The 144179-nt window shown below is 38.7% G+C and overlaps 2 protein-coding genes across 4 annotated transcripts; both read right to left on the bottom strand.

The window, feature by feature from the left end:
• Positions 1-48244: 48244 nt before the first annotated feature.
• LOC114279903 (DNA primase) lies at positions 48245-99639 on the bottom strand. 3 transcript variants are annotated; one of them, XM_028222189.2, is made up of 15 exons: positions 99446-99608; positions 93826-93901; positions 93538-93689; positions 93204-93367; positions 92919-93065; positions 92765-92816; positions 91818-91992; positions 91314-91396; positions 90776-90988; positions 61446-61562; positions 61008-61164; positions 60347-60454; positions 60007-60072; positions 59657-59913; positions 48245-48518 (listed from the first exon to the last, which is right to left on the bottom strand). In XM_028222189.2, the coding sequence occupies exons 3-15, from the start codon at positions 93595-93597 to the stop codon at positions 48423-48425; spliced, it is 1695 nt and encodes a 564-aa protein (XP_028077990.2). In that variant the 5' UTR covers positions 93598-93689; positions 93826-93901; positions 99446-99608; the 3' UTR covers positions 48245-48422. The 3 variants fall into 3 exon arrangements, with proteins under 3 accessions (XP_028077990.2, XP_028077989.2, XP_028077991.2); XM_028222188.2 differs by lacking the exon at positions 93826-93901 and having other exon boundaries at positions 99446-99639; XM_028222190.2 differs by lacking the exon at positions 93826-93901 and having other exon boundaries at positions 99441-99608.
• Positions 99640-120659: 21020 nt separating this feature from the next.
• On the bottom strand, positions 120660-121052 carry LOC145819325 (uncharacterized). The gene has a single exon (XM_082913307.1). It carries the CDS (start codon positions 121050-121052, stop codon positions 120660-120662), a length of 393 nt encoding a protein of 130 aa, XP_082769433.1.
• Positions 121053-144179: the final 23127 nt, after the last annotated feature.

Genomic DNA, 144179 nt, shown 5'->3' with positions numbered 1-144179 from the left:
GTACATTCTTGGGCTTTCTACTGAGCAGAGCCCTTCTAAGGAGGGTATTACCACTTTTTGAGGGAAAATGTAGTCTTCAAAATAGATGGGTTACTTCGAAGCTAATATTTGTTAATTATATGAACAGTTTGAATGACAAAAGTCACGTATATTAACAAATATAAACCATGCGATTTGAACACAGTAACCAAATTTTATTGATATAAACATCTACATTGGGAGAGCCTATTTGGTTACATTCTCAATTTCGTAAAAGTAAGGAATATACAAGGTGACAAGGTTATGAAACTTTATCCAGCAAAATTCAATAAATACATGTTCCTTCTCTAACCTTTCCTCTATCCTATCTAAATTTGGCTTATCTAATTGGTGAGCCCTTATCTGGTAGAAAAGTTGTTGGGCCCTTATTTCAAATTTTGTTTACTTCAAGGCTTTCTCCACTTCATCTATCTCATCTATCCTACACATGTCATCCATATTAACATCTTCCCCATACTCTGAATCAGGCTTATTAAAAACTTCATATTCTTCAAGAAAATCATATTGCGTTTGGATGCGATCAGCGAAGATCTCATCCAGTGATTTGCTGGTGGCCAAGGCATTTTTGTGCCAGTTAAACAGCAAGGGAGCTAGTCTAGAAAGGTGTGAAGTTCTGCTTGGGCCACTAGGTTGAGGTTGTGGCATCGAGAGACAATGTCACAAGCCCAGAGAATATTCTTGTGAGGGATGTCATCTTGAAGAGCTTCGAAAGAAAAATGAGAAAAGACAGCAAGTAGGGTCTAGGCTTTATACTGCTGATAAGCAGTTGGAGGAATTGAAGCCTGATAGGGAGCGAAATGCTGGCTTTCAAAGAAAGTAAGTCCTAATTCCTCAATCTAGATAAGATTAAGAGGAAAGGGACAAGCAATTGGGTCCCCTAAAAAAGAAGGTGGAAACTGAGTCTCATGTACACACTCTAGCCAGTCAGAATAGCAAAGTTTTGCTTTCTTGGCTAAAAGTGAGGGGCTCATTTCCAAAGTTTCAATTGGGTGAGGGGTCTTTCACATTATTTTGGTTGGCAAGGTGGAGGTATACCATGCCGAAAGCAAGTTGTCTTCGAGACAGCAAACACAATCGAATGGAATATAAGGATATACCACAGAGTTGCGCGAAGAAGGAGGAATCGCAGTGGGGTCGTTGAATTCAACAACTTTGTGATGAATTCGTTCCCTTGTTTGGGGTTAGGTTGGTGTTGGCCAAACATTCCAACCAGTAGTTCCAGTAGAAGAGGAGACAACTTTATCCCACACAAAAGGTTTTGGAGCAGATGAAGAGCTTCCAAGACCCATTTGGGCAAGTTTTTGGTCTAAAGGCTCATATTTTGCGAAAGCCTCCATAACTTGTATAAATGAAGGAAGATAATATGGCTGATAAATGCATGGAAGTTCTTTTGAGATTGATCATCATTGTCCAAAACCTTTTCATATGCTTGATCAATGAAAGAAAGGGTTTGATTAGCCATCAGAGATGCATCAATGTTTTCGTTTGCACAGATAGTGGAGGTAGGGTTCAAGCACAAAAGGAAGTTCTATCACGCCCCAATTTTTTAATTACTCGGAAACATTACCAAAAGCCTTTAATTCAGGTCATTTTTTTAATTTTTTTTTATAACAAATATCTATTACCATTGAGTAATAGAAACATAATAACATATGTTCTCTCTCACAATGAATACAACAATAATAATAATACATGCCAACTTTCACTGCGGAGTTACAAATAAATAATTACAAACATCAATGTACAAAATTCATTTCTTTCACATCTACTATGAGATTACACATAACAGATACATAAACATCTTAACTCTCCAACCAATCAATCTGAATTCTCTTCTTGTAAGAAAAATGAAATAACAAGGGATGAGCACAATTTCCTAGTAGGAATCTCATAGTTCCACAACAATAACTAACACATAGATAGAAATGATTATGCATGCAGGTGATACCCTATAGTAGGTGGCGTTTTGTAATCTCAAAATATCATACGTAGAGTACCATTTCCTAAAAATGTATTTGAACATTTAAGGAAAATCTTCAGCCATAAAAATTATCCCTTATCATCAAAAAGCCATAAATCCTTTTTGAAAACAAATATGTTTAAGGAACAACATCATTTTAAATTTATTAACCAATTCTAAAATATTCCTCATTTAATTTCCTTCTTAACATTCCACTTTTTATTTCTATTTTGTTTCCTTTTTACTAATTACATTCATTATAACACCATAACCTCAAGTTCAAGTTCTCTTAATACTCAAAAACCGCTCTCATAGGCTCCATTCCTACCTGTCTATTCATATTTGCTATAACTCCTTAACGTAGAGATCCAAATCTCCTTTATATTCAATAACAATTATCTTACACTCAACTCCTACTTGTTTAGCAACTACATCACCCCCACACTTGCATTATCAAATATAATTCAACATATCACAAGGATGATAAATCCTTTTTAATTCAATTTCTTCATTAATTACAAAACAAAACTCTTAATCTTACCTTATAGTTGCAAACAACTTGGTGAACATTGTCACCATCCAGTTACTATTTCATTATCTATTTTTTTTAAATAATACCTATATGCATTGCCCTTCCATGCCAAATTACACATCAAATTGTAATTTCATAACTCCATCACAAATCAGACATATCATCACCGATTCAATGCATCTCATAACACATTCCACCTTTTGTCGACTTGATACGACGGGATAGTGGGTTTCCAATTCATAACACCCTCCACATTTTGCCGGCTATTAAACGATGGGAAGTGAACTCCCAAAAACCATTTTTGTCAAAAACCATGTTTTTTCACATTTACCGACTATCATACAGTAGGACATGAACCCCCAAAAACATTTTTCAACTTTAAAACCATCCCCCACATTTGCCGACTATTATACGGTAGGAAGTGGGCACCCAAAAACATTTTCAAAACTATTTGTTTTTTCACTTTTGTCGACTATTATACGGTGGGACTGTGTGGAGACTCAAAAATTATTTTTCCACTTTTACCGGCTATTATACGGCAGGACTGTATAGACACCCAAAAATATTTTTCCCACATTCGTCTAGCGATAAACCTAGATAAGGCATTTGGCCACCTTGAATTCAAAACCACCGCCACATTTGTCGGCTATTATACTGCGGGACATGGGCCCCCCAAAACACCATTTTTCAATTTTAAAACATCCCCACATTTGCCGGCTATTATACGGCGGGACGTGGGCCCCCAAAAATATTTTTGACTCCTCGCGCGGGTACCAACCACAACACAAACCCAATACAATTCAACTCAACCCAACATAACTTAGCTCCACACAACACAACTCAACATAATTTAACATAACTCAATACAATTCAACATAACACACAACAAAATTTAACACAACCATTTCACCACCGTTCAATACAATTCGACATAACTCAACACAACTCTTAGACCTCCACATCATCATTTCATCACAAAGCTCATATCATCCATACCATTAGTAATTTCTTTCTGTCAAGTTTGGTTTCATATTATAACATAATTTAAAAAGTCAACATTAAGAGTTCAATCGCAACTTTTACATAAATTTTCAAATTCTTTAAAATTTTAATTAAACTTGTACATGTGTAATTTAACACCTTAACTTCATGATTCTACTTTCAATTTAAGCAAAACCATCAGCCATCTTCATGAGCCAAGCTAGGGTTTTTAAGAGAAATTAAAATTTTTCACAAAAATACTTTTTATTCCAATGCTTCTATTAATTATACACCCAAATTCATGATCCAAAAGTAAACCCCAACTCTTCAAACCCTAAACCCCCAATCTCATGATTTATTCATGACATGCTTAAAAAATATGACTTTTGTATTTATATAAAGAAAATACTACAAATCTATCTATAAATTAGGGTATTAAAGGAGAACTAGAAATCCCTATCTCTTGAAGTAAATAGATGACAACCCAAAAATCATCGGCGGCGAAACCACGAACTATTCAAACCAAAAGGATGCCCTTGACGAGATCTACAATCTTTCTCAAAGGGCCATGGTGAAAAGATCACTCTAGGTGAGTGGATCTAGAGATCTTAGTGAAAAAACTTGAGTTTAGAGAGAGAAAAGAGAACTCACGGTGTAGAGAGAGAGAGAAAAGAGGAGAAAAAGTGAAATGAATATATGTTTGGAGCCTATTTATAGTAGCAAGGTAATAATATAACAATAGCCCTAAAGTCAAATGAAAAGAACAAGTCAAAAACTTCAAAAAAGTAGGTCCCAAACCCGCCCAAAAATCTGAAAATTACACACAGGTGTTAACCCTTTGGGCAGAGATGTCGACCCTTCAAGAAGAAAAGCCAAGACACTAGTGTGTGTAGAAGACAAGGTGTTGACACCTCCCAGACTGGCGTCAACACTAAATTTTAGTAAGCAACCCCAAAATTCTGCAATAGACAAGGGTCGACCCTTCCTAAATTGGTGTCGACCCTTGAGGCCAACAACAAAAGACAAGTGTCAACACCACCAAGATTGGTGTCGACCCCAGAACAAGATTTCTAAGTTCCCAAACAACTTTTGAAAGTAAACAAGTGTGAACGAACAATCCTAGCAAGTTTAAATCGATTGACACTCCTCCAAAACCAAGATACAGCAACACCAAAGATTCCCAAAATAAAATAAATGATTCAAATACACTTCCCAAAAGGTTTAAAGGGTACAAGTGCTACAAGTTCAGGGAAGTTCAGTGTTTTAAACATTGCTTGGAGACAGTTACACTTCCAGGATAAATAACTACCATGCACGTCCTAGGATGTCGGCAAAAAGCATTGATCTACTAATATTACCACGTATTGGCTATATTAGTGCGGGGGGTAATGTTGGCTATATATTTTGTACAAACCTAGCGCAACCTGACACATGGATCATAAAAGGCAATTTGGAGAATCAATAAAGGTCTCCAATCATCAACAAAAGCATAGTAACTTATAGCACTGGCAATGGATCTGCAAGACATGGGAACAGTCAAGATACCCAGGGTGATGTGGCCAAAATGGTTGCTTACAATTTAAATTCGAATTCTGAGAGGAAGCCCAACTGTGGGAGTGGAATTGTAACACCTCAAAATAAATATGACAACCCATCTTATTTGCGGAAACAGAATTGAAACAACATACTTTCATTCATCAGAGCTAATATACAAAAGGTGACACATGCGATATACATTCATAAGTGTCCTATCCTGAATCTACAACATGTGTTACTAGTAATCAAATGATGAAAGTTGAACAGTTATTTAAATGCCCTAATGGCTTACATCTTTCCAAGTCATTCCTTGGTTACAACAAAATAAGTCTAGCTCAATATAGTTAAAGCCCTTGGCTATACAAATTAAAATATAACAAAAATGAGCCCTTGCTCTAAGTCTCTCCAAGCTACTATCTTGGCGGAGGCATGCCACCAGCACCTGAAAATGGTTTTTCCCAATAGGGTGAGCCAAAGCCCAGTACAAACTATCTAACATAATATATGAATCTTAACAAAGATATAAGCATGAAATGTCTGTCTAATGCCCACCATAAATTCAATCATATCTCACAAGATTGTAATGTGCCAAATTCTTTTATTCCAATCTATCTTATCTCAATTTCATTCATGTCAATTCATTTCACCTCAATTCATGAGTCATATTACTTATTATCCAGACCACCCAACTGAGACTACAACTCAGTGGTTCTCAAACATACATAATCGATACACAACACTTCAATTTGCCATTTTATGGAAATTTCGTTCGCGAGAATTAGCACTCATGTATAGGTGCGGTTTTCGGGACTTACACCTAGGACACACAGGCCAACTTAATTCAATGGAGTCCATCCCCATTCTCCTCTCACTTATGGAGTACATCCCCTTTCTCCTCCCAAATATCATACATATACAATGTATTATAATGCCGTCATATTCAATGACTAACAATAAGAGATTAGTTTCAGTTCACCTAATCTTCATGCAATTTTTACAACAATCATGGCTATCCTCCACCAATAGCCCAAAACAGATATTTCTAATCAGATATACAATCTTAAAGGTAGATAAATTAGCCAAGTTTTCATAGGTGAGGGATAACACATATCCAACTACACCGTTTATATAAATAACCTTCCAATTTCACATTTTCAATACCAATTTCATCATTTATGCAAAGTCAATATTGGAAACAATTTACGGCAAAATCCCCTTTTTCCCAAGTTAATCCCAAACACCAACATTAACTATTTTAATCACAATACAAGTTCATATCTACTCTCATTGTCATTTCCATTACATTCATTCGACAACCCCTCTTGAGATTTTAAATCAAAACCCTAGGTTTGTCTAAAATCTCCCAAAACCCTATCTTGTCCATACAACATCAAATAACTAAGTTAAAAACCATATGAAAGCATAGAAAATCCCTACCTCAAGGTTAGAAGACCGAGGGAGAAGTGAAGAAACTTCAAAGACGCCGAAACCAAGATTGATTCAGATCAAAATGAAGCTCTTGAAGTGCTCACCCTTTTTGACAAAGGCATATTGGTGGATAAACCACTAGATCTAGATGAAAAAATAGAGATAAGGTAAGTTTTAGAGAGAAAGAGAGTCTCAACTTTAGGGTTTGGGGAGAAATAAATCTGAAAAAGTGATGAAAAAGCCATTTTCGCGAACCGATATACGCACAGTTTGCTCAAGCGCAGGAGTTGATGCTCGAGCGTCAGACATAATAAGTTGTTCCGCTCGAGCGCAAGAAGTGACTATCGAGTGTAGAATACACACATCCTATAGTTTTGCAGACAGAAGAACATCGCTCGAGCCCAAGAACGGCCGCTCGAGAGCACACCCATTCGAGCATAGAAAACACCGCTTGAGCGTAGATTATACTCTCCCAGTAGTTTTGTAGACCTGCAGAAGTACTAAGAGTTTGCAAAGCTCATTCGAGTGCAAAAAGTGCCGCTCGAGCGGAAGACCAAAAATCCAGGCAACATAAGGTTTGAAAATAAAGCGACCAATCTGTCCCAAACACAACCACAATAACCTAAAAACCAAATTCAAGTAAGAATAAGGAGGAAATGACAACAAACAACATTCAGAAACCATAAAACCTGAGTTTGGAATACCAAATGGGTCGGGTCAAAATTGAGGTCGCTATAACTTCCCCCCCTTAAAGAATTTCGTCCTCGAAATTTCAAATCAAGTTTTACAGTTTTGTTTGAACCAAACACAATAACAATAGATAATCAATTCCAATACCATGATCCATTCTTCGGTCATCCATTTTCGTCATCTTGATACACAAGTTCCAATATTGAAAGTAAAATTCACATTTCTTAAAACATTTACAATGTTTATATTAAATTCATGTTTCCAAAACATATACAACATATACAATGTTCCTAAATATCCAAATTTCATATTTCATTAACATAAAAAAATTCCATTACATGCTCAAACATCAACAAATAAGTCCGAATATTTCTCACGGACTTCCAACTCGTGCTCCCAAGTTGCTTCTTCAACCTCGTGATGTTTTCACAATACCTTAACCAAGAAAATTGTCTTGCCTCGCAAGACTTTGTCCCAAGCATCCAAGACTCTTACCTGTCTCTCCTCATACGAGGCATCCTCATCTACCTCTAAGTCGGTCCAATCCAACACGTGCGATGGATTCGGCTCATACTTTCGAAGCATGCTAATATGAAACACATCACGAACCCCAGAGAGCTATGGCGACGATGCCAACGGTAAGCTACCTCTCCAATCCGCTCAAGGATCTCAAAAGGCCCAATAAATCGAGGGGACAACTTCCCACTCTTTCCAAACCTCATCAAACCTCTGCTAAGTGATATCTTCAAGAATACAAGGTCCCTCACCTCAAAAGACAAATGTCTCCTTTTACAGTCGGCATAACTTTTCTGGCAACTCTAGGCCTAACCAACCTCTTACGGATAAGTGCCACTTTCTCCATCGTTTCCCAAACAAACTCTAGACCCAACATAGGTGCATCACCCACCTCAGCCCAACACATAGGAGATCTATACAGTCGGCCATACAAGGCCTCAAACAGTGACCTACTAATGCTCGATTGGAAGCTATTGTTATAGGCATATTCCACTAAGGACAAGTGCCTCTTCCACGAACCCTTAAAGTTAAGGACACAACCCCAAAGCATATCCTTTAAAATTTGAATGGTGCGCTCTGACTGCCTGTCAGTCTGCGGATGGTATGCCGTGCTAAAGGTCAGTCTTGTGCCTAAGGCACTCTGTAAACTCTACCACAATTGGGCAATAAAACGCTGATCTCTATCTGAAACAATCGTCATTGGAACCCCGTGCAACCTCACTATGTCCCTAATGCTACTGAGTCACTTACGCGTATAGTTATAAAGTGTGCCGACTTAGTCAATCGGTCAACTACCACCCAAATGACATCGTTACCCCGTTGAGTCAAGGAAAGGTCCATAACAAAATCCATCATGACGTGCTCCCATTTCTATTCGGCTATAGGCAAGGGTTGTAACAAACCTGTTGGCCTCTGATGCTCGGCCTTCACTTGTTAACAAGTAAGGCATTTTGACACAAACACAGCCACATCCTTCTTCATACCTCTCTACTAAAATTGGCGACTAAGATTATGATACATCTTTGTGTCTCCCGGATGCACCACAAGGCGTGAATGGTGAAACTCTTAGAGTATGTCCTCTTCACAAGGCTCCGGCACGAACAAATAGTGACGGTATCTCACACTTAAGTCGGGATACAGATTTAAGCCTCTTTCTACCTTTCCACTAGAGATCTTCTCTCAGAGGGATTCCACCTCAAGGTCACCCTTATGTGCTTCTATCACTCGATTCACAAGTGTAGGTTGTACAACTACCGAAAACAAGACTGCAGACTCAACGGACTCACCAAGATGCAAGTCAAACTCCCCAATAGCACCTAACATCTCCTATTCTCGGATGGCGATACAAGCTACACTGCTAATGGATTTTCTACTCAAGGCGTCAGCCACAACATTTGCCTTTCCCAGGTGATAATGTAGCTCGAAATCATAATCCTCTATAAACTCCATCCACCTCATTTGCCTCAGATTCAAGTCTTTTTGTATAAACAGATATTTCTGACTCTTATGATTAGAAAATATCTCAAACTTCTCACCATACAGATAATGCCTCCAAATCTTCAAGGCAAAAATCACCACTGCTAACTCTAGGTCATGAGTAGGGTAGTTCCTCTCATGTGTTTTCAACTGCCGTGAGCCATAGGCTACTACCTTTCCCTCTTGCATCAGAACACAACCCAAACCTTCCTGTGGGGCATCACAATATATCAAATAGCCCAAACCCCTCTCCGGAATAATCAATACTAGAGTAGTGGTAAGTCTAACCTTAAGCTCTTGGATCGACTTCTCACAAGTCTCATTCCACACAAACTTAACTCCCTTCCTCGTCAATCTAGTCAATGGTGATGCTAGCCTAGAGAAATCGTTCACAAATCTACGATGATACCTTGCCAACCCCAAGAAACTACGAATCTCGAAAGCATTCTTAGGTTGCCCCCAATCTTGCACTGCCTCTATCTTAGATGAATCTACAATCACGCCTTCCCCGGATACTACATGTCCTAAGAATTTAACCTCTCTCAGCCAGAATTCACACTTTCCAAACATAGCATACAATTTATGGGCTCTAAGTAACTCAAGTACTACCCACAAGTGTTCCTCATGCTCCTCCTCAGAGGGTGAGTAAATCAAGATGTCATCCACAAAGACGGCCATAAAACGATCTATAAATTCGCAGAAGATCCGGTTCAGTAAGTCCATAAACACAGTTATTGCATACGTGAGCCCAAAGGACATCACTAGAAACTCATAATCGCCATACCCCGTACAGAATGCCGTCTTTGGGATGTCCTCCCCCTCACTCTCAACTGGTGGTAACCCGATCTAAGGTTTATCTTAGAAAAGTAACAAGACCCCTTCAACTAATTAAATAAATCATCTATACGAGGCATTGGGTATTTGTTCTTGACAGTTACTAGGTTTAACTTCTAGTAATCTATGCAAAGTCACAAAGCACCATCTTTCTTCTTGGCAAAAAGAGCCGGTGCTCCCCACGGCGATGTACTAGGGCGGATAAAACCCTTATCTAACAATTCCTGGAGTTGAATCTCACTTAACTCGGTAGGTGCAAATCTATATGGTGCCATAGAAATCGGTGTCGTGCTAAGCACTAAATCAATAGAGAACTCGATCTCTCAATGGGGTGGTAAACTGATAAGATCATCCGAAAAAACATTCGGGTATTCACAAACTACCTTGGCAATTCAACTCAGAATTCATCGCACTCAGTACTCAGGAAGTTAGCAAGAAGGCAACTAAGCTCACTCCGACCACGTGGATTATATATCGATGATAAGACTCTATCCATCCGGTTCCCCAAGAAGTAAAAGCAATCCCCACTCAGAGTACATACAATAACCCTTTGACGGTAGTAATCTATAACAGCTTAATATGAAGACAACCAGTCTATACCCAAAATAACGTCAAAGCTAGACATATTAATCAATACAAATGCAAATAGAAGTCAACGACTGGCAACCTCTACGTCACAACCCTGACACTCCTATTTCAAAATAATCTCACTACCAATAGGTGACTCTACGCAGAGAGGAGATGCTAATTGAGCCAACTCTAATCCCAAAACTGATGAAAATGCAGACGAGATAAATGAATGGGATGCACCCGTAACAATCAACACATTAGCTATTGAATTGCAAAACAAGAAGGTATCTCTCACTACAGAAGGCACTGGTACTAGATCCGGCGCGGTAACAGCCTACACACGCCCTGTAGGCTTCTGCTTAACCTGCTCACCCCTCGGAGCATAAGCCTGATGCACTGATTGAGCTGAAGAGGCTTCTTGATTGGCCCTCGAGGCCTGTGTTAACTATGTCAGCTGGTGGCTCTGTGTTTGTCTTGAACCGGATGTGCCACCCAATTGAGGGCAAAATTTCTTCATATACCCCACCTGCCCACACTAATAGCAAGTGAGTGGTTGCCCTCTCCCCTGACTCTAGCTTTGAGAATGAACCGAAGACGTTGCAAACCGTTGCCCTCCTTCTCTCTGTAGGGAAGCTGGAGACTTGTCGCTCAACTGACCACACTTGAAACAAGTAAAATCTTCCTGCCCACCTCTTCCAGAACCTGTACTTGGCACTGGAAAAGTGGACCTCAACTGAGCTCCCTGGGATGGCTATGGGTTAGAACCCATTTTCCTCTTACTGTCTCTCTGAATGTCATGGCTCCTCCTGGAGCCCTTTATCATCTCCTCCTCCATTTGCATTATCGTCTCCAGATGAGCCGTCGCCTCCATAAGGCATCTATAATCCCTAATCATCGATCCAGCCACTTTAAACATGAGCTCGGTCCTCAACCTCTTCTCAAACTCCAAACAACGGCGCTCTTCAGTCACCACTAACTCTGGTGCAAACCTAGAGAGACTAGTGAATGTGGTCTCAAACTCGACCACCGAAGTGTTCAACTGCATAAACTTGGAAAAATGGTCCCTCAACTTCTCCCTAATCGTGGAGGGTAGAAACGTTTCTTGGAATGCACTGACAAAAGCCTCCCAAGTCACCCTAATGCGCCCATACGCATACTTCCACCACCGACCCTCATCTCCCTTTAGTTGGAAGGATGCCAAGGTCACTCTCAACTGGTCGTCCTCGATGCCAAGCATCTATTACGTCTTCACTATTTACTCTAGCCAGTCATCTGCCTTCAGTGGCTCCTTGGGATCACCTAAAAACTCATTCGGATTTGACCGGAAAAACTCTTGCTTCAGAAACGATGGGCCTGCCTCAGCTACTTAGGCCTGAACTTGATTCTAAACCCTGAGAATGTCTATGGATTCCCTCAATGCTCCGGCCATTTCGCGGGCTAAGGAGTCCATGGCCTGTTGACCTACTGGTTCAGCTACATTGGCCTAACCAGCACCCTCTTCCGGTGCCGGAATATCTTTCGGTATCAGCATCTCTTGCCGTCTAGGCCTACCACGCCTACCACCATGTCCACGTCCTGACATCCTAATGAAAGTAACAAACAGATTAGCACATTTACAAATGTGCCGAAGCTAATCCACCCGCTTCCCAATGTTGTGGACAACAGTAATTTACTCCACATAAACATGTAGTCACGTAAACATATACAAATTTTATTTTTAGATAATGTCCGTCCCACGACGTTGCCAAAGTTCCAATTAGAAACAACAGTGATCAAGTGCTCTTCTAATAGGACTTCCAGAAACCTGTAGACTCAATCAATATCCTAGAAACTAAACCCCATACCCATGTAATCACATAAGCATGTTATCATGTAAGCACACATTGGTCATACTAGAGTCTTTATTAAGCTAGACAAATCCATTGTGGTACTAAACACTTCCTACGTACCTAAAGTGTTCAAACTCGGTACGCTCTAATACCAAGTTGTAACGCCCCAAAATAAATATGACAACCCATCTCATTTGTGGCAATAGAATTGAAACAACATGCTTTGATTCATCAAAGCTAATATATAAAAGGTGACACATGCGATATACATTTATAAATGTCCTATCCTGAATCTATAAAATGTGTTATTAGCAATCAAAGGATGAAAGTTGAACAGTTATTTAAATGCCCTAACGGCTTACATCTTTCCAAGTTATTCCTTGGTTACAACAAAATGAGTCTAGCACAGTACAGTTAAAGCCCTTGGCTATACAAATTAAAATACAACAAAAATGAGCCCATGCTCCAAGTCTCTCCAAGCTACTGTCTTGGCAGATGGATGTCACCAGCACCTGAGAATGGTTTTTCCCAATAGGGTGAGCCAAAGCCCAGTACAAACTATCTAACACTATATATGAATCTTAACAAAGATATAAGCATGAAATGTCTGTCTAATGCCCACCATAAATTCAATCATATCTCACAAGATCGTAATGTGCCAAATTCTTTTATTCCAATCTATCTTATCTCAATTTCATTCATGTCAATTCATTTCACCTCAATTCATGAGTCATATTCCTTATTATCCAGACCACCCAACTGAGACTACAACTCAGTGGTTCTCAAACATACATAATCAATACACAACACTTCAATTTGCCATTTTACAGAAATTTCGTCCGCAGGAATTAGCAGCCATGTATATGCACGGTTTTCAGGACTTACAGCTAGGACACACAGGCAACTTAATTCAATAGAGTCCATCCCATTTCTCCTCCCACTTATGGAGTACATCCCTGTAGACACCCCATTTTTGACCGTCCTCAAGACTTGGACGTCACTGTTTGAACCCTCGGTGATCATCCATGTTCGTGTTCGTCCTGAGTTCTCGAAGGTCTCGGCCACGCGCCTTGTCTCAAGACCTGTCGACTTGCTTGTTTTGTGTTTGGTATTGTACCAAACACTTGTGTTTTGCTTTTTGAGGGGCAGGGAATGGCTTGTTGGCCATCCCTACACCTCACCAGCCATGGATTTAGGCCACCGGTCACGTTTTGTTTCCATCGGCCAAATGTTTGGCCGGTCGGCATTCTTTGTAGCCGGCCGACCATTGTTTTGGTCAATTTGTCATTTTTAGCTAGCCGACCACTGTGCATCTGCTTTTGACAGATATTTTGTGCCAGCTGTGATAGCTGGCACCCACTTTGCACCCCTTCCATACATGTGTATGGAGGGATTTCACTCTTGCTTAGCTTGTTTTGTAAGCTTTGCAAGAGTGAATCTCTATAAAGGGAGGCCTTCTCCTCCCTCCTCAAGGGTTCCAAAAAAATTCCAGAGAGCTCTAAGATTAGGGTTAGGCCTTGTGTATCTATCTATCTCTATCTCTCCCTCTATTTCACTCTTGAGTGTGTATAAGGTGTATTTGTTCTTAGTTTTGCACTAGGACACCTAGTATCACACCTTACCTTGGTTGCTGAGGTGCCAAAGGGTTGTTGCTAAGGTTTTTGAGTGGATTTAAGCTTAGAAAGGCTGCTGGAGCATTGTTCTTGAAAGAGGTCTTCAAGGGTAAGAACTTTACCCCTTTATTTCCCATTTTTGCATAGGCTTTTAGCCATCCTTGCTTCTATTTTTAAGCTTAGTCTATAACTAATAAAAGTTCTAATTTTGAGTGTTTAAAATAGTTGTTTAAGGTCTCTTTGAGGTTTGGGGTTGTTTGACCCCCCCTTAGGCTCTGTTTGGCCTCATTTTTGTGCATTTTTGGTGAGCTCCGGGACCACCTTGTGTTGGCCTCCTCACCACTGAAATCCAGAGGGATTTCAGTAGTGGGGATGGTGTTTTGAGGTCCTAAGAAGGAGAGGGTCATCCCCTCTCCTTGTTGTCTTCAATACTTGCCATTTTAGCCTCATGTGTGAGCACCTTTCTTAAGTTCATGTTGGCCATGTCTTAGTTGGTATTTGTGCTTATTTTGTCATGATATAGCACTGTTTTTAATTGGTTTAGACACACCATGCATGCTTAGCATACTTGTCTTGTAATGCCGTGAAATTGCCTTAACGTGCTTTATGCTTTGTGCTTTGAGCCTTGTTTCTAGCATGATTTTGGCCTAGCTTTGTGAAGATTTTATGCATGTTTTGGTGTGCTTGAGGTCTATTTTTGGTTGCTCGAGCCATCCATGCTTTGCTTTGTATAGCTACCATACAATCTCCCTTGTAGGCCTTGAGTTTTGACCCCTCTAGCATGCTTTACTTGCTTTGTTTCAGTGGTTTGGAACCACTTATCATGTCATTTCAGTCCTTGTGGCATGCTTGTATTTTGCATTTGATGCTCCTTTAATACTTTAAAAGGTTGATGCCTTATGCCTCATGCTTGGGTCATTTTGCATGCCTTTAGGTTTAGGCCATTTAGATGCCATCTAGGTGGGTTTTGAGGCTCATTTTAGCATGTCATATCTCTATTTTGGTCGCTTAATTCATGCCATGTTTGGTTGCATTAAGTGTGGTGTAATGCCTCTCTAGTGGCCTTGCATGCCTCATGCATTTGCCCATTTTGTTTTTAGCTTGTTGGCTTTGGTCATCGCATGTGTTAAGCTTACTTTGCCATGCTTTAGAACTATCTTGGGTCACATTTGCCATATGCCCTCTGTTTTGCATGGTTTTTGGTTCAAGCCCTCTTGCTATTTTTGGGCTTTAAGCTCTATTGCATGCCATGTTTGGCTTGTTTATGTGATTTGGCATCACTCTTAGCACCATTTCAGAGCTTGCAACATTGTCACATTTGCATGCTTTTCATCCTCTTTTAAAGTGTGCTTAAAAGTTGTTCTTCGATGCATAAGTGTTGGACCTTGCGTGCATGAATGTTTATGTGTACATTGGCCTTGCATGTTGTCACACACTTGACCCCTTTGTATGTTGTTGCATGCTTAGGTGGTAGTGCCTTTGGCATGCATTTCTTTTGCTTTTGTTGCTTAACATGTCACATGTCTTGCATGTTTGTTTGTTGGCATTACATTTTGCATGCTTGTTAGCTTGCATACTTGTTACATGTTTGTATACTTGCCTCCATGTTCATGTTGCATACTAGCCTATATGCTTAGGTTGCATTTGGCATGCATGCCTTGCCTCTTGAATTGACTATGATAGAGGTTGGGTCCATTTGTTTGTTTGGTTTGCATTACATTTGACATCGAAATGCATACTTGGCTTCTTGGACCATCACGCATTGAAATGCGCAATTGGTGGTCTGAGGGTCGAGGACCATCCTCCTTTGAGTCATAACATGATAAGGAGGGTGTTGGTGCACACATTTTCTTGAAATGTATTGCCATGCCATGTTTGCCCTCTACTGCTGTCAAAACAGGATTCTGCAGGCATAGATGGCCGACCGACCACATTGAGTGCCAGTCGACCACCAATTTCTGGCCGAGAGCCACACCAATGGTTGATGACCAATTCCCTATAGCCGGTGGTCTTTTCCCTTGGCCAGTGACATCCCACAACCTTCAGGGAGTGATGCTGAAGCATCTTTGGGATTTGTGCAAGTTTCAGAGATGCAAAGCAGTGTAAACAGAGGCAGCTTGTGCATGATGACGGATTTCCGAGCGAACCCGAGCACGCATGCATTGGACCCTATTTCCGAGGCTGTTTTATTGCTTTCTTAGCTTAGTTAATTTGCTTAACTAGTTAAGTGGTCTGTAATATTTAATTAGCTAGAATAGTTGATTATTTATTCGGGTTTGTATTATTTATTTGGTCTCTCCGAAAGAAAGCATAATTGTGTAATAAGTATGGGTGCGTGTGTGTATGTCTTCCAACCCCCACTTCTTTCTCCCTTTTACTTACCTGCTTTTGATGGTTAGTACTAGGACACGTTTCATTTAGCATACCTTATGCTATGCATGCGTGCATCATTCATCTGTATTGCATGCACCGAGCTCGGCGCATCATACTAATTGCATAGTATTTCAAATCTAACTTGAATACATGTTATCTGTTACATTTCACATGCCATTCTTAGGGTAGCCGAGCCTATCTTAGTTGCATTTTGCATGCGTTGCATTAGCCATTGCTAACATGAACTAGGATCATGCATGATTACTAACTAGTTCCTTGTTTTGGCTCGGAATACGCTGTAAGTCTTTACGCTTTAGCATCCTTGCATGTGTGTGAGTGTTTCCATGACAGCATGCTTACCATGAGGCTATTTGCGTATGTGACATAACTGCTTAAATGCCTGTGGGTGGAGGTTGGATTGCTTGAATTGGGACAATTCATTGGAATCCGTATTTTAGCCTACTTGCGAGTAGCAAAACTCAAACCATTGTCCAAACAAATGGATATGTGATGCATTGTTCCAAAATTAGGCGACCTAGTCTATACTTGTTTTGTTGTACGCATCACGTAGTTAAAGACTAGCTAATAACTGGAATAAGGACGCATAATGTTTTCAAAATGAGATATCATGGTTAGTAGAGGCCGATCTTCGGATCAAGCGAGCGGGGGTGCTCATAGATGACCTTCCCCAATCGTACCCAAGTTCCCGAGCCGAGGTAACTTTGGTGATGATGGACACGTGGCCTTAGGCAAACAAGTCAGGGTTTCCTAAATCCCCCAAAAATAAATATTTAGGTGGCGACTCTGTATCTGGAAAAGCAGTCCATGTTTGGCACTTCTTTCTAAAATTCTATTTTTCAAAACGATTTGCCGGATTTGGACTCTTTGATGATTCATCAGTCTTGCATTGCACTTTGCAAGACTAGATTCAGAACCGTGACAAAACGAGTCCAAACTGTGGCATTGGGGGCTCGAGGGCGCGTCCACAATACCCTTTCTCCTCACAAATATCATACATATTCAATGTATTATAATGTCGTCATATTCAATGACTACCAATAAGAGATTAGTTTCAGTTCACCTAATCTTCATGCAATTTCTACAACAATCATGGCTATCCTCCACCGATAGCCCAAAACAGATATTTCTAATTAGATATACAATCTTAAAGGTAGATAAATTAGCCAAATTTTCATAGGTGAGAGATAGCACATATCCAACTACACCATTTATATAAATAACCTTCCAATTTCACATTTTCAGTACCAATTTCATCATTTATGCAAAGTCAATATTGGAGACAATTTACGGCAAAATCCCATTTTTCCAAAGTTCATCCCAAACACCAACATCAACTATTTTAATCACAATACAAGTTCATATCTACTCCCATTGTCATTTCCATTGCATCCATTTGACAACCCCTCTTGAGATTTTAAATCAAAACCCTAGGTTTGTCTAAAATCTCCCAAATCCCAATCTTGTCCATACAACATCAAATAACTAAGTTAAAAACCATATGAAAGTGTAGAAAATCCCTACCTCAAGCTTAGAAGACCGAGGGAGAAGTGAAGAAACTCCAAAGACACCGAAACCAAGATTGATTCAAGCCAAAACGATGCTCTTGAAGTGCTCACCCTTTTTGACAAAGGCACAATGGTGGAGAAACTACTACATCTAGATGAAAAAGTAGAGAGAATGTAAGTTTTAGAGAGAGAGGGTCTCAACTTTAGGGTTTGGGGAGAAATAGATTTGAAAAAGTTATTTTCGCGAACTGATATACGCATAGTCCGCTCGAACGCAAGAGTTAACGCTCGAGTGTCATACACAATAAGTTGTTCTACTCGACAACAAACAGCATTCGAAAACCATAAAACCCAAGTCTGGAATATCAAATGGGTCGGGTCAAAATCGGGGTCGCTATAGGAATAGTGGGAGCAAACTATTCAGGGCCATACTCAGTGATCATGGAGATCATTTTGACAGTTATCACCTACTTCGACGGTTATCAGTCACTTTAACAGTTATTTTCAGAGCTTATAAATAGAGGAGAATGCTGATAATGCAATGACCCAGAATGAGATCAGAAACCGGTTTATTTACTTTACATTTTCCCTTCCAATTCTTTACTTTCCCACACTGCATTTCAATTTCTTAGGAGTAGTTCTAAGCTAGTTTGTTCATTGCTGTAATCCTTTTCAAAGTTGTGGAAGTGAGAATGTACTATTGTAAACACTTGTTTACTTAATGAAATTTAAATTTTGACACTGTTCTCTCCCTCCTTCTTTATTTTTTGATTAATTCTTCTGAGTTTTCTCCTAAAATAAGCACCAGTAAAAGTATTTTTCATTGAGCCTAAAAGAATTTCGAAGCAATCAACTGACTAATTGGTTGGCGTTTATTAATCTTTGTAAGGACTTATTGATCCTTACTGGCATTCTCGAATTACAACTCTAACCTTCGAAAGCCAAAAGAAAGTCAACAGTTATTAAGGTTGAAAGTTCTAATACTTTTTTTTTTCTTCTTCTTCTTCTTCTTCTTATTGTTGTTGTTGTTGTTGTTGTTGTTTAATTTTGATTAATATGCATTGCACTCTAATTGGTCTATAAATTAATTTTATATTCTTAAAATAAAATTACTAATTTGGATTCTTCCTTAAATTATGTTAATATAATTGGAATGAGATCAATATTTTAAGCATAAAAATACTACTTAGAAAGTTCATATACTTTAAGTATTTCATATTAAATTTTTAAAAAATTACTATTATATGCTTTTAACATTTAAATTAAGGATATGGGAAATATTATAATTGCAAAATATTGTCATCTTATTAAGGTTTCATCCTTTTTTTTTCTCATTTTTTTTTTATTTTGTTTAATTTTGGTTAATATGTATCACACTCTGATTAGTCTATAAATTAATTTTGAATTCTTAAAATAAAATTTTTAATTTCGATTCTAACTTAAATTATGTTCCTGCAATTGAAATAAGATCAATATTTTAAGCATAAAAAAACTACATAGAAAGTTCATATATAATTTCAGTATTTCATATTACATTTAAAAAATTTACTACTATATGCTTTTAACATTTAAATTAAGGATACGTGAAAAATTATAATTTAATATAAATTATATCATTACAATTATTATTTATTTAATTTTTGTAAAAAATTTTATATTTAAAATTTATTATTTTCATATGTGCACATGTCCATTTGCTTAAAGATAAGTCAATATATTTTAATCATCATTTTTTTTTACTACGTCACGTAAATAATGTTATAAGTGATTCAAGAATCTATCTATACTATATATTATTTATCTATCTAGAGTTGGGGTTCTTGCTTGTGAGGTCTATTGAGGGTTGTCTCGAGTTTTTTTCGATAATTCGAACTATTCATATTGTAAGGTTCATCGAATACATCATTCATTTGAAAAATCAAGTTAATTGAACATATGTAATCCAAATGCGCATTTTAAAAAATAAATAAATAAACAGTTAACGTGATTTTAATAATTGTTTAAAAATAATTAAGACCTGATCATGGGGTTACATATGTCCAATTAATTTGATTTTTTATATAAATGATATATTCGACAAATTTTACAATATAAACGGTTTGAATCATCAAAATAAACCCTGAAAAAACTCCAAAAATGCCTCACTACAGGTTGCTTCTATGCCACAAGGCACAACAGCAACCCTTAGTCCCTATTTATCTATCTGTACTATATATATAATATTTAAGCAAAGGTAATGTTATCTCAAAAGATTTCAAAAATTCATTCCTAAATTCTCATAATTTTGAAAAGAAAAAAAAAAAAACATGGCACTCCTTTTTACCTATTCAGGCCTTCTCACCCCTTCTCCCAATACTGTTATATAAAAAATAAAAAATAAAAAATCACATAATATCTCTCATTCCTACAATTCACTCATGCCACGTCTCTCACTCACATAATAACTTATATAAATTAATAAAAAAAATACAAACCCACAACTTTATAATTTAAATAAATTAAATATATATAAATTAAAATTTTATATACTCCCTCCGTCCCACTTTTTTTGTCCACCTTTTCATTTTGATCCATCTTAAAATATTTGTCCACTTGCTATTTTAGATATTAAATTTTTTTAAATTTCCAAAATTACCCATTATAAACAAATGTAAACACATTTTAAAATTCAAATCAAAGGGTATTATGACAAAAGTGTTTTAAATTTTGAATTGATGTCTAATGATTGCTTGTCTCCCTAATAAGTTAGATTCTCCAAAATGGACAAATAAATTGAGATGGAGGAAGTATATAAACCTACAAAAACCTCAATAACTTAAATAAATTAATATATATATATATATATATATTCCTTTATTCTTATTTTTCTTTCAATAAAAGGTTTCTTTTTTTCCTACATATTGTTTTCATTTTAAATTTTTAACTTTTAAAATCTCCTTTATTGTCTAAAACTCCTTTATCTCATTTTATTTATTTTTTATTTTTCTTAATCTTCTCCAATATCTTAATAAAAAAAATGAAAAAAAAATAAAAGGATAAAAATCCCATAGAGTTATCCTTATCTCTCTTTTAAAAAAATTTCTCATGTTCTTCTTTCATCTCCATAAATAGTTGTACTATTTTCACTAAAATGAAACTAAAAAGAGTGAAAAAAGAAACTCACAACTCTTGTGCATGCTCTTTGTCACAACAACATGAATACTTCGCTATATATTTCTAAACAAACCTAATGTAATGTCCCGAGTCTCAGACCTGACTTGAACGTGCCTTTTGGACTTACTGTTTCTCTTTTTTCGAAACTGGAGTTTTTGTGTTACGTCGGTGTTTGAGAACTGAACCTGGTTTGAGCTTTTAGATGTTTGTGTGATTTTAAAATTTGAGTTTCGTGCATAAAAACAAAACCAAGGAGTATGGAAACACCACAAGAACAATTTTGGCAACACATGTGTTCCCGCATGTGCAACCAGGAAGGCCCGCACGTATAGTTATTCCAGTAGACTTTGGGGTGTCTCGGCAAAGGCATCGCATGTGTGGCTAGAGGGGGGTTCTACATTGTTGCCTCGAATTTCAAGCTTCTCTTCCTTTTGGCTGATTCCTTACACTTTTTCCCTCATTTCTTTTGATCCTCTCTCTCTTTAACTCTTATTCTCTCATTCTTCTCTCTAAAAGCACCACCAACCCTCCCATTTTGTTCAATCTATCAAAATCTATTGAGTAGATACTAGTTCCTTATAACAAAACAACGAGCATTTTGAGAGCTACATTTTGATTGGTTGAGATCGATTATCAACGAAGTTGATGTTTGAGCTTTTTCTTCTCTTCTCTCCTTGAGATAGGGATTTCTCTAATTTTTTTTATTGTAGTTGTTGTACATGGACATGTGATACTTTATATTGCATAAACAACTTTTTTTTACAAAAAAAATTTGATGAATAATTTTGAAAACCATACAGATAAAATTGAGGGTTTTGGGTTGATGGGTTGAACACTGTGATTTCCTTGCTTAATATAGGAGATTGATGCTAATAGAACATGATTATGATTTTTAGAATAGAAAACCCGAATTCTAATTAATAATTTCATGAGATGGAATGAAGTTATTGTTGTATAAGTGAGAAATTGATTGTTAACACTAATTAATTGGAAATACCATTGATGAATGTAAATAAATAGGTAAATGGGATTAGTTGATTTAAGTCATGATCAATGTTTTAAAAAGCGGCCGCAACCGTTACGTGACGCCGTTAGGTAACGATTTTGGCAGTTACAGCAACCCGTTACGGCCGCTTTTACAGTGTGATTGAGATTCACAGGTGTCTCGGCCATAGTGGCTGCCGTAGCGGTCGTAATGGTGCCATAACAGTCGTAACGGCCTGTTACGCACCGTTACGTAACAGTTCCAAACTGCTTCTTTCGAAAGAACACACACAAAAAAAAAAAAACTGAAAATGGGAGAAGAGGGATAGAGAGAAGAGGGAAGATAAAGAGAGAATGGAGGAGCAAGAGATAGAGAGAAAAGAGGAAAGATGAAGAACATGTTATTGATTTGTTGAAGCTGTAAGACCTATGTTATCTATTCAACTGCTATCATTTAATTATTTTGTTTGTGTGTGTCTATCTATATATTGTTTGAAAATAATAATAATAATAATAATAATAATAATAATAATAATAATAATAATAATAATAATAATAATAATAAGTGTGGTCATTATCTATTTGGCTTGATTAAAATATGTATATATATATATATATATATTTAGGCTCTTATTTATTATCTTACATTTGTCGTTGTTTATCTTATATATAATAGTTAGTGATTGATTTTTTGTATAATATAAAGTCATTAATTATTAAAATAAAATGTAAAAAACTCATTTTATAGTGATTTAAAAATATGAAATATATTGAATCATACTTAAAAATTTACAAAAATTGATCAATATTTATTTTTGACCCAATAAATATGATCATGGAAAAAAAAATATGCGTATCGGTAAGTTTTTTTCAAATTGTGTGAAAAATAAAAAAATTTACGGTTCCAGTTACCGCAACCGTTACACTACGGCCTTTACACCCCGCAATCGCAACCGCGCCACCGCCACCGTTACGGTAACCACAACCGCTTTTCAAAACCTTGGTCATGATTGTTGAAAGTTAGAAACAAGAGGGAATGTTGTCTAATTGTTGAGTTGTATGTTGTCATGATAATTTGGGAAGATGATAGATAATGGAAATAATGGAAGTTGGAATATAGAAATCAAGTGTTGGTTGTACATGCTTAAATACTTGAGAAATGTATATCATTTATTGAATTAAATTCATTGGGAATGTGTATCTATACTCTTGATTGATTATGCTTTAATTTTGTTAAAATAAGTGATTTCATTAGAGCTCCAACCAATGTTCTATATTATTTTTGAAAAGTGGAATTGAGAATATGAGGAATTAAATTTGGAAGTACAATTAGATTGGAAGTAAAGGGAATTGTGAAAAGTCTTGATGTTATAATTAGTGAGCGAATAATCGAGTTATGAGTTTATTCTTGTGTGGTTGGGATTGGAAGTGTGGAATGTGTTGTCAATGGAAGTACATTTTGTATATTGTTTAGAGATATCTATTTTGGCAATCGGTAGAAGATTACATTACTTGTTATAGAATGGGAATGGAAATAATCTTATTGATTAATTTGTAATGGAAGTGTTATTACGTTGAGTATGTGATGAAAATGCTACATTAAGGTTCCAAGTTCCTTCCAAGTTAGCAACCAGTCAAGTGGTCTACATTTCAAATGAGAGGTACCAATTTCCTTCCAGCTAGCGCCTAGTAAAATGGGATGAGCTTCTAAAAAGAGGTACCAAGTTCTTTCCAGCTAGCGCCTAGTAAAGTGGCTACACGATGAATGATGGGTTCCAAGTTCCCTCCAGCTAACGCATGGTAAAGTGGAAGGTTGTGGCTTGACGAAGCTAGGTTTTCTTATGTGATATTAACATTTAGTTTATTTATGTACGTGTGTCGTGATTGAGAGGTGCACCTTTTGCCTTCCGTGCCCAATGGTTGGTAAAACATGGGAATACATGTTAGCATTACTTTGGATTATATTATAATGGGTGCCCCGTTTTCCCTTGCGCTTATGGTCATAAAATATGGTAGATGTCCCAAGTGTATTGTGAATCAAAATGTGTCGTGATGATTCTAGTGAGTTGTTTGACGTATTAGTCTGGTGAGAGTTACTTGAAATTCATGAGAGTTATCGTGTAATTGTAAAGTTATTTCAATTGGTTCGTCGTAAAGAGTTAAGAATGTATTGGAAATAGTTTTCAAATGTCAAAAAGGATGGGTACTCGGTCCATAAATCCAATTTTAGATTTTCTTTACCCAAAGGTCTACACTCTAAAATACTTTGTCCATAAGGACAAGCTCTTGTAAAATTACCAAACTATCATTGTATATATATATATATTATTTCCTAAACAAACCCAAAACATCTATTTATCCTTCTGTCTCTCTCTCCTCTATCTCCTCTCACTTTCACTCTCTCTCTCTAGCTTCTCTGCCGTCTCCGCTGCAACCACGTCCACCGTCTTCGCCGCGGGCCCATCGTTTTCTCTTTCCGATGGTAAAGTCTAGTCATCAAAGACGGCAACCTCGCCACTGTCTAATACCCTCCACACCATCATCCACACCAACCTCCTCTATTTTCTTTCTCTTTCTTCAGATCTGCCACTGATCCACACTAATCTAGAACCACCACCGTGAGATTGTGAGATTCGTTGCTTCATCGTTGCCACAAATCTAGATGCACAACCACCGCTGACCTCTCCGCTTTCCTCTCCGCTTTCGTGATTCACAAATGAATATCAAACTCCAAGACTTTTGATGTCTATTTTCCATGGCGATGAGCTTAACCTCCTTTCATATTTTTGCTCTTTCTTCCTTTCTCTACATGTATATGTATATGCGAATTAATGTGTATGTGTCTGGAAATGAAAATTTACAAAGCAATAGCTTTACTTCGAGTTTTGATTTATTTTTTCTTTAATATCCTAATGAGTGAATCACAAATCTAAAGCTTATGCATATAGATCTATACTTATATTCATCAGTATTGATCTGTTTATATATATATATATATATGATGTGGTTCCTGTAATAATTTGCTCTAGCTAACTGCTCAAGTGGTCATTCAGCCGCTCGAGCGTAGATGCGAAGCTCCCAGTATCTTGCATGTTTGGAAATGACACCGCTCGAGCAATGAAGTGATCGCTCAAGTGTAGAATTTAGGCTCCTAGTATTTTCACTGTAGCTCTAAAAAACTTCTGAAACCTTGCATTTACCACTCAAGTAGTGAAAAGTTCACACGAGCAGTCTATTCGGGACAACACACTTAAAAGTCGATCAAACACTTTTCTTTCTCACTTTTTCCAGCCCTTTTCTCTCTCTATCACCCATTTCCGATCCCTAACCCTAAAGGCATTTGATTTACGTAAGTTTTACTAAAAGATTCACCTTAAATCCTTCAACAAAAGTGAAGAGCAAGTTTGATTCAAGATTCTCACCAATTAGATCGTGTTTTTGTCAAATTTCTTGTTGGGCCTTCAACTCTTAGCTACCATTTTTGAGGTAGGGGTACTTTTAACTTGTTATATTCTTGATTTGAGATGTATATGTGGTAATTTCTTAGTTATAATAATGTATGAGATATTTTGTTAAATAAAGTGGGTTGTTAAACTAATGGGGGCTTGTACTAAATGTTTTTGAGAAAGATTGTAATTGTTCCTTGTAGATTTTGATGTTGATGATGAATATTGACTTCCTATATGCAAATGAGAGGAAAGTCCCCTATTTTATGAAAATTTCAAATTGAATTAATAAAGGGGATTTTGTTCAATTAATCCTGGAATGGTGGAATTGAATGTATTTGAGTTTACTTTGGCAATGAGATATAGGGTTTTGATAACTTGTGGAAATAAATCCTTGAGATAGAGAGATTTTGAGATCGTGAAATTGAAGAACTAATTATGTGATTAATATTATTATGCTGTTGGGAGTTAAACAAACCATAAGGAAAATGTATTTGGAAAACTCATGCATTATCCGTAATAAAATGTCTCTTGTGATTCCACAATTTCATTTAATAATTGGGAAGCTTTGGAAAGGGGGTAAATGGTGTACGAGTTCGAGTATGAGTTGAGTTTGGTTTGGAACTGTGTATTGTAGATGCCCAATTGCCCTGTCTTGTGCATTTCGCCAGACGAATGTGGCAAAAGATATAAGGTGTCCACGAACCTACCGTTTTTAGAGTTGGCGAATGTGGAAAATATGACTTTCGGCGTCCACGAGCCCACCGCTTCTGGAGTCTGTAAATGTGGAAAAGTAAAGTCTTAGGTTCCCATCGCTCCGTTGTTTCTGGAGTAGGGAATGTGGAATAATATTCCTATATATATAGTTAAATAGTCTGCGGTGTATGACTTGGTATCGGGACGTCATAACGTATTTACACCCTATGTTTTGGTTGCGAATTGTTATTATTCTTGTATGTTGTGGCGTCTTGACTTGAAAGGGAATGGACATGGATTTTTCTCAATGCTTGCATATCATCATCATATGTATTTCAATTAATTATATAACTTGTTAAATGTATTTCCTACTAGGCACTAGCTCACCCTAGAACTAACCACCTTACAGGAAACGATGTTGATGCGCCACCTCAATGATTGGCTTGGAAAAAGATTTTGGATGGGGGCTCTGAGACTCTCTTTTGATGTTATATGTTGAAGCCTCAAGCTATTTTGTATGGAAATTTAGACTTCCATTTTGTGTATTCAAGGACACTTCTTGAGAAGATGGTTGCCTTTTTCGCTCTCTTTTGAACTATTTTATTTTGTCGATGGATGTAAACAAATAATGATGTAATCACTAGAATAGTTCAAAGTGGAAGAGGTAGTCTTGGAATTTATTTATGTATTATGGATTCAATTCTCTCTCATATATTTCTATATTGGGTAAAACCCAAGTGAACATGATTTATGAAGGTCAATTTGCAAGCTTTTACAATTTGGTATCAAAGCTAACCAAGTTTGAATACCTGAAGCTCGTGGGATGTGGCTTATGCCACAATGGGTTATCATGTTGGGATGTGACGTTAGTACTTTATATGTTTATGTGCTTATGTGACTATGTGGGTATGGGGTCAAGTTTCTAAGATACGATTTGCATCCATTACACTTATCGAAGTTCCTTTGGAAAGGCACTTGATCAATGCTTTTTCCACCTGGAAGTCCTTGAGTGTCGTGGAATGAGTCGATATCTTAGGATGATGATCTATATGTGATCTACGTGCTTATGTACTTATGTGGGTTGTCTTATGTGTAAAGAATATATGGTTAGGGTTGTGATTATTCGAGTGTGACGTGTAGGTTGGCATATGGGTGCATGAATTGTGAGTTAATTTCATTCCTTTTTACTCTTATATAGGATGTCTGGACATGGCAGAGACTGTGGTAGACCTCGCTGGGGTGGTCGGGGTATTCTGGCCCAACAAGATTTTCCTTCCCAAGAAGAAGGGGTAGGACAAAACAATGTGGCCACTCCTTCGACCCATGATGCAATGGGTCCACTAGCTTGAAAAATGGCCAGGGTTCTTCGAGAGTCCATGGACATACTCGGAGTCAAGCAAGCAGTAAGGACAATAGAGGGAGAAACTCGAACCTCCTTCTTGAAGAAAGAATTCTTTCACTCCAACACTGCCGAGTTTAGTGGCAGGCTTGATCCCATGAAAGTTGATGAATGGTTAGAGAAAATCATTAAGTCTTTTGAGATCTTGAACATCCGTGAGGGAGAGCTCCGAATAGCATTAGCGGCTTACCAACTAAAAGGGGCGGCTAGTTAGTGGTGGAAATCAGTTAAGCTTAGGGTTGAGCACACTTGGGAGGGATTCACCCATGCCTTCCAGGAGAAGTTCTTGCCTCCCACGGCTAGGGAGAGTCTGAGGAAACAATTCGAGGAGCTTAGACAATTAGATACACCAGTGGCAGAATTTGAGGCCACTTTTACTAGTTTGGCACGCTTTGCACCCGAGCTTGTAGCGATTGAGAAACGCCGATGCTTGAAGTTTGAGAAGGGATTGAGGCCTAAGATCTTGGTGAAGGTGATGGGCAATAAGTTCAGAGAATATGACAGGCTGGTTAAGGTCATGACTCATGTGGAGATCATGTTAGAAGCTGAGGAATCTAAGCTGAAACATAAGAGGTCGGGTTATCTAGAATCTCGGGGTGACATGGGATCCTCTAAGAAGTCCAGGGGGTCTTCTTCTTCTTCTTTCCAGTCCTTGCCCCAATAGACCAAGTCTTCGGGGTTTGTTTCTATGAAGAGTTCGGGGAATATGGGTCCTAGCCGTATTACTTGTTTCAGGTGTGGCCAATAGGGCCACAAAGCATCGGAGTGTAAGCAGAATCTCAACCATTAGCAATCGGCTCGGTCTCAGAGCCAATCCCAGGAGAAGGGCCAGTCACCCTCATGTTACCATTGTGGGTAGTCGAGGCCTATGAAGAGGTCTTACCCACAGTTAGCTGCGATAGGGAGTGCTTTAGGGTCTCGACAATTTGGGAATTATTAGGCAAACCAGGGTCAGAGACAAAATTATCAGCCAGTTCAGTCGGGGCAGTATCTAGGACGGTACAAGGGACCATATCTAAATAGTCTGTGCAACCAGCCTACATTCCGACGAGTGATTGGAGTGAGCAAAAGCCACAAGGGCGAGTTTATGCTTTCATTGCTTTTGAGCAATCTTCTAGGCCATCGGTGATGAGAGGTACATATATCTTATCTATAATACTTGGGCCAATGTATTGATAGATACTAGAGCATCTCACACATTCATAGCATCTGCATTTGCATCCATGTTGGACTTAAAGATCAAACAACTAGAGTCTTCACTTATGGTAGAGTCACAAATTGGGGGTCATGTTGTCTTGAATCAGGGATGTCGTGGGTGTGTGATTGAAGTTGTTGATCGCTGACTTCCTTTTAATCTGGTGTTATTAGATATGTCAGGTTTTGATGTCGTCCTTGGCATGGACTGGTTGTCTTCTTATTGTGCCATCATAGATTGCTACCATAGAAGATTTACTGTGCGAATAGTGGGTGGGCACTATTTTTTATTTTCTGGGGAATAAGACCAATGGTGGGTTGTCGCCATTGTATAACCTGAAAAGTTGAGGCATACATAGTTTTCTTCTTGCAACCATTGTGGACGATAGAAATAGTGTGGTTCGAGGGGTGTTTCCTACAGTGGTTTATGAGTATTCAAATGTTTTTCTTGAGGATCTAACTGAATTGCCAACTCACCGCGAGGTTGAGTTTTCTATAGATTTGGTACCTGACATGACACCTATCTCCATGTCACCTTATAGATTTGCATCAGTAGAGTTGCTTGTTTTGAATGAGCAATTGCAAGAGTTGTTAGACAAGGGTTTTATAAGCCCTAGTACCTCACCATGGGGAGCACTGACTCTTTTTGCTAAAAAGAAAGATGGTTCATTGTGGTTATGCATTGATTACCATAAGCTGAATAGAGTCACAGTTAAAAATAATTATCCGTTACCTAAGATAGATGATCTTTTCGACCAACTTAAGGATTCCCGATGTTTCTTGAAGATAGACCTAAGATCAGGTTATCATCAGTTGCGTGTGAAAGAGGAAGCTATTCCGAAGATGGCCTTTCGCACTCGGTATAGCCACTATGAATTTCTTGTGATGCTGTTTGGTTTAACCAATGCCCCTGCCACTTTTATGGAGTTAATGAATCGAGTCTTCTGAGATTATCTCCATAAATGCATGGTGGTTTTTGTGAATGATATTCTTATCTATTCACCTTCCAATAAGGAGCATGAAGACCACCTTTGTATTGTCTTACAGCTGCTTAGTAAACACCGGTTGTATGCGAAGTATGAGAAATATGAATTGAAGCTTTCCGAGGTGAAGTTTTTAGGTCATATTGTCTCTAATGAGGGAGTTACTGTAGACTCTTCAAAAATCGAGACCGTGCAGAATTGGGAACGACCTAAGAATGCTTTTGAGATTCATAACTTTTTAGGTCTTGTTGTGTGTTATAGGCGATTTGTGAAAGACTTTTCTACCTTACCATCAACATTTAACCAAAAAAGGAGTAAAATTTGTTTGGAGTGAGTCTTTTCAAAAATCCTTCTTAGAATTAAAAGCTAGATTGACCTCTACACCAATTTTAATCATTCCAAAGAGAGGGCTAGGTTACACTATATATTGCAATGCTTCTAGGGAAGGTTTATGTTGTGTTCTGATGCAAGAAGGTAAGGTTGTGGCATGTGAACTAAGGTTTGGGATGTGTTCTAATGCAAGAGGGTAAGGTTGTGGCATATGGTTCACGTCAGTTAAAGACTCATGAGAGGAACTATCCAACTCATGACCTTGAGTTAGCCACAGTAATTTTTTCTCTAAAACTTTAGAGGCACTATCTCTGCGGGGAGAAATTTCATGTGTTCTCTACTCATAAAAGCCTCAAGTACCTATTTTCCCAAAAATATTTGAACCTATGTCAGTGAAAGGATGGAGTTCATGGAAGATTATTATTTTGTATTGCATTACCATCTGGGGAAGACCAATGTGGTGGCCGATAGCTTGAGTAGAAAGTTCGTGAGCACCATTGCTGGTCTTGCCTCAAGAGAGTATGAGATGTTGGGTGATCTGGGTGAGTTTGACCTGCATCTTGGCGAGTCTCTTGGGCAAGCCACTTTGTTTTCAATTCTTGCATAACCTACACTTGTCACACGAGTTACAAAAGCACAACAGGGTGATTCAGAAGTAGATGAGAGAAAATCTCGCAAGAGAAGGAGGAAAAAGGGTTAAGAGTTCATTCTGACTCGAGTATCTAGTATATAGACTACCTTTTTTGTACCAGAATCTTGTAGAGACAAAGTACTTTGGGAATTTCATCACTCACGCCTTGTAGTGCGTCCGAGAGGTACAAAAATGTATTGTGATCTTAGCCGTCAATTTTGGTAGAGAAGTATGAAGCGAGACATGGCCCTGTTTATATCTAAGTGTCTAACTTGTCAGCAAGTTAAGGCAGAACACCAAAAGCCAGCTGGGTTATTGCAACCCTTGCCTATAGCTGAGTAGAAGTGGGAGCATATTACTATGGACTTTGCTTGGTGTCTTCCTAGAACACAAAGGTAATGACGCAGTTTAGGTTATTGTGGATCAACTGACTAAGTAGGCCTATTTTCTCGCTATGTGTATGGATGATTCAGTTGATTACCTAGTTGAACTTTATGTTAGAAAGATTGTCCGGCTTCATGGGGTTCCGGTGAGCATTGTCTCAGATAGAGACCCTCGGTTTACCGCATGGTTATGGTAGAGTTTACAAAATATCATAGGCACTTAGTTGACTTTTAGCACCACCTACCACCCTTAAACTGACGGGCAGAGTGCATTAGACTTCAAGGGTTCTTGGGAGAGGCACTTGCCTCTAACGGAGTTCGCCTACAATAATAGCTTTCAAGCTCGCATTGGGATGGCACCTTTTGAAGCCTCGTATGGGCGTCCATGTAGGTCATCGGTTTGTTAGACCGAGATGGGGGATTCACCCATACTTGGATCAGAATTGGTTTGTGAGACCACTGAGAAAGTAACTCTCATTCAAAAGAGGTTAATTATAGCTCAAAGCTGACAGAAGAGTTATGCCAACCAAAGAAGAAGACATCTATCTTTTGAAGTGGGTGATTATGTATTTTTAAAGATATTGCCTAGGAAGGGTTTAATGAGATTTGGGTGAAGTAGGAAGTTGTCACCTAGGTTCATTGGTCCCTTTGATATCATCGAACAGGTGGGAGAAGTAGCCTATCATCTTGCCTTTCCACCACAACTATCTGGGATACATGACGTGTTTCATATTTCTATGCTTCGTAAGTATGAACCCGACCCTTCCCACGTCTTAGATTGGATGAGTCTGGAGGTAGATGAAAATGCTTTATACGAGGAGAGACATGTGAAGATCCTAAACTCTCGAGAACAACTCTGAGAGGTAAGACTATTCCCTTAGTGAAGGTATCGTGGCGCTATCATGGAGTGAAAGAAGCTACTTGGGAACAAGAAGCTATGGTCAGAGAGAAATATCCAGATTTATTTAAAAATGTGTAATCTTATTAAATGGCTGTGTTCATCACTATGTACATCTTGAATTATGGAAAGTGTTAATTTCTTAAAGACTTGAACTTTTGTGCCATAGTGTGAATTTTGATTTGATTTTGGTTTTCAATCGATGATACTATGATGACTGAAGTTATTGTGAATGTAGTATTCAGCTTCCTTGGGAATTGTTGGAGTTGTTTTGGCAGGAATTACGAAATTTTGGGGACGAAATTCTTTAAGGAGCGTCTGTTGTAATAATTTGTTTTGGCTGACCGCTCGAGCGATTATTTAGCTGCTCGAGCGATTAGTCAGCCGCTCAAGCGTAGATGTGAAACTCCTAGTATCTTGCCTATTTGTAGGCAAGACCGCTCAAACAATGAAGTGGTTGCTTGAGCGTAGAATTTAGGCTCCTAGTATTTTCATTGTAGCTCTGAAAAAACTTTTGGAACCATGCGTTTACTGGTTGAGCAGTGAAAAGTTCGATCGAGGGGTCTGTTCAGGACAGCACACTTAAAACTCGATTAAACTTTTTTCTTTCTCACTTTTTCCAACCCTTCTCTCTCTTTATCGCCTATTTCCGAACCCTAACCCTAAAAACACTTGATTTCCTCAACTTGTACTAAAAGATTCACCACAAATCCTTCAACATAAGTGAACAACAAGTTTGATTCAAGATTCTCACCGATTGGATCATGTTTTTGTCAAATTTCTTGTTGGGTTTTCAACTCTTAGCCACCATTTTTGAGGTAGGGGAGCTTTTAATTTGTTATATTCTTGATTAGAGATATATATATATATATATAAATATGTGTGTGTGGTAATTTCTTAGTTAAAATAATGTATGAGATCTTTTGTTAAATAAAGTGGATTGTTAAACTAATGAGGGCATGTACCAAATGTTTTTGAGAAAGATTGTAAATGTTCCTTGAAGATTTTTGATGTTGATGATGAATATTGACTTCCTATAAGCAAATGAGAGGAAAGCCCTAAATTTTATGAAACCCTAGGTTTCAAATTGAATTGATAAAGGGGATTTTGTTCAATTAGCCCTTGAATGGTGGAATTGAATGTATTGAGTTTACTTTGGCATTGGGATATGGAATTTTGATAACTTGTAGAAATAAATCCTTGAGAATGAGAGATGTTGTGATTGTGAAATTAAAGAACTAATTATTTGATAAATATTATTATGTTGTTGGAAGATGAACAAACCATAGGGAAAATGTATTGGGAAAACTCATGCATTATCCGTAATAAAATGTCTCTTGTGATTCTACAATTTCATTAATAATTGGGAAGCTTTGGAAATGGGGTAAATGGTGTACGAGTTTGGGTATGAATCGAGTTTGGTTTAGAACTGTGTGCATATTGGTACCCACGCGGGGAGTCAAGGTGCCCAATTGCCTTCTCTTGTGCATATCGCCGGAAAAATATGGGAAAATATTTAGGGTGTCCATGATCCTGCTGTTTTAAGAGTCAGCGAATGTGGAAAATATGATTTTGGGTGTCCACGAGCCCACCATTTTTGGAGTCTATAAATGTGGAAAAGTAAAATCTTGGGTGCCCATCACCCAGGCGTTTCTGGAATCGGCAAATATGGAATAGTTTTCCTATATTTATATATATATATATATATAGTTAAATGAGTCTGTGGTGTATGACTTGGTATCGGGACGTCATAACATATTTACACCCCTTGTTTTGGTTGTGAATTGTTATTATTCTTGTATGTTGTGGCATCTTCACTTGAAAAGGAATGGACTTGGGATTTTCTCAACGCTTTCATATCATGATCATATGTATTTCGATTAATTATATAACATGTTAAATGTATTTCCTACTGGGCACTAGCTCACTCCAAAACTAAACAACATATAAACGATGTTGATGAAACACCTCAATGACTGGCTTGGGAAATATTTTGGATGGGGGCACTGAGGCTCTCTTTTGATGTTATATGTTGAAACCTCGGGCTATTTTGTATGGAAATTTAAAATCTCGTTTTGTGTATTCAAGGACACACTTTGAGAAACTGGTTTCCTTTTTGGCTCTCTTGTTTTATATTACATCCTGTCTTTTGAGCTATTTTATTTTATCGATGGATGTAAATAAACAATGATGTAATCACTGGAATAGTTCAATATGGAAGAGGTAGTCTTGGAATTTATTTATTTATTATGGATGCACTTCTCTCTCATATATTTCTATATTGGGTAAAACCCCAAGTGAACATGATTTAGGAAGGTTAATTTGCAGGGTGTTACAACTTGGTATCAGAGCTAACCGAGTTTAGATACTTGAAGCTCGTGGGGTGTGGCTTTTTCCACAATGGGTTATCATGTTGGGATGGGACGTTAGTACTTTATATGTTTATGTGCTTATGTGACCATGTGGGTATAGGGTCAAGTTTCTATGATACAATTTGCATCCATCACACTGATCGATGTCCCTCTGGAAAGGCACTTGATCAATGCTTTTTCCACTTGGAAGTCCTTGAGTGTCGTGGAACGAGTCGGTATCTTAGGAGGATGATCTATATGTGATCTACGTGCTTATGTGCTTATGTGGGTTGTCTTATGTGTAAAGAATATATGGTTATGGTTGTGAATATTCAAGTGTGACGCGTGGATCGGTATATAGGTACATGAATTGTGAGTTAATTTGATTTCCTCTTACTCTTATAGAGGATGTCTAGACGTGGCACAGACCGTTGTAGACCTCACTGGGATGGTCGGGGTATTCTGGCCAAACAAGATCTTCTTCCCCAAGAAGAAGGGATAAGACAAAACAATGTGGCTGCTCCTTTGGCCAATGATGCAATGGGGGCACTAGCCCGAGAAATGGCCAGGGCTCTTCAAGAGTCTATGGACATACTTTGAGCCGAGCAAGCGACAAGGACAATAGAGAGAGAAACTCGAACCTCCTTCTTGAAGAAAGAATTATTTCTCTCCAACACTGCCAATTTTAGTGGTGGGCCCAACCCTATGAAAGCTAATGAATGGTTATAGCAAATCATTAAGTCTTTTGAGACCTTGGACATCAGTGAGAGAGAGCTCTGAGTAGTGTTTGCGGCTTACCAACTAAAAGGGGAGGCTGGTCAGTGGTGGAAATCTATTAAGCTTAGGGTCGAGCATACTTGGGAGGCATTCACCTATGTCTTCTAGGAGAAGTTCTTGCCTCCCACGGCTAGAGAGAGGTTGAGGAAACAATTAGATGAGCTTAGATAACTAAATACACCGGTGGCAAAATTTGAGGTCACTTTCACTAGTTTGGCACGCTTTGCACCCTAGCTTGTGGCGACCGAGGAGCGCTGATGCTTGGAGTTTAAGAAGAGATTGAGACCCAAGATCTTGATAAAGCTTATGGGTAATATGTTCAATGAGTATGATAGGCTGGTTGAGGTTGCGGCTCATGTGGAGATTATGTTGCAAGTTGAGAAATCTAAGCTGAAACATAAGAGGTCGGGTTATGCAGAATCTCAGGGTGACACGGGATCCTCTATGAACTCCAGGGGCTCTTCTTCTTCCCTCCTTCCAGTCCTTGCCCCGACAGACCAAGTCTGTAGGGTTTGTTTCTATGAAGAGTTCAGGGAATACAGGTCAAAGCCGTATTACTTGTTTTAGGTATGCCCAACAGGCCCCCAAAGCATCGGAGTGTAAGCAGAATCTCAACCATCAGCAATCGGCTCATTCTCAAAGCCAATTCCAGGGGAGGGGCCCGTCGCCTACATGTTACCATTGTGGGCAGTCGAGGCATATGAAGAGGTCTTGCCCACAGTTAGCCCCAATGGGGAGTGCTTTAGGGTCTCGACAGTTGGGGGATTATTAGGTAGAAGAGGGTTGGAGACAGAATTATCATCCGGTTTAGTCAGGATAGGATCTAGGATGGTGCAAGGGGCCATATCTGCACAATAGTGCAACTGGCCTACATTTCCGAGGGGTGATTGGAGTGAGCAGAGGCCACAAGGGCGAGTTTATGTTGTCACTACTTCTGAGCAATCATCTGGGCCATTGGTGATGAGAGTTACATATCTTATTTATAATACTTGGGCCAATGTATTGATAGATACCGGAGCATCTCACTCATTCATAGCATCTGCATTTGCATCCATGTTGGACTTAAAGATCAAACAACTAGAGTCTTCACTTATGGTAGAGTCACCAATTGGGGGTCATGTTGTCTTGAATCGGGGATGTCATGGGGGCGTGATTGAAGTCGCTAATCACTGGCTTCCTTTTAATATGGTGTTATTAGATATGTCGGGGTTTTGACGTCATCCTTGCTATGGATTGGTTGTCTTCTTATCGTGCCATCATAGATTGCTACTATGGAAGGGTTACTGTGTGCACAGCGGATAGGGACTGCTTTTATTTTCTGGGAGATTACACCGATGGTGGTTTGCCGCTGTTGTATGACCTGCGAAGTCGAGGCAAACATATTTTCTTCTTGCAACCATTATGGATGATGGAAGTAGTATAATTCAGGGGGTATTTCCTAGAGTGGTTTGTGAGTATTCAGATGTTTTTCCTGAGGATCTCACAGAATTGCCACCTCACCGCGGGGTTAAGTTTTCTGAAGATTTGGTACCTGGCACGACATCGATCTCTATGTCACCTTATAGATTTGCATCAGCAAAGTTGCTTATTTTGAAGGAATAATTGCAAGAGTTGTAAGACAATGGTTTTATACGCCCTAGTACCTCGCTATGGGGAATACTGGCTCTCTTTGCCAAAAAGAATGATGGTTCATTGCGGTTATACATTGATTACCACAAGCTGAATAGAGTCACAGTTAAAAATAAGTATCCGTTACCTAGGATAGATAATCCTTTCGACCAACTTAAGGGTTCCTGTTGTTTCTCGAAGATAGACATAAGATTGGGTTATCATCAATTGCGTGTGAAAGAGGAAGATATTCTGAAGATAGCCTTTCGCACTTGGTACGGCCACTATCAATTTCTTGTGATGCCATTTGGTTTAATCAATGACCCTGTCACTTTTATGGATTTAATGAATCAAGTCTTCTGAGATTATCCCAATAAATTATTGGTGGTTTTTGTGAATGATATTCTTATCTATTCACCTTCTGATGAGAAGCATAAAGAGCACCTCCGCATTGTCATGTAGCTACTTAAGGAACACCGGTTGTATGCCAAGTATGAGAAATATGAGTTTTGACTTTCTAAGGTGAAGTTTTTGGGTCACCTTGTCTCTGGGGAGGGGGTTACTGTAGACTCTCTGAAAATCGAGGCCGTGTAGAATTGGGAACGACCTAAGAATGCTTTTGAGATTCGTAGTTTTTTGGGTCTTACTGTATATTAAAGGCGGTTTGTGAAAGACTTTTCTACCCACCATCACCATTGACTAGACTAACCAAAAAAAGAGTGAAATTTGTTTGGAGTGAGTCTTGTGAAAAGTCTTTCTAAGAATTAAAAGCTAGATTGACCTTTGCACCAATTTTAATCAGTCTGGAGAGAGGGTTGGGTTACACCGTATATTGCGATGCTTCTAGGGAAGGTTTGGGATGTGTTCTGATGCAAGAGGGTAAGGTTCTGAAATATGGTTCACGTCAGTTAAAGACTCATGAGAGGAACTACCCAACTGACGACCTTGAGTTAGCCGCAGTTATTTTTGCTCTAAAACTTTGGAGGCACTATCTCTATGGGGAGAAATTTGATGTGTTCTCAACTCATAAAAGCCTCAAGCACCTATTTTCCTAAACATATTTGAACCTACGTTAGAGAATATGGATGAAGTTCAGGGAAGATTCTAATTTTGAATTGCATTACCATCTGGAGAAGGCCAATGTGATGGCTGACACCTTAAGTAGGAAGTCCGTGAGCACCGTTGCTAGTCTTGCCATGCGAGAGTGTGAGATGTTAGGTGATCTGGGTGACTTTGACTTGCATCATCGCGAGTGTCTTGGGCAAGCCACTTTGCTTTCAATTCTTACACAACCCACACTTGTCACACGAGTTACAGAGGCACAACAAGGGGATTCAAAAGTAGAGGCAATTAGAGAGAAAATCTTGCAAGGGAAAAAGGAAAAAAGGTTGATAGTTCATTCTGACTCGAGTATTCGGTATATAGACTGCCTTTTTGTACCAGAACCTTGTAGAGAGGAAGTACTCTGGGAATTTTATCACTCATGCCTTGTGGTGCATTTGGGAGTCACAAAAATATATCGTGATCTTAGCGGTCAATTTGGTGGAGAGGTATGAAGCGAGACATGGCCTTGTTTATGTCCAAGTGTCTAACTTGTCAACAAGTCAAGACAGAACACCAAAACCAAATTAACCCTTGCCTATAGCTGAGTGGAAGTGGGTGCATATCACTATGGACTTTGTTTGGGGTCTTTCTAGAACATAAAGGGGTAATCACGCAGTTTGGGTTGTTATGGATCGACTGACTAAGTCGGCCCATTTTCTCGCTATGTGTATGGGCAATTCAGTCAATTACCTAGCTAAACTTTGTGTTACGGAGATTGTCTGGCATCATGGGGTTCTGGTGAGCATTGTTTCAGATAGAGACCCTCGCTTTACCGTACAGTTGTGGTAGAGTTTACAAAATGTCGTAAGAACTCTATTGGCTTTTATCACCGCCTACCGCCCTCAAACAGATGGGCAGTCCAAGCGCACTATCCAAAATTTGGAAGATATGTTGAGGGCTTACATATTAGACTTCAAGGGTTCTTGGGAGAGGCACTTACCTGTAGCGAAGTTTGCCTAAAATAATAGCTTTCAAGCTAGCATTGGGATGGCACCTTTTGAAGCCTTGACCCATGCTTGGACCAGAATTAGGTCATGAGACCACCGAGAAAGTAACTCTCATTCGGAAGAGGTTAATTACAGCCCAAAGCTAATAAAAGAGTTATGCCAACCGAAGAAGTAGACCTCTATCTTTTGAAGTGGGCGATCATGTGTTTTTAAAGATATCACCAAGGAAGGGTTTGATGAGATTTGGGCGAAGTGGGAAGTTGTCACCTAGGTTCATTGGTCCTTTTGATATCATCGAATGGGTGAGAGAAGTAACCTATCATCTTGACATACCACCATTACTATCCGGGATACACAACGTGTTTCACATTTCTATGCTTTGCAAGTATGAACCTGACCCTTCACACGTCTTAGATTAGACGAGTCTGGAGGTAGATAAAAATGCTTCATATGAGGAGAGACCTGTGAACAAGTTTTGAGAGGTAAGACTATGCCCTTAGTTAAGGTATTGTGGCACCATCATGGAGTGAAAGAAGCTACTTGGTAACGAAGCCGTGGTCTGAGAGAAATATCCAGATTTATTTAATAATGTGTAATCTTGTTCGATGGTTGTGTTCATCACTATGTACATATTGAATTGTGGAAAGTGTTAGTTTTTTAAAGACTTGAACTTTCGTGCCATAATGTGAATTTTGATTTTATTTTGGTTTTTAGTTAATGATGTTATGATGATTGGAGTTGTTGTGAATGTAGAATTAATCTTCCTTAGGAATTGTTGGAGTTGTTTTGGCAAGAATTACAAAATTTTGGGGACAAAATTCTATAAGGAGGGTAGGTTGTAATAATTTGTTCTAGCTGACCACTCGAGCGATCATTCAGTTGCTCGAGTGTAGATGCAAATCTCCCAGTATCTTGCCTGTTTGTAGGCGAGACTGCTCGAGCGATAAAGTGGTCGCTCGAGTGTAGAATTTAAGCTCTCAGTATTTTCACTGTAGCTCTAAAAAACTTCTGGAATCTTGCGTTTACCACTCGAGCAGTTAAAAGTTCTCTTGAGCAGTCTGTTTAGGACAGCACACTTAAAAGTCGATCAAACTCTTTTCTTTCTCACTTTTTCCAACCCTTCTCTCTCTTTATCACCCATTTCCAATCCCTAACCCTAAAAACACTTGATTTCCTTAAGTTTTACTAAAAGATTCACCTTAAATCTTTCAAGAAAAGCGAAGAGTAAGTTTGATTCAAGATTCTCACAGATTGGATCGTGTTTTTGTCAAATATATTGTTGGGTCTTCAACTCTTAGCCACCATTTTTGAGGTAGGGGTACTTTTAACTTGTTATATTCTTGATTTGAGAAATATATATATATATATATATATGTGGTAGTTTCTTAGTTATAATATTAATGTATAAGATATTTTGTTAAATAAAGTGGGTTATTAAACTAATGGGCGCTTGTACCTAATGTTTTTGAGAAAGATTGTAAATGTTCCTGGTAGATTTTTGATGTTGATGATGAATATTGACTTCCTATATGCAAATGAGAGGAAAGCCCAAATTTTATGAAACCCTAGTTTTCAAATTGAATTGATAAAGGGGATTTTTGTTCAATTGACCCTTGAATGGTGGAATTGAATGTATTGAGTTTACTTTATCATTGAGATATGGGCTTTTGATAACTTGTGGAAACAAATCCTTGAGATTGAGAGATATTGAGATTGTGAAATTGAAGAACTAATTATGTGATAAATATTATTATGTTGTTAAGAGTTGAACAAACGATAGAGAAAATGTTTTGGAAAACTCATGCATTATCTGTAATAAAATGTCTCTTGTGATTCTACAATTTCATTAATAATTAGGATGCTTTGGAAAGGGGGTAAATGGTGTACGAGTTCAGGTATGAGTCGAGTTTGGTTTAGAACTATCTATTGTATATTGGTACCCATGCGGGGAGTCAAGGTGCCCAATTGCCCTCCCTCTCTTGTGCATATTGCCGGACGAATGTGGCAAAAGATTTAGGGTGTCCACGAGCCTGCCGTTTTTAGAGTCGACGAATATAGAAAATATGATTTTGAGTGCCCACGAGCCCGCCGTTTCTGGAGTCTGTAAATGTGGAAAAGTAAAGTCTTGGGTTCCCATCGCCCCACCATTTCTGGAGTCGACAAATGTGGAATAGTATTCCTATATATATAGTTAAATGAGTCTGCAGTGTATGACTTGGTATCGGGACATCATAATGTATTTACACCCCGTGTTTTGGTTGCGAATTGTTATTATTCTTGTATGTTGTGGCGTCTTGACTTGAAAGGGGATGGCATTGGAATTTTCTCGACCTTTACATATCATGATCATATGTATTTCGATTAATTATATAACTTGTTAAATGTATTTCCTACTGGGCACTAGCTCACCCCAAAACTAACCACCTTATAGAAAACAATGTTGATGAGCCACCTCAATGATTGGCTTGGGAAAAGATTTAGGATAGAGGCACTAAGGCTCTCTTTTGATGTTATATGTGGAAGCCTGGGGCTATTTTGAATGGAAATTTAGAATTCCGTTTTGTGTATTCAAGAACACTCCTTGAGAAGATGGTTGCTTTTTGGCTCTCTTGTTTTATATTACCTCATGTCTTTTGAACTATTTTATTTTGTCGATGGATGTAAACAAACAATGATGTAATCACTGGAATAGTTCAATGGAAAAGAGGTAGTCTTGGAATTTATTTATTTATTATGGATATATTTCTATATTCGTTAAAACCCAAGTGAACATAATTTATGAAGGTTAATTTGCGGGGCGTTACAGTTCATATGGAGCACTGAGGTACTATGATGATTACAAGTTTTCACTAGTGTTGAAACTCTAGTGTTTTCGGATTACTATTGATTGGATTTTTTTTTTTTTTTTTTTTTGCCTCTCATTTTTAAAAGTTGTTGAACTGTGTCTCTTCTTGGAATCTCAACCACTCAAGGAGGCAAATGAAGATGAAAATTGAATACTTCTGTTAAAAATGGCTCAGATTTGGCTCAGAAGGCTCATATATTGTTCCTCCTCTTGCATTTATTCTCTATTGTTGTTGTTGTTGTTATTTTATTTTTTTAGAGATGATGATGTTGATAATTTGACTCTTGGAATTTCAAGGCCTGGAAACCTCAATGGCTCTAAAAAAGATATAGATATATACATATATATGTTTGTGTTTTGTTTGTGTGATTTGTTGGTGTGTTGTTGTTGCAGTGGATAATTCCAACATATAGAAAACAAGTTTGTGAAATTTTAAACAGATAGATCAGACCTTTGTATTTTTTAAATAGATGGAGAAAGAAATCCACAGATTTTAAACAGATACAAAGAGAAATCCACATATTTTGAACATATAGAAAAAAAAAATTTTGAATAAATAGGGAAAAAAATTCAACAGATAGATATAAATTTGAACACAACCAATTTTTTTTTAAACGAATATATATAAATTTAAACAGGTAAATATAAATTTGAACAGATAGTCAAAAAAAAGTCAACAAATAAATTAAGAGATAAAATTGAAAACAAAATGTCCCCCAAAACCAATAAAATGACTTCTCACCAAACTATTTCACAAAGTGTGGATCTCTTGCCAACAAAAAATATCTATTAGACCTAGTACCTTATACTCTCCTTAGGTTGGACTTTTTAACAATTTTGTCAAAAAGGAATAAAATTCTTAAACTACCTTGAACAAATGACAATCTAAGAAGGTGGCCTGTTTCATGAAGTGATAAAGATTGACTTTTTGAGAAAATAGTATTTACGTACATGTAGGGCTATGTAAAATATCGCCTAATCTGTTAAAATTACACAAATTCACATCAATTTGCACCGTTCTATTCCCTAACTGCGGATTAAATTTTAAAATTTATAATACACCTTCGAAACCGCACCGCTCCACTATAGTTAATACATATATATTTTTAACATATAATCAAATATCAAAGTAAAAATGAGTGTGAAAGAGATTTAATATGTGAAATTTGTTATAAATTAGTAATTATATATATGAAGCATATTATGTAAAATTAGTTTGTGTTATATATATAAAACATATTATGCAAATTAGGGTTATATAGTATGCAAATGTTTGATAATTGATTACAATATGTTTCAATCCGCCAATCAGCCCAAAACCACCCAAACCATGATTTGTCAATCTGCAATTCGATTTGTAATTTTACTCTCAAACCGTTCGAACCACACCGCACACACTCTTACATATATATTTATAATTTGGATATCAAACAATGAACACTATTGGTATATGTATATGTAGAGCATTCATGATCATATATATATATATATATATATATGTATTGCACTATATTAATTAGAATTATGGAGATTCCAACTGGATTATATATTAATCACAAGTTGTTGAATTTTTTTTTTTCAAATGTAAAGATGGAGAATTACTTGGGAGTTAAGAAGCTCATTTGTTTTCAAACACAAGGCTATTTATATGTAGGCGGAATGCCATTATATTTGTTAAGGGTCATGCCCTTCTATTTTCATTTGTACTTATAAGCCTAAGGGTATTTCTATCAAATATAATCTATTGTTGCATAATGTGCATAGAAGAGAGGGAACTTCTATTGTTTAATTGTGATTGTGTTGGTAGTTTTTGCATCTATATACTGGAAATGAATAATGATAATGGATTTGGTAATAGTTTCGGGTAATAAAAATTTCAAGTAATAAAATTTGGAGCGTTACACCCAAACTCAAAACTTGTTTGTCACAAGAAGTTGAGGATTATGTATAGGATAAGAAAATGGTAGAAGAAGAAGAAGAAGATGATGAAAAAGTAAAGAAAACTATGACAATTCGAACTAATGTGCAAAATTAATTATTTATGTATACAAACTTGATATTTTTTTAATATTTTATTTGTGTCTATCTTTAAATTTAAACATATATTTGGTTATTGCTGAAAAAGTTTTGAATTTTGTAGAATTATGGTTGTATTTGTACATTCTTTAATTAAGGTTCTGTTTGTTTCGATATAAAATATTTTGCACAAAAAAAAATATTTTTCTTGTAAATTGATTTTACATAGAAAAAATATTTTTGTTTTTGTTTTTTGGTATTTGGTTGATACTTAAAACAAAATATTTTATTGCTTAAAAGAGAAATTTTGATTCAATAAAATGTCATTTATGACTTTTTAGTGAGTTAAGATATTTATTTGAAAATGATAAATGTGTTGAAAAGGTGATGAGTGAGAGTCAACTTTTTAAAAATTGACTTACGAAATTTTTAAAAGTAAGTCATTTTTAGATAAATGATACAAAAATATTTTTCTTAAAAAATATTTTACTTACTTTTTGTTTAACCAAATAACGAAAAATGAACAAAATATTTTATGTCAAAACAAACGCAATCTAAATAAAAACAAAAATTATAAGGTATGCACAAGACTCTCTTAGAAGAAGAGTTCCAGGAACTCCAAACTTCAAACTAAATTTGTTGATTTTTTTTTAAAATTTTAATCAATGAGTTTCGGAAGCATCAAAAGTTCAAATTAAAATTTTTAATTTTTGATTAATTAAAAAAATATTGTTTAGTTCCTTTGCTTCTTTATCAATATGTCACAAATAATTAAAAATATATATTTATACCATATATATAAATATTAGTTTGAAGTGACATTACACGTTAAAGATTGATATGATACCGTGATTTATATTACTATTAGAAAAAAGCTCTTTTAAGCAATTAAACTGTCTAATTGAATTATTTGTTACAATTTAATCATAAATTTTTGGTCAAAATTTAAATCATTCCTAAATGACTTCTAATAATGTGGCATTGAGATTAGACTCCACACGATTAAATGTTAGAGATGATTTTTAGGAGTAACAAATTAAGTGTTTCAAATATTTTTCTTAAAATTATTGATTTAAAAACACTTATTAACTATTGTACCTTATTACAAACTCTTTTGGAGTTAAAATTCAAACCTTCCATTAAAAGTTGAAACCACTATACAACTTCAATATCTCCATTGAAATATCCAGTTTTTTAGAATCCATATTACACTCATTGATGTGGATTTTGTTGAAAAATCAGTTTGACTTTTGAATTTTGAATTTGTACAAAAAGAATAATCATAAAATTTTGGATTTATGTAAAAGATAATTTAAATAGATTTGTGCATGAAATACAAGTTCATTTTGTTCACTTTTTTTATTTTTTCTCTACAAATTTCAGATGCAAACACAATTTAAGAATTTCTTGAGTGATTGTGTAGAAAAAACAAATATTAGTCGATAATAATTTTTTTTCTTAATAAGTTTTATTAAATTGTTTGTACATTTTGAATTAGATTATTTTATTCTATACATGGCATAATCAACTATTAGTAATAAATAATTACTTGTAAATAAGTTGGACGACTGGTTTCCAACTCATACATAATCTCTCTAATAATTACTCAAAGTTACCGTGGTTCCAAATTTGTTTATTGTTTGTTGAAATCATGAAAAAAATCTTACTAATTTTTAAATAATAAATGAAAAAGCAATCTTAATATGTTGACATAGTTAATGACAAAAAACCCACACGTATTTTTACAATTCTCCTCAACAAAGTTCATATTTTGGAATTGTTACCCAATAAATTGAAATGTTTATAATACAATTCTGAATCGTAATTTAAATAAGGGGCTGGCTTTTTTTCAGTTTGTGATCAGATTGAAGATTACTGTTGGATCCGTGGGAGCCCACCACTTCGATAATCTGAACCATTCAATGTGTAGAACTCATCGAGTACTATATATGTCTGTAAAAACATCACGTAGATCGGATCTCGATAATTACGTGATCAAATCAATTTTGTATAAAAAAAATGAATGGTGAAAAAATAAACGTTTGACAAAAATCTAATCCGATGAGATAGCTATCGATATCCAATCAACTTGATTTTTTACAGACATATAGTACTTGACAAGTTCTATACCTTAAACGGTTCAAATTATCGAAACAAGACCTGTGGTGGGCTCTCACGGGCCCAACAGTACCCTCCAATCCGATCACGAACTGAATGAAAGCCCATCCCTTCAAATAAAGTATCTCATTATTAATAGGATCAAATGTGTTATTGGTTGAACTAATAAAAGCAATAACATGAATTCTTACAAGAAAAGCAACATTTATTCATTCATACTAAAACAAAAAGTCAACAAAAAATAATGGATGTGTTGCTATCACAAAAAATTAGTAGTGTTGAGCGCATATTCAAATGTATTAAAAAAAAAAACACTAATAAATTCAAGGTTTTCAACTTTAATTTGTTTTTACAAAATGTATAACAAATGTAAATTGCTAATAATATATATATATATATATATATATACATATATACTTACACACGTACAATATAAAATTATTTGAGCCATGTAATTGCAATGGTGACTCCATTGTCTTTGTTTTTAACCAGCAGGGTTCTTTCCTTTTTTATTGAATCACTGGAGTCAATATTATAAATAATGAATGCAAAATTTTTATCAATTATTTTTAACAAACGTTAATATTAAAAAATTATTAATTTTCTAAAGGTTGATGAATCAACTGATACCATAATCTTGTATACAGCACCACCTCTGATCAGACGCTCCTCACTTTGTTTTTTCTCTTCCCCCCCAACCTCTCTCTTGCAGGAGCTAGTGTCTTTAGCTCACTGTCAGAAAGTTAGAATTTTATCAATCAAGTAGAAAGTAATATGAGCAAAACAAACAATAAAAGCTTAGGCATGTTGGATTGACACAGGATTTTAATTTTACAAAGGTGAACGTATATATAATAAAAAAAGTTTAGTGTTCGCAAAGTTTAGTTTGTATAATTTTTGTTGCCAAAATATGCATTTTGTTGTCGCCATAGAAACATGTAAAATTAAAAGAATATGAATCAATCTATTGACAAGAGGATAAATTGTCGACTTTCTTGTTTTCACAAACACTTTGACACAACTCAAATATTGTTAGCAATTTTCGAAATTTGGAATGTCTAATTTTATAACTAAAATTTAAAAGTAAATTTATATGCAAACTTGCAAATATCTTAAATTTTGAAATACCTATATCATTCTTAAAATCTAAAACATAACTAAGAACAAACAACTATATCATATCCTTCTTAAATCAGTTTTTTTAATTCTTGTAATTGAGCATCTCATGTAACTGTAAAAATATTAACTCAAAAATAATGCTCAATGTTAATGTGATCGCTTTGATGACGAGCATGACTTCCATCAAATGTAAGATCTCAATGAAGAAGAAGAAAGAGAGAATTGAAACAAAAGAATAAGAAGAGACAGAATTGAACGTATAAGAAGTTTTGAAATAGAGATGGAGATCGAATTGAAATAACAAGAAAGAGAAAGGAAAACATAAAGGCAAAAGAACAAAAAAAAAGATGGAGAACCAAAATAAAGAAGAAGAAGAGGTAGAGAGAGAGGAAAATACCTAGAGTTGAAAAACAAAAATTGAAACTTGAAAATGCAAACTGAGTTAAAAGAAATCTTGGGAGGGCAGGTACTAAAATTTCTCAAAAAAAATCTTGGAGGGGACAACATTGATAACTAATACTACTATATTTAATAGGGTTACTTTGGTATAAATTAAATAATATAAAAAGTCAAAAAATCTCTATCCTATTTAAGTCACGTCATCTTATTTAAATCACATTACCTCTCTAACACATCACATTAAACCCAATCCAAACCCAACTCATATAAGCTAATAAGTAAAAAAATGCACTTTTTTAGAACATCCCAAACCAACAACTTTAGAGAGGCTGCATCATCCCTGCATGCTCACTCTCCCTCACACACTCAGAGTATATATGCATAAATCCTAACATTCAAACCATCATTTTCGTCAAAGTTCAGTCTATTTCAAGATTCTATAGAGATTGACGGGATTTGATTGGAGCAAAGACTAAGGGTGAGTGTATTTTAGAGAAGAGAATGAAGTTAATTGTGGATGTTTCGCTGCCATTGTGAAGGAAATTTTATGAGGATGGAGGAGGGTTTTAAGAGTGGATTCTCAATTCTCATCACAGAAGAACAGTAAGAGAGAAAGGAAAAGCAAAGTAAATACAATGATCCCAAATAATATAATTTCAAAAAAGCTATTCAGATGCTATAGCGTGGCTCGTGTTTAGATTTTAGATTTGTACATAATGTGTTTAGGATAAAACAAAACAAAAGAAAAGATTAACGTAATTTATGAAATAAGAAACTAACTTATATCACATTCTCTTTACCATTACCATTTCTTTTCATTTCATAATTCTCTTCTAAATTCCGAATTATAAAAACACAAGCGTACTCTCTTTGTATTTTAGGTAATGTTAACAGCACCTCGTAGCGGAGCTAGCTTTCTAGATATATGGTTGACCAACTCACCTGAGCTGTAAGCATCAATTGAAACCACAATCATCTCTTAATCTCTCTTGTGCACAAAGCATTTTCAAATATACAGCACTATATTTTCCAATAATACAGACCAACAAAGGTCAGGTTACATATATACAAAGACCATATAAAGAATTATTTACATGAATTCTACAGACTGGCATTTCACATTGCTCATGTATCAATATCAGGATTGTACCAATCCCACATTTAGTTCAGCCTGGGATGCGGTCCTTTCGACTGCCATCCACCAGTCCTCTTCATCTCCATCAGCAGTTTCGCCCTGTTTGTGATAACATATGTAAAAAAGAAGGAACCAATATTAGAATAAAAACAAAGAATGGTGATGACCTATGGGTTCAAGTTTCTGCTAACTTCAAGTTACGTCAAAAGGGCAAAAAGACGAAGGTATATCAAAAATCCACAAACTTAAAGGAGTAAAAAAGAAATGTACTGTTAACAGATTTCCTTCTCTTGTGAGTAGAATGTGTTTGCACAAAGGGACACCTACAGATAAGGTGCAACAATAGTAATTTCCCTTGAATAGATTTTCCCATTGTTAGGTCCTTTGTTTTGGCAATCCTGAGTGACAAACACTTAGCTTGGTGTTTGTTCTTTTCTTATGTATTGTTGTGAGGTTTTGTAGAGAGTTTTAGTGAGAATCCTATCTTGATTGATCCTTCTTAGTTCTCAGCTCTCAGCTCTCAAGGATTGTCCTGATGATACCTTAGTGAAGGATGAGTTTTATATCTAATCGCTTTGAGCGAAAAAAGTGTCGCTCGAGCGAACTTGAATGCCTCACCAGGATCTCAGTCTCTGCCTCAGAAATACTGCAAGGGTGATTTCACCACTCGACGACGAAAGGTGCGCTCGAGCAAAGTTTTAGTCTTCGCAAGATCTCAATCTGTTCCTTAGAGATACTGCAAGGGTGTAATTAGCGCTCTCGAGCCATAAAAAGTGCACTCGAGCAAAGTTTGGATCTTCACAGGATTTTGTCGGAGATCTCATTTTACTACAAGCAGTGATTCACCGCTCAAGCAACCAAAATTGTGCTCGAGCGGTCTCTTTGAACAGATTTTGTTATAACTACCTCAGAACTTCACCTGTTTTTAAGTGAACCGGTGTTGCATTTGTTTCTTCATAGTCTGGTGGCTTCACAGTTGTGGGGTTTTATTTGCTTTCTCTTTGGGATTGCTCGGGTCCAACTGAAGTGGGTGTTGGATATGCTTTGGGTTTGGCGGGGTGTTCCGATTGGGCACCGGTGCGCTAGCTCCAGTGGGTGTGGTTGATGGAGCCGTTTTGTTTGATGTAGCTTGTTTGGTTGGAGCATAATAGATGTACCTTCTTAGAGGTTTCTCATGGGGTTGCTTGGTTAGAAAATCTTCTTAGATGCATAGTTGGCCGTTTGATGGGGTCGGAGATGTTTCTTAGAGGAAGGTTGATCCAGACATGTTTGTTTTTTAGATTTTCTAACTTAAGTGATTAGGTAGTTTGTTTTTGGTTTCCCCTAATTGGGGATGTCGTTTTGTATTTGTTGCATTATCTTAATTCTTTCTTAATAATACTTGTTTATTTAATAAATAAATAATAATAAAAAAAACTTCATATCTGTTTTTTAACTCATCTGGTTTTCTCTCTGGAATTCACAGAAAAATAGAGTATAATATCCATGAGTGATTTCCTTGTTTCCCCTTGTTAATTCATAGAGATTTCCTTACATCTCTAGGATTTGATTGTACACAACAAGGGGTTATGATGATATCTCTTCTCGCCAACTAGAATCCGGATCTAGTTGGTGATAGTGGATTTAACATCAACAAGTTGCAAATTCAAGAGGAGAATGGGTAGTGAAGATTGATAAGAGTCTCAAGGTCAATCAAGTGTGGACTCACTAGAAGGTAGACTTGGTGAGATGACTTCTTGTAATCTTCTTCATTTCTCATAGTGGATTTGCTTTAGCCTCTTGGCTCGTGGTTTTTTGACAATCACAATTGGTGAATCCGAATTGAGATTGTTTTTTTCATTGGGATTGGTTTTTGTTTGTATATCCTTCTTGTATATTCTATCGAACTCCCATTTTGTAGCTGCTGCGCAGCTCCTTATTTATGTAGGAGCTATAAATGTTTTAATCATATTTGCCGTGATGTTCATGAATGATTCAGATTATTACAAAGATTTTCATCTTTGGACCGTTGGAGATGAAATTACTTCGATGGTTTTGATAAATTTAGAGACTACAAAGATTAGGATATGATTAGGATATCATTCCCTATTTATATTAATGAAGATTAATAATTACAAGGAAGCCCTAAGATATAAAATAATTACAAAATAATAACCCAAATAATCACATATTATTCTAACACTCACCCTTAAGCTGGTGCGAAGTTATCTCTCATGCCCAACTTGCCTAAGATGTTATGAAATGGCTTACTCACAACTCCCTTCGTGAGGGTGTCAGCAAGTTGTTCACCAGACTACACAAAAGGAGTATATATTGTGCCACTAGTGAGTTTCTCCTGAATGAAGTGGCGATCAACGTCAACATGTTTTGTCCTGTTATGTTGAACCGAATTGTGAGCGATGTTGATAGCGGCCTTATTATCATAGTATAACCACATGGAGTCCGTCTGATCAATACCTAAATCACTTAACAATAACTTGATCCATGAGAGCTCACACACCCCTTGTTCCATAGCTCTAAACTCAGCTTCTGCACTTGACCTGGCAACCACATTCTGTTTCTTACTCCTCCAAGTAACTAGGTTGCCTCCAACAAAGGTACAATACCCTGAAATCGATCTCCTATCAGTCACTGATCTAGCCCAGTCAGCATCTGTATAAGCTTCCACACGAAGATGATTATACCTTGACCAATAAAGACCCTTACCAGGGGCAGACTTCAAGTATCTCAAAATTCTCATAACAGTCTTGAAGTGAATCTGATGAGGAGCATGCATAAACTGGCTAACCACACTGACAGCAATAGCAATATCAGGAGGAGAGTGGGATAGGTAAATGAGTTCATCCACTAATCGCTAATAGCTCCCCCTGTCAACAGCTACTCCTTCATTATCTCCCAGTTTTTGATTGGGTTCCAGTAGAGTGTTACAGGCCTTGCAGCCAAGCATCCCAATTTCCTTCAACAGATCAAGCACATACTTCCTCTGTGAGACAAATATCCCATTCTTGGAGTGAGCAACTTCAATTCCTAGAAAATACTTCAATCTCCCCAAGTCTTTAATTTCAAACTCATTGGCTAAATATTTTTTCAACAGAGGAATTTCAAATTTCCTCACTATCATTACCCGTAAGAACTATGTCATCTACATAAACAATGAGTGTTGTAGTCTTACCAAGTGAAACAATGTGTTGTAGTCTTACCAAGTGAGGAATGTTTCACAAGCAATGTGTGATCTGCCTGACTCTATTTGAAGCCATATTTAAGCATAGCCTAAGTGAATCTCTCAAACCAAGCTCTCGGAGACTGCTTGAGACCATATAATGACTTCCAAAACCTACATACTTTGCCTTCTGTCTAATAATCCTCAAAACCAAGAGCAATGTCCATATATACCTCTTCTTCAAGGTCACCATGGAAAAAGACATTCTTTACATCAAACTGATGAAGTGGCCAATCTAGATTAGCTGCTAAAGAGAGAAGCACTCTGAATGAATTCATCTTAGCCACAAGTGCAAAGGCTTCCTGATAGTTAATGCCATGCGTCTAAGTAACCCCTTTTGCCACAAGTCTAGTCTTGTAACATTCAATAGAACCGTCCGCTTTATGTTTCACAGTATACACCCATTTGCATCCCACAGGTCGTTTGCCCTTAGGTAACTCAGTCAATTCCCAAGTACCATTCTTCCTAAGTGCTTTCATTTCCTCAATCATGGCAAGTTTCCACTCAGAGGTAGCAAAAGCATCTTGAAAATAGTTAGGAATGCTAATAGAAGAAATATTGGACACAAACGCTCTATATGAGGACAAGAAATGAGAGTAGGACACAAAATTTGAGATAGGATGTTGGGTACAAGACCTCACACCCTTTCTCTTGGCAATAGGAACATCAAGATCAATAGACTCAAGAGATTCAAAGTTACCTGAACTCTCATCAGAAGCAAGAGATGGCAGTGGAGGAGCAGAAGTAGTCTCTTATATCCAGCTAACTTTCTGTCTGTCTTTGTCCCCGATAAAAACTTACCCTTCCCTATCCTTGGTGACATTGGATTCTGCAGTCTCAGTAGGAGGTGGTGGTGCAAGAACAACTGATTCCACCATAGGAATCACAGGAATCACTTCATACCAAGGCTCCCCCTGAAGAGAGGACTGTGACACCGAAGAGGACAAGAAATAGGAGTGGGACTCAAAGAATGTGACATCCATGGACACAAACCACTTACGAGAAGGAGAGTGGTAACACTTATATTCCTTTTAAGTAGGAGAATACTCAAGGAAAACACATTTGAGGGAGCGAGAGTCCAACTTACCACGAGTAGGAGAGTGATTGCGGACAAAACAGACACAGCCCAAAATATTTGGGAGGAATAGAAAACAAGGACTCAAAACCTAGAAGGACTTGAAGGAGAGCTGTTTTTGTAAGAGGTGAGTAGGGAGACGATTAATAAGATGGGCAATGGTGAGAACAGGGTCACCCCAGTAGGACCGAGGCATTCTTATAGAAAAACACATGCACCGAGTCATGTCAAGAAGATGACGATTCTTGCGTTCCGCCACCCTATTTTGTTAAGGGGTATTGGTGCAAGAAGTCTGATGGATAATGCCATAAGCAGAAAAATATTGCCCTAACCCAAAATCTATGTATTTCCCCCCATTATCAAAACGGAAGATTTTGACAGTGGCCCCAAACTGAGTACAAATCATCTTATGAAAATTGCAGAACACAGAGAAAACCTCACTCTTGTCTTTCATGAGACACATCCAAGTAATATGAGAAAAATCATCAATAAATGTAACAAACCATTGATGACCTTTCACAGACAGAACACGAGATGGATCCCAAACATCAGAATATATTAATAAAAAAGAAACTAAACTTTTATTAAAACTGGGAGTAAAAGAAACTCTGTATTGTTTTCTAAGTTGACAAGACTCACAAAGAAACTTAGACACATGATTGTTTGCAAAACCAGATAGAAATAAATGCTTAAGTAAATAAAAAGAAGGATGCTCAAGACGTCGATGCCACAGCCATAAATCATCTTGGGTAGTAGGACTCGTGATGGAAGAATGAGCAAGCTTGTCCGGTTGATCCAGGAAGTAGAGACCATTTTCTGCACTACCACTGCCAATCGTCCTCGTGACAAGGTCCTAAAATAGACAATGATCAGGAAAAAAACGTCACACTATAATTCAAATCCTGTCTAATACGACTCAAGGATACCAGGTTAACATAAATTAGGAACATAGAGAACAGAAGATAGAGGTATGGCAGGAGTGACATGGACTAAACCTTTCCCAAAAATGGAAGAAACAGTACCATCTGCGATCCTAACTTTGTCTTGACCTGAAGAGAGCTTATAAGCAGAGAAAAGGTCAAAGGAGCCAAATATATGATCTGAGGTACGCAAATCAATAATCTAGGGCAAAGACTTATGAGACAAGAAAGCACAAAGAGAAGAGGCTAAGTTACCTGAGCAGGCAAACGACGAGGAAGATGTACTGAGAGCAATAGAAGACCGGCGGTCCAACACGTAACGCAGAACATCCTCAAGCTCAGGAGTAGTCATGCTATAGAGACCATCAGAAGGCTGGCCAACAAAAACGGAAGTAGAATCAAGCATATCAACTGCACTAGACTAATGAGCCCGTGAATGAAAGCCACGTCCTCTAGATTGGCCTGACGGACCTCCTCTAGAACCAAACCAAACACCTCGACCTCCAGATGGAGGCCTATAAATCTTCTAACACGTCTCACGAATATGCCGCGGCTTGCAACAGTATTCACAGAATACAGACTCCTTGGCGGCAAACAGAGAGATGGGAGTCAGGTTGAGGCCATCTCTAGGGGTAGACAGTAATGTGGAGCAGTCAGTAGAGACAAGGGATAGCATAGCAAACCGCCGACTCTCCTCATTCTGTACATAGGCGAATGCCTCCTGAAGTGAAGGAAGAGTGTCCATACCCAGAACCCGACTCCGAACCGGATCATACTCCACATTAAGAGCTAGAAACTTGAAGACCCTTTCCTATGCAATGAACTTCCTGTACCCAACTGAATCAACAATGCAAACAGGCTTATAATCCTGCAAGTGATCAAGGCGTTTCCAGCCGTTGGTGAGGACGGTGAAGTACTGAAAAACAGTCTCCTCCCCCTAAACAGAGCTCTCAATAGAGCGGCACAACTCAAATGCCTGTGAGAAATTCCCTTTGCAGGAATAAGTAGTAGCCACTGCCTCCCAAATATCCTGGGCAGTGTCCATAGATAGATAGCCCTCTCCAATATTCGGGACCATAGAATGTATGAACCAACCCATAATTAGGGTGTTGGTGATCTTCCATTGATCATAACTCTGGTTTGTGGTGCTGGGTGCCTATATCCTGCCATCAACATATCCCATCTTCCCTCTGCTCTTCAAAAAAATAGTCAAACTCTGCGATCGCGCTAGATAGTTCTGACCATTAATTGAAGAGGTGGTGATTTTAATATTAGGGTTGGGGTTATCAATCATAGTAGTAGGTATAATAGAACTCTCACTCTTAGGTATCGACACACTGGTGGAATCTGCCATGGATACTATACTACCTAACCCTCAACAAAACTAGTGCCAATTACAAACCCGAAAGATAGTGGAGGAATAGTAAGCATGATGACCACTAAGAATTTTAAAGAATTAAACACTCATCAACTTTACTCTTTTTTTTTTTTTTAATTTTTAAAAAAGGAAAAATAAACAAACAGAGGTCAAACAGGAGCAAAGGTCAAACAAAGGTCATTACCTCATCACACGCCCAACGATAGAAGCAGGAGTCAAACAAATAGGAATATGACTCAGCCAAGAGAGACGACACTCACAGAAACCACGACAGCAGCTGAAGTCCAAGGAAGCCAGAGAATGCCTCAGTCCTGTCGGCAGGGGCCAAGAGACTACCAGTGGCAGTCAACGATCTTGCCTCACTGGTCGTCTCAGACCAGAAGGTCTGTTGATAGGACCACCAAGTGTATGGGCACCTACGACAGTAATCGAAAGGGGCTGACCTGTTCTCCGACAGGTTCAGGAGCTAGCGTGTGATACCCCTATTCCGTAATATGCTAATTGGTCCCTAATACGTATGTGACTATATGTTTTGATATGATTTTTGTATGCCATTATGTGAGTATATGCGATTTTGACTATATGTTCGCCGTAGGAATATCTGTCTGAATAATCTGCTTTGGAAATTTAATTGAGGATCTTATCGGCCACAGAACCCGAAATTGATTACGCCATTGTGATTGGCATAATGTTTAGAGCCTACGGTAAAATTTAATTGAAACATTGATTTGGGTCAGATTAAATTGATTAAATTGATAAATTAAGTACCCCATTATTTTATATTAAAATATTGGTTAGTGGGGCTTGTTGTCTATTTGCATTGCACTCTCCTTTAGCTCTCTTAAAACTCAAAATCTGAGTTAGACAATTGAGAGTGAGAGAGAGGCCGGCTATAGAGAGAGAAAGGAAGAGACTTGAGCAATTTTTGGCTCTAGCTTGGGAATTTGAAGATCTAGCTCAAGATTTGGCTAGAGCTTGAGTGTTGAAGCTCTTAGGTAAGTGAATTCATGGACTCTTGCTTGTAATTTGTAAGTTCAAAGTTGAAAAAAATGTTAAAGAACATGAATTGAGTTGGTTTTGTTAAATTTGAAGTCTTAGAACTCATGTATGTAAGAAATTACTTTGAATTTGCATGTTTGAGCTTGAAACACATGATTCATGTAGAGTTTTGGTAAAAGCTCATGTTGTAATCACCATTTGTACCATCTAAGTTGAGAATGATGAGCATCTCCCACATGCATGTACAAATCATGGGAGTATAAGTCTTGAATGTTTGAATTTGAGCATGTTGGTGATGGGTTTGAGATATTTTGGGACATGCATGTAGATAAATTATGAAATTGAGCTTCAATATGTTGTAATTCTATGTTTGTACCATGTTAGTACATGATTATGTGAAGATTGGACCGAAATCATGCATTTAGAGCCTTTGAATGTCGAGATGAAGCTCAAGAACTCAATCTGGAAAACCCAGATTTTCGATGTCCGCTCGAGCGGGTGAAGTGCCGCTCGAGCGGAGAAAACGAGCTCCCAGCATTTTTTTGCAGACATGGTTCCCGCTCGAGCGAAGGAATTTGACGCTCGAGCGGGGAGCTATGTAGACAGGCAGTACGCTCGAGCGGCCGAGTTCACGCTCGAGCTGGAATTGAAGGCAACCAGTACTTTTGTAGACCTAAGGGTCCGCTCGAGCGGGTAAGTCCACGCTCGAGCGGGGACCCTATTTTCTGAAATCCTGTTTTTGCATTTTGTGTTCTGTTTTCCGTTCTCTTTCACTTGCAAGCACTCTTAGGCATATGTTAAGCATTGTAAATGAGTTAATGAGATAATAATAAAGCCTAAAGAGGAATATGTGAATTAAAGAACGGATCGAACTGTTAATGACCCTTTTGTGTTCATGAAACGTGTAGGGTCAAGCTCCAGGGCAAATCCACAAGCCGATCACTGTGAGTAATATCGATATTTGAATGCTTGTGAATGTCCAATTGTTTACTCCCTTTTAAGCTTTATGAATTGCTAATTGAGATTGTGGGATTGTGGACGTAAATCTGATATGAACGCATAAATGGACCCAAGGTCGTTTCGATAAGCATAAATGGACCCAAGGTCGTTTTGAAATGAATGAGTGGGCCAAAGGCCGTTTTGAAATGAATGAGTGGGCCAAAGGCCGTTTTGAAATGAATGAGTGGGCCGAAGGCCGTTTTGACACGAATGTATGGGCCGAAGGCCATTTTGATAGAAATGAATGGGCCGAAGGCCGTTTTGATGTAAACGAATGGACCGAAGGTCGTTTCGATATAAATGAATGGACCGAAGGCCGTTTTGATGTAAATGAATGGACCAAAGGTCGTTTTGACATGAATGAGTAGGCCGAAGGCCGTTTTGACATGAATGAGTTGGCCAAAGACCGTTTCGATATAAGTGAATGGGCCGAAGGCCGTTTTGCCATGAATGGAAACCCAAATGGGCCCAAGGCCCGAATGTTTGAAACTACAGTTACTTGATTTGCATTTCGTATAGTCATATATATTTGTTAAATAGAAGTATGAATTGGGCCCAAGGCCGTTTGGAGCATGTTGTTCTACATATTGTTATGCAACTGTCATATTTGATATTATTCACTGGGCTATCGCTCACGCTCATTCATGTGTTTGTAGGTGAGCCAAGAGAAGCACAAACCCAGCCCCAGTGAAGTCTGTATGGAGCAACTAAGGTTTTGAGAGAGTCAGCCCTTGTGTTTCACGTACGAGACCCGTCTTTGCCCTTTTGTTATGTATTTACATTTTGTCATGTTGGCGAGGACTTTGTGTATATCTATACATAGCTGTGATGGGTCGACTTAGTTTTGGATGATCCTGTCTGTACAGAACCTATGTCGCTATGTTTCTGTTGTGAGTTATTAACGCACATATGTATGGTTTTTTTTTTGATGTGCCATGTAAGCACAGCTCTATGGACAAAGTTTTAAATTTTGCTTCCCTTTTTGGCCCCTTTACTCTGATGTGTTAAGTCTGTTTTGGCTTGAGGCCGTAGGTAATCTTAGGATTACTGGCCGGTTACGTCCTTAACCCATGGGGGCGGGTTTGGGTCGTGACATAGCGTCTGGGCCAAGGAGCCCTTCGACAGTAGGCAACGAGGCTAGAAAGGTATGGTGGCTGTGTGGTGTATTGATTTAGGTTTTAGGGTTTGGCTCTGATACCATGATAAATTTAGAGAATACAAATATTAGGGTATGAATAGGATATCATCTCCTATTTATATTAATGAAGATTATTAATTACAGGGAAGCCCTAAGGCATAAAATAATTACAAAATAATCATATATTATTCTAACAGGTTTGTAGAAGTATTTTTGTTTCACTAATTCAATGTTATAAAAACCGGACCGGTGAGTGAACCAGAAAAGAGTTAGGGTGGACGGATCACTAGTTCAACCATCGGGTTGAACCGGAATCGAACCGTGATGTCATAATTATTTTATAAATATTTTTATGATTTAAAAATAAATAAAATACATTCAATAAAAATATTTTTATAATTTAATATATATATTCATCAAACATATATGTTTAAATATATATTTATATTAATATTATTTGTAAAAATATTAATTATACATGTGTTTGAGGGAAATTAGTTTAAATACAATTAATATTATATATTTCCTACATATTAACAAGGAATCATGGTGGCAGAGTGGAACTTCATATTCTTTGGAGCTTGAGGTGTTGGGTTCAAGTCCCTTTAGCATAACTTTTTCAATGTTGGACCAAATATAGCAAACCGGTCTGGTTCGCTTCAACCCGGACCGGGTTGACCGGTTTAACCGCGGTCCCCACCTATTTTGTTAAAATGACCAGTTTTCAAGAGGGACCGGGTTAGAGGGTATATCCGGAGCAGACCATGGACCGGTCGATGGTTCAACCAGTCAAACCGGCCGATCCAGTCCGATTTTCAAAACATTGCACTAATTTCCACTATTCTAGATACATCATGGTACGGAATTATTTGGGCTACAAAATAAAACTAGATTTTAGAGCAAGATTTGATAAATAATAGTCAACAAATTGGTATTCATTTATCAACAGATTTTTTTCTTCCATTTGAGCTCATTTCAATAATTCTTTTAGTTGCTTTAATAGGCGCAATCGTTGTTGCTCATCAATAATAAATCTTTAGAACTAGAAATCAAAATCAAAATCACAATTGGTGAATCCCAATTGAGATTGTTTTTTCCAAGTTAAAATCATTTGTGTCAAGTTTATTTAATTGCTAAGTTTAGATCTGAAACAATTCTTTTGTCTATGAGGATTGTTTTAGATTACACTTAGTGTGTTGTGAATTGTTGGGATCATCTTGCTCGTGATTGGAATTGAGAATAATCACAAATCACAATCTCAGAACTTAGGTTTTTCACCCATGATTTTATTTATTTATTTATTTATTTTCCCAATTTCATTGATATCAACTGAAAGCATCCATTCCCACAAACACGGATGGAAACATTTCCGAATCCTATGACTAGTCCATACTTGGAAAATGGCAATGAGATGAATTAGGTGTTGAACACTGATGAACTCATGTTGTATGACTAATTGAGACTTATAATATGAGAGTAAAGGTTTTGAATGGAAGAAAAAGACTAACCATTCCACTGAAATCTAATGTTATAGGATTCTCAACTTTTTCTGCAACTCTTATGGCTTCAAGCCACCATTCATCTTTCTTGACGCTATCTGTGACGCTTTCATCACCGTAAAATGTAATATGCTCCTGAACATTTTCAACAAGTTGACATTCAAGGTTCTCGTCCACCGAACCTCCATTATGCCCAACAAAATTGATGAAAATTGTAGCATCAGGAATGACATCAATAGGGATTGGACGCAAAGGGGATCGATAACCTGTTACCATCAATCAGCTCAGTGAAAATGATCACAAATTGGTGAAAATTGTTGGACAATTAATAACTACGAAAAAACAAAACCCTTCTACACCTCTGCAATCAGGATCATGGCATTTCTGATAATAAATGGCTCTTCTTAGGTCAACAATGTACATCACTGAAACAAAAAGGCACAAAGAAAATGTCAATGGACAATAGGATCAAATGGATCGCACGAGTAGTTCAGGCTGTCTTATTTTCAATGACACGACAGGATCAAATGGATTGCACACACAAAAGCAGTGTCTGCCTTAACCAAAAAACAAAAAGATTTTATTGGAAACTGAAAACCATGAATGCTGCACAAAAATTTCTGCAAAAGAATAATTTAAGAGAGTTTGATTGTATTTATAAGCTTATAGCTTTAAGAGGAGATAAGGTATGACATTTACCATGATTGCTTTTATGTTGTCTACCAATTCGTTCACAATATCTATTTCTTGACATGCTGTAGACCATCAATCCATACTCTGAGAACCAATACCAACTTCGGATTTTTCCTATAATTATAAAACAAATATAAAAAAGGGGAGAAAAAACGTTGAGTATTTGTATTAAACCATCTTAACAGGAATATGAAGTCACAAATGGCAAAAGGCTAAAAAGTTATTATACACTCACAAAAAGTTCATCAGTTGCCCATATTAACAAAGGAACGGAACAATTAAGTTGTCATTTCCTTGACTCTCTAAAGCCTAAAGTAAAACAAAAACTGAAAACTACAAAAATCATGGCTACAGAATTTTAAGGGAGGCTGCGGTTGGGTGACTTGGGAGAAAGCAAAAGTCAAATTTCTCTCAATTGGGAAACTGGACTAAACCAGAGATTCAGTATTCACCATAAAAATGGAAAGCATGCTGCTGAAATATTTTTTAGCAGCACGTTTTTAGCATGTGGCCTAGTTCAATAAGTTAAAGCACATAGAAATCAGATCAGAAAATTAAATTTACAAAGAGAGGGGGGGGGGGGGGGGGGGTGTAGAGGAACCATTTTTTTTTTAATTTTATATTTGACATGGTTGTAGAACTTGTAGTTTACTGAACAAGAAACCACCTGACACATTTCCTACTGATGCAATAGATTCCACAAACGCGTCCAAGGCTGGAAATGGTGATTTTCCCATCAAATAAGTTCTTGAAACATCACTTGTGCAAGAATTCAAAGTGAATTCTTGAGAGGCACCTGATTGCTTTTGGAAATCACTATTTACCTGAAACAAGAAAGAACAGATCATTCCCAACACATCACATACAAGAATCTGAAACATGATAACAATGTTTTAACCATCAAACTTGACAGCAGGGTATATTTAGACCCACCAGTGATGATAATGTATGAAAGATATTGGAAACATACCCAAGTACTTCACAAGACAGATCCAGCTTTTTGGAATTTGGAATAAATTAAGCAGCAGAGCAGATCACAAAATCTTATTCTTTCTTTTCTTTTCTTTTTTATAAAGAAAAATCTTAGTCAGACATCCCACATTACCTCTGTATCAAATTGAAGGACTTTCACGCAATCTAAATCCATTTTGCAGATTAGGAGCTTCTCACAGTCAACATCCATGTTGCAGATCAAGGATGCCATGAACACATCTTCTTCACTCTGAAATATATCAACCCATTAATTGTAACACAAAAACAAGCTATCATCAAGCAAGGCTTAGACAAAAAAAATATATATATTTACATTCATATTGTAGTAATACAATCCAGTGAGATGCTTTTGACTCCAGGTTTTATCCGTGATGGGGACTGGGAGCTCGTGGGGGAGGCTAGCAGAATTGATTGGTCTCAGTGGTTACTTTAGCTTGTTATTACGGTGTTTTGTCGTGTATCAGTTTATTTATGTTTATGTGGTTCCTTTTGTATACTTGCCCATATATCTTTCCCAAGTTTTCATCTATTATCTTTGATGGTAGGGGTTACTTGGGTAAAAAAAAAAAAAAAAGAATATATGCGCAAATTTGGGTATTTATGACTTCTTTTGTTGGTTTCTTGCAAACGCGGGGTTGTTATAGTTACTATTTGTATTAGTCTTCCCCCCTCTTTGGGGGGCAGTGATAGTTTTGATGTATTACCTAGGGAATACCCTTTGTAAATGTGTAAATTTTTTGTATTTATTTTATGACTTACCCACCCCAAAAAATATAATCCAGTGTTTTTAAAGGCTCAAGGCACATGTTGGATATTGGGTCGAGTTTAGAACCTGGACCCACCTGGGTCGCCCATGGTAGCATGACCCGATTAGGAGAGATCCAAATAATATAACAGATTATATTTGTCATTCAAGATATAAGATAATCTTGATATGGGATAATTGTCAATATATAAATATATATATTATATGATAATTATTGATTAGACATTCTTGATATGGCATGGACATTATCTCGGATAATATATCTATCCTATGGATCTCCTAACTCTCCTATATAAACAGAAGTTGGGTTTTGTATTTCACACAACAAAAAACTATACGCACTCTCTTCCCATAAACCATATCACCTTTCTACTAGGAATGGTGTGGGTAAAACTCTTGTAGTTTTACTCTATCGCTGGTAGAAATTATTCAAGAGTTCATTATTCACCTTTCTAAGCTGGATTCGTTGTACAATTTGTTTACCCACAAAGTATGCCTGAATCCATATAATTATTCCGTTCTGTATATAGTATTATATTTCCTTCATTGGTATCATAGCCAAGTTAAGGTGTTTTCTTGCTATTGAATATCCAAGAAGTTAGTATTTTATGCTAATATATATGTATATTATTTTTATTTTTATTCGCATAAAATACTGCTATTTGATCAAAATGATTTTACCAAATTTTTATTATGTCTGCAATTAAATTTATACTATTTATAACCATTCACATGTATATAATATCTGCAAAATTACATCAATAGATAATGAATCATTATTTGTAATTTTATGTTTTAAAGTTATCAGATATTTAATGAAAACAGCATGTGGAAACGGAATTAAAATAAAATTAAAAAGTAGAACGTTGTGACAGGCGCTGGGCACTGGTGTGTTGCGTTGATGCAGCGTTGATCACCTGCTAACCATGTGCTGATGCAAGCGCTGACACATGCACTGACACGACCGCCGACGTGTGCGGTGACCTGGAGGCAGGCGCTGGGACGTTTAGGCCCTGTTTGTTTTTTTTTTTTTTAATTTAAAAAACTACGTTAATTGCTTCCAAAATATTTGTTGTAATTCCGCTTTGAGCATGACCGGTATCATTAGTCTTGTAATTATTTTTTCTACAATCTGTTTAAATTTCAGATTTTATGAAATGTAAAATATTTTTTTCTGATTTATTAACTCAATATTTTTACGTTAAAATGCTTCTGTGCATGCATAATTGATTTTCTGACTTGAATTTTTTACAGTAAAACACTGAAATGATATGCTATTTACTGGTATAAGAATTATACTGCTTCGGTTTCTTAAATTTTTATGTAAATTTTTTGTGTATAATTTAATTAAAGCAAATCTCATAAAATTCCAGAAAATTCCAGAAAATTTCTGAAATTTATTTGCTTCTGTTTAGCATATTCTGGATGTTAGAAACAGCATGATTAATTTTTTATATGTTAGAACTCATGTTGTTATCTCCAAAGCATGATTAACATTAGTTAAAGTTTCATGATAAAATGTTGGTTATCATTTTCTAGTTATATTATCATTTTGAGATGCTCATACATGAATCTTTCAAATCATACTTATTACATGGCATATGTACTGGAGGATTATTCTTTTGATAAACATTTTTTTTTTTTTTGTGCATTAAATTAAATTGAATGTTTGATAAAAATCACTAGAGGTGCAAGAGATGATTATAAGCTTAAAGAATTTTCGATCTTGCAACATGTGAATTTTTTTATTAAAATTTAACTTGAATTTACGCGCCAACATTATTCTGTATGTGCTAAAATTTTATCCCATGCGCATTTTTTCGCGGAATGTAGTTAACTATGGCAGGAAAAGGCATTGTAGCTGATTTGACTAAAGAGGAAAAACTGAATGGTGATAACTACGACATATGGCGCCGTAAATTCCAGTATCTCTTGAATGAGAAGAGGTCTTGGAGAACTCTTGAGGAAGTGATGGTTGAGTCTGAGCAAGGGCACTATAGCTAAACATCGTCGTGATCTTAAGGCCTATCAAAAATGGCACAACAAAGATCAATGTGCGTGCTTTACGATGTTAAGCAGCATGCATAACAACTTGATAGCAGAGTTTGAAGGTTCCTTGACTACTTTTGAAATGTGGGAGGCTCTCAAACAAAAATTCGGTATCACCTCTTTGGCTAAGTTGCATAGGTTGACCAAGAAATTTGATTCCTATCAAAAAAAGGCACATCGTTCAATGAAGTAGCATCTAAAGGTAATGTCAACTATGATACGCGAGCTGGTGGCAGCAAGTCATAATCTGACACAAGAGTAGCAAGTTCGGGCAGTGATTCGCTCCCTTCCTCATTCATGGGAAGAAATGGAGCATCATATGATGCACAATGAAAATGTTAGAACATTTGAGGACATATCACGTCATTTGGAGCATGAGGCTGAGGGCCTAGAGGCGGCTAAATTTGACAGCACTGATCTTGTTGCAAAGTCTAACTCGCGCTGGGCATTTGGCCTTAGGCACGGAGGGACTAGGCGTGCTCCCAAAAGAAAGATGGAGTTGACCTTGGGCCAAAACACGCTGGCAATTTCAAGTGCAAAAGAGGTAAGAGGGCCGGCAAGAAAGCTAAGGCTAACATGGCGTGCTTTAACTGCAAGAAGGAAGGACACTTCGCTTGAGATTGCCCCGAGCTAAAGAAGGTACTCCCTAACTTATTTTCTTGCTTTGACTGCTATGTTTCTAGTCAAGTTTTTGTTGCTCACTCTCCTCATTTGTGGGTTGTGGACTCAAGAGCAACCTACCACGTAGCGAGGAGCAGGGTTGGGTTCATTGAGTATCGTCGAGTTCCAGCTGGTAGCAAAAAAGTATACATGGGGAATGAATCTTGCGTGGAGGTGCTTGGGATTGGCACTTACAAGCTGGAAATGCGATGTGGGCATATATTATATCTTCATGACGCACTCTATGCTCCGGAGATTCAACGAAACTTATTACCAATTATTAGCATGATGAGTCTTGGTTTTAATTTTTAGTTTGAGAGTGCACAAGTTAGCATTTATCTGGGTACAATTTATTATGGTAGTGGTTTTATTTTAGATGATTTTTTAGTTCTGGATGTTAATAATTCTAGTTTGAATAATGTCAAATGATTATTTCATATATTACGTCTATTTGTGATGTTGATAATGATTCTACAAAATGGCATGCTAGATTAGGCCACATTGAGAAAGACAGAATGATGAGGTTAGCTAGAGATGGCCTTTTAGGCCCACTCGCTAGGGTCAATCTACCCACTCGTGAGCATTGCCTTGCTGGCAAGGCAACCAAAAAACCATTTGGAAAAGCCAAAAGGGCATCTTTCCATTACAACTTATTCACTCCAACATATACAAACCAATGAATGTTAAGGCAAGAAATGGAGCTCCTTATTTAATCACATTTATAGATGACTGCACGCGTTTTGGTTGTCTATTTGATCTCCCATGAGTCAGAAACATTGGATTGCTTTCGATGTTATGTTTTAGAGGTTGGGAATCAATTAAGCAAAGCATTAAGGCTTGAAGGACAGGCTGAGACCGCGAATATCTATCTAAGCTATTCGAAAAGCTTTGTGAAGAGAAAGGAATAATTAGACAGTTGACAATTCCTGGCACTCCACAACAAAATGGTGTAGCGGAGAGAAGGAATCGAATACTGCTTGATATGGTTAGGTCGATAAAGGCGAAAGCCAATCTTCCCATTTCCTATTGGGGAGATGTTTTGCTAACTGCTGCCTACATCCTTAATCGTGTGCCTTCTAAATCAGTACTTTCCACCCCCTATGAATTATGGATCGGTGAAAAGCCAAATTTGGACAATTTGCGGCCATAGGGTTCAGTAGCTTTCATACACAACACTTGTCATAATAAGTATGGGAAGTTAGGCCCTACAGGAAATAAGTGTATCTTCATTCACTATTGTGAGCATTCTAAGGGCTATGTGTTCGTTGGAGAACAGCTGGACGAGTGTGACTAAAATTCAGTTGCGTAATGTGGATTTCCTAGAAGGGGATTTTCCTAGGAGAGGTGAGGTTAGTAGAGATGTAGATCTCTATGAGATGAAGGAACCACAACATAGTGCACCAAGTAGCTTAATTGAGAATGAGGAAATCCCTCAAGCTCCTAGGGAGTCGAGACAGTGGGAGCGACATGCTAATCGATGGACTAGGTCCAACAGATGTGGATTCTCAAGAACCTAAACATCATAGAAGTGAGAGTGAATCCATCCCTCGTCGTCGTTTTGAGATTGAGAGGGAGGCATTCATGATTGCTCCAAGTGACATTACTGAGGCAAAAACAGTAAAAGAGGCTCTAGCTACTAGTAATGAGTGGAAAGTTGCGATGCTAAATGAGATGGAGTCTATGAGAAAAAAACCATGTTTGGGACTTGGTTGATCTGCCACCCACGTGCAAGATCATTGGGAACAAATGGGTTCTCAAGATCAAGCGCAAGGCAAATGTTTCCATAGAAAGGTATAAGAGTAACACCCAATTGGAGGGTGTAGACTATGAGGAAACTTTTTTCCAGTAGTAAGGTTTGTCTTTATTCGCCTTATTCTGGCAATAGTAGCTCAGTTGGACCTTGAGCTATATCAGATGGATGTTAAAACTGCAGTTCTCAATGGAGAACTGGATGAAGAAATCTATATGGATAAGCCAGAGGGCTTTATAACAGGCATGGAGCGCAAAGTTTGCAAGCTTCAAAGATCTATTTATGGTTTAAAACAATCATCTAGACAGTGGTATCTGAGATTTCATCAAGCAATTATCACTAATGGGTTTACGATGATCGATGAAGACCATTGTGTGTACGTCAAACGATCCAAGGACAATTTTTTGATTCTATCATTATATGTTGATGATATACTATTGGCCGAAAATGACAAGGAGATGATTGGCACCACCAAAGGGTGGTTGTCCTCGACCTTCGAAATGAAGGACATGCGTGAAACAAACTATATACTCGGGGATAAGATCCTAAGAGATCGTTCTAAGAGACTTCTCGGTTTGTCTTAAGAGATTTACATTAAGAATATCTTAGAGCGATTCCAGATGCAGAGCTGCAAACCTGTTAACACTCCTTTAGCTAAAGATAAGAGCCTGAGCCTTAATATGAGACCTAAGACTCCAGAAGAAAAAGAAAAGATGGCACAAGTACCCTATGCTAATGCAGTAGGAAGCTTGATGTATGTTATGATGTGTACTCAGCCAGATATATGTTACGAAATGGGATTGGTAAGTCGTTACTAGTCCGATCCAGGACCTGCTCATTGGAATGTAGTCAAAAGGATATTGCATTACCTCACAGCGACTGCAGATTATATGCTTTGCTACTAGAGTACGAATTTACGCCTAGTTGGCTACAGTGATGCTAATTGGGACGATGATATAGATGAGCGAAAGTCCACATCTGGATATGCTTTCCTGCTCGGTGATGGAGCTATTACCTGGAGCAATAAGAAGCAATCATGTATTTCCCTATATACCAAGGAAGCAAAGCTTGTGATGTTGAATATAGAAATCAAAATATTATATTTGAATATGGAAATTAGAATAAGAATTATTTTGATTATAGGAATCTTACCTTGTGTATATTGTTTCCTAAATTATATCATGAATATATTATATATACATGGCCTCTACCTTATTGATTGATAAACCAAATAATTCTTTTCATTTTTTTAGTATTAGAGCCTCCCCAGCCGTCTCTCTTTCAACCACCCATCACCACCGACTACATTTTTTCTTCTCTCTAGCCTCCGACAACCCTTTCCAACTCCTTTTCAACTCCTTTTCTCCCTCCGACAACCTTAGCCCAACCTCAACCCAGCATTAACAACCCCTCTCCTTCCTTATCTTCACCTCAAATAGGCCTTTTTTTATCTTTGCCGAGGCTCTGATTGCTGCACCAAACTTGGTTATAGTCTTACGTGCTTCAACTACCTTTTTAGGTGGTCCGTGGCTATTTTTTTTTTTTTCCCCGCTTCTTAGGGTGATTGGACTGATGTATTAAGCCCCTTTGCCTGTCCTTTTATTCTTTTGGCCTACAAGGTTTATTTGGTAGCATCTATTTAGATAAGCCATTGATTTTTTTCCGGCTTCTTATTTTTTTTTCTTGAACTGTGTTGCTATCTTTGTGTGTTTTTTAGCCCCTCTTCTTTCACCATGATTGATCCATCCTTTGCTGATATACCCACCGAGCTTGTTCCAATTAGTTTTGATTTTTCTCTTTCTCATCACACTCATGTTCATCGTATTACAAGTGTGGTGTTGAATGGGAAAAATTTTGCCACCTTAAGCCGCTCCCTTCGTGGTGCTGGCACCCCTTGCACTGCGGCTCTAGTGGATTCCGCTACTCCTGCTCCTAGTTCTCCTCATCTCCCTAATTTACAAGAGTTACAGACCCAAATTGGTCAGTTTCAGGCTCAACTTGGATCTCTTACTGCCAGTTCCCTAAGCCCATCATCTACTACTGTTGCCACCCTTGCAACAGGTCAATGTATAGTCTTGTTAGTTTATGTAGATGATATTATTTTCGCAGGTGATGATTCTGTCAGCATTGGTCAAGTAAAGAAGGACTTGGACCAAACTTTTGATATTAAGGATCTAGGATGTCTCAAATATATTCTAGGAATTGGTGACTCGCTCAAGAGAGGGGATTATCTCAAAGAAAGTACACCCTTGACTTGCTTTAGGATACTGGTATCCGCTTCTACTCCTATGGATCCTAATGTCAAACTCACATCAGAGTCTGGTGAGTTCTTGGATGACCCAAGCATATATCAACGTCTTGTTGGACGCCTTATTTATTTGACCAACACTAGACCTAATTTGACATTTGAAATTAGTGTTGTGAGTTAGTTCATGTATGCACCTCGTAAAGAGCACCTTGACATGGTTCATCATATTTTGAGGTATTTAAAAACTTTCCCTAGCTTGAGATTGTTCTTTACTACTAGTCTCTAATCTAGGCTCCCCTGTTTCACCGATGCAGACTATGCAGGATCTAGGACTGATCAGCATTCCACTTCTGGCTTCTGTACTTTCTATGGTGATCATCTTATCTCATAGGAAAGTAAAAAGCAAGTGGTGGTTTCTAGGTCTTCTGCAAAAGCTGAGTATCGGGCTATGGCACATAAGACATGTGAGATTCTTTGAATTCGCTCTATTCTGGCAGAGTTGGGTTTTGAGGAGACTGTTCCTTCTTTATTTTGTGATAACAAAGCTGCCATTATGTTAACCTCTGATTCTGTACTTCATGAGCATACCAAGCATATCGAGGTTGACATACATTTCAATCGAGAAAAGGTTTGGATTGGCATTGTGCGTCCATCCTTTATCTTTTCTTCTTAGCAGTTGGCAAATATGTACACAAAATCTATGGGACCAACTTTGCTCCACATTGACAAGCTGCGTTTGTTGAATATCTTCATGCAAACTTAAGGGGGAGTATTGAATATAGAAATCAAAATATTATGTTTGAATATAGAAATTAGAATAGGAATTAGGATAGGAATTATTTTGATTATAGGAATCTTACCTTGTGTATATTGTTTCGTAAATTGTATCATGAATATATTATATATACATGGCCTCTACCTTATTGATTGGTAAGCCAAATAATTATTTTCATTCTTTTTGTGGCATGCTCAGCTGCCGTACAAGAGGCCGTTTGGTTACCAAGGTTCTTAAAGCATTTGAAAGTAATCTCACAAGCCTCAAACCCTGTCACTATTAATTGTGACAGCATGGCTGCACTCGCCTATGCCAAAGATCCTAATTATCATGAAATAACCAAACACATAGACATGAAGTTTAACTTCATCAGAGAAATAACGGTGCAGAAGCAAGTTGTCTTAAACACATTTCTATTAATCGCACGTTGCGAACCCATTGACCAAACCCATTTCGAGAGATGCTTATTGTACTCATGTTAGGACTTTGGGTTTACATAGATGTTATGTTTGTGTTTTTTTTTTTTTTTTTTTTTTGATGATTATTTATGCACCTTGCAATGTTTGGGATATTATTTATGCAATTAGTATTTATGCTTGTTCTATTCATTTTTTGCACATACAAATTTGTTGATTGATGTCAATAGGCATGATTGGCTCACTCACACGAGCAGTTGCTTTTGGCGCTTGATGGAGCTACCAAAAATGAGATATGTGGTTGTTAAATCATAGTGGGAGTTGTTTCTAACTAAGATCACCCACAGCTAAAATTGCCTTGGTTGTAACCAAGATGAGATCATGTTACTTGACCGACCATGGATAGAAATTTTTACTTTCCATGATGTGCCTATAGATGATGGCCAGATGAGAGATCTCATTTTAGCGCTTGTATAGCGGCTAAATGAAGAACTCGAGTTAGGCGCTTGAAAAGCGACATGTGCACCAGTTAGTGATTGAACTAAGATTTGTACAGTGTTTAGAGAATGACATCACTCTTTGGAAGAGTAACTCTACCGTAACATGTGTTCATATTACATGTGCATGGCGACAGTGAGTGGTGAGAGAAACGATCCCAGTTTTTCCTCATCGTGAGTCCAAATACGTCGAAAATATGCTTTAAATTTTGACATCTGTACTATACCCTTACCAACTCTCAAACTATGTCATAAAGTAAAAAGTCGATGTTAGCTACTTTGGTATGTTGCCTGAGGTCAGGTGTGATTCGGCTTTGAGGAACATGTCTAGGAAAGAGATTGACTTTGAACTAAGTGACATGATGGTGAAAGGAAGATTATCTAGAATTACACCTTTGCTCTATATTCACTGTCAACAACTCACATCGCTCTACATGGGATGCAGATTGGGTGTTAATACATTGCATGATCGAAGGAGTAAAGCTTGCTCCTTAAGGGATAAGAGATGCTTGACTCAGTGTAACTAGATGGATCTAGGGCATATGAGATACTATCTTGGGTTGATGCCTCTATGCTGCCTTGTGATGAGTATCTAGTGTAGAGCTCCTACATGCAGGCATCTTCAGCGGTCGCACGGTCCATTGGCTAAGTAGAATTGTGTTTTTTGGGTAGATTGAGATACAAAAGCGCGGTGTCATGCCAGCACATGTTCGAGTGGGAGATATTGGAAATTGGGTCAGATTTAGAATCCGGACCCAACTGGGTCACCCATGGTAGCATGACCCGGTTAGTAAAGATCCAAATAATATAACAGATTATATTTGTTATTCAAGATATGGGATAATCTTGATATGGGATAATTTTCAATATATATATTATATGATAATTATTAATTAGATATTCTTAATATGGGATGGACATCATCTGGGATAATATATGTATCCTATGGGTCTCCTAACTCTCCCATATAAATAGAAGTTGGGTTTTGTATTTCACACAACAAAAAAAAAAAATATACGTACTCTCTTCCCATAAATCATATTGCCTTTGTACTGTGAATGGTGTGGGTAAAACTTGTGAGTTTTGAGAAGAGGAAAAATTAGAGGTATGAGTGATCTCTCACCCTTTTTTATATTAAATCATTGGCATAATTACAGAGAATGAAATAGGAAATATTTCTATATTCTAACACTCCCCCTCAAGTTAGGGTGAAGCCAAGGTTCTGAAAAGCGGTTGCAGTCGCCGTAACGGTGGCGGTGACGCGGTTGCGGTTGCGGGGTGTAAAGGCCGTAGAGTAACGATTACGGTAACCAGAACCGTGAATTTTTTTATTTTTCGTACAATTTGAAAAAAACTTACCGATATGCATATTTTTTTTTCCATGATCATATTTATTGGGTTAAAAATAAATATTGATCAATTTTTGTAAATTTTTAAGTGTGATCCAATATATTTCATATTTTTAAATCACTATAAATTGAGTTTTTTACATTTTATTTTAATAATTAATGACTTTATGTTATACAAAAATCAATCGCTAACTATTATATATAAGATAAATAATGACAAAAGTAAGAGAGTAAATAAGAGCCTAAATATATATATATAAACATTTTAACCAAGCCAAATAGAGAATGACCATACTTATTGTTATTATTATTTTCAAACAATATATAGATAGACACACACAAACAAAATGGTTTAGTGACAGCAGCTGAATAGAATAGCATAGATCTAAAGTTTCAACAAATCAATAACATGATCTTCATCTTTCCTCTTCTCTCTCTATCTCTTGCTCCTCCATTTTCTCTCTTTATCTTCCCTCTTCTGTCCCTCTTCCCCCATTTTCAGCTTTTTTTTGTGTGTTTTTTCAAAAGAAACAGTTTGGAATCGTTACGTAACGGTGTGTAACAGGCCGTTACGACTGTTACGGCAGCCGCTACGGCCGACACACCTGTGAATCTCAATCACATTGCAAAAGCGGCCGTAACGGGTGGCGGTAACCGCCAAAACCGTTACGTAACGGCGTTATGTAACGGTTGCTGCCGCTTTTTAAAACCTTGTTCCCTAAGCCTTTGGTGAGAATATCAGCCAGTTGGTCCCCAGATCTCACGAAGAGAGTACATATAATGCCACTAGTGAGCTTTTCCTTGATAAAATGTCTATCAATCTCCACATGCTTGGTCCTGTCATGCTGAACCGAATTGTGAGCTATATTGATAGCTGCCTTGTTGTCACAATATAGCCTTATTGAATATGTCTGATGAATCCCCAAATCCCTCAAAAGTAATCAAATCCATAAGAGCTCACACACACCTCGAGATTTTTGGAGGAAGGGAGAAACTAGAAGAGGGGGACCCTAACAAAACCTGAAGAGGGGTATGTTTGTGAAGAACTTGGGTAGGCAAATGATTGATGAGGTAAGCTGCTATAAGAACAGCTTCTCCCCAATAGGAGCGAGGAACACGCATTTCAAAGGTTAGACAACGCGCAATATCAAGAAGATGGCGATTTTTACGCTCAGCAACACCATTCTGTTGAGAGGTATTGGTACAAAAAGTTTGGTGAATAATACTATGAGTGGCAAAATAGCTGGCAAGACCAGAGTCAAGATATTTCCCCCCATTATCAGAACGCAGAACTTTTACACTATGAAGCATGGACACTCCAAAATTAGTGCCGTGGCAGTCTCCGACACGGGGACATGCCGGGGACACGTGGCGTGTCCCTTTTAATTTAATGATTTTTTTGCAGGGGACACGGCAGGGACACGGCGGGGACACGCGTGTCCATATGGGGACACGGCATGGGACACGGCGGGGACACGGCAGGGCTATTTTTATTTTTATTTTTTTTAATTTAATTTTTTTTTATTTTTTTAATCTTTTGCCTCTCTTATTTAGTGCTTTTGTGAAAAATATTGTTGGATGTTGACTGTTTTCCCCTTCTCGTCTTAGTTCTTGTTATCGTTTATTATGACTTTTTTGTGAATTTTTTGTGAATGGATGATCTATTAATTTGTTTAAATGTAATAGTTATGTTTATTCAATTAATGTTACTATGTTAGTGTTTGTTAATTTTAATTTAGGATGAATGTAATATGAATCTACATAACACATAAAAATATATAAAATAAATAAAATAAAATTCGCCGTGTCCCCCGCCGTGTCCGTGTCCCCAGTTTTTTGAAAATTGCCGTGTACCGTGTCCGTGTCCGTGTCCGTGTCCGTATCCGTATCCGTATCCGTGTCTGTGTCCGTGCTTCATAGCTTTTACAACGGCCCCAAACTGAGTGCAAATCATTTTATGAAAATTTTAAAACACAGAAAAAACCTCACATTTGTCCTTCATAAGATATACCCAAGTGGCCCTAGAAAAATCATCAATAAAGATGACAAACCATCTTTGACCCTTTAAAGATACAAAACGAGAGGGACCCCATACATCAGAATGAATCAATGTAAAAGGAATTAAACTTTTATTAATAGACGGAGCAAAAGAAGCTTTGCGTTGCTTGTCAAGTTGACACAACTCACAATGAAACTCAGAAACATGATGATTCAAAAAAACTGAAGGAAAAAGGTGCTTAAGTAACAAAAAAGATGGATGCCCAAGACAACGGTGCCACAGTCATAAGTCTTCCTTGGTAGAGGGTAACTGAATAAGGAATGAGCCCGTTTGTCTGCTTGATCCAGGATATAGAGACCATTCTTATGTCTACCACTACCAATCATCTTCCTCGTGATAAGATCCTGAAACAGACAGCGATCAGGAAAAAATGTCACACTACAATTTAAGTCCCGAGTAATACGACTCAAAGATAAAAGATTAACATGAAAATTGGGAACATGTAGGATAGAAGACAAAGGAAGGGAAGTAGTGGCATGAATTAAACCTTTCCCAGACACAGAAGAAATGGTACCATCAGCAATACGAACTTTATCTTGGCCTAAAGGTGTATATGCTGTAAACAAATCAAAAGACCCAGACATATGATCTGAAACACCAGAATCGATAATCCAAGGCAATGTTTGATGAGATAGGAAGGCACTTGGAGAATACGCTAAATTACCTAAATTGCCAAAGTTACCTAAAGAAGAACTAGATGTCCGACGGTCGAGCAAGTGGCGAAGAGCAACCTCTAACTCAGAAGTAGAAAAACCAGAGACATCAACAGAAGAAAAACCAGAGACATCAACAGAAGAAACATCTGGAGCTGGGGATTGGGGCTCAACTGTATTAGAATGATGGGCTCGAGCATTGGGCCCTCGGCCTCTAGAATGACCCCCACGAGAACCAGAACGAGTTCCATGACCCCTAGATGGTGGCCCATGCAACTTCCAACAAGTCTCACGGGTATGGCGAGGGCGACGACAATAGTCACAAAAGAGTGTATCTTTCTCAGAAGGAGGCCGAAAACAACGATCCCCATCTCTAGAAAGTGCAGAAACTAGGGCAGATCGATTAGTAGAGGTAGCCGGAAGCATAGCAGAACGACGACTCTCTTCATTTTGCACAAAAGCAAAGGCTTCTTGAAGAGAAGGAAGCACATCCATGCCAAGGACTCTGCTCCAAACCGAACCATACTCCACATTGAGACCTTCCAAGAACTTGAAGGCCCACTCTTGTGCCACAAACTTTCAGTAACCAACAGAATTAGTGGGGCAAACAGGTTTGTAATCCTGAAAGTGATCAAGTCGCTTTCACCCATTGTTAAGGAAGGTAAAATACTGAAACTGGAGAAGAAAAAAAATAAATCGCGCTTTTTTTGCACCTTGCGCCTTAAGCGTTTAAGGCGCATGCCTCACTGTGCCTCATTGAATGTGCCTCGCCTGGGCTTGTACAAGTCACACAAGCTGCACCTCGCACCTAGGCACGCCTCTTACAACACTAATATAATCACAGATGACAGAACAACGAGTGACCTCACATTCCTATTTTGTAGGTTTTGTATCATAAGCTTTTGAAGGGTGTAATAACATCTTGCACCTCTTGACTGCAATTCCTTGAGAAACTTCCACATCCAATGGTTACTTAAAGGACATGTGCACGTTACTCATGGTTATCAGAATCCCAATCTAGATCGTAGGATCGTAATCCTACGATCTTATGTGAGCCAAATCCAGATCACACTAGGATCTTAAATTTAGTAGGATCTCAAAGTGATTATGATCCTATTCATAAAATCGTGTAGAATAGCATACGATCCCAATTCCATTACGATTCTAATCCTACAATTTTTTTTGTTATTATTTATTTCTTATATATATGTATGTATAAATGTATATTTATATAAAAAATTTGACTACAAACTCTTTTTTCAATCGTCTCTTCCATTTTATATTAACATAGAAAATGCATTATATTTTATTTATCATTTTTGTTTAATCTTTTTAAAACATACATTATCATTATCCATAATTTTTCATTTTATTGTGTTGAAAGTAAAATCTTACAATCCTCGATCTAATTCTACGATCCGATCAACGAGTCCCTCCCAACGATCCCACTTAGGATCCCGATGAAGAAGAAGAGAAGCAAACTGAAATTTGGGAGGGGAAGGAAAAAAAAAGAGATGAAGAGAAGAAAAACAGAAAGAAGAAAAAAAATAAAAGCACCTGGAGAAGAAGAAGAAGAAACGAAGAATCTGATAGAATTTCTTTGTTTCCTTATTTAGATTAGATTGTGATTGATTGATTGATTGTGATTCCTTAATCAGTCAATCAATCAATTAATCAATCAATATAAAAGGTGATTCATTAATCAGTGCCTTAGGCTTCCTTTTGTAACAGTTGATTGAATAATATAAAAGGTGACAATATCATAATCATCACTCAAGCTTTGCATTCTCTTAAATTACATGGTATCAAAGCCAAAACCCTAAAAACCGTCACCCACACAGCCACTGCCACTAACCAGCCATCACCTATCACCACCCATCCTCACCTCTGGTCCCTGAGTCTCTGTCAGAACCAACTAAGGTCCCACAAAGCTGTTTCAGCTTCAGCCGAAGCCCCTCTGGCCTAGTCGACCCGTGTGAGGGCTGTCCTAACCTCTCTTTGTGTATTTCGACTCCTGTGGATGAGTGTTTGAGGGCTACCCATCTTTTGTTGCCCCAAGTTTCTTTCCCTCTACTTTCTTGAACACAGTTAAGCACTTGTTTTGATTAGAGGTTCGTTTTCCTGTATTTGATTTATTTTTTGAGTCCACAGATGGTTGTTATGCTTCCATAGTGGTCTATATGTGATTTTGCTTGTTCCAGCCCACTCCATTCCTCTTTCCATTCTTGTAATTCATGAAAGGCTATTTGGGTTGAAATTGTAGAGTTCTTATGGCTAACTTAACTAGTGAATTCACCACTACTTCTCACCCATCTAAAAGGGAGAGCTCCAATTCAGTTATGACTACTACATCTGAAAACCTGAACTCTAGCCTCAAAATCACCACCGCTCTGTTTAATGGTCAGAATTACCTTTTATGGCCTCAATGTCTGACACTTTTTTTGAAGAGTAAGGGGAAGATGAGATATGTTAATGGGAGAGTTCAAGCACCAGGTATTACAGATCCTGGCTATGACCAATGCGAGATTACCAACTCTTTAATCATGGGGTGGCTCATTCATTCCACGGTTCTTGAGATTGGTGAAGGCTACTTATCCATGAATACTACCGAGGATATTTGGGAAGCAGTCGCTGCTACATATTCTCGAAAAGGGAATTTTTCTCAGTCTTTTCAGTTGCGCCAGTCTATTGAGCGTACAGGGGGAGCATCTCCAGTATTACACTTTTCTGACTATTGGTTTGAAACATCTAGATCATCTCCTGGATTACAAGCCTATCTGTACAGTTGACTCAATTGGTTACCAAAAATTTCTTGCACAAAAGAGGGTTTTCAAGTTTTTCGAAGGCCTCAATGTGGAGTTTTGATCCTGTCGAGAGTCGTGTCCTGGGCATGGATGTTCTTCTATCTCTTCAAGAGGCCTTTGCATATGTACAGAATAAGGAGTCATCGTTCTGCTATGTTACCACTGGCTACTAGAGACCGTTCAGCATTACTTTCTGCTCCTTGAGATGGGGCTAGTTTTTTGCTACTTCTTTCCTATCCTTCAGGGAAGGATACTGTGTTCTTTGATTACTGTCACAAGCCGTGGCATACTCGTGAGACGTGTTGGAAGCTTCATAGGGCTCTATCAAGGAGTCGGGGTGATCAGTCTAGTACTAGAGGCGATCGATCAGGCCAGTCTAGAGGACGTGGCTCTAATCCACGGGCCCATCAGTCTAGTGCTATTGACACCCTTGATTCTACTTCGGCGGGCCAGTATATGATATTTTAAGAAATAATAATTAAATATTTTTTTATTACATATATAATATTTGATAAATTATATTTATTATATATATTATATATGATAAATTATATATATTATATATGATCTAGACGAAGAGAGAGTGAAGAGAACAACGAACAGAGGTGAAGAGGGAGAGAAGCGGAGACGAAGAGAGAGAAGCACAGAGAGAGTGACGAAGACGATGACGATCGAGAAAGTGACGAAAACGATCGAGAGAGTGACGAAGACGATCGCGAGAGTGACGAAGAAGATCAAAGCCCTTTCTCCTCTCATGTCGACGTCGAAGGTTAGGGTTTCTCTCTCTCTCACTCTCTCTCCCCTTTACGATCCCATCTTGGACTGAATCGCGTTTCTCTCTCCACAACAACGTGATTCTTGCACGTTTCTTTCTAGGGATCGCGGAATCGCGATTCTTACTGAGAATCGCCACCTAGTTGCACGATACGATTCCTGCAACTAAGATTTGAACTATAGCGTGACATTTTTTCCTAATCATTGTCTTTTTCATGACCTTGTCACGAGAACAATTGGCAGTGATAGTGCAGAAAATTATCTCTATTTCTTAGATTAGCCGAACTAGCTTTACTCATCATTCCATCCAGTTCCCAACCACCAAGGAGGATTATGACTGTGGCATCGGCGCCTTGGGCATCCTTTTTTTTCATTTACTTAGGCATTTATTTTCGTCTGTTTTTACAAACAATAATGGGTTCGTTTGGTTTGAATTTCCCAAAAATTTTTGGGAAAATTTCTCTACAAATGAGTTTTCAGAAAAACTCAAACCAAACAAATTTTTCTAAAAAAATTTCCTAAAACTTGTAAACCAAACAAGTTTTCCAAACAAATCTCTCTCTCATACACATCAAATCATTCACTTTTTCCAAAACTCTCTCAAAATAATTTTCCAAAACATCTTTCCAAAAAAACCAAACCAAACAACTTTTCGTACTTTTTATCTCCCAAACTCATCTCCCAAAATCAAACCAAACAAGCCCAATGTGTCTGAATTTTTTTGTGAGTCATGTCAACTTGGCAAACAACACTAAACTTCTTTTGCTCCAAGTCTTAATAAAAATTTAGCCCCTTTTTCTTTAATACATTCTGATGTGTGGGATCCATCTCGTGTTGTGTCTTTAAAAGGTCATAGAAGGTTTGTGACCTTTATCAATGATTTTTCTCGTACTACTTGGGTTTATCTCATGAAAGAAAAAAGTGAGGCTTTCTCTATGTTTCAAAATTTTCATAAAATAATTTGTACTCACTTTGAGGCAATTGTCAAAATCTTGCGTTCTGATAATGGGGGTGAATACATCGATTTGGGCTTAGAGAACTATTTTTCCACTCATGGCATTATACATTAGACATCTTGTACCAATACCCCTCAACAAAATGGAGTTGCAGAGCGCAAGAATCGTCATCTTCTTGATATGGCTCACTACATGTATTTTTCTATGAGTGTGCCTTGGTCCTACTGAGGCGAGGTCGTTCTCACCGTAGCCTATCTCATTAATCATCTTCCTACTCAGGTTTTGCAAAAACAAGCTCCACTTCAAGTCCTCGGTTCAGAGTCTTTGTTTTCCACTCCCCCTAAAATATTTGGTTGTGTCTGTTTTGTCCACAATCATTCTTCTACTTGTGGTAAGTTAGACCCTCGCTTTCTCAAGGGTGTTTTTCTCGGCCTACTCAAAAGGGGTATAAATGTTATCACCCTCATAAATGATTTGTATCCATGGATGTCACCTTCTTTGAATCTCAGTCCTACTTCTTTCTTCTCCGGTGTCACAGTTATCCCTTCAGGAGGAGCCTTGGTGTGAATAGATTTATGTTGTCCCTGTTGCTCTTATGGTGGAACCAGTTGTTCCTGCACCACCTATTACTGGGACTAGAGAATCCAATGCCAGGGAGCTTCTATATACACACACCTAATTAATTTTATTACAATTTTATCCCTAAGTGAAATTACTATTTTAGACACCATTGTTAATTGAAAACATCTCAATGCACACCTCAGAGTTCACATCTGTTGCATCGTGTGTGTAGCTTGTTCCACTGGTTTGGCATGCTTATTTGAAAATGAAAGGAGAACCAGTGAACCATTGAGGATTGAGAACCAGTGTCATTCATAGCTTCTTCCAAGTTCATTGAGCTAGAAGTGAAACCAAAGGGCTTTGGCATTTCCGTAGGGAAAACATCATTGTTATAGAGGATTTGCCTTGTGAAAATCAACATATAAGTGTTCGTGTGAAGCAGAGCGAAGGAAATGTGAGTTTAATTTTTTTTTTCCAGCGTCGTTCGGATAACCAGAGCCGAATTGTGTTATTTGATTCGGAAATCTACTACCGAAATAATCATGTATTTTCGGAAGTTGATGTCCGAACAAAGTAATAAATTTCGGAAGTTGTTGTCCGAACAATGTATTTAAATTCGGAAGTTGTTGTCCGAACAAAGTTAACTTTTACAACATTCAACTTCCGAATTTTGAAAAAAAAATTAGACAACTACTTCCGAATGAAGTAAAATTTTTTTTTTTCCATTTTATATTCTAAATTTGCAAACTGCATACCAAATTTACAGTTTCAAATTGCAAATTAATCTTTATAATGCCATTAAAAATTTGTAATGTTATACAAAACATGCAGGAATATGTGTCAACTCCAGGAAGTCAGGTTTGCGCAGATTTTGTGTTAGATTACACCACTCAATTCACAACTGAACAAGTTCAGTCTACGAAATTATAACGATTATGTTTCGAATTGCTCATGGATATGTCAAACAGCATGGTTCGGCCAAAAGAAATCCTAGTAACCTTGAAACAGCGAGATGCCCTCAATGTAAGCACACTTAAAACCATTTACAATGTACGCCATCGAAACAGGGTGGTACAGAGAGCTGGAAGATCAGAGATACAATGTACGCCATCAACGACCATTGTTACCATTCCATTCTAATAATAAAATGTCATTACAAAAGACGTGTATGCCTACGACTGTATGTCACGAATTAGCTGTATGCCTACGCCTAGGCCTACGACTGTATGTCAATGTCGAAGATAGAAAGTGACCTCCAGCAGAACTAGGTCCAACTTCGTCAATGTGCTGACCTTCAAGAACATGTGTCATACTCTCGATAGCCTGGTAAAGTCGATAAGGATGGCGAATCCCCTCCTGATAACCAGCGTCAATAATAGGATGTGAAATCTGCAGTGCATGTGCAATACGCTGCATTTGAAAAGAATATCACATTTTAGGGAACATATCAGAAAAAAAAAAAAAAAAAAAAAAGTAAGTTACATATGCATAAGAGAGGATAATAGATTACATCCGCATATTTGCTGAAATCCTGATGGTCATGGACACGCGGTTCATCAGTGTGCTCGACATATAGGTGCGTGATATTCTTATACCAATCCATGTAACCCGGTACACATTGCCAAGGCTGACGAACTGGTGCGCTCCTCCGTTGCTCAGATAACACGTGGTTATCCCAAGCCTCCCAGATCTTATCCAAGTATCTGTACATGACTCTATATCATGCAGATATGTTGCCTCGCGCACCACGACTGGGAGCTAGCGGTGCATCTGGGATGGTTTGAACCCTGCCAAACTGCCTCAAAACTCTATCTGGATGATAGGGTTCGACAACGTCTAACCCTATCATGGATGCCGGTCTCTGCAGCTGTGGTATGGATCCCAAATAATCTGTAAACGTAAAGTGTTTTTGCATTGAAGTACATAAAGGGTAAGATAAATGGAAGTTTTAAAATTATCGCAGGATGAGTAAACTTACATCAGTAGCTACTAAACTGTCAAGCTCGGCTCGAAAAGATTTCAAATGGTCAATGGAGGAACCCGCCTCTCTCCTAGATGCCCAATGGTACACGTGTGGCATGCCTTCATTGTAGCCCATGTTCTGATGAGGTCGGAATGCTCGGAAGTGCTCATAAATCCACGCCTCCAAAAGAGTCATATAACCACCCATCTGCTTAACCCCAGACCGGCTAGCAAACCCCAACTGTCTATATAAAAATGCTAATGCAGCAGCACCCCAGGCATAAGTATATATGGATCCCAAATCCATCAACAAGCCGAGGTAAACAACGAGAACCCTGCCGCCACTCTTGTCACTGAAGAGTGTACATCCCAACAGAAACAACAAATAAGCTCTTGCAGCGCACTGTATAGCCTCCTCGGGGTCTGAATCTGTGACACCAGCAAACTGACTTCGCAACCATTCAAGCCTGACTGAATTGCCACCAACAGAAGAAACCTCTTCATGTGCTGCACGTTCAGTAATCCCCAAGCCATAAATGAGTAATGTAACTCCATGATAATCTGTCACATCTGGTATGCTGACTGATTTGCCTACAATGGGAAGGCCAAGAATAGTGCCAACATCATCCAGGGTCAAGGTCATCTCACCAACTGTCATGTGAAATGTGTTCGTCTCAGGTTGCCATCTCTCAACAAAACTGGAGATTAGAAGCTTGTTGACGAACCGATAAGTGCAACGAGCTAATTGTGACAGTCCAGACTGCTCAATAATGGCTTTGAATCTGGTGTTGTTCTCTACTAACCACCATGGCCATGCAAGGATCTTGGAAGAGTGATTATGACACTTTAGGGGCCCTCGTTCCTACAACACAAATGATATCTCATTACAAACTACCATACAACACACACACAAAAACAAAAAAACTCATATACAAATGAATGTTTACCTCCCCGTGCCAAATAGCTGCAGCCACATGACTATTGAAACTCCGCAGTATTGACGGATCAGTCAGTCCACCTAGAAAAGCATGAGTAAGGTACTCTTCCTGGACAGGAGGAGAATCAGGTAAAAAGGTATCCTCCACAGCAATGTCAGGCATATCATAGCCTTCAACTCGTCTTTGGCTTCGGCCCCCACTTTGACTGGCACTGGGAATATCATATTCTACCGAAACTGGATCACGACCTCGACCACGACCTTGACCTCGTCCTCGCGCACGCCCTTGTCCCCGTTCACTTATTAATTTTACACACACTCTCATTAATTTTACACAAATTAATGAGATTACACTTATTAATAAATGATTACACACACTCATTAATTTTACACACTCTCTCATTATAATTTAAAACACTTATTATTTACACACACACTCATTACACACTCTCATTAATTTTACACACACACACTTATAATTTAAAACACTCTCATTAATTTTACACACTCTGTTTATTTACGCACACTCATTACACACACTTAGTATTTTTTGCAGATAATATGGATTCTGAATATCAACAACGTGTCCCACCTACTGCTTCAAATAGACGACGTCGTGAATTGGATGTAGACCATGAACGGGGACAAAGGCGTGCGCGAGGACGAGGTCAAGGTCGTGGTCGAGGTCGTGATCCAGTTTCGGTAGAATATGATATTCCCAGTACCAGTCAAAGTGGGGGCCGAAGCCAAAGACGAGTTGAAGGTTATGATATGCCTGACATTGCTGTGGAGGATACCTCTTTACCTGATTCTCCTCCTGTCCAGGAAGAGTACCTTACTCATGCTTTTCCAGGTGGACCGACTGATCCGTCAATACTGCGGAGTTTCAATAGTCATGTGGCTGCAGCTATTTGGCACGGGGAGGTAAACATTCATTTGTATATGAGTTTTTTTGTTTTTGTGTGTGTGTTGTATGGTAGTTTGTAATGAGATATCATTTGTGTTGTAGGAACGAGGGCCCCTAAAGTGTCATAATCACTCTTCCAAGATCCTTGCATGGCCATGGTGGTTAGTAGAGAACAACACCAGATTCAAAGCCATTATTGAGCAGTCTGGACTGTCACAATTAACTCGTTGCACTTATCGGTTCGTCAACAAGCTTCTAATCTCCAGTTTTGTTGAGAGATAGCAACCTGAGACGAACACATTTCACATGACAGTTGGTGAGATGACCTTGACCCTGGATGATGTTGGCACTATTCTTGGCCTTCCCATTGTAGGCAAATCAGTCAGCATACCAGATGTGACAGATCATCATGGAGTTACATTACTCATTTATGGCTTGGGGATTACTGAACGTGCAGCACATGAAGAGGTTTCTTCTGCTGGTGGCAATTCAGTCAGGCTTGAATGGTTGCGAAGTCAGTTTGCTGGTGTCACAGATTCAGACCCCGAGGAGGCTATACAGTGCGCTGCAAGAGCTTATTTGTTGTTTCTGTTGGGATGTACACTCTTCAGTGACAAGAGTGGCGGCAGGGTTCCCGTTGTTTACCTCGGCTTGTTGATGGATTTGGGATCCATACATACTTATGCCTAGAGTGCTGCTGCATTAGTATTTTTATATAGACAGTTGGGGTTTGCTAGCCGGTCTGGGGTTAAGCAGATGGGTGGTTATATGACTCTTTTGGAGGCGTGGATTTATGAGCACTTCCGAGCATTCCGACCTCATCAGAACATGGGCTACAATGAAGGCATGCCACACGTGTACCATTGGGCATCTAGGAGAGAGGCGGGTTCCTCCATTGACCATTTGAAATCTTTTCGAGCCGAGCTTGACAGTTTAGTAGCTACTGATGTAAGTTTACTCATCCTGCGATAATTTTAAAACTTCCATTTATCTTACCCTTTATGTACTTTAATGCAAAAACACTTTACGTTTACAGATTATTTGGGATCCATACCACAGCTGCAGAGACCGGCATCCATGATAGGGTTAGACGTTGTCGAACCCTATCATCCAGATAGAGTTTTGAGGCAGTTTGGCAGGGTTCAAACCATCCCAGATGCACCGCTAGCTCCCAGTCGTGGTGCGCGAGGCAACATATCTGCACGATATAGAGTCATGTACAGATACTTGGATAGGATCTGGGAGGCTTGGGATAACCACGTGTTATCTGAGCAACGGAAGAGCACACCAGTTCGTCAGCCTTGGCAATGTGTACCGGGTTACATGGATTGGTATAAGAATATCACGCACCTATATGTCGAGCACACTGATGAACCGCGTGTCCATGACCATCAGGATTTCAGCGACTATGCGGATGTAATCTATTATCCTCTCTTATGCATATGTAACTTACTTTTTTTTTTTTTCCTGATATGTTCCCTAAAATGTGATATTCTTTTCAAATGCAGCATATTGCACATGCACTGCAGATTTCACATCCTATTATTGACGCTGGTTATCAGGAGGGGATTCGCCATCCTTATCGACTTTACCAGGCTATCGAGAGTATGACACATGTTCTTGAAGGTCAGCACATTGACGAAGTTGGACCTAGTTCTGCTGGAGGTCGCTTTCTATCTTCGACATTGACATACAGTCGTAGGCCTAGGCGTAGGCATACAGCTGATTCGTGACATACAGTCGTAGGCATACACGTCTTTTGTAATGACATTGTAATGACATTTTATTATTAGAATGGAATGGTAACAATGGTCGTTGATGGCGTACATTGTATCTCTGATCTTCCAGCTCTCTGTACCACCCTGTTTCGATGGCGTACATTGTAAATGGTTTTGAGTGTGCTTACATTGAGGGCATCTCGCTGTTTCAAGGTTACTAGGATTTCTTTTGGCCGAACCATGCTCTTTGACATATCCATGAGCAATTCAAAACATAATCGTTATAATTTCGTAGACTGAACCTGTTCAGTTGTGAATTGAGTGGTGTAATCTAACACAAAATCCGCGGAAACCTGACTTCCTTGAGTTAACACATATTCCTGCATGTTTTGTATAACATTACAAATTTTTAATGGCATTATAAAGATTAATTTGCAATTTGAAACTGTAAATTTGGTATGCAGTTTGCAAATTTGGAATATAAAATGGAAAAAAAAAATTTACTTCATTCGGAAGTAGTTGTCCGAATTTTTTTTCAAAATTCGGAAGTTGAACGTTGTAAAAGTTAACTTTGTTCGGACAACAACTTCCGAATTTAAATACATTGTTCGGACAACAACTTCCGAAATTTATTACTTTGTTCGGACATCAACTTCCGAAAATACATGATTATTTCGGTAGTAGCTTTCCGAATCAAATAACACAATTCGGCTCTGGTTATCTGAACGACGCTGGAAAAAAAAAAAAAAAATTAAACTCACATTTCCTTCGCTCTGCTTCACATGAACACTTATATGTTGATTTTCAGAAGGCAAATCCTCCATAACAATGATGTTTTCCCTACGGAAATGCCAAAGCCCTTTGGTTTCACTTCTAGCTCAATGAACTTGGAAGAAGCAATGAATGACACTGGTTCACTGGTTCTCCTTCCATTTTCAAATAAGCATGCCAAACCAGTGGAACAAGCTACACACACGATGCAATAGATGTGAACTCTGAGGTGTGCATTGAGATGTTTTCAATTAACAATGGTGTCTAAAATAGTAATTTCACTTAGGGATAAAATTGTAATAAAATTAAATATCATTAAGTGTGTGTATTGAGGGGATTAGGTGTGTGTATATAGAAGCTCCCGTGTGTGTGTGAGGGGTGACAGACGGGTGTGTGTGTGTGTGATTTACATTTTGGGGTATATGTGGAATGATAGGTGTGTGTAGTGAGTCAAATATATTAGGATTTATTTTTTTAGTGTGTATTGAGAAGGATTTGTATAGAGAGGAAAGGGTATGTGTATATAGAAGCTCCCTCAATGCCACCAAGGACACGGAAGGGCAAGTTTATGTCAGGGGCAAAGACAGACAAAAAGTTACTTTGATATAAGAGACCATTTCTACTCACCCGCTGCCATCTCTTGCTTTTGATAAGAGTCCAGGTAACTTTGAACCTCTTGTTTCTCTTGAGTCTACTGATATTACTATTCCTGACACTACTGATCTTGATATTCCTATTGCCAAGAGAAATGGTGTGAGATTTTGTATTCAACATCCTATTTCAAACTTTGTGTCCTACTCTCATTTGTCTTCCTCTTATAGAGCCTTTGTGTCAAATATTTCCTCTATTAGTATTCCTAACCATTTTCAGGATGCTCTCGCTACCTCTGAATGGAAACTTATCATGATTGAAGAAATGAAAGCACTTCGTAAGAATGGCACTTGGGAATTAACTAAAGCCAAGTTTGGCATGTGTCCAAAAAGTTACTCAAAAAGTCAAAAAGTTATCACTATACACCAAAAGTCAAAAAGTACAGTTGCACAACTCCCAATCCTAATTTTTCCCTACACACTAATTCATATAATTTTTTAATACACATTTTTCCATAAAAAAGTCAAAAAGTTAACCCAAACACCCATATTTTTTTCCTCAACTTTTTAGTCCAAAAAGTCAAAAAGTGCACTTATTTAGAACATCCCAAACAACCCCTAAGTTACCTAAGGGCAAACTACTAGTGGGATGCAAATGGGTGTATACTATGAAGCACAAAGCAGATAGTTCCATTGAGTGTTACAAGGCTCGACTTATGGAAAAAGGCGCCACTCAGACTTATGGAGTAGACTATCAGAAGACTTTTGCACCAATGGCTAAGATGAATTCAGTCAGAATACTTTTCTCTCTAGTGGCTAATTTAGATTGGTCACTTCATCAGTTATATAAAGAATGCTTTCTTACATGGTGATCTAGAAGAAGAGATATATATGGACATTCCTCCTAATTTTGAGGATCATCAGACAGAGGGTAAAGTATGCAGGCTTCGAAAATTGTTATATAGTCTCAAACAATCTCCAAGGGCTTGGTTTGAGAAATTCACTCAGGCTATGCTTAAATATGGTTTCAAACAGAGTTAGGCAGATCACACTTTGTTTGTGAAGCATTCCTCACGTGGTAAGTCTACAACTCTCATTGTTTATGTGGATAACATAGTGCTTACAGGCGATGATAGTGAGGAAATAACCCTGTTGAAGAAATATTTAGCTAATGAGTTTGAAATTAAAGACTTGGGAAACTTGAAGTATTTTTTGAGAATTGAAGTTGCTTGCTCCAAGAATGGGATTTTTATCTAACAAACGAAATATGTTCTTGACCTTTTGAAGGATACAAGGATGCTTGGATGCAAGGCTTGTGATACCCACTGAAACCTAATCAGAAACTTGGTGATGATGAAGGAGGAACAACTGTTGATACGGGGAGTTATCAGCGACTAGTGGGTAAGCTCATTTACTTATCTCACTCATCATGATATTGTTATTGCTGTTAGTATGGTTAGCCAATTTATGCATGCTCCTCATCAAATTCACTTAAAGGCTACTATGAGAATTCTGAGGTACTTAAAATCTTCTCCTGAGAAGGGCCTTTACTTTTCCAAACATGATCACCTCAGAGTGGAAGCCTATACAAATACTGATTGGGCAGGGTCAATAATTGATAGGAACCTTTGTGGGAGGCAATCTTGTTACTTAGAGGAGTAAGAAACAGAATGTGGTGGCTAGATCAAATGCAGAAGCTGAGTTTAGAGCTATGGCACAAGATGCGTGTGAACTCTTGTGGATCAAACTGTTGTTGAGTGGTCTAGGGATGAGCCAGACAGACTCCATGCAACTATATTGTGATAATAAGGTTGCCATCAACATAGTTCACAATCATGTTCAACATGACAGGATAAAACATGTTGAGATTGATTTCCACTTCATCAAGGAGACACTCACCAGCGGCATGGTGAGCATTTGAAGGGTGTAATGACATCATGCACCTCTTGCCTGCAATTCCTTGAGAAACTGCCACATGCAATGGTTACTTAAAGGGCATATGCATGTTACTTGCTTTCTAGGTAAATAATGAATATGATTTAAAAAAAGGGGAAATTCCCAATAAGTTACTTTTTCCATAAAAGTACTATTGAATCCTATTAACATATGATTCAGCCCTATCAACACAGTGTTGTTAATATGAGTTAGTGGTTTACTTTTATGGGAAGCGCAGGACTTTATTGACAGTTTCCATTAAAAAAAATGGAAGATCCTTGTAGTATATATTGCAAAACAAGCAACAAACCTCACTTTGCTGATTAACAAGTACAAACATTTTTTTTTTTTTTGGTACAGAGAGGGCTCACATCCAGGGACTACAAGAAAATCACACGAGATTGACCCATATCCCCATGTCCTGCTATAGCAAGGAGTTAATGGTCTCCAGAAACATCACCTGAAAGAGTTCTAGTTAATCCCAAAACATGTAATAGAATCTCATCTTGCTGACTGACAAGTCAAAACTTTTGAAGGAAAAAAAGTAACAGATACGCCATCTATATAGCAAATAAATTAGTTGAAGACTTAATGACCTAACACTAAGAGATTCCCCAAGTGCAAAGCCAGAGCAATGTAATTTAAACACTGTTAGTTGTTTTTGTAAATTTCTTCATCAGGCCTAAATTGTACAAAAAGAGGTTGCAAATTAAGAAGGTGCAACTGCCACACAAATGTAAGAGCACATATTTTTGGAAGAGTGTCTAAACAACCCTTGGGTTGATCTAGAGAAAGCATTGAAAGAAAGAAGACAATATGTACTAGTTCAATGATTAAGTTATCAAGTCAAAAGGATTTACCAAAAAAGTATTGAGCCCAAAGAAATTGCTAGATTAATACCCTAAATCAAATAAATAGTCAAACCCAACCCAACTAAGCTTTGTGTACCAATCAAGTGGGATCTTAGTTGCACGAAGCGGGAGCGGGGGCGGGGGCGGGGGCGGGAGCGGGAGCGTGAAAGCGTGAGCCGATAAAAGTTTCTTAGGTTGGGAGCGCCTCGGGAAGCGGTAATATATATATATATATATTTTAATACACATTATAAATATTTTTATTTTAATACACATTAATTATTTTATTTATTTATTATTTTTTAAATAATGTGTTATTGGTAATTTATTTTTATTTTATTTTACATATATGTGTGTGTTTTTTTTATTAATATGTATAATATATACTCATATATATATATGTTATATTTGTATGTGTTAATATTTTTTTTATGTAAATATATTATAAAGATTATATATATTAATATTTTTATTTTTTTATTATATATTTATATGTATATATATGATATATATTAAATAATAATGTATTAATGTTTTTTATTTTTTTATTTTTTAAATATATATATTTATTTAAAGATTTTATATTTAAATCTTTAAATATATTAATGTATTAATAATGTATTAATGATATATAATAATGTATTAATGTTTTTTTATTTTTTAAATATATATATTTATTTAAATATATATATTTATTATATATTTATATGTTTTATCTTATATAATAAATATATTTATATGTTTTATCTTATATAGATATATACGTATATATCGGGAAGAACAGAGACGAAGGCAGAGGAGAGAAGGCAGAGGAGACGGAGGCAGAGACGATGACGATGGCGATCAACAAGGAGAGGATCTGTGAGAGAGAGACGATCTGCGAGAGAGAGAGAGAAAGACGATCTGCCACAGAGAGAGACGAACTCGACAGACGAAAAACACAGAGAGAGAGAGACGACCTTCGAAGTGATGAAAGAAGAAGAAAAACGAAGCAAAGGACATACCAGACACAATCAGGTTCTTCTTCACCTTCTTTCTCCTCTCTCTTTGTTGACCAACAAGCTAGGGTTTTTGTTCTTCTTCACCAACGTTCCCATCTTGGACGGGATCGCATTTCTCTCTCTACAGAAACACGATTCCTACACGTTTCTTTCTAAGAAACGTGAAATCGCGTTTCTTACGAAGATTCGTGACCTGTTACCACGATTCCTGCAACTAAGAGTGGGATCAACTAACCCTCAATTAAATAAATAAATAAAAAGACAACATGCCAAATTGAAGTACCATCCTGATGTGAAAAAGTTCACCCTATCTTAGCTTGAGTGGTATCTCCTGTCACCTCCAAAGGAGGATGGACAGGGTTCAAGTTCTGATAGGACACGTCTTACTCATTTGCAGAAAAGTAAAAAAAATATATATATATATATATCATCGTATAAAAAGGAGTTCCATACCATGTTCTTGCATTTAAAACGCCCAGTAGGTAGAAGAATAGAATTTTTCCCGGCTTTTGATGAAAGAGGTAAGCGAAAGCAGCGATTTCTAGAATAGACAGCAGTATCCACAAAAAGCTGGCAAGGGCTACCAGCAGAGCCTGAGTCTTTTGAAACAAGCAATTTTTCCAATCTGCCATCACTCTCCCTTGCACTACAGATCCGTGAACATACCTGTCAATATGACTTTAAACAGTGACAGCTGTTGATATTTCTAAAAAAGAAAAAAAAAAAGAAGAAAAGTTCTAGCAACCGAAGCAGCATTATTTTCTCCAAGGCAATAAAAGGACAATGCCTATAATTGCCAATATACATAGGATGATTTCACAAATCTGATTCAGAGGAGATTAACAATAATTGTGATCAATTCAAATCACAATACATATCTAATTGATATTAGTTCTGAATAATAAACAATAAAAAAAAATTTAAAAAAGGACAGGGAGTCAATTCCCACATCTTCTTTGAAGTTGAATATAGGAATCTAGTTAAGACACACCTCAGCAACAAATGCACCAGCATGTGAATTGTCCTTAAAAGCAGTCTTCTGTAAGCGGATTATTAAATGACGCGAAAATTTTTCTGTCAAAATGCATTGTCATAGGAATCAATAAAAAAAAGTGAAGGTTCTATTTGAATATCAAAGGGAAACAGCATTCCTATGTTCAAGGCAAACAGGTATAATATTACTATTACAATTATCTGAAACCATGTTGTTTCTTTCTCACACACACAGAGATCTGCACACCCTGCACATGCACACCCAAACCCACACATGAAGCTTAGTAGGCCGACTCCTTATTAAACTGACCTTGATCACGTGGTGTTAGCCTGCCAGCCTGACTTAGTTGCTTAGTCATACAATTGTTGGATATTTTGTATTTCAAAATAAATAATTAAATAAATATTCCTTTTATGGATTGCATATCACACTCTCTTTTCAAGAACATTGCACATAACAAGTTATGGATTGCATATCACACAGCCACTAAAAATATCATACCTTCAGTAGAAGAATCAAGTTCTACAATCCAGTCATGTTCTCCTTGAATAGAGTACTTATCAAATAAGACATTGAAGACAACCGATATCAGGAGATCAACCATCTCATCTCCATTCTTTTCAGCATTGTCTCTCTTATTGAACTCCAAATCGAAATAAAGGTGGCATGGCAATCCCTGATGGAAACTCATATTCATCATCCAGAAGAGGAGGAGGAGGGGGGTTGGAAGAGAGAGAGAGAATATTACAACCAAGGTCTCACACAAACTATAGTATTTTTCTAGAAACGACAATATAATAAAAGAATTTTGACCAGCTTCAGCTCACAAAAAGCTCAATGGTAATTAGGATATCACAAAACTAAGAGATAAGCCATAGAAACAAAATATATGTTTGACAATAGACAACAGCGTCATACTAACAAGCTAGTTTGTTATCTTAGGCACGTCATTTGTATCAAAATAGAGATTAATATCCCCTACTTTTTCCATTTAACAAATAAACAGGCTTAAACCCCAAACATTGAGCTTGTTGCCCAATAAAAGCATGCCTTCAACTCAACAAACTACTAAATTAACTATTTTCAAATCAAACCAACATCATATGGTGAATAGTAAACCAATCTGCCAACTGGCTGGTTGCCATTGGTTTCCATTTAAAACCCAAAGTAGTCAGAGTGGGTCAATAGAAAAATTACAACCACTAAGTGTGCCACTACAGAAAATTTAGTTTCTTTCTGGCTTGGAGACATCATATTGCATAACTCCAACCATTAAATTCAATAAAGGGCATGAGAGAGTAGCAGATACAAAGCGCTTAAGGACATTTGAGGAAGTTAAAATATGTAAAACCAAGGAACTCCAATTCGAATATAGTCTCTGTTCTGACAATATGTATGTATTTGTGCCTGCTTTTACTCATATCTACAGAAAAATGGCAATGTGTTACCTCCTGAATCACTTCATAATGGTGGCGGAATCTAGGATTCATGTTTTTGTACCTAAAATTAAAAGGACCAGCACAAACATGAACTTTTAAAAGTAATGATAGCATAATGAATATCATAAAGGAATTCTAACAAAACAAAGTTGGCAAAGAAAACCTCCGCCAAAACTCTTCATATGTTGAAACAAGGAACCTCCTTTGTCCATTCATATGATCTTGGTAACTGAAAACATAAACATGTGCATGCTCTTTTGCGTACTTTATGGCCTCGTCTTGCCTAGGGAATGTAGCCCATACTTGCTCTCTAGACAAAAATAAAACTATAGTTAAGCCAACAAAGAAAAAGAGTGTAGGATTCAAGAAATCCAACTAAGGCCACAACCATAAAAGAAGATAATAATAATAATGACAGAAGCAGAATCACAAGAAAATGAACAAGTACCTTAGTTTTTTCTGTTCAGCAAGATCAACATGTATTTCACGTAACAATCGCAACAAATGAGATGGTCTCTTTGGAGGCACGCCATGCGGAGAACCATAGAATATGACTGGAGAGAGATGCTTCCTTTTGTTGAAGTTGTTTGTTTTAACTGTGGTTGAACCAAACTGAAAAAATAATGATATGTAGCTTAGTTAATAACTGCAGAAACTACATATAAGACATGGCATTTGTAATGAATGAACAACAAACTGAAACAATAGCTGCCATCATCTGTGTGCACAACAAGGGACTTAACAAGAGTGGGCAAGGTTTTTTTAAATGTTGCAGTACATACATCCTGCATATGGAGCTGCACATCTGTTGCATGCTGTTGTCTTTTTTGTGGCGATCCCATAGGTGGAGTATCAGAATACTCAGACAACTCTTTTGTTGGACGGACTTGCTTCAATTTGTGTTTGTTTGATTTTCTTTCTCTAATAGCTGACTCTGAAACACACAGAAAATAACAGTAATGTCTCAAAATCAAAACATGTAAACATGCAAGGAAACAACTCTCATATTTACAGAAAAGCACAAATTTATACAGTTTACCCCCCTCAAATATGGGCCATTGTTACTTTACCCCTTTCAACTAAAAATTGCTACATTTGCCCCCCTAATCTTCTGAATTGTTTCAATCTCAGCCTTTTGTTAACATTCTGTTATGAATAAAAATGAAAAAGTGACATATCAGTTGCATACCAATTTAATGACAACAAATATTCATTCAAGAGGCGCATTTTTGTACATATATTGGAGAGATATGTACATATTTTCCTATTTTTCTCACATATTTTCTTCATAGGAGAGGAGAAATATATGCATATCTTTCACATATACTAAAGATATCAGCTCTTGAATGACCATTTTGGACATAAAATTAGAATGGGCAGCTTACATGCCAATTTTTCCTCCTATTTCATAACAGAATGTTGAAGGTTGAGAACAAAACAAATCAAAAGATCAAGAGGCAAAAAAAGTAACGACTTTTAGTTAAGGGGGGCAAATTGAGAACAGCCCATAATTGAGAGGGGTAAAGTGCCCAATAAATAATTTCATTTCATTCCTTGCCAAAAGTTCAAAATCACCCTAGCACTTCAGGATCGAATTCGACGCAAAGCCTAAGTTGGGGTTGCAAAGACTTTCACTCAAATGTAATGCATTATGTCTCCTAGGCAGCTCACAGATAGACTAGAAACGACATCAGTTATGTCAAAGACACCAAATTTGACAAAGAAGTTTAACATTTAACTCCCCAAGTTGGACAAGGGATACCCCACAATTATTAAAGCCACAAACAAGTAGAAGTAGAACAATTAATTAATGCCAAATGTTGGAGGCTTATTGTTATTACACATGCTTGCTACATTGGCTCAGTAAAATCCTAACAATGATGCAAGAGCACATACAAGAAGGTTAATATGGTAAAAGCTGAGACCTTTTTGAGTAAATGATGTACTGACTACCGAACCAGCAATGCAATGCATGCACATATAAATACAGACATCTGTATACCATATTTACACACGAGGACATTAATTAATTGATAATTTTAGAGAATACCAAGATTAGGAAATGATTGTGATATCATCCCCTTTTTATATTAATGAAGATTAATAATTAAAAGGGAGCCCTAAGGCATAGAATATAAATTGAATAATAAACCAACTAATAATATGCTATTCTAACATTAATTACTCAAATTTGAACTTGGAGCTGTCATTAACAAATTTTGAGACAATGAAATGTAAAATTATTTTTTTGGAAAAGCAGTCCAAATCAAAACCCTAGTCGGAAGTTAGAGAGTATGGGCAAAGATGAATATATATGTGGATGAGATTGATATATGTAATGAGGGAAAATTCTACCATATATGTTGTTAAACCCACTAAACCTAACCCACTACTACCTACCACACACACTCACCTCCTCACCTAACCTACCACTACCACCTCCACTTCATCCCCTACCACTTCACCTACTACCTTCTTCTCTTCTATATATTTGATCATTGTAAACATAACAAAATATCAATATACACAACAATCTTGTAACAATACAATCAATAATATACATCAATTTATTTTACATGGTATCAGAGCTAGGTTAAGAACCTAATATTTTCGCTTCACCGGCGGGCGGCAGCCTCGCCTTGGCCGCCCGCCGGACCTCTCATCTTCCAACTATTTCTGCACGCCGGATCTCAACCACACAGCACAATCAGAGCTACACACACACACTGCCATCTCATTCTCTCTCTCTCGGCAAACCCACAACACACATGCATTAAGACTCACACAGGACCATACACTCATTCATACACAAGAGACCCAGCTCATTCAACTCGGCTGCTTCATGTTCCTTCCACAGTCTTCTCAGGCCGAACCTTAAACCCATCCAACACACCAAACCGTGGTCTCTCTCTCTAGCTGGCTCAAAACCAACCCATCTCCAGCTCTCTCTCTATCTCGTGCATGAACCCATCTCGTGGTCGTACTCCAGTCCACCACAATTTTTTGTGCAGGAACGGCACGTGCCAATAGAGGTCTCACAGCTCGCAAAGGATGCCGTTCCCTCCCCAGCGTCTGCATCGCCACCTCCGGCCCCGGCGCCACCCACAAGTCAGCGGCCTCGCCGACGCCTTGCTTAATCCTACACCGGTCCAGTCTCTCCTATCCTACACAGCTCACGTCTCTCCTTTCTGGACCCGTCCACACACCAGTTTCGGTGGCAAGATCAACGACGCCACCATCACCCAGCCACGTGTCTGCTTCATGTGCAGCTTCGGCGGCAAGATCCTCGCCACACCCTCTTCTCCTTCTCTTTCTCATCAAGTGACCGCTAGAAAACAACCCATCAATGGCTCCCACGGCCGGCACGACAGCTGCGAATTCCAGTGGGGGGAAGCGGTTCAGAACAAAATTCACGCAGGATCAGAAGGAGAGGATGCACGAATTGGCAGAGAGAGTTGGGTGGAAGATGCAGAAGAGGGACGAAGAGTTGATCAACGAGTTCTGCAGCGACGTTGGGGTCGACAGAGGTGTGTTCAAAGTCTGGATGCACCATAATAAAAACACTTTTGGGCAGCACTAACATATACTAAGACCACTTGTTTGAATGAGTGGAGTTTGTTGAGGTGGACACACAATAAAAACACTTTTATTTATTTTATAATTTTTCACCTTTCAAAGTCTGGATGCACCACAATAAAAACACTTTTGGGCAGCCATATCATCCATTCCCTTTTGCCCACACACCCATCCTCCTTTTTATTTTTTAAACCAATCTTGCACACACACCCATCCTCTTTTTTATTTTTTAAACCCATCTACCTTTTGCCCACTTTATTTTTTAATCAAACTTTATTTTTTATTCTAAACCTTCATTGATGGTAGACATCATGTTGTTCCCCACTTTTTTTTTATATATATATATCTTTTTTTTATTAAAAAAAAAAAAAAAAAAAAAAAAAAAAATCAAACAATTTACAAATTTACACAACACCCATATTTTATTCATCTCCGGAATCAACCCCGATCATCATTTTCCAAAAAAAAAAAAAAAAAAAAAAAAAACAGCTTTGTTTTCTTTTCTGCAGCCGGCCACCAACCGACCTCACTTCTTCGCCTATTCCGCCGGTCTCTTCTTTTTGCCCCCGTCCTGAGCGGCCCTTGACGGTGTTGCCTCCGTGTTTCTCACGCCACCGAGCACATTCACTCCCCCCTGCTCCTCCACTGCAGCATATGGCGGCCCTCCAAATCGGAACATCACGGTGGCCTTCCGCTTCAGCTCCTTGTTTTCTGCCCTTAGCACGCTTATCTCTGCTCGCACATCCTTATACATGCGTTGGAGCAGAGCCAGCTGGGAGTTTAATTGTTGCACCTCATTTGTCCTACTCTGCAACCGGTGCGACAAGTTTGTGACCGCCGTCATGGACTCCACACATGCCTTCAAAGTATACTGATTGGCCTCCACATCCGACTGCACTGCCATTTTTTGCTCCACAGACCACATCGGAAAGTTCAACGGAGCAAAACCGGAAGCGCTTGGTTGAGTTTCACTGGCCACCGCACCAGCTCTCTCTCCTGTGGACTCATTGAGATCGGGAAAGAGGGTGAGCAGTCCACGGGAAGACGAGGCCATTTTCTCTCAGCCAAACGACCTCTCTTTCTCAGCAAAACGAAGAATTTTTCAGAGGTCTCTCTCAGTTTTTCTGTCTCAGTTTCTGCCTCATCCGCTTCGGTTTATAAAGACCATGACACAGAAGCAGCCACGCGCATCGCGCGCCTCTTGACGCCGACAACCTGGCACGCCTTTTCATGGCACGCCTTTTGAGGGTGCGGGCACGCCTTTTTAGGGTGCGGGCACACCTTTTGAGGGCACGACTTTTGAGGGCTCGATATCTAGATCCATGTATATCTTTTGGGCAGCCTATATACACACTCATACAGTGTCTTCTACACCGGCCAGCTTTATCAATCCCTTTGTTTCAACCTCAAATAGGTTTCTATCTTCACACCTATTTGAGTTTGAGGGGGGGTTATACATATATCATGGTGAGCACGGTTACACACCCTGCGAACCACCCAAGCCACCCCATGGCGCACTCCCTAAGTCGCCCCCTTGGTGCACCACCACAAGCTTCTACAACGGTCCGACATGACCCCATAAACTGTCTGCTACATCGGTCTGACACGACCACACAGTGTCTTCTACAACGGTCCGACATGACCCCGTAAACTGTCCTGCTACAACGGTCCGACATGACCCCGTAAACTGTCTGCTACAACGGTCTGACACGACCATACCGTGTCTCCTATCCTGTTTTATTTTATTTATCAGTTTATTTTTCTGTTTTGTAACTCTCTCCAAACTCAAGTTGGTTTGTGTCTAACCTCCTTGAGTTTGAGGGGGGCTGTTAAACCCACTAAACCTAACCCACTACTACCTACCACACACACTCACCTCCTCACCTAACCTACCACTACCACCTCCACTTCATCCCCTACCACTTCACCTACTACCTTCTTCTCTTCTATATATTTGATCATTGTAAACATAACAAAATATCAATATACACAACAATCTTGTAACAATACAATCAATAATATACATCAATTTATTTTACATATGTAATAGTTGAATTAGTTCTAAACAATCATCTAAAATACTTTTATCTGCAAAATGCCGACATATGTATTCAAATAAATTGTGAGTAATATTTTGTGATTATATTGTGAAAAATGTGATTCCAACTAGGATTGAACATCATTTTACTGGTTCAGTCTAATTTGGTTATAAGATTTTTATGATTTGATTTCAAATTTCATGAATCCGTAGGTAGTTTGGTCGTTTGGTCATTGGTTTACTCTTAAATCAACCAAATCGAATTATGCTCACTTTTAATAGGACAACTAAAAACTTAATGTGACTCTATTTACCATTTGTTGTGAGTTTATTTACTACTAACTATAATAAATCTCATAAGTTTAATATAATTACACTGATCTCTCATTTAGGAAAGTTAAAACAATTGTAATTAATGTAGATTGTAGGTAATGTAGATTGTAGGTAAACACAAGAATGAAAAAGGATAAAATAATACTTCAATATTAAAGAAATATCATCAATTTTTTTGTTCATACAACTAACAAATAGTCATAAATAAATGAACTAAGATCTTTTTTGCCATAATTTAAAAAGTTAAAAAGTCACTATGCCATTTAAGTCCCGTCATCTTATTTAAGTCACATCACTTCTTTATCGCATCACTCCAAACTCAACTCATACCCAACATATATCTCATAAAAAGTCAAAAAACACACTTATTTTCATTCCAAACCATTCCTTAGTAAATTAAATTTTGAAAGAAGTCTAATACAATTATGCCAAATTTTATAAAACTCAATCTATTTTTTAAATATGATCCAAAAAAAAAAAAACTATTTTTTAAATCCTTAACAAGATTGGTGTAACTTTTTTCTTTCTGTATTTTGAAACAATTTGATATAAAACCCATTGCATAAAAGGTGACTCCTTATTCTTGAAAAAAAGAGAAAAGAAAAAAGTCACCCTTACAAAACCGGGGATTTCCGGTGGGTGAAGTGGGTTGAGAGTGATATTCCGGTACAAGAAAACCATTTTTCTGTGTTGGATTGGACCCATGTAATGAGAGAGAGAGAGAGAGAGAGAGAGAACATTACGAGGAGGAGAGACGCCGCATTTGAAGCACTGGAACAATCGATCGACGTCGTCCATCTCTTCAAAATCTTTTCCCTCCTGTATTTTCCCCAAATACACAGATGATGATCCCCTGCTGGTTCTGGGTCTTTTTATTAGATTTTTTTTTTTTATCGCGCGGAAACTGATTTTAGGAAGATACCAAATTGAATCGGGGCTCAGACACATTTGCTCAGATCGTAACGATGTCGTTTAGATAGTCCAACCAATCTGCATGATTCAGGTTTTTGGAAAGTAAATTAAAAATTAGTTTTTTAGATTTTTTAGTTGTTTTTTTGTTTTTTTTTTTTTTTGTTGAGAAAATGTGTAAAAATAAAGAGAAAGAGTTGCCAAAATGGGCCTCAGATTGGTTGGTTTTAAGAGTTCATAAAATTTGAAATCCATCAAATTAAGGAGTTGTTTAGAATGATCTAAATAAATGTATTTTTTAAATTTTTTTGAAATATGAATTGAGTATGGATTGGGTTTGAAGTGATATGATAGAGAGATGATGAGACTTAGACCAAGTTTGACAACTCTCAAAAAAGACAAAAAACTAAAAAATTACTCAAAAAGTTAAAAAGTTATCACTATTCATTAAAAGTCAAAAATTATGACTGCACAACTCACAATCCTAATTTTTCCCTATATATTAATTTATACAATTTTTTAATGCACATTTTTTTATAAAAAGTCAAAAAATTAACCCAAGCATCCATATTTTTTTCTTCAATTTTTTAGTCCAAAAAGATAAAAAGTACACTTATTTAGAACACTACAAACAACCTCTTAAATAAGATAGTGACTTTTTTACCTTTTTATGTTATAACAAATAAGACCTAAATTAGATCAGTCAAATGTGATTCAGTTTGATTTGGAATTATAGGATACGTTTGGTTTGTATTTTGAAACATATTTTTTGAATAAGATTTCCAAAAACATGTTCAGTTATAAATTTTCTCAAAAAAATTTCTAAATGCTTCTCCTTATATTATACACCAATCAATCACTTTTTCTCTCTCTTCTCTCCTTCTCAATCACTTTTTCTCTCACACACATCCACTCAAGTACAATAAAATATCAAATCATTCCAAACTCCAAAATTATTTTCAAAATATACAACCAAACAAACCAAAAAAAAATTAGGGAGAGTTTAAAAAAAAATTAGTTTGTTTGATTGTATATTTTGAAAATAATTTTAAAGTTTGAGATAATTTGATATTTTGTTGTAGTTGAGTAGATGTGTGTGAGAAATAAAAAATGATTGAGAATGAAAGAGGAGAAAGAAAAGTGATTAATTAGTGTATATGAGAGACAAAGTGATTTTAGAAAAAAATTTCAAAAAATTTGAACCAAACTAAATTTTAAAAAAAAATCAAAAATTATATATTAAAATACAAACCAAACAAGCCTTTTGCCTTCATTTACAATATAATAACAAAATATTATTTGCAACTTCAGAATTATTTAGATGATTATTTAGGGGTGGTTTGGGATGTTCTAAATAAGTATACTTTTTGACTTTTTATGAAATATGGGTTGTAAATAGGTTGAGTTTTAAGTGATGTGGTAGAGAGGTAATATAACTTAAATAAGGTGATGTAACTTAAATAGGATAGTGGCTTTTTAACTTTTTAACTTTTTTAATATACACCAAACAAGGTCTTAAAATTAAATTATCCCACTGTAAAAGAATATGCCTTGCAAAAGTGGATTTGAAGTCACTATTGGCCCCGTTTGGTATAGCCATTAAAACAGTTTATAGATTATACCTTAACAGATTATAGATTATGACTTTAATCAGAAGTTGTTAATCTGTTTGGTGTAACTGTTGGATTATAGTTGAGTTGCTGAGCAGTATTTGTTAAATAAGCTGTAAAATAGCTTTTTCAATTAATTTTTATTTTTTGTTTGTCTACATTTCTCATAAAAAATAATAATAATAATCTATAGTCCATTTGGGTCTTTTTCTATTTTTAAAAAAATAAAAAATAAAAAAATTTAAGAGTATAACCATAAATTAACATGTCCACAGCAGAAGCTGATAATCAGAAGCAAGGGGTAAGCAGCTTCTCAGAATCGGCTTTTTTGAGTTAAAATAAGCTGTTAGAATCAGAAGCTGTTTGAAATAAGTGTAACTAAACAGTCCAAAATAACTTTTTCAAAACTAAAAACCATAAGTTAGCTCTAAAAAGCTGCAACAAATACCCCCATTGTACTTGATGTACATCAATGATTGTTGTGCAGCTCTTGAGGCTTGTTTTGAATATTATTTTGATAATTTGAATTGTTAAATTTTAAATAATATTGAGAAAAATATACTTATAAAAAAATCAAATTAATTGAATATCGATAACCCCTTCATCAAATCACATTTATATTCAATTTTATATATGTACATATTTTTTTATATACAGATGTGCTTTGATGAAGATATTATCGATATCCGATTAATTTGATTTGTTATACATACATTCTTTTCAATATTTTCTAAAATTTGAACGATTTAGATCATTGAAATAAGAATTAAAACAAATCTCATAAACCGTATAACAATCATTTGTGCATCAAGCCCAACAGTAACATCATATCTTATAAAAGTAGAGGTTACAACTTATTTATATATTTTATACTAAAATAAGATATTTGAGTCTTTACTATAATAACAAAATTATATGCATCAATATTATTATATGTGAACATTTTTGTGTAGTGTTACAGTTAAAAAAAATTTCCAAAATACCCATGTGTAAAATAGCTTTTTTTTTGTGTGTGTGTTTTTTTTGTTTTTTTTTTTAATAAAAAAAGGAGTAAATATGTAAATAGCAAGTTAATGCCATGTTAAAAAAAATAAATAAAAACTATTTACCATTTCAACAGTGAATCCCTTCTCCATTTCAAAAATAAATAAATAACACACATCACGCGTGTGACTTAAATGCTAGTAAGGCCTAGTTTGGAAAGACTAAATAAGTGTACTTTTTGACTTTTTTTGTATTATGTGTAGAAAAAGTAGAGAGGAGATGTTGATTGATGTGACCCAAAAAAGATAAAAAGATGAAATAAGTGCACTTTTTTCTTTGTACCCAAACTTGACCTAAATACATGTTTATCTATACCATGAGGTGTTCTGGCAACAAGTTAAAAGTCAACATTTAACTCATTTTGGATCACATTACTTCTCACATGAAACAATTAAAAAAGTTAAAAAGTCAATTTTTAACCATTATCTATATATATATATATATATAAGTAAATGCAATGTTCTCTCAAAACATTCCAAAAATCTGTTCCTAAAGGGGGAATTGCATACAGGTGAGAGATAAAAAAAAAATTATAAATACACGAGAAGTGTAAGTGTGTCTGTGATACGGTGTAAATGAAAAATTATGGGGTATAAATGTCACTTGCATCCCTATGTGCTGGTAATTTTCTTTTTTTTTTTTCCTTTTTCTCACCTACATGTAATTCCCCCATTCCTAAATTCTCATAATTTTAAAACTTTTTCTTTCCTACATGTCAACCATCTTTAATTGTCTTTCATGTTTTCATTTTCCCTTCATTTTCTAATTGTTTGATTAATTGAAATGAAAATTAATTTCATGACTTATAAATAAATATTTGAATTTTAAAGTTCCTCCCTATAGATAAACATATAAAAACTGATAAATAATTTATAAAAATTAATTTCACGGCTTACAAATAAAAATTAAATAATTAGTTTAAAAAAAATTAATTTCATGGCTTATAGATAAAGTTTTGAATTTCAAAGTTCCTCCATATAGATAAACATATAAAAACTGATAAATAATTTATAGAAATTAATTCCATGGCCTACAGATAACTATAAAGATTAAATACTTGATTCAGAAAAACGGAACTACTCCTCTTTTTTCCTTCATTTTGAACTTTAATTAATTTCATTATAGATAAACATATAAAATTGATAAAATATTTATGAAAATTAATTTCATGGCCTATATAGATAAAGATAAAAATTAAAATTAAATAATTGATTTAAATAAAATAATTTCATGAGTTATAGATAGAGATTTGAATTTTAAAGTTCCTCCCCATATATAAACATATAAAAACCGATAAATAATTTATAAAAATTAATTCCACATCCTACAAACAAAAATAAAGATTCAATAATTGATTTAAAAAGCAAAAATACTCATTTTTTCCCTTCATTTTGAACTTTAATTAATTTCATGGCATGTAGATAAAAATTAAATACTTAATTTTAAAAAACAAAACTATTCTCCTCTTTTTCCCTTCATTTATAAATTGTTATTCTTAAGTCTTAATTATCCGATATTTACTCTCTCTTCCTCAAAATTCACAGTTCCCAATCTACTCTCCTCATCTTTTGTAAAGATTAGTTGTGACGTCCCAAAAATCAGGAAGATCAAAGAATATATTAACAAATAAATATAAGGTTTATCTAACGTTACAAGAGTAGAAAACATCACTAATGAGTCATTTGGCTAATAACCAAGAAAAATCCTAATAAAGTAAGAGAAGTCAATATAACCCTCTTCTAAGTCCAACCACCTTAAATAGCAAAGCTACCTTTTTGACAAATCTTAACAAGATATTAACACAAGGACTACATGAGTTAACGAAGTATAAGGATAGGTTACAAATGATATATATAATAATTACAAATCATGTCTTAAATACTACAAGCGATTAATCGCTTACAATCTCAAAACGTGTTTACAAAACTAGTTCCTAACTCTCATAGGGTAACCATACGTCTTCAAATACTTCAACTTTGGTTTTGACCGGTTTAATATTCTTCAATATCTGTCATGAAACGCCATGAGCTTTGAATGCCCAATAAACGCACACACACCCCATCTCTTTTTCCCAATCTAATACACCATCACAATTATAACAAGCAAGTAATGAAGCATGACAATCATTCAATAATAAAGGATTATAAGGTTAGATGTTAGTAATTTAGAAATCCCGAAAGAGATTTCATCCTTCCAACCGTAAGAATTGGGCACCGGACTATTTGGAACTCCCCATTTTGTGCTTTGCAGACCTTACCACAGATGCCTGCAACGGTTACATACCGCGCAGCGCCATCGGTGGACCTCAAAAGGGACGGGGAAAAGAAAAAGATTTTATCATCCTAAATCCAACCTTATCCTTCTGAAAAAAGTTTTATCCTCTTGAATGTCCCATCTAGACCCAACCTTATCTCACCAAATCAAATCATCACAAAGAGTCCGAATACATCCGTTTCATTCTAGGGTTTACACGATAACTGTTTGCGCAAGACTTAAACTTTAATTAGGGAGCACGTCCCGTCAATCCATACATAACACATTATCATCTCTTCATTATTAAAGTGATCAAAAATCCAATACCGCCCCAATTAAGGTTTATATTGAGTTAGATGTCTTAAATTAAAATTAGAATACCTTAACAAGATAGTAATATCCACATAAACATGAGCATCATCAAATGAAGAAGATAAGGAACATAACCATAACACATAAAATATCATACCAAGACATGATCATATACTAGTAAGCATATTCATGAAGACAAGATCATAGAACACCAATGCAAAACTAAATTTCCAAATTCAGTACCACTTAAAGATTAAAATCAAAAGGGCTATCTCAGATTTTTCCCGAACTTGGCCTTCCTATGGTTCGTAGAGAATTTTATCTAGTTTTCAGAAAATTATTTCGAAATGGGATAGCTTTTCTAGATTTTTAGTTATTTAAGAAACACTCCAGCGCTGTCCAGATTCGTCGACCGTTACGAAAATTGGATTTTCTTACAAACCGCTCACTCTTTTTCAATGAAACCAATTTTCCATGAAAGCTAACTCTTTAAGGAAGTTTTTGACATAAATCCAAGGTCCAAATGATTTTCTATAGTTTTCTAGAATTTTTGAAAGTTGGCTATAAAATAGATTTTTCATGCACAATATTCAAAATAAGAAGATTGGTGAGAAAAGAGGCCAACTAAGGGAAAATTTTCACTTCTTTTGTGATGAAAACATACCAAATCATGTATCAATAACTCATATTTTTAGAATGAAGGTACACCTTTGGAAATAATGTGAGATATGGGAAGAAAAAGGTAGTTTTGCATCTATTCAAAGGAAATAATTGAGAATGGATGTGTTTCAATGAATTTTGAACTGAATATTGAGCCCTTAACAGACTAGAAATCAAACTCAATAAAAGAAAAACATATACGAAACAGACCAATTGACACTTGTTGGAATAGAAATGACACATAATGTCATCGCAAGCGCAATGCGAAACACCGTGGGTGCGACAATCATGGGTGTAATTATAAATATTGCGGGCGCAACACTTGCGGGTGTGGCATAAGAAAATTGCAGGCATGGTAGAACAAGAGTCAAAACCAAAACAAACACCACCGATCAACTGCCCAGACAACCGGCCGACTTAAAGGGTTCTATACAGCGATTATGCACTTTTCTGGCGAATGATTAACATTGTAAATGGAGACTTTTGAGAATACGAGAGAAAGACAGAAAACTTAACTTGACTGTATCCTTAGTTCATCGCTTTGACTATTTTTTATTTTTTCTACTTAAACGATTGTAATCAACATGAGACGTAAATTAGCATGCTTGTTCCACTTTCTGTCTTGAAATCATGTAAATCAAGTTGTGAGCACTAAAATTTTTTCCTTTTTTGGTCCAAAGAATGGTCTGGATTTTACAAAATATGAAATAATTTTCGAGACAATCAGTCAACTTCATTAACAATCCACAAAATTTGTATTTGCAAATGGCCACTACCTGACCAATATGAAACCAACCTTTGAGATGCACAACTGAATCTACCTTGCAATTGAACCCGTCATGAGAGAGAAATAGAACCACTGAATCGAATGGGACGAGCCAATCAAACATGGATAGGATAGTCGAGTCAAATAAAGATGCACCAATCAAACATGGACGAGATGAGTGAGCTGATAAATGATTAGGACCGAACTTCAAGATGAAGCTACCTACGTATCCCAAAGATAAGAATCAAGCCTCATGTAGTTCTGACGGTAAGGAACACTCAGTTATTAAAACTCTCCTTTTGTGCTCTAACTTTTGTCAAAGTCATCTTTTTGGGTTTTTAACCTTGCGAGCTTTTCTTAATTTTTTTAGTTTTTTTTTTCATTTTTTTTTTCATTGTTTTTCATGCCCTCACTTTTACCTAGGTCACCCTTCTGGGTTTTTGGCCCAACGAGCCTCTCAAGGATAGTACTTCCTCAGCTTGTCCATGTTGATTGGTTGTGAGAACTCCAAACCATCCAAATCCATGAGAATGACTATTCTCCCTGACCAGATTGACTTGATGATGTAGGGACCCATCCAATTGGGACTGAACTTGCCCCTAAGATCGTAAATAGGAGCTCGATTGTCCTTCAGCACTAAGTTTCCTTCCCTTAAATTCCTGGATTTGACCTTTTTGTTGAATGCCCTGACAACCTTGCATTAATACCCTTGAACATGGTATAACGCCTTCAATCTTCGCTCATTAAACATCATTAGCTCCTTCAATCGATTCTGTTGCCAATCAATTTCAGCTATCTGACATTTAGCCATAATCCTCAACGAAGGTACTTCTAATTCAATTGGAAAAACAGCCTCCATTCCATATACCAACGAGTACGGGGTCGCCCCTATAGATGTTCAGATTGATGTCTTATATCCCTAAAGTGCAAAAGGCAATCTATCTGTCCAATCTCTATAGGTTTCTACCATCCTACACATAATCGTCTTGATGTTCATATTTGCAGCTTCAACGACTCCATTGGTTTGTGGCCTGTAAGTTGATGACTTGTGAAAAGCCATGTTATATTTCTCAACCAGAATTGTCACTTCTCCTCTGAAATGTGAGTCATTGTCTAAAATTACTTCGTTTAGCACCCCATATCTATAAATGATGTTATTCCTAATGAATTTGGCCACATGTAATGCTTTTAACTCTAAAAACAATTATGCTTCAACTCACTTGGTGAAATAGTCAATGGCAACCAAGATAAACTGATGCTCATTTGAACCTTTCAGTGTGACTGCCCTGATGACATCTATGCCCTAGACTAAAAAAGGCCAAGGCAAAGTCATGTTGTAGAGTTTTAAGGGTAGGATATTCATGAGATTAGCATGGATTTGACGTTTGTGGCATCTCCTAACAAAGTCGATACGATCACTCTCCATGGTTAACTAGTAATATCCCTGTCTAAGGATCTTTATGTCCAACATTATACCGTTTATATCGGCTCCACACTTTCTTCCATGGATGGATTCCATGATACATTTTTCCTCTTCTTCCTTTGCACACAACTTATGCATTCCCAGATGCCCCCTTCTATACAGCTTATCTCCATAGATGACGAACCAAGTAGCCAGACGTTGTATTTCTCTTTTGTCCATGGCATTTGCCCCTTGTGGGTTTGTGTTTCTTTCCAAAAAGTTTCAAATATCAAAGTACCAAGTGTTCATCTTGAACCTCTTCTGTTGCAGCTACCATTTCATATGTGCGTGTATATCTTTGTTCTATCAAGATTGGGTGCATATTAACCCTAACTGGTATATCTATCATGGAGGCCAGGGTTGCCAACACATCAACAAATCAATTATTCTCTTTCACTAAGTGTGTAAATGCCAGTTTGAAAACTAAAGGGATATGAGAATCATCTGGTGCTATAAGCAACACACCTATCCCGTAGCCAAATTGATTGGACGCTCCATCAAAGTACAACTTCCAAGTGACTTCTTCTATCTGCATGACCTCTTTATCTGGGAATGAATAATCCATATCTTCTTCTCCTTCAATCGGGTGATCAACCAAAAATTCTGCCACGACCCTTCCTTTAACAGATTTGTGAGCGACATAGTTGAGGTTGAATTCAACAAGCAAAAGCAGCCAACGAGTTAGCCTATCGGTAAGCGCTGGTTTCTCAAAGAGATATCTGATGGGGTCTAATCATGAAACCATAATTTTCGAGTAAGCTAACAAGTAGTGTCTTAACTTTTTGGTGGCCCAAACCAAAGCCGAGCAAGCATTTTCCAAGAGAGTGTAACAGGTCTTGTATTCAAGCATCTTTTTGCTCAAGTAGTAGATTGCTTTCTTTACTTTCTCATCTCACTCATGTGCAAGCATACATCTTGATGATACCACTGGTCCCTAAGGAACGGGTTGGGCTGATCCACACCTCCCACACTGTTGTCCGATCGCTGGGCCCACTGAAAAACCTGAACAATAGTCCAACAGGGAACGGGAGTCCCCCAACGAACCCTCCGACGAGCAAGTTAGAAATAGAAACTAATGGAATATAGAGATAGGATGGTGATAAAAGAACTTAACATTCTCTTTGTCTTAGAAACCTACTTATATCCTTTGTTCAGCATTTCCTTGTCCACTTCGACCTGTCATGTTGGTCGAAAGTCTATGTTCTAGCTTCCCTTGTTCATGGTGAGGCCGTTCTATTCTGACGTGAAGGGGTTATCACATTAAATGCTGCAGGGAACCTCATTAATGGCTGATATGTAGTGCAATAACTCTGCAGTATCTTTGTCTGCTTATGTGGCTGGTTCTTCTTTTGACAAGTGTTTAGGTGTCATTGGTTCTTGGTGCAATGTTGGGTTCCAATGATGTTAGGCTTTAGTGTTTGAATCATGCATTGGGCTTTAGGTGGTGGGCCAAAAGCCCCTACGTGCTCACTTATGTCAGTATTCCCCCATTTCCAAGTGCAGCTTCAGTCCAACGAAGGGAATAAGGAAGAAGATGGGGGTTGTGGGTGGTCGATTGAGAGAGGACCGACTGGAAGGAGGGCCGACTGTGAAGGATGATGATTGAGAAGACCGATTGGAAAGTGGGCCGACCACGAAGGGTGACCAAGAGAGAAGGCCGACCGGAAGGTGGGCCAATCGCGAAGGGTGACCGAGAGGGGGGCCGACCACGAAAGGTGACTATGAAGTGGGCCGACCACGAAGGGTGACCGAGAGGGAAGGCCAACCGCAAAGGATGACTGAGAGGGAAGACCGATCGGAAGGTGGACCGATTGTGAAGGGTGACCGAGTCATAAGAGGGAATGGCGGCGCGCGGGGCTCGAGGAGCAACGGGGCCTGTGGTGATGTGAAGTGGAATAGATAGGGAAAGGGAAGAGAGTAGTGGATTATGGTCGTACACGTGGCATAATCCCGTAAAAAGGGAGGTGATGTGTTATCAGGAAGCGAAGGGATAGGCTAATATAGGGCGTTGAAAAGGCAGGGGCGGAAGTTTTTGAAAATTTTCAAACTGGCGAAATTTAATCTCGACCCTTGGAATATAAGCAAATCATGGGCATTTGGAGTTATTCGCTTTACTTACTTTATCGCAAAAAACCAACACATCCCAGAAGTGAACTCATTTGTTTCTTGTGACACGCCTCTGCAACACTTTGCGAACTTCTTTGTACGCAGACACGTAGGAGGAATGACTCGAGATGAAGTGCTAACCATGAGGCTAGACTCATTAGGAGAAGATGACACAGCGGAGTTGGTGGAACAGTACCGAGCAGAGGGAAGCGGGGTAAACAGCGCGGGCTCGCCCGACGACGATGATTGTAGCCGTTAGGCCAATTAGCCAAGTGGAGCCAAACCACTGGCACACCAAGGCCAACAAGTCCACATTTACGGAAGAGGAGTTGGAGGAGGTACGAAGGAAGTACCAAATCCCGGCGGAGGTAGAGCTGAGCCTGTCCACATCTAAGGAGATGGCGTCGGATGGATGACTGATAAAATTCACGTTGTATAAGGAGGCACTGCCGGGGTGGGGGGAGGGGGTTGAGGTTACCACTTCCCTAAATAGTGGTAGATGTACTTAACAAGCTGGAAGTGGCACCAGGGCAGCTGATACCCAACACATGGAAGATACTGATGGCTTGCACGGTTTCATGGCCACGAGCGATCGGGGGGGTAGCTATGACGGTGGAGGAATTCTTCTCCTGCTACAAAGCCTCTGGTCAATAAGAAACGTGGGTGACTTTGCAGGCGGTGGCAGGCCGGGGTCTAGTGGCATGTTTGCTATCTTTGGTGAAGGGGTGGAGGCCAAGATGGTTTTATGTATCAACGAACGGTAGGGGAGGAGTTTGCACAATGTGGAAAGCCTCGCAAAGTCAGTGGAGCCAAGGCTGGATGCGGAGGTTGAGAATAGGGTGAAGAGGGTGAAGGAGTGGAGGGAGAAGGAGGGGGTGAAGTGGGATGACCTGATTTTACCTTCAACCCTGTTTGCTTTGAGACTAGGGTCGCAGCTGACGGAAGAAGATCTGGCGAGGGAGGAATGGCAGGCGCGAAGAAAGGCAGAGGAGGCGGAAGAGCGGAGGGTGTTCACCAAGGCGAGCAAGTATAAGGAGACACAGTTAGGGCCTGCACCGAAACTGGTAATGAGGGAGCGGGTCCGACCGCATCCCAAACCGCTCGGAGATAAAGACCTAACGGACTTTGTCCCACTGCCACCCCTAGTGGATCCACTGAAGGAGAGGGGCAAATAGGAGGTGCAGGCAGTATTGAAGAAAACGAAGAAGAAAAGGATGGCAACGGAGGGGAGTAAGCACGCCCCTGTTGTAAAAAAGATGAAGAGTGGGAGGGCGAAGGAGGCTTCAGAAAGGGAGACTGCCCAAGTGGGGAAAGAAGATATGGGCGTGAGTGTCCAAATGCTAAAAGAAGACATAGGCGCAAGCGCCCAAATGGTGGCAACAGTGGGGCCTGTGGTAGAAGTGCCGCCCAGTCCTGGTGAAGGGAAGTCTGGGGTTAGCAAACCGGAGACGAACGTCGCGTTAAAGATCGCCATGTACCATGCGCGCGCTCTGGCAGGCCAGTTGGTAGAAGAAGGGGGGAAGCCAGGGTCGTAGCCGACCGCCTCGTTGGAGTGGTGAAGGATGCAGTCGTGTAGTCGATGGCGCAGTTGACGGAGGCCGACCTCCTGAGAGGGTTTTGCTCAGCCCAAATGGAGGCAGCAACCCTAGCGACTACTTTAATGAATAAAGCAGAGCACGCGAAGGTGGAGGTAGAGCCGCTGAAGACCCAGCTGGAAGAGACGAAGACGCAGCTGCAGAACCTAAGGGTTGAGACAGCGGACTGGAGGAGGGCCGCTCGGAGTGCTTGCGCAAAGAGACTGGAGTATGCATAAAGGGCGAAGAACATGGAAGTATTGGCGCTGGTGCAGAGCTACTCAGTAGAGCGAGCTAGTGCTAAGCTCCTTGCAAGCAAATCAGAGCTGGAAACGGAGCGCCACAAGGCGGTATCGTTAGAGTTCGAGTTGGCAGGCAAGAAGAGAAAGCTAGAGCAGGTCCAGCAAGCCTACACCACCGCCAATGAGAGGTGGAAGGAGGCCATGAACAACAATGAAGAACTGCGAGACCAGGCGATCAAGGACAAAGAAGAGGCAGATGGTCGGATCGCAGAGTTGGAGAAGGCCCTGGCAGAGGAGAGGGCCAAATTGGCATCGGAGAGGGCAGCGTACCCCGACTTGTGTATGTCGGCTGTAGAGCAATTCAAGGGGTCCGCCGACTTCCAGATGGCCATTGATGTTGCCGTCGCTAGTAGCTTGGCGAAGGAGAGGGATGAGGGGGTTGGGTTGTCGGGAGTAGTCGCTAGAGGTAGGAGTAAAGAGGAAGTGATCCAAAGCTTCCAGTGGTTTGACTTCTACGAGCACGAGATGAGCCAGTTCTGGGACAGCGGCTGGATGACTTTCAAGTATAAGGCGCAAGAGCTGTTCCTGGACATGGACTTCTGCCTCGTGAAGGTAAGAGAAGACGACTTTGCCTAAACCCCCTTGGACGAGGGGATTGAAGAGGAAGATCTTGCCTCCAGTGAGGAAGAGTGATCTTTGTAACTAAGTGTAAATTTTTTTTTTTTTTTGTTTTTAATATGTAATTTCTGCAACAAATTGTATGAAAGCGTAAGTTGGTGAAATAAAACAACGAGTTTTCTTTTGTATTATTGTTGTTGTTATGCTTCTGAGTTGTAAATTTGGAATAATGAAAATGGCTGAGTGGAATTCAATAAAGAATGGGTGTAAAAATGAAACTTGTGCGTGAATTGTGAAACTTGTAAGTAAATTGTGATGTAAAAATGGTAAAAATGGGCAATCAGGCTAACTTGTAAGTAAACCATGATGTAAAAAAGTTTAAAAATGGGCCAACAGGCTAACTTGTAAGTAAACCATGATATGAAAAAGTTTAAAAATGAGCAAACAGGCTAACTTGTATGATTAGTGAAAATGAATGGGCATGGACTTGGATTTTAACTAAGCATGGCAACAGCTGGGACCAGCTTTGATTCAGACCGGTGGAATTCTTCATGCTAGTTCTAACAAAGACTGGGAGGGCTCTGTCGGGTCGAGGCTTTAATTAACTCTGTCTGGCTGAGCTCTTCGTGCTCAGTCTGGTTGAGGCTTAAGTTAAGTCAGTCTAGCTGAGGCTTTAGCTAACTCAGTCTAGCTGAGCTCTTCGTGCTCAGTCTGGCTGAGGCTTAAGTTAACTTAGTCTGGCTGAGCTCTTCGTGCTTGATCTGGCTGAGGCTTTAATTAACTCAGTCTGGCTGAGCTCTTCGTGCTCAGTCTGGCTGAGGCTTTAGCTAACTCAGTCTGGTTGAGCTCTTCGTGCTCAGTCTGGCTGAGGCCTTAGTTAATAAGTCGTTATTGAAACACAATGCAGATAATGGAGATATAAAGTCATTGTCATTTAAGGCGCAGCCTATTGATCACAAGTTTACACCATGTATGGAAAGGGCAAAAACGAACAAGTGTGCAAATCATCAAAAAGAACATATAACAATTGATCAATACAAAAATAAGAGATGCCATTTTACTGGAAATAACACTTCAAGTACTCGGCGTTCCATGGATGGAGGAGGTCTCTGCCTTCCATGTCCTGGAGTCAGTAAGTGCCTGGGCGAGGTATGGCCTCAACAACGTAAGGTCCTTCCCATTTGGCTGCTAGCTTGCCTCGGAAGGATTTTTGGTGGCAAGAGTTGCTTTGCGCAAGACTAGGTCCCCCATTGCGAACTCTCTCGATCGGACTTTGCGGTTGTAATGTGTTCTCATTTTCTGCTGATATGAGGTTGTAGACTCAACTTTCTCCACGCGCCCCCCCTTTTGGAGAGGCGCGAATTGGTCGTCCTACAGTTCGGACTCCTTTCACGGTTCTGAATGTAATCTCATAAAGTGCAATATGAGACTGATAAACACCAAATAGTCCAAATCTGGTAATTGGTTTTGGAAAACCGATTTTGAATCAAAAAGCACCAAACATGGACTGCTTTGCCAGATTACAGAGTCGCCACCTAAATATTGTATTTTGGGAAATTTAGGACACCCTGACTCGTGCCAAAGGCCACGTGTCCATCATCACCAAAGTTACCTTGGCTCGGGAACTTGGGTACGAGAGGGAAAGGTCCTGAAATGAGCACCCCGGCTCGCCCGATCAAAGATCGGCCTCTACTAACATGATATGTTGTTTTACAAATACATGTGTTCTTATTCCGGTTATTAGCTAACTTTACTATGTGACGCACACAAGCAAGTATAGACTCAATCGCAAGAATTGGAACAAATCAACTCATGTTTGTTTTTGAAAATGGTTTGAAGGTGCCACCCTCAAGTGGGCTAAAGCGTGGATTTGCCACCCTCAAGTGGGCTGAAAACATGATGATTTGCTACTTCGCAAAGTGGGCTTAAAACTCACATTTGATGAATTGTCTCAATTCAAGCAACAAAGCCTTCATCCACAGGCATTCATGTAGTTAAGCATTTAAGCACATTGCCTCATGGCAAGCATGTGAAACATGGCAATACTCACACTCATGCAAGTATGCTAAAGCGTAAAACTTACAGTGTACTCCAAGCCAAAACAAAAGCTAGTTAGAAATCATGCATGATCCTAACTATGTTAGATACCTAATGCGACACATGCAATAATGTAATTAATAGGCTCAGCTACTAATATGGCATATGAATACAACAATTTGATAACATGCTATAAAACATGTATTTAAATAGGTATTGAAATACAATGTAGTTTGAACGATGCACCGAGCCCGGTGTATGCAAGACAAATGAATGATGCAAACATGCGAGCATGAGGTATGCTATTTGAAAATGATCCCTAATCTAACCATTGAAAGCGGTTAAATAAAAGGGAGAAAGATGTGGGGTTGGAAGACATGCACACACACACGCACACTTATTACAACATTGTGCTCTCACGACGGAGGGTTCGAATAAATAAGCTAAGCTACACTAAGCTAAGCTACTTATTACACACCAACTCATTAACTATTCTAGCTAATTAATTATTACAGACCGAATCGAATAACTAGCTATGATAAGCAAATTAGAATATTACAAAATGAACTAAGCTAAATTAATTACAGCACATGTAATTAACTACAACTAGCTAATAAAGTGATAAAGATGGCCTCGCGGGCGAGGGAGGCATGCATGCTTGGTTGCGTCCTCCCAAAAATCCACCACCTTGCCTCTAGATGCCTCTGTTTGCACATCTTTGGACCTCTGAAAATTATGCCAACTTCCAGACTGCTTCTGTTTAATCTCAAGAACATGCTGAGGGATGATCGGCTAGAAATGGTGGCCATCGGCCATTATTGATGGCCGGTTGGTTGGCTTTGGTGGCCGGTCTGCTGGTACATGTGGCCGGTCGGCCACTACTTCCCTGAAATTACTCTTGTTGTTGTAATAGAGAGCAAACAGAGGTATAGCAGTATATTTGCAAGAAAATGTATGTACTGCCATCCTCCTCATCATGTCTCAAGCTCAAAAGAGAGTGGCACTCGGCTTTCAAGCCACCAATTAAGCATCTCAATGCATGGTGGCCTAAAAACCAAGCTTGTACAAGCTTAGTGAATGCACAAACAATACAAAAAGAGTCTCCACCCTATCATGCATGATCAAGGGTGTTGGCGACCAAGGAGTGTGACACGTTTCATCACTCTAAGTACAAAACATCCCACATTTCTTGTGTTTGGATTAACATCCGATCCAAACACATGCAATGCAGCACATATGCTTATCTTGCACAAGTTTTACTTAGTCCATTTCTTGTTTACACATTTTAGCTTACCAATTAGTCCTTTAATCGGTTAAGTCCAATGTGAAAGTCCTCTAATGAGAGGGGTCAACCAAAAGGGTGGTTTAGGACATCAGAGGGATTATGCCTTTGACTAGGAGGAACTCTCAAAAGAGGGTTAAAGCCATTTGAGCACAAACCCTACCTTATGCTGAAACATAACCTTAAGGCCAAACAACTCTCAAAACAATTTGAAAAATGAAGAAATAGGGGAGGTTGCAGATGTTTTTAGTGCTGAAATGGCATGACAAATAAGACCATAACATGCGAACAACTTGTGTACAATATGCTAAAAGCCAAAAACATTGAAATTAGTGAAGGACACAACACTAGAGGCATGCAATACAATGTTCAAATAACCAAACCAGCTCAAGACAGAGCTACCTCATGCCAAAACAGTGGCAAAAACATGCTGAGACTTAGACACAAAAAGCAAGAAAAACATGCTGGCATGCCGGCTCACAAACAAGACATAAAGCACAACTCTCAAAAGCAATGGAAGAGTAAAATATGTAAGAGTGTGACAAAGGAATATGCTCTGAAATTACACACAAAATGATGCTATGGCATGCAAACAACCCAAGCAAAGCATGCTAGAGAACTCAAAACACAAAGCTAGCTAAAGCAACTACACTATAGCTATGCAAGGCAAAGCATATATGGCCAAGACCACCCAAAACAGAGCTAAAGGATGCTAAAATAGTAGCATAAATGTGCTGGAGTTAAGTTAACACAAGATAGGATGATAGGTTAAATCATCAAGCATGCTAGGCTAGTAAGCAAGATTACACTACAAGTGCAAGATGCAAACAACGAGTGACTAAACCAGTCAAAAAAAGAGTTTAAACATGTTAAAATATAGCCAAAAACATGCTTGAACTAAGCTAACATAAGCCATAAAAACATGCTACTTTGTAATGCTAACAAGGCATGGCATAGAGAGACAAGGAGGGGAGGCTATCCCCTCCTATTTTGGACCTCAAAACAAACTCTCTACCACTGAAATTCCTTTTGAATTCAGTGGCTTTAAGGCCAAAAAGATAGACTCAAAAGCTCTTAAAAGAAGGTTCAAAAGGCTTTACAAGCCAAAGGGCAAAAGGGGAAAGCACCCCCTAACCAAACAAAACTTAAACCACTATTTTAAAACCTCAAAATTAGAGTTTTTTATGGTTGAAAAACCTAGTCAAAATAGCTTAAAGAGATGGCTAAACACTTAGTTAAAACAAAACTTAAAAGGGGCAAAGCCTTACCCTTGAAGCATAGCAGCAAAACAAGTCTTTTGAGCCAAAACCAGCTTTACGAACTCCAAACAAGCCTTAAGGAACCTCAACTCCAAGATAGGGATGTTTGATCAAGGGGTTGTATGCAAAATTGTAGAGAAAACTCACTTTCAAACACAATATATATATATATATATATAGAGAGAGAGAGAAATTTCAGCTCTGAAATTTTTGTAACCCTTCAAAAGGGGGAGAGGCCTCTCCTTATATAGGAAAACAAGCCAAAAGCTTATTTCCGTCCCTCCATACACGTGTATGGAGGATGGCTTTAGTGACCAACAGTTGGCACATAAAATATCTGAAAAAGGAGAAAAATGGCTGTCGGCCATCAGTAATGGCCAACCGGCCACACATGTAGCCAATCGGCCATCAATGTGGCCGATTGGCCACCACTGATGGCCGGCAGACACAATACATGACCGATGGACACTAGGGATGGCCAACAAGCCATCCTCTCCTCCAAATTCAAAACAACAAGTCCTTGGTCCACAACCAAGCACAAAACAGACAGGTTGAGAGACTTTAATGCAAACCGCTCAGCCGAGACCTTTAGAGACTCAAAACAAACATGAGCATACAAATCATCGGGTGTTCAAATGATGACGTCCAAGTCTTGAGGACGGTAAAAAATGGGGTGTCTATAGAGGCCCGTTTGACAGTAGTGGTCTCTCAGAGCTCTTCAATCAGGTCCAAGTCAGCCCGACACAATTCTTCGGTTAGTTCTGGATTTTGGTGCAAAACCCTCGGGGTCGACAGGCCGATTTCCATGGGGATGACCGCCTCAGCGCCCTATGTTAAGCGAAAGGGGGTCTCTCCAGTAGGGGTTCGGGCGGTAGTTCGATAAGCCCAGAGTACGTTTGGTAGTTCCTCAGCCTAGAGTCCCTTAGTAGCTTCCAACTTAGTTTTGATGATCTTTAGGAGGGAGCGATTGGTGACTTCGACTTGCCCATTGGCTTAGGGATGACTTATGGAGGAGAAACATGGCTTAATGTGGAGCTCTGCACAGAATTTCCTGAACTTGGTGTTGTCGAATTGTTTGCCATTATCTGAGATGATGGCTTGAGGGATTCCAAATCGGCATACGATCGACTGCTAGATGAATCTAGTTGTATTCCATTCAGTGATTGTGGCGAGGGGTTTCACTTCCACCCATTTGGTGAAGTAATTAATGGTAACTACAGCGAACTTGGTTTGGCCCTTGTCGGTGGGCAATGGACCAACTAAGTCAATGCCTCACTTGGCGAATGGGTAAGGACTGTAGAGTGTAATCAGTTCTGTCGGTGGAACATGGAGGATGTTGGCAAAGCGCTGGCATTTATCACACTTAAGCACAAATTTGGCGGCATCTTGGTTGAGAGTAGGCCAGAAGTACCGGTGCAAAGGATTTTATGGGCCAGTAACTTGGCGCCCGAATGATTACCACATACGCCCTCATGGACTTCGCTCATCACATAGGTCGCTTGAGCAAAACTGAGACACCTGAGGTATAGGCGTGAAAATCCACATTTGTGCAGTAGGCCGTTGATGAGGATGTAATTGAATGACCGGGCTCTAACTTTAGCGGCCTGCTATTTGTCGTCTGGCAACTCCCCACTTGTCAAAAATAGAAGGATGTCCATAGCCCATGGGATAGGTTTGTTTTGGAGGAAGTGAACCTCATACTAGATTGGTGAAGTAGCCGAGTGGGCCAGGTATTTAAGACGGACGCCATGGCTGAGCTCTGACTAGTCGGTTGAGGCTAATTAGGCCATTCCATCTGCTTGGAGTTTTCTAACCGAGGGATGTGTTTGATATGGAAAGAATTAAAAAGGCAAACAAGGGGGCGTGTAATATCCCTGTAGGCTCGCATCGTGTCTTCCTTTACATTGAATTCCCTCGTAATCTGCCCGACGATCAATTGGGAATCACTGAACACTTGGATATGGCTTACACCAATGTCTCTGGCTAAGCAAAGACCTGCTATCAAGGCCTCATATTCGGCTTCATTATTACTTGCGTCGAACAGGAAACAGAGGGCATACTTGAAATAACAGCCCTCGGGTGCAGTGAGGATGAGACTAGCCCCATTGTCTTCTTTGCAAGATGATCCATCGACATTGAGGGTCCAGGAGTGGGGATCTTCTACCTTAGTGTTGAATTGCCTAGGCAGAGGGGGCGTAGTTGGAATGGGATTGGTGAATTCCAAGATAAAATCGGCGACAGCTTACCTTTTGATCGCTGTTTGAGGTCGGTAAGAGATTTCAAATTGGCTGAGCTTGACAGACCATTGCATAAGTTTGCCAGACAGCTCTAGTTGTTGCATTACCTTCTTCAAGGGTTGATCAGTGACGACCACTATGGAGTGAGTGTGGAAATAATGTCGGAGTCATCTTGAGGCTATGACCAAGGCAATGGCCATTTTTTCTAGCAGAGGGTAGTTTTGTTCTACCCCCTTGAGAGCTCGGCTAATGTAATAAACCGGATGCTGTACTGAGCCGTCCTCCATGATGAGGGCCGCACTAACTACGGTGTTTGATACAGCTAAGTAAAGAAAGAGGGTCTTGCCTGAGAGCGCCTGAGAGAGTAGGGGGGTTGGCCATGCACTGCTTCAATTGTTGAAAGGCCTCTTCGGATTCAGTGGTCCACTTAAAGGCCCGTCGAAGGACTTTGAAAAAGGGAAGGCATTTGTCTGTTGCGCGGGAAATAAAACGGTTGAGGGCGGCGACTCTCCCGGTAAGTCGTTGAACCTCTTTAACCATTCTGGGAGACTGCATTTCTATCAGGGCCTTGATCTTTTTGGGGTTGGCCTCGATGTCTCGCTGACTGACCATAAAACCCAAGAACTTTCTAGATCCTACGTCGAAGGCGCATTTCTCTGGATTCAGCTTCATTTGATACTTATGTAGAGTTTTGAAGGTCTCTCGCAGGTCTGCCAGATGATCAGAGGAGAGTTTGGTCTTGACAAGCATGTCATCAACGTAGACTTCAATGTTCCAACCTATCTGATGGTGAAAGACGGCATTGACCAACCATTCGTAAGTTGTTCCGGCATTTTTCAATCCGAATGGCATAACACGATAGTGGTAAGTTCCTCTGTCTGTGATGAAAGAGACGTGTTCCTGGTCAGCTGGGTGCATCAGAATTTGATTGTAGCAGGAGAAGGTGTCCATGAAACTGAGCATCTGATGTCTGGTAGTGGCGTCGACAAGCAGATCTATGCGAGAGAGGGGATAACTATCTTTGGGGAAAGCTCGATTAAGGACGGAGTAGTCGACGCAGACTCGCCATTTACCATTGTTTTTACGAACTAGGACCACATTTGACAGCCATCTGGGGTAATCTACGTTCTTGATGAACCGTGCCTCTAGTAGTTTGTCTACCTCAGAAGCAATAAGGGCATTGCGTTCCGGATGAAAGACACGCTGCTTCTGGTGGAAGGGTCGGAAGTGGGGCTCAATGCTGAGACGATGAGTGATGAAGGAGGGATCGATACCCGACATGTCGGAATGGGTCCAGGTAAATACATCATTGTGCTTGGTAAGGAGGGTTGTAAGGTCAGCCTTGGCTTGGGAGGAGAGTTGGCTGCTGATCTTGGCTGTTTTTGTTGGGTTGGCAGGGTCGATAAGGACTTCAACAAGTTCTTCCATTGGTTCCCCTCTAACCAACTCGTCTTCGTCTCTGACATCGAGTCCTTCAATGATCATGGCCTCCTTCAACTTGACCTCTTTAAGTGAAGCGATGCAACATTCTCTAGCCACCATCTGCTCTTCCCTCACGATGCTGACCCCAAGGTCGGTAGAAAATTTCATGGCCAGATGGTATGCGGATGTGACAGCTTGAAAGGCGTTAGCCCGAGGATGATCTTATAAGCAAAGGGATAGTCGACGACAAGAAAAGTAAGTAACTTGGTGGTCTGCCGTGGATATTCTCTGATGGTGATGGGAAGATTGATGGAGCCTATGGAGGTCACCCGATCCCCCGTGAAGCTGACCAGTGGGGTTTGGAGAGGGAACAAACTTTCTTCCCCGACCTTGAGCTGGCGATAGGCATTTAAGAAGATGATGTCTGAAGAGTTGTCGTTGTCGACAAGCACTCGTCTGACTTTGTATTTGGACAAAAAAGCAGAGATGACGAGGGGGTCATCGTGAGGATAATAGATGCCTGTGCAATCAGCTTCCGTAAAGGTGATGGGCTCCATCCACTGTTTGGGGTGTTTGAAGGGGTGATCCAATGTCGCGACTTCTTTGTCGGAGCCTTGTTTGATTTTTCTAAGTTCGGCTCGTTGGGCCGAACGGGATGGTCCTCCGCATGCAAGTCTGCCAGCAATGACTCTAATCTCTTTGACCAGGGGCTCAGGGTTGCCTTGTGCTTGGGGTTATGGCGAGGGCCGATCATTGCCTTGGTTAGGTTGTGCAGGTTGTCGGGAAGGGGTGTGTCGGCGGTTGCCCCTAGCAGGTTCGGTCCTTGACCATTGCTGGGGACGGGCTACTGTTAACCAACTGAGGCACCCTTGGTGTATCAAGCTCTCTACCTAGTCTTTAAGTATAACACATTCCTCGATGTTGTGGCCGTGGTCCTGATGGAAACGACAGTATTTGGATTGGTCTCGCCGGTTGGAAGGAGACCTCGAGAGTTGTGGCCATTTCAAGTTGTAATCTCGTTGGATCTGGTTCAAGACTTGTTCCATGGGGAAATTGAAGGGTGTGTATCGTTCAAAACGACCAGGCGGTCGGGTAGGTGCTGATCGGTCGGCTCGAGCGGTTTGGTCGGTATGTTGAGGTGTTTACTGTGTGTATTGGGTGGTTCTGGTTTCAAATTCCTTTCTCTTCTCTCTGAGGGTTGGGTTTTTGGTTGTGGAATCTTGGTGGGCAGCTAGAGAATCTTCAGCGTTCATGTATTTTTGGGTTTTGGAAAGGAGGGTTGCCATGAAGGTTGGAGGGTTTTTGGAGAGGTAGAAAAGGAAGTCGGATGATCGTAAACCGGCCATGAAAGCCGTGAGAATGACCTTGTCATCATTTTCCGCCACCTGCAAGGCTTCAGTGTTAAAATGGGTGACGAAGCTGCGTAGCGACTCCCTCTCTATCTGATGAATGTTGAGAAGCTGGGTCACCGGACGCCGCTGGCGCTGGGCACCAATGAAATGGCTAAGAAAGGAATCACTTAGGTGTTGGAAAGTAGAGACGGAGTCTATCGGCAGTTGACTAAACCACAGTCGGGCCTACCCCTTAAGCGTTACGGGAAAAGCCCGACACATGATCTCATCAGGAATGCATGGAGGAACATTGGGTCCTGTAAGTCTCCAAGTGGTCGATTGGGTTTGTTGTGTCATCGAAAGAGTCGATTGAGAGCATTTTGAACTTAAGAGGTAGGGGTTTATCCCTGATGGAGGTGACAAACGACGAATTGGCTGTTGTGGAGGGTTTATTCTGCATGTTCTGTATGACTCCTTGAAGCTGGAGTTTCATGGCACGGAGTTTCGCATCTCAAATAGGAACGTTGTCACCACTTGAATGCAATGGAGGTTAAACACTACTGGCCTCTCCCTCGGAAGAAGGTGCTTGGACTGATGGATGTAGACCCTGAGGAGGCAGGTTCATGTCTTGGGGAGGGGGTCACAAACCCTCCAAGTTAGAGGGGTGGGCTTATTGGAAAAGACGGCTCAGGGTTCGTTCTCGGTTAGGTGGGATATCTTGTGGTGGTGGAGGAGGCACAGGGAAGTCTTGCTGAAGCAAAGCATTGATTAGGGCTTGGTTTTGATTGGCTAGGTGGTTGATGCTGCTAATGAGTTCTGCAAAATACTGAGATGGGTTGTTTGGGTTAGGAGGGTCGGCTTGGGGGCCGGCAATGTTGTGTTGAGAAGCCATGGATCTCGTTGTGACCATCCACCTTGGTGGGTGGCAAGGAGGGATTATCGGGGATGGGTCTCCAGCGACAATGAGCACGATTGTCACATGGAGTGAAAGGTTCCCACAGATGGCGCCAACTGATAATACTACTGGTCCCTGAGGAATAGGTAGGGCTGATCCATGCCCCTCACACCATCGTCCAATCGCTGGGCCCATTGAGAAACCTGCCCAAGAGTCCAACGAGGAACATGAGTCCTCCAGCGAACCCTCCGACGAGCAAGTTAGAAAGAGAGACCAATGGAATGTAGAGATAGGATGGTGATAAAAGAACTTATCCTTCTCTTTGTCTTAGAAACCTGCTTATATCCTTTGTTCATCATTTCCTTGTCCACTCTGACCTGTCATGTTGGCTGAAAGTCTATCTTCTAGCTTGCCTTGTTCATGGTGAGGCCGTTCTGTTCCAACGTGAAGGGGTTATCGTATTAAATGCTGCAGGGAACCTCATTAATGGCTTATGTGTGGTGCAATAACTCTGCAGGATCTTTGTCTGCTTATGTGGGTGGTTCTTCTCTTGACAACTGTTTAGGTGTCATTAGTTCTTGGTGCAATTTTGGGTTCCAATGATGTTGGGCTTTAGTGTTTGAATCATGCATTGGGCTTTAAGTGGTGGGCCAAAAGCCTGTATGGGCTCACTATGTCACATCCCATGGTTGATTCAATCACTGATAAATACAAAATCAACGATTTTCCTAGCTTAGGTGGCGATAACATGGGCAGATTCTGCAAATACTGCTTAACTTGATCAAAGGCAAACTAACACCGATCATCCCATTGGAACTTTTTTTCTTTCTTCAATAGACCAAATAGTGGTTCATAGGTCAAGGTTAATTTAGAAATAAATCTCCTTATGAATTGTATTTTGCCTAGAAAGCCTTGCACCTCATTTTTAGTCATTTGTGGCAGTATTTCTAAGATGGCCTTAAATTTAGATGGATTAACTTTCATGCCTCGCTATGTAATCAGAAATCCCAACATCTTGCCCATAGTTACCCTAAAGGTGCATTTTTGTGAATTCAGCCTCAGCCTGTAGTCCCCTCAAAGAATTTTTTCAATGTAGTATAATGACACTTGACAATCATGTCATCCACATACACCTCAACTTTCAAATGGATCATATCATGTAATAGTGTGGTAGCGACTCTCTGATAAGTGGCCTCAAAATTTTTCAAACCAAATGCCATGGCCCTGTAACAATATGTCCCCTATGGTGTAGTAAATGTGGTACTTTCTTTATTCTCTGGAGCCATAAGGATTTGGTTATACCCCCAAAAAACCATCCATGAATGATAGTAAGGCATGCCTTGCAGTGAAATCTACCAATTCATCAATATGTGGCAATGGAAAGTCATCTTTCGAACTAGCCTTGTTCAAATCCTGGAAATCAACACAAACCCTGATTCTGTCGTCTTTCTTCGGGACTAGCACAATGTTGGCTAACCAAGTTGGATACTCGAATACAAGCAAGAACCCGGCATTGATTTGTGCAGTAACCTTTTCTTTGATTTTCAGTGCCCAATTTGGACAAATTCTGCGAAGCTTCTGTTTAACAAGTTGGGTATCCAGATTAAGAGGGATCCAATGTTGTACAAACTTGGGATCAATTCCAGGCATATCTTCGTAGAACCACACAAAAACATCTTTGAATTCCTTTAATGTAACAACTAATTGCTCGCGTTCCTCCAAAGATAAAGTGCAGCCAATCTAGACTAAGCGAGGATCATTCTCAGTATCCACACTTACGAAAACAATTTCGTCAACTAACGGCTTAGCACGTCTTTCTTCCTCTCAGTTGATTAAGTTTTCCAAAGTCCGAGAAATTTCTTCCTCTTCGTTTTCGAAAGTTCTGGTCAATGCTATGAACTATAGGCACAGAGAAGTAATCAAAAATCACAACATCTTCATTTAGAATCTTGATCTCAATTGTGGCAACAGACTCAAAAGAAAAAGAAAAATCAAAAGACGACTCTGACATCTCAAACAAACTCAATTCTAACTCCAACCTCATAAGCCCAACAGACTTAGAATCAATAACTAATTCAGAATTCTCAATAAGACGTTTCTCAACATGCCAATTTGCTTGCGTGCCATTCATTGCATCCATGATGAAGCTTGAGCAATCGACAGGTGGCCTTTCCCTGATCACAGAAATAGTCATATCCCCCAAGTTCATTGGTTCAGCACTAGTATCAGACTCTTTTAACAAATTAGCTAGTGTCATACTTAGGACGTCCTTTGTACCGCATTCAGAATTGACACCACTATCTTGACCGATGTCGATGCTTGGATTTGCCTTCCCCTCATCGCTATCAGAAAGCTAATGATTGAAGAAGATTTCAAACTGGAAGATTTCGAACCGATGTCGGTTGTCATCCTGTTGTAAGAAAACTTTGTTAGTAGAATACAGAGATAAATTAGTTTTGAAATTGCAAAAGAATGCTTAAGTTCAAAATGGGTCCTTACTAGACACCATAGGATAGGTGCACCCGCCATTCTCGGAGTAGTACATCTAGAGCAACTCTCAGCTCGAAGTTGCCAAACATGAGCATACTCTCATGAATGAGTCGGTGAATATGTAGGTGATAAGCAGCCAGGTCGAATGGTCTTAGATGCAATGGTGGTAACTCTGGTTCTAACTCAGGGGGGTTGATATCCTTCACCACCAAATTGGGGTCATCCATTTGGGCCACCACATCCTCGGCATGTACATAGGTGTCGGCCTTGAGAGTTGGAGGAGGCATATCAATCTCTAGAATAGTAGGCGGAGCATCCCCATGGGGGATATCAACATCCATGAGGAGTAATGGGTGTAGGTAAACCTAAAATCGAGGGAGATGGAGAAAGAAATCCTAAAAATCCAACCCGAGCCACCCGAAAATCCAAAAAAGAAAAAGAAATGTGAGAAGCTAAGGGGGAGCAAGAAATCTCGGCCCAAGCCGTATGTAGCATACTCTCCTTCCCGGACAAAGCGCCCGTTTAAGGTTCCATGAATTGATTTATGGACCAACTCAAACTGTTGCTCGATTCTCTTTGCCTTGATCATCTCCTTGATCTTTTCACTTTTCCTTTTCCAGTCATCTGCTGTAAGTGCGTACCCTAGTCTGAATGTATGTAGGTTATGAGGTACTTCACCAGCTGTAGCAATACCCTTCCTGCCACTTTGTCCTAAGCCCATCCCTAGAATGTGACCCAGTTTACTCATAAAGTAAATTGATTAGACATTGACGTATACACCTTCATCTCTTGCCATGAGTGTTTGAACTAGCTGGGCCTCTGACAATGTGAGAGGAACACATCATCCTCTCCATGTTGTATTTCTAGCAATATCATTGTAACTTCTAGGGGAGGATGAATGGATGAATTTCTGAAAACTATGGCAATTCCTCCATCAGATGGGTATTTCACCAGTTGATGCATCGTGGATGATACAACTTTCATCTGATGAAGCCAGGGCCTTCCCAATAGCAAGTTGAATATTGCAAGGACATCCATAACATGAAATTTAGCTTCATGCATAGATGAACCCACTGTTATTTGCACTTTGACTGTCCCTATAACCTTTTAACTAGTATTATCATAAGCCTGAATCAACTGAGTAGTTGGCGTGAAATCTGCTGGCTTTAACCCTATTGCATAAGCAGTGCACGAAGGGCAGACATTGATGGCTGATCCAGTGTCAATCAGAACGATCAGGATCCATTTCTTTCTACACTCAAGCGACACATATAGAGGCTTATTGTGTCTTGATCCTTTCGGTGGTAGCTCTTTGTCGGAGAAGGCCATCACAGGAGCTGTTTCTCTTAGGGTGATTAATGACACCAGTTGTTCCAGAGTTGTGTCAATTGACAGCTTAGCCTTGCTTAAGGTTGACAACATTGCTTGCCTGTGCTCTCGGGAAGCCATAAGAAGCCCCCAGATTGAGATGTTTGCCTGGATCTTTTTTAGCTGTTTTAGAACCAGGTCTTCTTCAATTTCTTTCTCTTTCTCAACTTTTTTGTCTTTACCTGAGGACTGTCCTTGGTCTAGGTGTGGAGGCTTGAAGTAGAGTCCACTCCTAGTCAAATGATCAATTGCTTCTAAGTACCAAGTCTCGTTAGGCACATTGATTACTTATTCATCGTCAGTGTGGGTGAGTATAGCTTGACTTTTCGTGCCCCCTTTCGGAAGACGAATAAGCCTTATAGTATCGGAGTCCCGCGATTCTGAATCTGATCTCATAAGTGCAATGTGAAATAGATAAACACCAAAGAGCCCAAATCTGGTAAATCTTTTGAAAAATCGATTTTGAATCAAATTGCCAAAAATGGACTACTTTGTCAGATACAGAGTCACCACCTAAATGTTTTTGGAAAATTTAGGAAACCCATGACTCGTGCCAAAGGCCACGTGTTCGTCATCACCAAGATTGTCTTGGCTCGGGAACTTAGATACGAGAGGTAAGGTCATGAATTGAGCACCCCCGCTCACCCGATCGAAGATCGGCCTCTACTAATCATGATATGAATCTTATTTACATTATGCTCTTGTTCCAATTTATTAGGCTAGCATTACTATGTGATGCGCACACACACAAATATAGACTAATTTGTAAGAATTGGAACACTTAATTCATGTTTGTTTTGAAAATTGTTTCAAAATATGTACCGCTTGAAAAAGTGATCGCATATGAACATTTACTCAAATTATTCCAATTCAAGCAACTAGCCTTCATCCATAGGCATTCAAACAATTTATCAATTAATAACTTACCCTCATGGTAAACATGCTAGACATGGCAACAATCACACTTATGCAATTATGCTAAAGCAATAAAATGCTCACCTAGTACTCCAAGGCAAGCCAAAAGAAAAAGAGTTAGAAAAATGCATACTCTAACAAATGCAAGATGCCTAATGCAACACATGCGATATGCAATTACTAGGCTTGGCGACTTAACATGGCATGTGAAATAATCTGATAGCATGTTGTCTAAGAACGTATTCAAAGAAGTGTTTTACTATAATCCAAGTTAGAATGATGCGCCGAGCCCAATGCATGCAATATAAGCAGATGCAAACATGGATTATACTAAACAAAACATGACGCTCCAATCTAACCATCGTAAGCAGTTAAATAAAAGGGAGAAATACGTGAGGTTGGAAGACATACACATTATTACAATATTTGTGCCCTCACAAAAGAGAGCCTGAATGAATAAACCAGCTAACTAATTAAAGCTAAGCTAATTAATTAACTATTACAAACCCAAATGAATAATTTAGCTAAACTACTTAACTAATTATTACAAACAAAATAAAATATTTGGTTAACTACTCTAGCTAATTAAATAATTACAATACGAAACGAATTAGCTATTACAAAACCATTAACATAACTTCACGGATCCTGAGGATCGAGGGAGGGTTCATGCGTGAATGTGTTTTTACCCAAAGAAGGCCACTGTTCTGCTGCCAGAAACCTCTGTTGCACGGTAGAACACTTACACTGTTTTCCACCTCAGGACCAATTCTATTCTGCTTCATAAGTACACTATTGGATTTTCCACAGGTGGCCGGCAAGTTGGAAGTGATGGCTTGCCGTCCACGAATGGTGGCCTGCTGGCTACTGTTGCCTGGTTTTTCCTGCTGCAACAGAGAGCAAACAAAACAAGAGCAGGGTATTCTCAAGGGTTGTTTGCATAACTCACTTCTCCTTATTATCAAACAACAACTCAAAGGAGTAACAAAATTTGATTCACAAACCATCAATGGATGCAATTTCATTGCATGATGGCTCATGAACAGAAAATGTGCACGTTCAATGAATGTAACAAAACAAGACTCTCAAAACCACCTCTCTATCGTGAATGATCAAGGGAAGTAGTTGACAATAAATCTTGAGTTGTTTGCATCACTCATGAGTATGAAACCACTCAAGACTCAAGGGTTTATTAACCTCTGATTGAACCCAAACCAAATTATTATCTTGCCCTTTTTTAGTCACCAATTTTATTACTCCATTTTAGTTACCTTTCAATTCTTTAATCAATTAAGTCCAAAAGTGAGTTTAAGTTCTCTAAGGGAGGAAGTGTCAGACCAAGAGTTGGCTTAAGGCATGAGAGAGATGTCATGTCGTTGATAATGAATCCCTAAAAGCGATTAAATCATTAAGCATGACAACCTCAATCTCAAGCTTAGAAGAACAATAGGTTTGAAACAACTCTCAAAGCAAAGCAAAAGCCAAGAAAGGAAGGAGGTTGCAGAGGTGATTAAAGGTGATCACAAGTAAGGAAAGCATGAAAAAAATGCTATCAACTCAAATAGGATGGTAGCTAAGGCCTAAACCACCAAACCTATGAGGACAATTGCACTACAAGCATGCAATACAAGGCTTAAATGCAATGAACACTTAAAAATAGTCCTAGAACAGTGCTAAATAAGTCCTAAAACATGTTGGAATTAAGACAAAAATAGCTAGAACAATAAGCTAAAACATTGAACATGTTAGGCTAGCAAGCAAGACACAAGGATGAGATGCTAAGCCCTCCAATTTTGGACTTCAAAACAACACTTTAGCCACTGAAATAACTTTAAAAATTAGTGTTTAAAAGCTCAAAAAAAGATAGTGTAATAGTGGGAAACACAAGGGTAAAGGCTAGAAGAGCAAAGTGGAAAGATGGGTGAACCACCCCTCCACCCTTCGAGGCCTTAAACCACAAGTTTCAGCCAAAAAATACAGAGTTTGTGCAGCCCAAAAACAAAGGAAAAACAGTAGAAAAAAGAGTAAATAAAGCAAGAAGAGAAGCAAGGCTTTATATCTCTTGAAGAGGAGAACCAATTATAGGCAACAAATTAAGGCAAACACACCCTCAAGAGCTCAAAATAGGATCAAAGGTACCTCATCTCAAAGATGGTAAGGTTTAGTTTAGAGTGTATAGGCAAAAGCTTGTGAAAAGCTAAGAAATTGCAAGAGAGAGAGAGAGAGAATTTTTTCTCTAAAAATTCCAAGCTTGAAAATGGAAGGAGAGGCCTCCTATATATAGAAAACCATGCAACTCCCTCAGAAATATCAATACATACACGTGTAAGAAGGTGCATGCATCTGTGCCAACAGCTGGTACAGCTGGCAAGAAAAATATCTACAAACCACTTATGGCCGGCAAGCCACTAATTCTGGCCCACAAGGCACATCAGCGGTCGGTAGCCAAAATCTGTGGCCGACAGCCCATAGCAATGGCCGGCAGGCCACAAGAGTTTACAGGCTTGAAAATCTCTGGTTTTGGTCCAAAAATAAGGCAACAGGTGTGTAGGGTTTGAAAGGCTCAAAGCTGCGGCGTTCCACTGAGGACTTCGAGCACTCGACAAGCATATACACATTCAGCATTAGGTGTGCAAGTGGTGACATCCAAGTTATAAGGGCGGTCAAAAATGGGGTGTCTACAATTGCCCTATTTTGACAGAACTCGGAGTCATGAAATGACGTGAGTGAATGTCAAAGCCCGAAGACGACCCATTTTGACAATGCTGCAAGACTTAGACAAACAATCAAGACAGAAATAAATGGTTGTACCCGCAGGTTGCCTACATATGCCTTTGCAAATGATATGCACAAAAAAAACTTTGAAAGCTGGACTCACACGCTTCGCAAAGCCAGCTGTTTTGAAAACTCATGATCATGCAACATGATGCACTGAGCAATAGCAAATACAACAAGCAAGATAACATGATAACAACATATGTATGAGCAACTTCATTAAAACCAACACAGGTTCCACGCAAAAAGATCTAAAACACACTCTAACCTAGCCAAAACGTGAGACAAGAAAAGAAAACACCGCTTAGGGTTACGTTTCACGTATCTTGAGAAACTGAGAAAAGGAAATCGCTCGGGCTAGCATTTCACGCGTCCTTAGACAAAAGAAAAACCACTCAGGGTCGCGTTTCACGTATCCTGAGATACAAGAGAAATTGCTTGGGGTTACGTTTCACGTGTCCTAATATACAAGAGAAATCGCTCGAGCTCGCGGTTCACGCGTCCCGAGATAAAACACGCCCAGGGCCATGCTTCACGCGCCCTGAGATAAAAACCACTCAAGGTCGTGCATTATAGGTCCTAAGATACAAGAGAAACCGCTCGGGCTGGCGTTTCACGCGTCCGGAGATAAAACACACCCAGGGCCGCGCTTCACGCATCCTGAGATACAAGAGAAATCGCTCAGGCTCGCGCTTCACGCGTCCCGAGATAAAACACGCCCAGGGCCATGCTTCATGCATCCTGAGATACAAGAGAATTGCTCGGGCTCGCGCTTCATGTGTCCTGAGATAAAACATGCCTAGGGTTGCGCTTTATGGGTCCTGAGATAACAATCGCTCAAGGTCGCGCTTCACGCATCCTGAGATACAAGAGAAACTGCTTGGGCTTGCGCTTCACGCGTCCCGAGATAAAACACAGAGGACTGAATGTGCGCAATAGATTCACAAAGTGAAGAAGATTACAAATCACCACAGTGATAGAAAACCAACAAATGCAGCTACTAAAAGCATATTCTATGCAAGACCAGATAGCATATACGAGCACATATTCTATGCATGAATCATGAGCGATGCAAGGCACGGATGTGGTATAAGTGTATATAAAAATGCATGTTCTATGCAACAGAAGAGAACAAAGATGTAATTTGTCAAAACAAATAAAAACGATATTCGGTGGCAACCTCCAACTTATCTCTTGGAGGCATTGCAACATGCTAAAAAAGGATACACCTCATTCATAGTGGCAAGTGGGACACGTTCACACACTGGAACGCAGCTGCAAGCTCCCAAAATAGAACCTTCCATACACTACTCGGGAAGCAGAAGCACAAAACAGCACCAGGACCCAACTGAGAGCCACCGACCAGTTGTCGGCCACCTGTGGCAGTTCAGGGTAGTTTGGACTTTTTGCTTATGGGTCTTTAAATACACGTCAAGACACTTTATTTCCTCACACCCAAACATCTGAAATGGCTCTCCCCCTCTCTCTAGGTGCTTCTTCTCTCTAGATTTGTGCTTCACACTCGCTTTCTAACGCTCCACGCAAACTTTTTTATAAAACCCTCTTGATTCTCTACATTTTGAACCAGTTAGATTTTGATTTCGTCATTTTTTCTTGGATTTTCACCACTTTAGGCTTGTTCCCCTAGACTTTCTCTAGGGTTTCGTGAACTTTCCCAGGTTTTGACTTTTTCACCCATTTTCTCTCTTTAAGGGTTGACTTTTTCCAAGTTTTCCCTTTTTTCTCCATTTTTCTTCACTTTTCACCTACTTTTCACCCATTTTCTAGACGGCGGACGATATGCCTCACGACGGAGCTCTTCCCGAGGTTCTACCTGTGTTTCTACCTATAGCCGAGGTAGAGGAGCCAGCAGTTGCCGAGCCCGGTGGGGTGGCAGAGGACATTGAGGCTGACCTTGAGGCGAAGTTTGTGCCAGAGTTCAAGCCAGAGCCACCCTTCAATCTGGCGACATATCATCCCCGCACACACATATTACCGCCTGCAGGCATTAGGCGTTTCAGTGGCTTTGGTCGCGGCGTACCAGAGGACCTCCTACAGAGGGAGCCGGACTCCCACATTTCTTCCAGCGCTACTGAGCTATAAACTCTATTTTCATGCATTCCTGCTTTTCTTTTAACTGCATTTCTTGCACTGCCTTTCATCTGATTGCTCTTTCATCACTGCCCAATTCACTCTTTTGCTCTGCCACAGGGAGACTCCCATGCCTACAGGCGGTATGGCGCGGTGATGGTAAGAGATTGGTATGATGAGCTCCTGGCCCGGGTTCGCGATATCATTGACGAGGCTGGCTTTGGCCTATTCTGCTTCGGACTGTCATGTCTCATAGCAAGCTAGCCACTTCTCGGAGTGGTGGTGGAGAGGTGGTGAGACACCACCAACTCTTTCCACCTCTCTATTGCCAAGGAGATGACGATGACTCCTTATGACTTTGCCATGATCACAGGCTTAGGAGTAGGGGGTGATCCGATCCCTTTTGACACGGATATATAGGCACGTCGGAGGCCACTTGGATCCATCTGCTGGGAGCACGCCCACCCTATACCGACCAGCCATGGTGAGATATAGTTGGTTTGCCGAGCAGTTCCGTAGGAGCGAGCCTGAGACACCAGAGAAGGTAGAGTAATACGCCTGGGGTTTCCTGATGTTCATCCTCGGTACCACCTTGTTTTCGAATAGGTGGAACACCATAGGTTTATACTTGCTGAGCGCCCTGGTAACCCTATCCCGGGTGTAATTCTATGACTAGGGCGGAGTTGGCTTCGCCACCCTTTATGGCTACATAAGCTCCACTTCCCGTATGAAGGGAGAGCGGGTCGGAGGCTACTTGCGAGCACTTCCCTCTCTACACTTATACTTTCTACTACACATTTTCTAGTTTATATCTGTTCAACACCTGTGCTTTTTACTTTGCACTTTCTGTATCTGTTAATGCTTTATGCTTTCTGCTTTGCACTTTCTATATCTGTTAATGTCCTGTGCTTTCTACTTTGCACTTTCTATATCTGTTGACACTATTGATCACATCGCTGCTCTTTCCTTACAATTATAGGTTTACGCATATTTTCAAGCTTTAGCTCCGGAGCCTACGGAGGAGATCCCCCATGTTGTCCCTTACTCGCGACAATACGACTGTCGGTGTCGGCCCCGCCGAAGTCGTGAGATCTTTGCCTTCTTCCGCCGTTACTTTGATATAGTGGCCGTTGTCGGGGTAACCTGAAACTCACAACCATTTTTTTCTTTAATATCGCTCTAATTTATACATTGGCAACTAACAGTAACTAATAATCTATACATTCTCTATTTGCAGATCACGTGGTAATCCTCGGCGACAATGCCGACCAGGGTAAGAGACCAGTATGCGGGAGCTTGGGGCACATCTCGCTTCCGGATTCTACTGGAAAGCCCAATTTGCTGGGCTTGGTTTTTGAGCGAGCGGTTTGTACGCCAGACTATGGGCTCTCCTGATCTAGTTGTTTCGATGCCACCCCCAGCGTCTATAAGGACAGCGGATAGCCTACCGATTGACGCAGTCATACAGTTCATGGTAGGCCTAGACGCTGACTTCTTCAGAGGAGAGGTCGACTACATGACATTCATTTAGACCCATTTTATGCCTCCCCTGAAGAGCGCTCATGCAAGCGGGGGAGCAGAGACTCTTGTGGTGGGCGAGGCGACTCGGGCGATTAGGGCCCATACTAGAGGGGCTCCTACTGTTGAGCAGACTACCCGTTGGCTAGAGCTTCTCACAGCGCTCACATGTTGGCGGTTGACTGGGACTGCTTACCAGATTCTGATTGAGCCGGCAGAGGCAGAGCACAAGTATGTCGGAGTTCGAGGCACGTCTCAAGTATGGACCACACTTTACAATTTGCACCCCACATTTCCATTTTAAATATGTTTATTCCAGACATTGATTACCCAAATGCGCTTGCAGGCACCTATAGAGTATACAAGGAGCCTCCTCGAGCTGGTCGCTTCTCTGATGGGTATGGTGTAGAGGAGGGAGATGATGCTTAGTTTCCATGGTATCCAAGTAATTTCCTTTAGCTCAGCATGCTTTTCATTACTAACTCTATTTGTGTATCACGCAATCATATTTCCACTAGTACATCGGCATTTCAACTATAGTCTTTCCCAAACTGCACTGATACACTGCATTGGCATGTACTCACACATTGTACTCATATTGTATCTGATTTCTACATGACACTTATTTTGCAGACTATGCCTGCATCTGATACACGCACTGTAGCTGATATGTTGACAATTGTTTTTTCCAGATGCCATCTACACCAAGGGCACCTGTGACAACAACAACACCAGTACCGACAGTACTTCCTCCAGCAACAGAGAGGAGAGGGAGAGACAGGCCCTAGCTTGTGGTCGAGATGTGAGCTGCGGTCGAGGCAAGGATAGGGGCACCAGAGGCCAGAGCAATCCTTCAGAGCCCATTTTGAGTGACGATGATGCTGAGACTAGTGACTCCAAGGAGGCAGTGAGTTGACATTCTGAGTCATTGGAGAGTGGAGGTGATGGTGCTAGCTCGGGGTCCGAGAGTAGAGATGATGCCGAGATGGGCTTTGAGGCAGAAGCGGACATGATACCAGCTCTGGTTCAGAGTTTAATTCTGATAGTGGTGCTGATGGAGACAGTGCCCCCGAGTCCTCTCCAAGGAAGAGGACGAAGAGGGCCTCTCGAGCTGGAGATGACCAATGCTGAGGTGTTTGTACTTTTTGCTTAGTTTCTTTTTGTTTGGTAGCATTAGCATATGTATAGCTTCAGATAGGTTTTATTTTTGCTTTTGAAACTTGTACTCATCTTTTGTAAAAACCATGATGGGAATAAAACCTTATAAAAAGTGTTGTCATTTCATTCATTCATTCATTCTTTTTTTTTTTTTGGGGCATCATGAGCACCATAAGCATGAAATGGAGATGGAATCGAATTTGCCAAGATAGTGCTTGATTAAAACAATGTTCTTAATCAGGTAATGAGCCGACCAACAACCAAAATACAAAATACAAAATACAACTCGATAAACAGAGCAAAGACAACTCGAATACAAATATAAACACTTACTAAACCAAAAGACTCAAAATAAGACCGCAAAACACAAAGATCGAGACAAAACACATATTGCCAACACTGCCCAGCACACAGGTGGACGGCAGGCCAGAAAGGAGAGCTGCTGACTAGAGATGGGAGTTGTCGGCCAGAGGAGGTAGCCTGCCAGCTACCATTAGTGGCTTGCCGGCCACAAGTGTGAGGAACCTGTAGATTGTTGACAGTTGGCTTCCACTCACCGCCTTATCTTCTACAAAAGGTTCTCCTTCACGATTTCTTCTCTAGAACCTCATTTTGCAGTTATTTCTTCCACAAATGGAGATATTCCTTGCCGAGAAGCTCACGAATTGGATAGCTACTTTAGATGGCACAGAAAAGGTAAATTTTTGGAGTTTTGGCATAAATGCACTTTTTTTGTTAAGCCATACTCCACTTTGCTTTTCGTTCCTCCATGCCATAGCCCGATGCTGGGACTCGATTACGCATGTATTTCACTTTAGAACACAAGAAATGTGCCCAACTCTTGAAGAATTTCGAGCATTGATGGAAACCCAGCACGATGAGGAAATCATGCCTCAGTCTCATTTTGGCCATGCCCAAGCTTTGGGACGGATTTATGGGTTCACTTCGTACAAGGCTCGATCTTTGGCCCACAATGGAGAGCTAGACATACCCAACTTGATTCATCAATTTTCTGACATCGGTGACAGAGGAGACTTTCTCTGGTGAGGTTTTTGGTAACATGCCCTCTGCTTATGCATGCTTGCACATTTCCTTCTTGCCCCTAGCTTTGGTAGATCCAACATTCGGTTGAACGAAGTGGCCCAAGGTCTGAAAGAAGGTAAGAGTTGCATTGGTTTGGCGCTGGCCGAGACCCTGATGGGCTTAGATGCTTTTTATTGGTGAGTGACTACCAAATTCGCGGGGAGTCTACTACTTCTTCAGGTATTGTTTCCAATCCTTCATCATATGTGTTTCTTACATCATTCGGCACTTATGCACTATTTTTCTCTCAAAGCCCTTTTCTTTCTTTTCTCTCAACATACATCTCTCTATTCTTTTGTAACGCCCCAACTTTCGGGCCATTAAATATGTACAATAATACAACACAAGTAGGATAGATAACCAAAACATTTTAATATACATATATAACCAGAGTTAATATCACAGATGATTCGTTTATGTTCCATTACAGGATTACCAAAACATTGCCAAACCAAAAGTCAAAAGGAAAAAAAACTAGTCTAAGTCTTCAAATGAACCACAACTCCAACACTTTATCTTATTTGCCATTGAAATAACCTTCACCATTGTAAACTGTTTCATTACCTGGCATGACATGCCATGAGCTTGGAATGCCTAGTAAAAACACACACACCCCCATGTCTTCTATCAACCAATCAACCATGCACAGAACAAATTGGGTAATATAACATACAATATTACAACAAGGTTCTATGAATTAGTAGTTAGACTAGACATCTAGAATCCCCCAAAGAGATCCTTCTACCCAACCACAAGGATTGAACACTGGACTATTCAGAACTCCCCCTTTTGCTGCTTTGCAGACCTTACCACTTATGCCCACCTCCCAGTTATTTACCGGTTAGTGACATTGATGGACCTCAAAAGGGACGGCCAAACAAGTGGGCTTGCTTTCACCTAAATCGTGCCTAGGGCTTGCTTACACCCTGAAACCATCGCATAGAGTTTGAATACATTCGTGTCAACCTAGGGGCTCGCTTAGACCGCGTGTGCAAGACTTAACTCATTTGATTTTAATCCCACCATAATTCATGTCATTCATATGTATAAATTTTTCCACAACACTAATGTGAACGTCACCCATTGCCAACCCCTTATCATTTCCCGTATATTGGATCTTTTGCCAAGCAAGTTAGTCACATTCGGTAATTCGGTAATATAAAGGAGCATGAGACAAGCATAAGAGAGGAAATATAGCCCATGATAAACATAAATAAGTATAGTAAGGCAAGCAAACAACATTAGGCATGCTTTGAAATACTTAGAGACAAATAACACAATAAAACACCATTTTCAACACTGTTCAATTCTGCAGGGCTAACAAAAATGCTTTGGTAAAAATACTTCCAGGTCAAATTAGGGGCTGAAATTGCACAGAAACAATAATCAACCCATCTAGTTTTAGTTCCAATTCTCAGAATTTGCACAGCACCTCCAGAAATTCATTTACAAGCTATATTCAAAAACCTATCCAGATTTGTCACCCTTTGGGAAAACTAGCTTTCCTCTCAATCTACTTGATGATTTTCACCCAAATAAATTCTGTTGGAAAGAGGGCTCAGAATTCTAAATTTTGATAGAAGAACAAACATGAGATGATTTTTCTGAAATTTTATAAAATTGAAAGAAGTGGACTATTTTTTAGAGACTCAGGACCAAATTTTTAAACACAATATCCAAGCCCTAAAATCACACAAGGAGGGGCTAATAAAATTATCACAAGCTCTAAACACACCAAATATCCTATATTAAATTCAGATTTGAGAAATAAATAGGTTTGATATTTCTTTTAAATTAGAGAAATTGCAGTAGTGCATAATTTGACAAATTTGTAAGGCAAAGTCACTAAATCAAACCCACACTTTCATACACATCAAAAACCCGATTTACCATTTATATGCAACACAAGAGGGCATCTAGACAATAGGATGAGATGGGTAAAAGAATTGGAGAAGACATGGGAGGGGTATGTTCTTACCTTGACCCTAGAAGGCACCATTTTCTTCATTTTCTTTTTTTTTTCTTCTTCTCTACTTCCCTCTAATCACACTCTCCTTCTCTCACCCTCTCCTTGGCTGCTGATATGTGTGTATGTGGGGGAATTGGGACATGGCTCTCAATTTATAGGAAATAAGCTTGGGTCCTACCTTAATGACTAAGGAAGGCATAAATATCTAGTTATTTTTTTTATTTTGTTTTTCAACCAATTTTCCAATAAAATAGTATTTATAACACCTGTGTACATATTCAAATAAATAATAATATTCTATTCAAATAAATAATAAATATTCAAATAAAATATAAACGAAAGAAGAACAAAAACAAAAATAGAAATAAAAATAAAATGTATGAATTAATTTATAAACTAGGAAGTAAATAAAACAAAACCAAGCTTTAGGGTATTTCCAATTATAAAGTGGTGTTCTATGATTTAATTATGATAATATACGGGAAAATTATCCTTTATTGGGCCACTTTGTAGACTTTTACAAAACTAGGGGCTAAAATGCTATTAACCTAAGTCTCAGGGTTACACGTGTAATTACAAAAAAATTAGGATCTCTACATCTTTAATCTCTTTTATATTTCATCCCTTCCCAAGTATGGCTCATGGATAAGCTGAAGGTAGTAGACTCTTGCCCCGAGTACTCAACTCGAGCTTATTTCTTCCGCTACCAGCTAGTGGATTTTCCCAACGAGGGATGGTGGTATAGCTGGATGTGCAGCAGGTTTGCAACCGACATAGCTTGGCGTTGCACCTGACTTAATCTAACTAAGATGAGTTACAGCATGGCTTAGCAACTTGGCATATAGTTGATTGGCCTCACGCATTGTGTGTTCTACTTTCCCTTTCGGTTCAGATGCTAGTTCGGGCATGATCAGACTTGCCTAGAGGAGGGGATAGAATACCCGACTTCATTCCTAATTTGTGCTTCACACTTGGCTAGGTACCTCATTGCTTGGAGGACGACGGAAATTCTGGCCCCTGCCCCTAGTTTTAGTTATGCCCTTTCTGGCGAGTGCTTGGCTTGGCTCGAGGATGAGGCACAAGTCGGACTTACTTTGGCTTCAGAAGCTTTCGTAAGCACGAGCAAAGGACGCAGGAGCACCTGATTCACCTATGCCCCTAGTTTATTGCTTTGACCATTCTTTTCTAGTTTTATGATGTAACAAAAGCAACTTTGATTTATATCGGAGAGTTAGAGAACTTTATGTTGAAATCATTGAAATTAAAGTTGTAAGCACTAAAAATTTTCCTTTTGGTCCAAAAATGGTCTAAGTTGTAAAAGGAAATTTTTTAAACAAAATCAACTTTTATTAAAACTTTTTAAAATCATTTTCGAAAAGGATCAGCACCTGATAAGCACGGAATCAATCCTCAAGATGTGCAACCCCGAATCAAAAGATCATAAAAGCCCCTAATTGAATACCACTACTGCTCTGTATTATAACCAACTTTTCTTTCTAGAATGAAAATCACAACTGAACTAACAGATAATGGACAAAGATGACCTGATCAGAAAAATGGATAGGACAGTTGAGTTGGAGATGGTTATGGCTGAACTTCAAGATGAAGTTGCCTACGTATCCCAAAGATGGGAATCAGGCCTTACATAGGTCAGTTCAGGTTCACTCGAGTATTAACTCTCTCCTTCTGCGCTCTAACTTTTACCAAAGTCACCCTTAGGGTTTTCAACTTTGCGAGCTCAGTTTTTCTTTATTTCTAATTTTCTATGCTCTAACTTTTGCCTTGGTCGCCGTTTCGGGTTTTTGGCCTAGCGAGCCTCACAGTGGTAGTATTTCTTCAACTTATCTATGTTGATCAGTTGTGAAAATTCTAGGCCATCTAAGTCCATGAGAATAACCGCTCCACCTGACTAGATAGCTTTGATGATGTAAAGACTAGTCCAATTAGGTCTGAACTTGTCCCTAGGGTCATGAATGGGAGCTTGGTTGTCTTTCAGCACCATGTCTCCTTCTTTGAGATTCTGGGACTGAACTTTCTTGTTAAAAGCCCTGGCAATTCTGTGCTGGTAGCCCTGAACATGATATAATGCTTTCAGCCTTCTTTCATCAAATAACATTAACTCCTCAAATTTGCTCTGTTGCCAGTTCGCCTCTACGATCTGACACTCAGCTATAACTCGCAGCGACGGGACTTCTATTTCAATTGGCAAAATAGCTTCCATCCCATAGATGAGAAAATAAGGAGTTGCCCCTGTAGATGTCCAGATCGAAGTTCTATAGCCCCAGAATGCGAATGGTAATTTATCTGGCCAGTCCCTGTAGGTCTCAACCGTCTTCTGCAAGATGTTCTTGATATTCTTATTGGCGACTTTAACAGCCCCATTGGTTTGTGGCCTGTATGTAGATGACTTATGGAAAGCCACATTATATCTCTCCAACAAGTCTATCACCTTTTTCTTGAAGTGAGTCATTATCTGATATGATCTCGTTTGGGACTCCGTACCAGCAATTAATGTTGTTTCTGATAAACTTAGGCACATGTGATGCCTTCAACACTTCATACTGAGCTTCCACCCACTTTGTAAAATAATCAATCACCACTAAGATATATTCATGCTCATTCGATCCTTTTGGCGTGACTGCACCGATAACGTCAATTTCCCAGACTGAGAAAGGCCATGGTGAAGTCATGTTGTACTGTTTTGATGGCGGGATATTCATGTGATTGGCGTGAATTTGGCATTTGTGGCATCGCTGAACAAAACTAATACAATCCTCCTCTATGGTGGACCAGTAGTAACCTTGTCTGAGAATCTTCCGAGCTAGCATCACTCCGTTCTTGTGTGCCCCTGCACTCTCCTTCATAGATGGCCTCCATCAGGTGCTTTGATTCCTCTTCTTCGACACATAACTTGTGCATTCCCAGATGACCTCTCTTATATAGTTTACCTCCACAGATGATAAATTGGATGGCTATTCGCCGTATTCCCCATTTGTCCTAAGCATTTTCCCCTGGTGAATAAATATCCTTTTCCAAGAAATTCGAAATATCGTAGTACCAGGGGTTTTTGTCTTACACTTCACCAATCGCAGCAATAGTTTCATAAGCTGGCGTGTATTTCTGCTCGATGATAATTGGATATATCCGGACTCCAAGTGGGATGTCTATTATAGAAGATAGAGTTGCTAAAGCATCGTCAAACCTGTTGTTCTCTCTTAGTAGATGCGTGAAAGTCAGTTTTTCAAACCTAGGAATTAGAATATCCATGGTCTGATGGGAAACCTTCATCTTTTCTTCTTTGACTTTCTAGTCTCCATTTATTTGAGAAACAACTAAGTTTGAGTCCCCGATAACATCCAATCTTATTGCCCCTAGTTCCTGTGATAACCCTGGTCCGTGTTATGCTAATTAATCCTAATTATGATTGTGATTATGTGTTTGATATGATTTTGAGTGCCATTTATATGAATATATGTGGTTTTGAATTTCTATCTGTTCACTGTACGAAAATCTGTTTGATTATCTGCTTTAGAATTTAAATTGAAGGCCTTACCGGCCACAGAAATCGAAATTGATTACGCCATTGTGATTAGCATAATTTTTAGAGCCTACGGTGAAATTTAATTGAAAATTTATTCGGATCAAAATAATTAGATTCAGAACGATTAATTAAGTGCTATTAATTAACTATAATCAAATGTGATTAAAGGAGCTTATTTAAAGGGCCAAATTACACTCTCCTTCATTTGTTTGAGCTCAAAGCTAAAAAAACACTCTAAAGAGAGGGAGTAAGGGTCGGTTAGAGAGAAAGGGTGGAAGGATTGAAGTTTTGATCTTGAAGCTTGGAAATCTTGAAGACTAACTCAAAAATTTGCTCTAAATTGGAAGAATTGAACCTCTAGGTAAGCATTTGAGCATGGATTCTTGAGTATAAGTTTGTAAATTTGTGTATTCAAGCTAGTTGGGTAGTCAAGAACATAAATTGAAATAAAATTGAAGAATTTAAAGCTTATATGTTCATGCATGTAAGAATTTGCCATGAAGTTGTATAATTGAGCATGAAAAATATGATCCATGTAGAATTGTGGTTAAAATTCATGCTTTTGATCATCAATTGTATCATCTAAGTTGAAAATGGAAGTTGTAGTTCACATGTAAGTGCAATTCATAGAAGCATGAGTGTTGGATGCATGAAATTGAAGTATTGATGATGGGTTTGATATGAATCATGTGTGTATGTAAGTAATTCATAGAAATTAAGCTTCATAATGTTGTAATCTAGCATTTGTATCATGTTAGAAGGTTTGCATGTGAAGTATAAGTCGTGGTATGCAAGATATTTGAGTTTGAATGCAAGTTTGAGCCTCAAGAACAGTTCTGGAAATTCCAAAATTTCACATGCCCACTCGAGCGGGGGAAGGGCTGCTCGAACATGAAATGTTGGTTCCCAGAAGTTTTGCAGACATGATGTCCGCTCGAACGGGGAGATTCACGCTCGAGCGCCAAGCCATGTAGTTTGAATTTCAGCTCGAGCGTCCGAAGTCACGCTCGAGCGTAAATTTGAGGCAACCGGTATTTTTGCAGATCAAAGGGGTCTGCTTGAGCGGGGAAACCTACGCTCGAGCGAGGAGCCCTGTTTCAAAAAGTTTGTAAAGATGTTTTGTGTTTCATTTTCTGTTCTCTTCCATTTCTGAGCACTCTTAGGCATGCATTGAACATTGTAAATGGATTAAGAAGATAATAAGAAGCCTAAAAGGAATGCACAAGTTAAGAATGGATTGAATCGTTTGTGACCCATATGTGTTATGTAATGTGTAGGGTCGAGCTCGAGGGTAATCCACTGGCAAAACACTGTGAGTAATATCTTAGTAAAGATATTTTCAAGTATGTCACTTTCCAAATGTTACTTCTGTATGAGCTTCATGGATTTGTTGATTTGAAATATGAATGAGTATTCTATATGTCTAATTTTGTATAAGGCCGTTTTGATACGTTTGATATATTTGAATTGGGCCTAAGGCCGTTTGCCGTCTACCGTTTGCCGTTTGCCGTTCGCCGTTTGCTGTTGATGTGTTTGATACACCTAAATTGGGCCTAGATTGGGATATTATTTGATTCAGATCGGCATATACTTTCATATCTGCTGCATGTGTATCTAGGTTGGTTAGACCCACAAGATCGAGACCGTATTCATTGAATGTATATGCTCCAATTGGGAAATTTGTGAAATACATATTAGGATATCGATTAACTCTGCACATGCACATATACATCTAAACTTATGCTCAGGGTGATTGGTTATATCATTGCCTTCAACGACTAAACCACTGGAATTATGACTCTGTGATTGTGAGACTGGGTTGAGCACCCCAATAATGAACTCTATAAATTGTGAGATAATGTATTTTGATTGATAGAAAATTGACTGGACTATGTACCTAAGCAAACGAAGTATGCCTTACAGAACCAAATGTACCCCATTTGAGAAAACTTTTATCTGATTCGATCTGATAGAACTTTTGTTTGATTTGGCCTGATAGAACCTTCATTTGATATAATTTGATGGGACCCTTGTTTGATTTAATTTGACAAGACCTTTGCTTGGATTGATTTGATAAGACCCTCTACCTGATTTGATTTGTTAAGAGGGATTACGAATTGCTTATGAATGAATAACCAGATTATTCTTGGCAAGGGAACTAATAGACCCAAAACTTGAATCCGTTTGGGATACTTGACTTATTTGAAAGACCTAATGTGGGCTATCAATAGATTGATCTAACCATGAACACCATTGAGAACCAACCTTCAACTATTGGGGACATATGTGTTATAAATGAACTGAATTGTGCAAATCTAGTAATTGGATGTTTAAGGAATGACTGCTTTTGTGTTACCGAATTCTTATCTATTTAACGCTATGGGAATCGATGGTGACAAATCGATTCGATTATAAACAATACTGAACATTTACCTTTGACTAGTCGAAATATGTTTTGTTTTGAATGGGAGAATAGTTGCTTCAGTGTTATCGGATGTTAGGAATTTATGTTACGGTAATTGTTAACCACGAACAGCCTTGATTGTGAAC

This window comes from Camellia sinensis, chromosome 1, assembly GCF_055761805.1.
Source record: "Camellia sinensis isolate YWXY chromosome 1, ASM5576180v1, whole genome shotgun sequence".
NCBI classification, from domain to species: domain Eukaryota; kingdom Viridiplantae; phylum Streptophyta; class Magnoliopsida; order Ericales; family Theaceae; genus Camellia; species Camellia sinensis.
The sequence above is the reverse complement of the archived record's forward strand: the minus strand, read 5'-3'. Positions and strand labels throughout refer to the sequence as shown.

Bases quoted from the DNA above. Each gene is read 5' to 3' on its own strand.
- LOC145819325 (XM_082913307.1), bottom strand. From the start codon at position 121,052: ATGGAGCCCATCACCTTTACGGAAGCTGATTGCACAGGCATCTATTAT.
- LOC114279903 (XM_028222188.2), bottom strand. From the start codon at position 99,500: ATGGACGACGTCGATCGATTGTTCCAGTGCTTCAAATGCGGCGTCTCT. The intron at 61,563-90,775 runs GTATGGAACTCC...GATATATTTCAG, and splicing joins GTTTTAAATGCAAGAACATG to AGTGAAGAAGATGTGTTCAT. The intron at 48,519-59,656 runs GTTAGTCTTTTT...TATCACAAACAG, and splicing joins CATTAGATTTCAGTGGAATG to GGCGAAACTGCTGATGGAGA.